The sequence below is a fragment of the Phasianus colchicus genome, chromosome Z (genome assembly GCF_987193195.1).
Source record: "Phasianus colchicus chromosome Z, bPhaCol1.hap1.1, whole genome shotgun sequence".
Classification (NCBI taxonomy): Eukaryota; Metazoa; Chordata; class Aves; order Galliformes; family Phasianidae; genus Phasianus; species Phasianus colchicus.
Window position 1 is genome coordinate 76,056,737 of NC_143476.1, and position 144,179 is coordinate 76,200,915.

The window sequence follows — 144,179 nt, forward strand, 5'->3', positions numbered from 1 at the left end:
TGGTATATGAGACCTATTGAATACTGGATGATATTCTATTTTGCAGCAATGATTTTGGTGAACATATTGGACCTTCCTGGCATGAACATAATGGAGTGAAAAGGGCAGTTTGTCTGGAAACTTGAAATAGAAATGCTTCCTTCCTCCCCCTGCTCATCATCTGTGTCATGTCCTTGTGGTTTGTCACAGACCTCAGTTTTTATTTCATGAGCACTGTAAGAATACATGTGTTCTCTCACTATCATATTCCTTTCAAACACTCTGAATGTGAATTTTAAGTTAAAGCAGAGGCTGTTTACAAGTGGGACTGTCTAGCTGGTATTGATGGGTTCTAACCAATGAATTAAAAAAAAGTGGGTCTTTGGAAACTGTCAGGACATTCAGATCCTCGACGGAAGTACAGCAGAGACCCAGCACCAAACACTTCACACTGATCCCTTCCACATATTTACTCTTTCATGAAGTCATGCTGCTGAGCCTAGCCTGTGAGGTTGCACAGAGACAGACTTCACAGGACATCCTTACTTCTGACCATTCCCTCTGAATCAATCATTTACTAAGAATGACTCATGTGCAGTCCCTTCTTGGTGTCTTAACAGCCCTGCAGAATGTGCTTCAAGGGGCAGCTACCTACAGCAGGAACATTTGCTCCAGCAGCAGGTGTTGGAGCAGTTCTGAGCTTTCTCTCTCTCTGCTGTGCATGTAAGAATGCTTGCAGCTCCGGGGCAGGGAGGGAAATCTATACTTCCATGAAGCAGAAAAAAGAACCACCAATTAACAGATGCTGTTGGAAGGACAATAATAAATGAAATATACAGCACAGGGAAAAAGAAATATTTCTTAGTTAATATATACACCTGGAACTGCCCTCTATCCCACCTAAAAATAACCTTTGAAGACCAACATGTCGGTTTCCTAAGAAACAGTGTCTTTGATTCAGTTACATCATCCTTATTATGAACACACCCTCAGGATACGAAACTTTCTTCCTCATCCAGACACAATGTTGAAAAATAGTTTCACACACACAAAGGCCATTCCCAGACTGACATTTGTCTGTATCTGCAAATAATAGGTCAGAGGAGAATACGTACCGTGTGAATTATTGCATCCTTTAACCTTTAGTTGAATACTTATGTTTCAAATAGCTTACAAAGCATTTGTACCCTGCTATATAATCCTGAACTACCCATTGTGTGTTACAGAAAGCCAGGCTTTCTGCATTGAGTGGTACTTCATCTTTCTGACTTTTTTCCCATCTATTTTATATGTATTATACATGTACCTTATGAAATTAGGGAAAGAATAAAGGAAAAAGTAAGGGAATAATTCCTTAATTTATTTTGTCTAGAATAACAAAAAATGAATCCACCGAACAGCTTGTTTTTTTTTTTGTTTTTTTTTTTTGTTTTTTGTTTTTTTTTGTTATTGTATGTAAAGGAGGGTTGATAAGCAGTCTGTGCTCTCCATGACTTGGCTGTTTACTGGTGTGCTTTGTAGCACCCTGTTTTGTCTGCTTGTCACAGGGACACTTGCCAAAAATGCTTTATCTGCCTGAGCGTGTTTGTGGAGCTTCAGGCTTGGTTGTGCATAAGTATGGATTTGTTGCACATGGGAAGAATCTATTTCATTTGGAAATGCCAAGTAAGCCTTAGCCCTTCTTTTTTTTTCTTTTTTTTTTTCTTTTTTTCCCCTGTGGTAAGGGGAGCAAGTAGCTTGTAAGTTCCACTACAAAAAAAAAAAAAAAAAAAAAAAAAAAAAAAAAAGTATAATTTTTGTATTTTCAAGAGGAATGAAGAATTAAAGAGGAAAGAAACTGTGCAAATATTTAATTTTAAAAGATATCTGTTGACTGCATAATAGTAAGTTTCATTGTAGGATATTACAACAAATATGTAGTAATTTTAATGTGATGACATAAAAGAAACTTAATGCCAACTTTCTCAGACAAACATTTGGGTATTTCCATTCTTTGTCATCTGTGAGGGGTGCCCACAGACTCAGAGTTTCAGTGCAGTGAACAACGTTGGACTTTTTTGATAATGTAATTCTGGGAGGGGCTCTCACCAAGGTGTTGCAATTTGCACCAGTGAGTCCAAGGTGTATGGCTCCAGGTCACTCCTTTGATGTTTCTGAACATCAGAGAAAATGGCCACCAAGCAGTTATTATTTTTGGCAGACACATGCTTGTAGCAAAAGCTTAAAAAATAAAATCAAAACAAAAAAGGAAATATTAAAAATAGCTGTCAGGATATAGTTTAGACCTTAGTAATAATTCAGTTTTTGTGATAAGTTGGAAAAGGTCAATTACTGCTCTTCCAGCTGAAATGTTAGGAATTGCTAAGCAATTAGTAGAGTGTAACTTTACCATAACCCAGTTTTAATGCTGTGAAATTTTGCTTCATTGATCTCAAAGTGCCACAGTAGAGATAAAAGACAAAGGCTAATTAAGTAAGTTAGGTGTCCTAGTTTCAGTAGGGACAGAGTTGTTTTTCCCTCTTAGTGTCGAGTATGATGCTATATTTTGGCTTTAGGAGAAAATGTAGATACCACACTGATGTTTTAGTTGTTTCTGAGTAGTGCTGCACAGAACCAAGGACATTTCAAGTTCTTTCACTGTCCTAGCAAGAGGCTAGGGGGCACAAAAAGCTTGGAAGGGGACAGAACCAGGACAGATGATCTAGACTGGCCAAAGGGATATTCCAAACCAGAAGACATCTCATGAAATAAGTTGAAAACAGTAAGGAGTTGGGCAAGGAGGCATTCGTTGCATGGGCCTGGCTGGGCATCAGTTGGTGAGCGGTGAGCCATTGCTTGTGCATCACTTGTTTCATAAATATATATTATACTATTATCATTACTACTATTATTTTTCTTTTCTCTTCCTCTTCTGTCTTAGTAATAGATTTTATCTCAACTCACAAGTTCTGCTTTGTTGCCTGTTTTTTTTTTTTTGTTTGTTTGTTTTGTTTCTTTGTTTGTTTTGTTTTGTTTTCCAGATTCTCTCTCCTATCCCACTGGGGGGAGTGAGTAAATGAATGTGTGGTACTGTTGAATCACAACAAAGACGTTTACCTCCAAAAAAGGGATGTTTTAAAAGGAAATAGTATATGTATAGTATTGGAAAGGGCAAGAATGAGAGTGATGGGGTCAGCTGAATGCTGTCTTCTACAACTGGTAAATTAGGGCAGTCTGGTGTAGCTACTGCATATCAAAATGAGCACAGGCAAAAGAGGATGGATTTTCCATCTGTGTGCACTCAGGCACAGACCTCAGTGCCACAGATTACTAGAAGTACTTAAAGCTAACCTGAGTTTCCAGTTATGACTGGGAAAGAAAAATATGCCAGGGATTACTAAACATATTGAAATCTTCCTGGCCTGTGAAGATCTTGCACCACAAAAAGCATGGAGTCAAGAGTTTTTGTGGAAAGATAATTTTGCCTTGGTCTTAGTTTTTTTTATAGGTATCTACTTTTAATATCAAAGGACATGACTTGACACTACATAGATGTTTATTATGAGTTGATATTAGTCCTTTCATGTGCTTTTGCTTTTGGACTAACCTATAGCTTTCTGTTAAATTGATTTACCAAACAGAATTGATTATTTTGTGTGTTTAGCTCATTTTATGATTTCATTTTATGCCATTGTTGAGACTATCATTGCTGTTTTGAATTTAATATTTCTGAATTTAATATTTTCATGCTCTTAATATTTCTTAATTAATGATGTGAGCATTTTCAGGAGGGTATATTGTCTACCCCTTCTGGAAATCTGTACAGAAGGGATAAGATTAGTCACAGATGAAACTAGCCTATTACCTTTGAAAGTGTCATCATGTAAAGATAGCTGATCTCAGTGATGCCTGCACTGTTGAGTTAAATTCAGTAGGACAGGTGTGTCAGACACCTAAAGCAGTGAAGTAGTGTGTATAGAGTATGTAAAGTAGAATCTCAGAATTATAGAATCATAGAATCACTGAGGTTGGTGCAGATCTCTAAGATAATCCAGTCCAATGGTCCATATACCACCAACATTACTCACTAAACCATGTCTTTCAGTACAACAGCTAAACATTTATTGAATACCTCCAGGGTCAGTGATTCCACCACCTCCCTGGACAGCCTCTTCCAGGTCCTGACCTCTCTTTCAGAGAGCAAGTATTCCTAATGTCCAACCTGAATCCATTCACTCCAGTCCTATTGCTAGTTACATGGGAGAACCACAGCCACCCTTCAGGTGGTTGTAGAGAGCAGTAAGGTCTCCCCTGAACCTCCTCCAGACTTAACAATCCCAGCTGCCTCAGCCATTCCTCATAAGACTTGTGCTCCAGACCCCTCACCAGCTTCCTTACCCTTCTCTGAACACGCTCCAGGGCCTCAATGTCTTTCTTCTAGGGAGGGGCCCAAAACTGAACACAGCACACCAGCTGCAGCCTCACCAGTGCAGAGTACAGAGGGATGACTCCTGGCTCCTGCTGGCAACACTGTTTCTGATCCAAGGCACCACACCATTGGCCTTCTTGGCCACCTGGGCACGCTGCTGGCTCCTATCTAGCCAAGCATTGACCCATACCTCCCAGTCAGTTTCCCATCCTCAGTCTTCCAGCCACTCTGCCCCCAGCCTGTAGGGTTGCCTGGAGTTGTTGGGGCAAAGTACAGGACACAGGTCTTGTTAAACTTCATCCAGTTGACCTCAGCCCAGCTATCCAGCCTGTCCAGATCTCTCTGTAGGGCCTTTCTACCCCCAGACAGATCAACAATTCCTCCCAACTTGATGTCATCTGCCAATTTACTGAGGATGCATTCAGTGCCCTCATCCAGGTCATTAGTAAAGATATTGAACTGGACAGCCCCCCGTGTCACCCCTTGCCATGATTAATCCTGACAGATGAGTTAATCCTGACAAATTGCACATCAGTTTAAAGCATGTGGAGTTGCCTCCTTCATCTCCCCATCCAACTCAGGTCCTCTGAGAATCATCCAAATCCACTTTGGAAAGGAGATTTTCTTACATGGTGATTTAAGAGCAACGGATCTTGTTATACAATTTAACAAAGGGTAAGCATTTTAAACCCAATAATCTGTTTTCCATTAAACCTGTTAGTGACAAACAGAAAAGGACTAATAGGGATAACAAAGTTTCACAATAGATGTTGGCAAGATGTTTGAAAGTCCAACTGGGTCAGTATACACTTGCTTTCTTAGACGTGTAATATGAACCTCAGAGGAAGTAAAAGAGATTGAAAAGTGAAGTAAGGATTTCAAAGGAAAAGTACAGGAGCTGGCAGAGAGAAGTAAAGATTTTTGATGTGAAGAGCAGACCTGCAGGAACAGTATTCACATCCTTTAAAGCCAGAATGTCTTCTGAAAAAAAAATATGAAATTGATATTCAAGTCAGTGTTCAAAAGAGAACTCTCAAAAGCCAGAGAGTGTGTGCATTGTGTCCTCAGCAAAAGCTTTAGCACTCTCCAGTCCTGCTTCTGTCTATATATCTTAGCATACATTTACTGATTCCATATTGTTTAGACTGAGCTATATCCTAGTTAACATAGAGTACATACGTACTTTAAGTGATTCTCTGTCCAGATGAGCAAAATTTGTGCCTGATATCTGGAAATTATCACAGATACTCATGGGATATCAAGTAGATGGGGAAGACATATTCCCACTCATTTGTGATCCCCTAAATTTAGGTCCAATATGAAAACCTGTTAATTTATGTAGTTTTATGCCTTCTAAAACAACCAGTGAGCCCATCTCTCAGAGCATTAACATTGATACAGCTCCAATAACTGCTTCTAACAGCAGTAGGTACCTTCTCCCAGATATTTATCAGACAGGAGTTATAGGTATGCAACAAAAAGATGAGAAACTCTGTCTGTTAAAAAATATGCCTTTAACTCAAATTCTTGACAATTTTGCCTTACAGGTGTAGTGACTGTTTGGTTTGTGGAATTAAAATTCATTGCTTCTTCCTTTTTATTTGTCGGTCACAAAGAATTACTCAATCATTCGCTGGACATTTCTTTTCAAACCTGGCACCCTTAAGAAACCCTGCTTAACCACATATGAATTGTAAATGGATGAGGTGAGGTGGATTTCAGTCTTAATACATAGTTTTGGTTTGCTATTTTTCTTAAAATGTTTGCACATTGTAATAAAAAAAAAAAAAAAAAAAAAAAAAAAAAAAAAAAAAGCTTAGTCTCCAAAAGAATACTTTTCATTACATTCATAACTGCTAACTTGGAGCTACTTTTGTTCAATTATTTTTCATTTGCTGCTGAACCTTGAGTTAAAGATGAAATATCAGACTAGGCTGTAGGGGATAAACTTGGTAACAGGATTAAATGCCATCTAGTTGACCAGACGCACAAAGCATTCCTGATCAGATTGCAAAAATCTTACCATCAAGAAAAAATTTTAGATGACAACCTGGCAAACCAGTGATGATTGAAAACTGAAGGTACTGTGTACGAAGAGACAAACTGTGTTGCAACAGTGTCTCAGAATAATTGCTTTGCTTTCTAATTACATTTGTTGGTGCTTGTGTGTTATATCTATTGGCATGTTTCCAAATACTGAAAAACTATGTTGCAAAGAAGGTCAGAGACTTTGAATGAATTTTCTAAGATCCTCAAAAGACAGATCACTCAGATAAACTGCAAAAACCCAACTAACAGGTTTCTGAAGTTCCCGAGAGTCCCCAGAACCATATCACTAGTGTCATCGGAGGTTCTTCTTCTTTTTTTTTTTTTTTCTGACTGTGGGAAATTTTAAGCTGAAACCAAGAAGTTTGATGTGTTATGGCATAGTGTAAAATGACTAAAACAAGAGTCATAATCTCTTGACACCAGTGTTTTGTGAGCAGGGAAACAACAGACTGCACATCAGTGGCCATTAATATGGGCACAGAGATGAGAACACTCAACAAGCAATGTTCATGTATATAATTCCCCCATATGAATTGTATGTCATGGACAATGTTGACTCTCACAATTGCAAAATTTTACATGTGTTTTTAGGGCAAATTGAGATCCTTCAACAAGATGCAAAGGCTGTATGATGGAAGATTACATGAAGACGATGTTTATTATGGAGAATATCTCATTACTGCAGGAGGAATAACATTTAATGTGAAGCAACCTTAAGAATCTTAGAATCATTGAATGACTTGGTTTGGAAGGGGCCTCAAAGATCATCTAGTTCAACCCCTCGTGATGGGCAGGGCTGCTAACTCTAGATCAAGCAACAGATCAGGATTCCCAAAGCTCCATCCAGCCTGGCCTTGAACACCTCCAGGGACAGGTCATCCACAGCTCTCTGGGAAACCTGTTCCAGAACCTCACCTCTCTCTGTGAAAAATTTCCCCCTGACGTGTAATCTAAATCTACCCTTCTTTAGTTTGAAAGGTTGATTTCCTTCCTGTTTATAATCTCCCTTAATCTCCCAATCTCCGTATAATAATGAGGTCTCCCCTGAGACTGCTCTTCTCCAGGCTAAACAAGAACAGCTCCACAGCCTGTCTTCACAGGAAAGGTGCTCCAGTCCTCTGATCACCTTTGTGATCCTCCCCTGACCCTGCTCCAACAGTTCCACACCATTTCTGAGTTGGGAGGCCCAGTCTTGGATACAGTACTCCAGATGAGGTCTCAGCAGAGCAGAGCAGAAGAGAACAATCCCCTCTCTCTCCCTATTGGCCAACTCTCTGCTGATGCAACCAGGCCTTCCAGGCCGCAAGCACTGTGAGCTGGCTTACATCCAGCTTTTCATCCACCACAACCTCCAAGTCCTTTTCTGCAGGAACGTTCTATGGTTCTATGATTCTATGGTTCTCAGTGAGTTATTCTCCCAGTCTGTATTCATACCTGTGATCGCCTTGACTCAAGAGTAACAACACCTTGTACCTGACCTTGTTGAACCTCATTCTGTTCATGTAGACCCACTTTTCAAGCCCATCCACATCCCCTTGCATGGCAATCCCTTCTTTCTATTATGTCAAATGCACCACTCAGCTTGATGTCATCTGCAAATTTGCAGAAGGTACAATCCTCAATCCCATGATCTATGTCATTAATAAAGATGTTGAAGAGCATATGTTCCAAAATGGACCCTGGGGGACATTGCTTATCACCAGCCTCCACCTGGATATAGAGCCATTTATGACAACACTTTAGCTATGATTTTCCAACCATTTCTGGACCCCTCAGTTAAAAAAAAAGGCAGGGATCTCTTAGAAGGAGTCCAGTGAAGGGCCACAAAGATGATTAAAGGCCTGAAACATCTCCCATGTGAGGAAAGGCTGAGTAACCTGGGTCTGTTCAGTCTGGGGAAAAGAAGATTTGTCTCTAAATATCTAAAGGGATTTGAGAGGCAAATGCATGAGGCCAGGCTCTTCTTGTTAGTGTGTAGCAGCAGGACAAGGGGTAATGTCCTAAAACTTGAGCATAGAAAGTTCTGTACTAACATGTGGAAGAACTTCGTGCTAAGAATCATGGAGCACTGGAACATGTTGCACAGAGAAATGGTGGAATGTCCTTCTATGGAAACATTCAAAACCCATCTAGGCGCCTACCTGTGTTACCTATTGTAGGATACCTGCTTTAGCAGGGGGATTGGACTCAGTGATCTCTTGAGGTCTATTCCAACCCACATGATTCCGTGATTCCTTATCCACTAAACAGTTCACCCTTCAAATCTACATCTTTTCTATTTAGAGACAAGAATGTGATGTGAGACCATGTCTTTTGTATTCTTATGTTAGCAGACACTAAAAAAATGAACAGTTGAGAAGTTACTGTCTTTTAATCTTACTGTGTTGCTGGAGGAATTTTCTTCAGGGCAGACAGAATCATAGAATCATAGAATCACCAGTGTTTGAAAGGACCACAAAGATCATCTAGACTAACTGTACCACTATTTCCCCAATAAACCATGTTCCTTAGTACAACATCTAGACGGTTATTGAATACCTCCAGGGATGATAAGCCAATCATAACCCTGTGCAGCCCATTCTGGGCTCTCCCATTCAGAGAATAAATTTTTCCTAATACCCAACTTGAGCCTCCTTATTGGAACTTAAAGCCACTATCTCTAGTCCTATCACTAGTTATGTGGGAGAAGAGGCTGAGATCCACCTTGCCACAACCTCCTTTCAGTAGTCACAGAGAGCTATAAGGTCTCTCCTCTGTGTCCTCTCCATTCTAAATAATCCCAGTTCCCTCAGCCGCTCCTCTTAAGACTTGTGTTTTGGTCCTCTCACCAGCTTTGTTGTCCTTCTCTGGACATGCTCCAGGACCTTGATGTCTTCCTTGTAGTGAGGGGCCCAAAACTGAACAGAGTGCACAAGGTGCACAGCCTTACCAGGGCTGAGCACAGGAGGTGATCTTTGAATCACAGAATCATAGAATCCTTAGAGTTTGAAATTTGAACCCTTTAAAGGTTATCTAGTCCAACTCCCCTGCAATGAAGTGCAACATCCACAGCTAGAACAGATCACTCAGAGCCTGGTTCAGCCTGGCCTTGAAAGTCTTGAGGAACAGGGCACCCACCAAATCTCCGGGCAACCTGTTCCAGTGCCTCACCATCCTCAATGTAAAGACTTTTTCCTTACATTCAGTGTAAATCTACCCTCTAAGTTTGAAAAGATTACCGCTTGTCCTATTACCACAGACCCTGCTAAAAAGTCTGGCCCTTTCTTTCCTGTAGCTCTCCTTTAGATACTGAGAGGCACCTCGGAACATTCTCTTCTCCAACCTGAACAGATCCAGCTTTTTCTGCCTGGCCTTGTAGGGAGGTATTCCATCTATTCCATCCCCTGGAACCTTTTTTTGGCCCTCCTCTGGACAGACTCCAATAGGTCCATGTCTCTCCTTTACTGAGGACTCCACATCTAGACACAGTACTCCAAGTGAGGCTTCAACAGTGCAGCGTAGTGGGGCAGGATCACATCCCCTGCTGTGCTGGCCCTGCTTCTTTTGATGTAGCCCGATATATGGCTGGTTTTCTCAACTGTGAGGGCGTATTACTGGTTCATCATCCACCAGAACTGCAAAGTCTTTTTTGGCAGGGCTGCTCTCAATCCTTTAATCCCCCAGCTTGTATAGGTACTGGGGGCTTTTGCCTTGTCCATTCATGCAGTTACACCATCATAGAAAGGCCACTAGGTTGCTCAAGCAGGATTTTCCCTTGATGAAGCTATGCTGGTTCTCTTGTGCCATTTCCTTGCTTTCTGTGTGCCTTAGCACAGTTTCCAGGAGGATCTGCTCCACAATCTTTCCCAGCACAGAACTGATACTGTCAGGCTGGTAGTACCCAGAGTCATCCATTTTACCCTTCATAAAAATGGGGAAGATGTTACCTTTTTTCCAGTCACCTTTTTTCCAGTTCACTTGACTGCCATGACTTTTCAAATATCACGGAGAGTGTCTTGGTGATTGTATTGGCCACTTCTCTCAGGACTCTGGGATGCATCTCATCAAGACCAATAGACTTGTGGATATTCAAGTTCCTCAGGGGGGCCACACACCTGATCTATGCTCACAGTGGAAGAGACATTGCCCCAGTCCTCTCCTTCTGAACCAATCATATGAGGGCTGTGTGACAAGCAGTTATCAGAAAAGATGGAGGCAAAAAATTGCTGATTACCTCAGTTTTCTCCTTGTCTATTGTTACCATCTTGTCTGTGTCACTCATTTGTCGGGGTGCACCCTCTAGGAGTTTCCTTTTCTGGTTGAGGAACTTTTAGAAGTCTTTCTTATTCATCTTGGCACCCCTTGACAAGTTTAGTTCAATATTGGCCTTGGCTTTCCTGACCCCATCCCTATACAGCCTAGCAGCATCCTCATACTCTTCCCATGTTACCTGCCCCTGTTTCTGCTGTCTGTGTACTTTCTTCTTGTTCTTCAGTTTTACTAGCAGATCACAGCTCAACCATGCCAGTCTCTTGACTTCATTTCTTGACTTCTTTCACCTGAGGATCATCTCCCCACTCCTGCTGGCAGCACTATTTCTGATACAAGCCAGGGTGTCACTGGCCCTCTTTGACCTGGGCACACTCCTGGCTCATATTTAGCTGAGCCCTGACTAACACCCCCAGGTCCATTTCTTCCACACAGTCTTCCATATACTCTTCCTCAAGTCTGTAGCATTGCTTTAAGTTGTTTTGGCCAAAGTGTAGGAGCTGTCATTCAGGATTCAGTATCTTTATCGAAATCTTGGCAGTGTGTTCAATGACTGTCTGCCTGAAGCCCTGTTTCTTGTGTCCATCACACAGTGTTCACCCATTCAAAACAGTGTCAAGTTGTGTCACAAGCACAACTCATACATCAGAGTAAAATTCATAAACCAGTACATAGCACTTGTGCTGCAAAAATGAAGTTGCTGTTACTGACAAGCATGATGTTTAAGTGCTCAACACACAGCAGAAAAAAGGTTATTTTGCCACCACCTTTTCATCAAAAGACTGCTACTGTGCTCTACCAAAAACCTAGAACTTTACATGGTGAAACTGCTGGGTCAGTATTGTTAATTAAATAGACACATTCCCATATGTAGTCTCATACACAAATACACTGAAGGACACTCTATCTTTTAAAGTAAATCAGTTAGTTACCTAATTTATTCATATACAGCAAATTCTTCCAGAAATTTACCTAAAAAACAATTTAACATGGAGCACTGCATGAAGTATTTTGGGATGGCAAAAAAATCTTATAATAATACTAAATTAGATATGTGAAATAGGACTGAGTACACACTTTATTAATTTGCAAATGCTACCAAGCTGGGAGGTGTCAATCAGCCTGAGGACAGGAAGGCCCTACAGATAAGCCTCAGTGGGCTGGTTTGAAGGGCTGATGCCAGTTGTATGAGGTCCAACAAGACCAAGTGCTGGTTCTTGTACTTTGGCCACCGCAATCCTGGATAATCTTACAGTCTTAGAACAGAGTAGCTATAAGACTGTATAAAGGAAAAAAGATCCTGGGGAGTGGGTTGGCAGTTGGCTGAACTTGAGTTTTATGTTCCAATAGGGGAGATCATGTTGAATACTAGGAAAAATTTATTCTCAGAACATGGTGAGGTATTGGAACAGACTGCACAAGGAGATGGTGGAGTCACTGTCCTTAAAGATGTTCAAGAAAAGGGTACATATGGTACTAAATGACATAGTATGGTGGGTATAGTGGGGATGGGTTGATGGTTGGACCATATCAGGCAAATCCAACCCATGGCGTGGCACAGTCTGTCCTGCAGCTGCCCTCCTGTCCCTTCTCCATCATGGCAGTAGGCCTTCCCTGCCAAGTGGCCCAATCTGGCTTCAGGTGCACACCTTTTGCAACAGCAAACAGCAACAACCAAAAATTGGTGTGCGATTGACACTGTCTGGACTGAAACAAGGGCATGGGCAGGGCACAGTGCAGTGCTAATGCATGTTATGACAAATAGTGTTATGCAATTTTATACATTGGCTAAACACAGTCCAGTGAACAGTCAAAGACATGCAGACTTGCTTTCTGTTTTGATAAAGAAATTTGAGAATAGGTTTCAAGATTCCTGAAAAAAACCATCAATTTTGTATATGTTTGTGACTTAATTTTTGGTTGATATAAACACATGGCCTGCAAATTTCAAATGGAATGTATAGAGTTGCAATCATATTTCAACTCAAAAATCTGATCATGTCTCTTATCACACTTTTATAAGCCCTGACTTACCAGAGAAAAAATATCCTTTTCTTCACAATCACACCTTATTTACATCATCATTTTTTGGCAGTACATACATTTTTGAACTTTGTCAAGGACAAAGGAAAGGAAGAGTAAAATTTAATGAAAAATCTCTGACGAACACCTTGAGAACTCACCAAGAATCACAGCCACTTCTGGCAAACAAACCTGATGTATTAGTTTCACAAGAACAGGGTTGAATATCCTTCCGGTTTTACTTCATTTTTTTTTTTAAATGGTTTAATAATAATAATAAAAAAAAAAGAAAAAAGTTTTATCACTTGTATACTTCAACTATATCATGTTTCATATGTGGCCCAATACAATTCTCTTCACTCAGTGTAGCATAGGTAAGCCAAAAAGTTGGACACTTGTGGACTAGATGATCTTAACGGTCTTTTCTAAACTTAATGATTCTTTGTTTCAACAGACTTAATTATTCTTTGTTTCAACAAACTTGATGACTTTCAGTACCAAATCAAGCCGATCTGTAACTGAGAAGCCAGATTTTGCTGTGATCACCTCTGAAAGTGTACCTATCTAGTGCAGAAACTTGTGAGACAAATTATGCCAAGGTAACCAACATGCTAGATGTAAATATGCAGTATGCTTCAAATAATTCTGCTCCTTCTGTCATTTCCTGAAATACCTAGGAGGTGCAACATTCAGTAAGCTCTTCAGTAATGTCTGTCATTAATGAGAAGATATGAGAAGGGGGAAAAGAGTGCAGAGTGGCTAGTGAAAGAGAGGATTAGAAGTCAAGGAGTACCATGTCCTATCTCTGATAGAAGAAAAACCATGAAAAATGGATTTTAGCCTTTTTTTTTTTTTTTTTAAATTGCATTGAAAATTAATCTTAAAAAAAAAAAGTGGCTGATTTTCATAAAAATACTTCCATTTCCAGCAAACTCTAGATCAGACATAGATCATACATAGTAGGACATTTGGTAAGCACTCCTCTGTGACTAGACAGGACATTGGTATTACAGGATTGTGACTCACCATGAAAGTAGTCTCTGATAACAGTTAAGTCATTACAAGTTTTGTAATGCACCTTATATCACTGAAAAGCAAACAAACTACAAAAGACGTATATTAGATTTAAAAAATTTTAATCAATAAAACATATGGAATAATTTTACAGGAAAAACAGAATGCTGTGCAGAACGCTGTGATTTCTTTCTTAAAAAAAATTCCATCTTATTCATGCTTAGTGGTATAATTAATGAGTGTACATTCTGAATCTCTTACTTTGCTTTTTTTTTCTTTCTGGAATTGTATTGTTATCTATACAATAGTTAATCCAACGTATTAAAACAAAGAAACAATGTGAAAGACATTAGATGAGCGTGACCCTAACTCCAGCTTCTCTTTACTATGAGAAAAATGCAAACCCTATTGGCTGCTATTGAAGGTGTGCTCCCCTGACTCAAGCTCTCAGAATGAGGATATGCTCAAAACAGCTCAGCTGCACAGGAGCTATACTGAAGGGCTCAGGTAAGGGCTCAGGATAGGTGGGTTGTGCCTGAGAGTGACAGGAAAATAAGCAGAAGCCAAGGGGACTGCTCTAATATAGATGCTGTTTGACATGTCTTCATATAATAGACTGACAACCTATGCAACAGCCTCAGTTTGAAGCAGGTGCAATTGCTTAAAGCTCTGTCTCCTTTTTCCAGCAAAGTGCAATGCTATAGAAACATAGCTTGTCCATCCTTTCTAACATTAGCTAGTTCAGTGCTGACATTAGGAGTGGACATGAGCCAGATTTTTTTGATAGTTTAAACTCTGGTTATACACCTAATTTATTATATTTTTTCATAGGCTGCTATTTGAATTAAAAAATGTTGCTAGTAGTTGGAATCATAATACAAGCCTAATGTGCCTTTTTAAAGAAATAGAACAGATTACATGTTTTACTGATCTTTCTTGACCTGACAAATCTCAGTGAAATGCTTTTGATATTTGCAATATTGATTTCAGTAGGCTTTTTTGCTGCATAATGTGAAAAGCAGTAAAAATACTGCTTTTGCAGTGCTGCATGGAAAGATTCTGTGAATTAAAATAGTGATTTAACTATAATGTAGCCCATGCAAGGGAAATGTGACACAGTGCTATTCTCTTTACATACTTAAATTTTAAATAGATACTATAATTGAACATTTGATAGTAGGACAAAGGTGAAAACAGAGAAAGCATCAGAATAAACGGAATAGCAATGTGGTTACATGAAGCTTCCTACTGCTCTAACAGAGCAAAGTGAGGCTAAAAAAAATGGAACACATCTCAAACACACTTTGCATTGATAAAATATATATTTTTGTGCACGTTTCAGGGAAACAGACTGTCCTATTGGCTATTTTAAATCAGGCTGATGCTTTAAAATATGACATGAAAAGTCGTCAGAAATAGATAAAAGTATTTGTTAACTGATTACCGTAACTAAAGAGTGAAACAAAAAGTGTGTGCATAAAAATGACGTGTGAATTGCATAACTTGGAGTGATTAATTTTATGAAGCTAGGAAAAATGAGCTAATGTTTAACAAACTGGGTGAATAACAATAAACACAAGTATTTCCTTTATTACCATAGACTTTATATCTGTGCACAGATGAATCACAGCTTCTTCTTAATTTTTCCTTCACAAGACCATACTGGGATAGAGCACTGTTATGCCTTTACAGGGATATTACAAGGAATAAACAGTGGTGATTCTGAGGCATTCAGATGCTGTGATGACAAGTGCCATATAATTCTTTCAAACAAATTGGAAAAATCTTAATTCGTTAAAAACCAAACTTTCAACTCAGACTGTACTGAAAACATTTTTGCAAATGTTAGTTTGGATTTTTGCCTTCCTTTGAGGACTGTTTAGCTTGCGTGATGAATGAAGTAGGGATCCTACCCACAACTCTTTCACCTTGCTTACAGCTTCCACTCGGCACTCAGGACCAGGGAGGGCAGCACATCTTGTACCCAGCCCCTGGGGTCAGGCACACTATCAGGCATGCAGATGAGCCTGGTGAGCAAGCCCACCGAGGCTGTGGACCTCCCACACTGTGCACTGCAGCCCACGATGCTCCTGCAGAGGGCTTTGCTCTCTGCTCTGAGTCATGCTACCATCAGCAGAACGTTGTTATGAAATCATCAACTTTCCCACAGGCAAACACAAACTCTTTCAAACTTAATCCTACTTGCTGAATTCACACAAATCTCAGCCTTTCCCAATAACTACTCTCCAAGGAACTAAATAGAAGACACTGAGGAGAGACAGCATCTTTTAAAGCACCCTTCAGTGCATTGCTGGAGTTGTACTTGCCAGAATGTTCAACTCAATCTGTGGTCTTTTCTTAAAGAAAAAAGATGTGTTTATAAAATATATTATTGCTTTTTAAAGCTATTACTATAAAGTCAGTGGAACCTATCTCATAAGATAAGCCTTTTGAAAGCTGTGATGATTTTTTTTTTTTTTTTGTTTTTGTTCCAGTGAAATTTGTACCAAGCAGATGAATTTGCCTGGTTGCCTTGACAAGGCAAAGATATTTCTACAAATGAGTACATCTTACAGAAGCACTCCTCAACATTTTCTTATCTACTGGGAATCAATGCTAAATATTAGCATGCTGAGGAAAAATTGCAGTTAGCCTACACGCCTCCATTTCCTTCTTAGCTTTTATGTGACTGCAAATAATGTAGGAAGCTTTGAAGGACAATGTATAGATAGCCAAGAGCTGCAGGCAGGGATCATTGTGGAAGGAAAGCAAGTGTGTGAAAGAAAAAGGGAGAAATGTCCTGCTAAGCTGAAAACTCTAAATAGCTTGGGAGAAATACTTTGCTATCTACATTTCAGTGTATACTTATATAAACTTAAAAACTTTTAATCTTTGACACAAAATAATTTGTTAAGTGCTTATTTAGTATGCAAATTCATCACTTTAAACTCCTAAGTAACAAAGGTGAGGTGAGACTTACACTACTAGAAAAAGCTTACCAGTGCTAAGTTCCTTATCTGTGCTCTTTTGTTAATAATCAATTTGTACACTTTAAACTCATTCGATTAAATAGCTACACAACAAATTTACAGTGAAAGTTTACGAAGCACCCTCTTGGCTACTCCAAGATATACAGCAAGTCAAACTTTCAGGGTACCTCTAAACATTTTCTGCATAAATATGAATATATCAATCTGCAGACACAACTGCTCCTTTGCTTATTTGAGTAAAGCGTGCAATTACTTGGGCTTGAATATTTTGTGCATACATTTCCAGGTCTGCCAAAAATCCCCTTCAAGTTCAAACAGTTACATGAATTAATGGATATATCCCCAGTGATCCACTTGACAATAAAAATTTCTAGGAGTATCAGCTGGACCCAGTAAAACAAGTTGAAAGAGAAGTTCTATGAATTTCAGTAATTATCATTCAAAGTTCTGCAGGTGCTTCTGTCTTTTGAATTGTCATTACCTCAGTTGCCATGCAGTATTTGGTTCATTTTCAAAGTCTGAATGTTCTGTAGCTGACAGTCCATTAAAAGGAGACAGTTTTGAATATGATATTTTCTCTTTGAAAATCAGAGTGATAAAAGACTGAGATTGCTACATACAGATGTCTTGCTGCATAATTTGGGATGAAAAGGGATTCCTCATATATACGTAGGCATACAAAAATATGATTAGGCATTTCCCATATTAAAAAATGTTAGAATCTTTGAACTCAGTTACTCTCCAAAAATGAGTAACAGTTGAAAGCAAATCCTTGAGTATCACAAAGTGACATAAGGCTGTTTGTTCTTCCTCTGATTCATTCAGATGTGTGTTTAATTTGATTGTTCGGTGTTCTGATCTCTTTTTTTTAATGCACTGGAGTTTAGAAAATATTGTGAACACTGCATGTTTATCTTACTTTTTAATTGTACAGTCACATTTTTGAGGCAGACCTGAGGAAAAAATGCTTTTTTTGGTTTTGTGTTATTTTTTTTCTTCATTTCTCCATTTTCTTCTTTAGTGGCCTCTTGAAAAATCCAGCCTGCAGAAGAAAAATGAAGTGGATAAAGAACTACTTAAAGCTAACAACCCATATTGGTAGCATTTATATGCTAAGCTCTTACCACTATTTCATACTTGCAGAACAGTAAATAGTCATTTAATTTTTTATAAGTGAAATATAACATTGCTTTTCCTGGAACGGAAAAACTAAAGAAATGTGTCACAAAAGCAGACAAAAAGTGATTGCTGAATCATTGTTACGTGCACATGGTGTCAATGATTAAAATGCTAAGCAATAGCTAGAAGTCAAATAAACAAATCATTCTTAATGCTTTTCAAGATTTCTTCAAGAGATTATGCATGCTATAATTAAAAACTTCAGCCTTTAAACTTTAATATAAACAGAATATTTAGCTTGGAGAAGAGTGCCCACTTGTGGCAATAATTACACCACAGGCTTATCTTTTCTTGCACAAAGAAAACCTCACCACACATAGGCAGCACAAAAGCAAAATAACCTTACAGTACTAAATTCTCTTTTTATTTTTTTTTCATACTATACAGTTATGTATATATCAGTATGAGCTTCAATCATCAAGCATTGCATGTTACACCTCAGAAAAATGTAATGTTACTAGTTATTCTGTCATTTCTCCAAGATCCATCCCAATTTACCTATTGGATAATTTTAGTGTTCAGGTTCTAATTATAAGGAGGATAGGAAACATAAGTTAAGCATATATATATTTTTTATTTTCATGAAGATGTGCAGCTTACCTTCCACAAAGCAAATATGAGCAGTGCAAGAATCAAGAGTCCAGCGAAGATACTCAGAAGGATAACCCATAAGGGGACTGAACCTGGAGGGAGTTCTTTGGAAATCTTAATCATGGTCTGCAAAGTGTTCAGAATGTAAACAATAAATAAATTGTCCATTTAAAATATCACCAGAGAGCATGACTGTTATCATATGTGCTGAGTTTCTAAGGTACTACTTCGTTCTAAGTACAAGAATTTGCAGGAAGGAATGGAGCAAAAAGCATTAATAATAGGAATATTAAAGAAAATACAATATATAAAGTAATATCACTTATAAGTAACCCAGGAGGGCTTTGAAAATACTACCAATTCATTAAAAAGATCATTTTAATTATGCTTTTATCCACAGATACAGGAAGCATTTACACTGCAACAGGCAGAAGTACTTCAGACACGTCCCAGGCACGTGGGCTGGCTAATTCTGACATTTGGCTGACATGTGAATTCACTTACTTGTATTTTGATTAGGATAGTACATTACAACAGATGGCAATCAATTTGCTAGTAATGAATGACAACAAATGATCCAGTATAAGATATTCTATGAAGAGTTAATCCATGAATTATCATGTTGTTACCTCTAGTTTTTGATGGTCATTTCTCAAAATCAGTGATGAGTTTTCACTCCGAAGTAATGCTTTCACAACAAGGGTTAAGCTGTGAATATTTGCCTGGAAGAAAGAAATGCCAATGGTTTATAGTAGGTATTTTGAAGTAGAAATCTTTGCAGAAATGAGAAGTTTGGAAGCAAAACTTAATGCTCAAGTTCTGGGAGAGATAATGAAAACTCAGTATCAAAAATTGATCAAAAATCCCTTATAGAATAAAAAAATCTTTCCAGCTTAAAATTTACTTAAAAGTAATATGCTTCAATATGTCCCTCCATACATCTGTTGAATTAGAATTTGTGGACGGGGGAACAAACTAATTAAAAAAAAAAAATACAGAAAAAGTAAGAGTTGTCTTTCTAGTGTGTTTTGAATTTCCTTTTCAGTTCTAAATACTCTAAGGTAAATAAAACATGGAAATTAATTTGTAGAAATCTAAAAACAGGAAGAGAAACATTTTTTAATACTTGATGAATATGCAGACAAGAAAATTAAAGATATAATTTCAATAAACATTACAAACACTGGCTTATTTTTTCCAAACTTAAGGATGGGATTTACTTACTTTTATGATGGTAGGTTTCCATACTCTTAAAGAAACATTCACTTGAGATATGTCAGATGGGGCCAGGGCACAATTAATAGATGCACAGCTGAATGTATCACACTCCTGTTTAAAAGTCAGAAACATGAACTAATAATAGCAGATTTTTTACATTATTAAAATAAAAACGTGTAAACATACTATACCTATAGATCATTGTCTCGTTGTGATATTAATCCTCAAAGGACTTTTTTTTTTTTTTTTTTTTTTTTTTAATGTAGAAACTACAGTACGTAGAATAAGTTGAGATTCTCATGGTATGGTAGAACAGCCTCCTATGCAATCTCTTAGCCTGTAGAAACCTCAGTTACTGTAGCTGCGCAGCAGACAGAGGCATAGCCTGTAACTGCAAGATGTACTTCTCTGTCAGCACAGCTATGGCTTAAACATTAAAAATTGTGGGATATCTAAATTGAGGTAGAGAATTCAGGTGTCTTTACTTACCAGGGAGTACAGCAGACATGTTTGATAATTTGGAAACATGCTAGCCTGGATTATTACCACCCAGATGAAGAATATATGATAAACATGGCAGAACACTCATCTCTTGGCATGGTATTATTCGTAGCAGAAACTGAGCTTGTGCCACTTGCATCTCTCTGCTGAGTATACAGTATGATGTCTTTCCGCTCAATATGACAACATACCTATGTTAGCAAAGCTATACCCAACAGATCTGTCTAAATGTGAGAGGCTAAACTTTTTCAAATTGCTCCAGCAACTACGTTTCTACCAGCTGTATCTGAAAATATTTTTAACTGATCATCTGAAAAGTTGCAAAGGAAATAAGAATTATCAACATTATTTCACAACTACAGAGGGAAAGTGAATGTGAAGTTTACTTGTCTGTCCAAAGTGCTGCCATTATTTTTACACATTTGTTGAATTAGAAACCCAAAACCAAAACAAACAAAAAACATCAACAAAAAAACAAGTCTCAAATTCAGTTCTACATACAGTTTTGTAGTCAGAAATAATAAAAATATACAGCTAGTCCTACATAAAGATACCTCTTAAGGCTATTAAACACAGTGATTTTTCAGACGGTGTAGTTTGACATAAGTTTTTATTTATTAACTTCAGAAATGCTCAGCTCAATGTCAATAAATATAAATCTAGGTTGAAAGTATACACATAGGGTGGCTTACCATAATTGTATCCTTTGTAGGTTCTTTTATTTTTGGCAGCACAAATGATTTCCCAGAACCAATCTTTAGGTGATCTACAGGGTAACTAGATTTGCAGATTGCATTCTGTTAGAAGAAATAAAAAAAATATACTTATTGCTGGAATATTCAACCTGTTACCATTAGAAGGTCTTGGAAACAAGACAACATTAATAATATTTTATATTTAATAACATCAATATTTGCTAATTGTAATAGTGGTAAGCAACTAAATGCAATAATAAAACCAGACATTGCAAGAGGGCAGAAAAGCAAATTCAGATAGCATGGATATTTAAATATCATCACATAAACAAATGAGCTTTTTATGAGATAATAAATTTTATCCAGTTGCTTAGACATCTGTAGAAGCAAACAAGATCTTTCTGGAAGATGACTGTCACATGATCTAGCAAGAGAGCTGGCTACTAAGAGAGCTAAATAGTTTTTGAATGGGAATCCACAGCTTTCTGCCTTAGCAAAAGAATAGCAGGTGAAGTGCAGGATTCAGGAGCCAGGGAGGATGAAAGGGTTTTCCGGATCACTGCTGACCCTTCATGACTCCTGCAAAGGCACCTGACAAACTGTTTGATATCTTCAGTGCAGAGGAAGAGTGGAGAGTTTTTTCCTTTTGCTTCTTTTTTTAAATTATTATTTAAATTTTATTTTACTTTTTCTTTAGATCAAGGGTATTCACTTTCAAATTACCACAGTGAAGAGATACTGCAAATTTCCTGTGGTGCGTTTTGATTTGTGAATACATATGTAAGCTTAGGTGGGTCAAACATAGTCATTGGTTAAAAATGACAACAATGGGGGAAGGAATTAAAGAAAAGTTGTAATTTCTTTGTACACTAAACATAAAATATTCTGATTTTTTTTGTTAGTTTTAAAATGAACCTCAAAATTTTATTTCAACCATTTTTTTTCTTTTCCAGTGGTGCAGCACATTACAACTAATTAAACTATGTGGGAAGAGGTGTGTTTCTGTGGAAGAGATGAATGACAGAAAAGGTTCATGTCACCACTTGGTGATATTTGTTGAGCTATTCAATTGTAAAATAGATCTTAGTTTAACATCTACAAATCTAGAGTCATGGGACTTGCTGGAATTGTGATCCCATCCAGCAGCTCTGGAAGAGTGAAATGGAAAAACTGATTATCCTCAAATGAGGACTGAACACATGGCTTATTACTCCTTCAGTATGTCACAGTGCCCCAGACAAGGAAGAAGCCAGAGGATTGCCAGTGCCAGAGAACAGACATACAGAAATGCTAATTTCAGAATGAAGAGTATTGAAAATGTCATGGACATTGAGCTCTAGATTTAAATGCAGGGCTAGAGTATTCACAAGAAGCACTGCTAATAATGGAGATAATCAGAGGCTCAGTAGCCAGAACTAAGAAAGAAAGTTCTGCCCCCAGTATTCCAATCTGAACTTCTCAGCATTTGGCAATACACCAAATCAACATTTTTATATTCCAATTATTGTTCAAAGCTGTTTTAAACTTGTTCATTTCCTTCTAATAATTCTTTTCTGTCTTCCTATGAAATATTCACATATTATTAAAACAAAAGCATCTAATCTTTTAGACTAAAGAAATGTAGCCTATGAAGCAATACATAGCCCCCAATGTTTGCACTTCTTAACGTGAAAAAAAAAGTTTTAAACTTAATAGTAAAAATAATAGTAAAAATACAAACTGCATTCTTACTTGGGAATGTGACAATGCTGTAATGTAGAGAAGAGTGTTTTTGGCTGTTGTTACATCAGGATACAAGATTTGCAGTGTGAGGTTTGGCATTGGAAAATGTTCACCTTTTTCAATCTGTAAAAATGAAAAAGTATTTTGATTAGTACCTTCTTATTTTATTGGTATTTGTATTTTTTTACTTTTTCCCCCTTTACTAGTAAGCTGCTTGATGAGTTATGTTTATGAGACCACAAATGGTATGCTCTGCAGTCCACCAGCTCTTTTACATTTCAAAATCCTTAGTTTTGAAATGAGATGAATGATATCTAAAAAATCATCCACAAAAACACAGGGTTACTAGATTTAAACTTGAAGAATAAGAGAAATGTGCAAAACACCATAGGTGGCCTAAAAAACATAAAACATTTGCAACTGCTGCTTAGTGAAAGCAAGACCTTTTCCTTGGCTTGTGTTTTATAGACAAAGTTGATTCAGAGACTTTTGTTCTGACTTTGTGCAGAATCCTAGTTCAGCTTTGAATTTTACACTGGGAAACAAGGATGCTCTCATGATAGCGCTAAATTCAGCACTACTGCAACTTGAGGCTGGGCTTCTACTCCTGTATGTGTATTTTCCAAGAGATTTTGATTTGCAGTATATATTCCATTAAGAAGACAATGTTCTTAGATCACAGCATTCACCTTTTTCCAAAGCTGGCTGGATTCTAAACTGTAATGGCCAAAGACCAAGTTCTCATTTACTCACATATGCAGAAGCTCTAAAATACACCTGAATTACACACAGCAAAAGAACCATTCTGAAAACTTCTGACTCACTTTATTCCAAAGCAAGCAAGAAAACAAGTGTTAAATATTGTCAAAAGTTTCACGTACTCCATAACTTGAAGCCATCACTTTAAATGACCCAAATTCAATGGAAAAAAAAAAAAGTTTTATTTTTTCTTACCCTATAATGCAAAGTAACTTCATCCCCTATCTGCTCTGTTGTGTTAATAGCAGTAGGAATGGTTTCATTTGCAGCAATTATAACATGGTGCTCTTTGAAAACACTGCAGGTTAAAAAACAAATACACACAAACAGTAAGAACAAAAACTTCATAAAATGTGCTTCTAAGTGAGATAATCATATAGGCATTTTCATTGTTTTGTTAATCCTCCAGGTCTAGTCTTGCAAATAAGAGTGTAATGCTGCTTCCACTTAAAAAGAATTCTTCCTTTTCTGAGTAGTGCTCTGCTGTTGTCAAGTACATTTCAAATGCTGTGCTCAGTAAAATCAATGAAGTGAACAAATATTGCCTGTGCAATCCCTTATTGTGAGAGCGTATGGCCATGTGAAATAGGCAGTGTTCACATAAAAGGGAGAACAAAGCATTCTTTTAAATTTGTCTAGAGAAGGATGGATTTGAACATTTGAAACACACTCCAAATGAATAATTTAATTATTTTCACATGTACACCATGCCTTGTATTCTACTGATAATATTGATGATGGATGGAATTTAAATGAATTCCAGCTGTTTCTGAAAAAATAGTATAAGATCTGCATTAAAGTTTATCTTAGAAGTGATAAAAACAAAACAAACCCCTGTAAATATAAAATTAAAGCTAATTTCTGAAGCCAGAAATCAAACATAGTACCTCACAATATTACAGTAATATAAACTTGTGTCTGCCCTTGGTTCCTTTCTTTAGTATCTGAAATGCCTTTGAATGAATATGGTAAGAACAAGAATCATCAAAAGCTGCAAACTGCAAATCAAATTTAAATTGATATAGAGGAGCTACAGCAAAATGCAGTAGTCACTGTCACTTATCACTTCACATGACTGCTCTTTTCAGTGAAGCTGGTGCTTCGTTTTCATGAGACTGGAAGTTGTCATTTGTAGATACTCAGCACAGCTCAAAAACAAAACAACATTATATTCTATTTGAACACCTGTCATTTACTATGCTAATAAACAGAACACAGTGAAGCATGAATACCTTACAAATATTAATCCTACTTCGTATTTTACAGGAATTGTAACTTGTCCTCTGTTGTCTTTCAAGGTCTCAGGCGGTTCTTCACTGTCACTAAAATAAAACATATGTCACTCATGTCAGACTGTGACACTCATCTGCACATGTAAGAGGGCTACTGGCAGCAAGAGGTACAAAGAAACTGAAATATACACAGTTCTTGTTATGAAAACCTACCAACCATTTCCAGTCAATTGCTACCTTCTAAATAAAGTTCAGAAGAATATTCCAGTAAAAAAAGTAAGTCCTGAACCAGACCCAGCTCAGAGATGCATCTTTGTTGAAATTACAGATTACTGACTGGATGGAAATTGAACAAATAAGGACCATTATTTTCACACCATCTATGTATTTTGCAGGGAGAGCAAACACTGAGGGCATGTTCATCTCTTTGATTCATTCAGTTCTATCACAGAAAACATCCTCAATTTCCTTGCTCCTTGAGGGCAAGACATTTTTTATAAACTGCAATTTATGATAACACGTATGGTAAGTTTGTAAGAGAATAAACCTTTTCTGAAGGTAAAACCACTATGGGTTCTGACTTACTTGTGGCTCACAGGATCAACAACTTTTTATTTAGACTACTCAGTCTACTGCAGGACCAAGTACATCTGTAAAGCTGCCTGCTCTATAGGTTTTTCTTTTCAAAAGTACATACTTGTTTTCCCATGAGAAGAGTTAGTTGTAGAGCATTCTAAAAAAATCACAGTGTAAACAAGCAAAGATTGCAACTAACCTTGTCGCATATACATCAACAGTGGCATTTTCCAGGAGATATGATGCATTGAATTGGAATGATATTTTGAAGGAAATCTGTTTGGAGAAATATATTGCACGTATTTAAAGAAAAAAAAAAAAACAAAAAAAAAAAACAGGAAAGAATAGCACATTAATGAAGTTTGGGCTAAAGAAAAATGAGTAAAATTATTCTAATTTTACCTATGAGATCCTTATTCATACCTTAACCTTTTCTATGAAGGAATTTATTTTTTTGAATTTTCCTCCAACACAGAAAGAAATCTAGAAGTTATCACTTATTAAACAGTAGCCTCAAAATTTTCAGAGCCAAGAAGCCTCAGCCAGTCTTATCCCATAGTGTATTAGAAAGACATAGCTATATAAACTTCAGAAGAGCAAACTTCTGTCTTCTTAAGGAATTAGTGTATTATATCCACTGGGAAACTGTCCTTAGGGACACAGGAAAAGAACAGAGCTGGTAGTTTTTAAAGGAAACCTTTGTAAGAGTAAAAGAGTAAAAGTATACTTTTCTTATACTTTCACAGTATAAGAAAACAAGCAGAGGAAGAGGGAAACCAGCAGGGTTGAACAAGGACCTGCTGGTCAGGATAAGAAAGGAAACATAAGAAGGAAAATTTACAGGTAGTGAAAACAGGGACAAATGGCCTGGGAGGAATACAAAGATGTCATTGGACATGCAGAGATGGGATTAGGAATGCCCAAAAGAGTGCAGTTCCTCTGATAGATGAGGAGGGAGAACTGGCAACAACAGACTTGGCAATAACAGGTAGAGGTGCTCAGTAAGTTCTGGCAGTCAGCATTATTGCACTACTCCTGTCCATGAACTCCTAGGTGGCAGTCAGGGGAGCACTGCAAGTCTAAGATAGCTTCATGAGGCTGAATGTGTACAACTGCAAAAACTGGGGGCTGGAGGCAGAGCAGCTGGAAGACTGTGGATGGGAAAGAGACCTGGAGGTATGGGTCAATGCTTGGCTAGATAGGAGCCAGCAGCGTGCCCAGGTGGCCAAGAAGGCCAATGGTGTGGTGCCTTGGATCAGAAACAGTGTTGCCAGCAGGAGCCAGGAGTCATCCTTCTGTACTCTGCACTGGTGAGGCTGCAACTGGTGTGCTGTGTTCAGTTTTGGGCCCCTCCCTAGAAGAAAGACATTGAGGCCCTGGAGCGTGTTCAGAGAAGGGTAAGGAAGCTGGTGAGGGGTCTGGAGCACAAGTCTTATGAGGAATGGCTGAGGCAACTGGGATTGTTAAGTCTGGAGGAGGTTCAGGGGTGAACTTGTCATTCTCTACAGCCACCTGAAGGGAGGTTGTGGAGAGGTGGGGACTGGCCTCTTCTCCCATGTGACTATGACTAGAGGGAATGGCCTCAAGCTGCACTAGGGGAGATTCTGCTTGGATGTTAAGAAATACTTCTCTGAGAGAGTGGTTGTTTGCTGGACTGGGCTGCCCAGGGAGGTGGTGGAGTCCCTGATCCTGGAGCTGTTCAAGGAATGTTTAGATGTACTGAGGGATGTTGTTCAGTGGGAAATATTGGTGATAGGTGGACAGTTGAACTGGATGATCTTAGGTGTCTTTTGCAACCTTGGTGATTCTATGATTCTGAGTATATGCAGCTGGTAATGTGAATCCTGGGGTCATGAAAGAAATAGCTGATGAGACTACAAAGCCATTCTCTATCATATCAGAAAGATCATAGCTGTAAGGCAAAGTCCTCCCTGGTGAGTGGAAAATGGAAAATATTACTCTCATTTTTAAGACAGGAAGAAAGGAAGACCCAAGAAACTACAGTCTGGTGATCCCCCTCTCTGTACCTGGGAAGATCATGGAGCAGATTCTCTTGGAAGACATGTTAAGGCACATGTGAGATAAGGAGGTATATTTGAGACAGCCAGCATGGCTTCAGCGAGGACAGATTATGCCTGACCAATGTGGTGACCTTCTGTGATGGAGAGATGACATGAGAGGAAAAAGAAATAGCAACTGCTGTTGTCTACTTGGACTTGTGGACATGGTCTCACACCACATCTTCAAATTGGAGAAATATGGATGTGAGGAGTGGACTGTCTGGTGGATAAAGAGTTGACTGGATGGCTGTAGCCAGAGGGCTATGGTCAACAGCTCTGTATCTAGGTGGAGGCTGGTAATGAGCAGTGTCTCCCAAGTGTACATCTTAGGATCAGTGCTCTTCAATACTGTTATCATAGATCCCACATAGGCAGTGGAATTGAATGTAACTTCAGCAGGTTTCCAGACAACACCAAGATAAGTGATGAAGCTGACACAATAGAAGGAAGGGAGTGCAATCCAAAGGGACCTGGACAGGCTTGAAGAGTGGGTCCATGTGAACAGAATAAGATCCAACAAGGCCAAGTGTAAGGTGTTGTACTTCAGTAAAGGGGTAGTCCCAGATATGAGTCCAGACTATGAGAATAACTCATTGAGAGCACCCCTGCAGAAAAGGACTTGGGGGACATGGTGGACGAAAAGTTGGATGTAAGCCAGCTTACAGTGCTTGCAGCCTGGAAGGCCAACAGTATACTGGCCTGCATCAGAAGAGAGGTGGCCAGTAGGGAGAGGGAGGGGATTGTTCCCCCTTGTTCTGCCTTTATAGGACTCATCTGGAGTATGGTGCCTAGGCTGGCACCACCAGCACAAGAAGGATGTAGAGCTGTTGAAGCAAGTCCAGCGAAGGGCCGTGAAGATGATCAGAGGGCTGGAGCACCTCAACAATGAAGAAAGGTTGAGGGAGCTGGGGTTGTTTAGTAGTTTAGTTTGGAAAAGAGAAAGCTCTGGGGAGACCTCATTGTAGCCTTCCAGTACTTGAAAACAGCTTATATGCAGGAGGGGGGCCTACTTTTCACATGATCTAATAGTGATAGGACCAGGGAAAATGGCTTTAAACTAAGAGGTAAAACTAGGTTATATATGGAAGAAATTCTTCACGAGTGTGGTGAGGCAATGGAACAGGTTGCCAAGAGAAGCTGTGGCTGCCCCATCCCTGGAGGTGCTCAGGGCCAGGTTGGATGGGGCCGTGGGCAGTCTTAGCTGGTGTGGGGCAGCTCTGCTTAGAGCAGGGGGATTGGAACTAGATCATCTTAAAGATCCCTTCCAACCCAAACAACTCTATGATTCTATGATGATTCTATAACATCTCATCAGTGTATTTTCTATAGCATACCCAAAGCAATACTCTATGTGTTTAGAAAAAGATCTTTCTAGTCAGGTGTGCCACTTGCCTACTGCTAGTATGACTGATGGAAGTGTATATACACACTTTTTACATCATCACATACCACAGGTGACTCTGCAGGTTCCAAAAATCTGATGTTTTCCTGTTTGCCTCAGTGCACTGATTTACCCACAACGGTGGGTGATGAGAAATTCACATTGGGGATAGCTTGGGATAGACAATTTTTGGGTGTACTCCAGACTCCAAAAAAAAAAAAATTCAAAACAAATGCCTGGGCCTTAGGACAACATGAAATAATTAAGTCTTTAAGGTAGGAAAACTATTTACCTCTTCTTCAGGTTTTAGAAATGGATATCCCACTTTACAGGTGATGTTGTGATTAGACTCACAACTATCTTTCTGTATATCCTAAATAGAGAAGAAAGTGAAATCATTATTATGCATAAACTCTTTAAATTCTAAGCATATATATTCAAGGGCTACTACAAAAGTAAAGGCTCCTATTTTATTATGTTGGCCATGGTTTGTGGGTGGAATGGAAGTAGAGGTTGAACCTTCTGGCTAATATTCCATTGCATTCTGTTGCTGTGTGACAGATGGCAGCAGAGGGGCACGCAGAAACACAGCTGCTTTGGAGATGCTATCTGAGGCTGGATTAAGAAAGGCACTAATCTGCTAAGCTACAAGGAGAGTGCTTCTATGTCAGAGGAGTATATTGGAGTGACAGGAGACATTCTGATAAATAATGAGGCATCTCTGCATAGATAAATATATATTCCACATATATTATATATATATTGAGATAGATCTGAAGTGGTGATTGATGGTTCTGACATTTATCTGGGATTCAGCTATTTATTGTCAAAGTGGCATTGTGAAATGCATCAGCCATTTACAGATGGAACAGCAAAGTTGGCTTAAGACAAAACAAATACATCACTACAGAAGTATAAGCAAAGACAGTACTTCCAGTGAGTATTTTTTAATCAATCAAGATGATATTAGACCAGTGAAATTAAGTCTTAATACAAAGGCTTCCTTAAATCTCCATAGCAATATAAATTATGATAAATGTGATGAATGTGAAAAATTCCTACCTCAATGCCAGCAAAAATAATATTTGGAGAATACTGAACCAAAGCTCTGGTATTATAGGCACTGTCTTTTTTGTTCTTAATAGAGAGCTGGATGGTGAACCTATCATTGCGTGACTTGACAATGAATGGAGAAGAGCTGTAAAATAAAGTACGATTGTTGGACGTCTTAACTTTTGAATATATTCTTAAGAATAAAAAGAAATATCTTTTAGTGTCCAGACTCTATTGTTTCTGTTTTGGAAATCATGGCATAGTATTAACTTATCATACTAAAGATTTTATATTATACATTCAAATTTTTACAGTTATCAAGCAATACAATAAACCCAGTGTAATTACCTGTCTCCAGCTATGCTTGCTTTTACATTCAGAACAAGATCTGAAATGCATTTATTTTTGGCTCCACAATCTTTTGTGAAAGGAATCTGCAACAATAGTATTTTTATTCTCAATTTTATTATATTGATCATTAAAATCAAATACTTGCATTTTATATCTTCATCTAACCTTATATAAGCTCTCTTGTCAGACATTCAAAAAAGTATTCCCTAATATTAAACAGTTTAACATGTCAATATTAGCTTGGAAAGGAGAAGACTCTGGGGAAACTTCATTGCAGCATTCCAGTACTTGAAGGGAGCTAATAAACAGGAAGGGAATCAATTTTTACATGATCTGAAGGTGATAGGAGCAGGGGAAATAGCTTTAAACTGAAAAAGGTGAAACTAGTTATATATTAGGAAGAAATTCTTCACTGTGAGCAGGTGAAGCACTGGCACAGGCCACCCAGGGAAGCTGTGGGTGCCCCATCCCTGAAAGTGCTCAAGGCCAGGCTGGATGGGACCCTCGGCAGCCTGAGCTGGTATGGGGCAGCTCTGCTTAGAGCAGGGGGATTGGATCTAGATGATCTTTAAGTTTTTCTCCAATCCAAGCCATTCTATGAATCTGTAATGATTCTTCAAAGTGTCAGGTGAAACATAAGCGAATTATGAGGAAATTTAAGTGATTCATCTAAGTTAGAAAAATAAGCAAAAGGAAAAGCATGAATGATGCCAAGAACCACTAAGATATACAACTAATATTTCCCTGCCAAAGAAAAAAAAAAAGACTGTACAATTACTGTCTATCTTCATTTAATTCCAAACAGCTTTAAAGCTAGGGATTCCTAAACTGGTTCCCAAGAACTCACTGAATTGAGTTCTTCGCACCTAAGCAGATATTTAAAGGACACATCTATTGGATGGGCTTAAAAACACTCTCTCTTTGAACAATACTTTCAGGTCTTCTGTGGGATGTGTGTTTTACCTTAAATATTTTGTTTATTAATATGGAATCTTGCTAACTTACATATTCAGATATTGAATTTGGTAGGTTGCTGTCAAGAACAGGTCCACTCTCTGGATCAGAGAAATTGAACTCCAGCAAAACTTTTACAGAGTCCTGAAAGTCAGGCTTGTCCTACAAGATGAAGAAAACAGTATTTCTGTTATGGACATTCAGTTTAATACCTAAGCTAGTTAAGGAGGATAGAAAAAAAAAAAACAACAACCAAACAAGAAGAAAGCTGAGATAAAATATTTTTCAGTCACACTGTCACCATCCTTGCTAGATAAATATTTGAATGTTTACAATTGATGATAATGCATTTAATGTGCAAGCCATAAATAACGACTAATGCTTCTGTGTATGTCATTATCATAAAAATGTCACACAGCAAGAGAGTTTCCACCACAGTTTCGTTTAAGAATATCTCAGAAATGTCAGTTGGTAGACTTTCCTTTTCAGCTGTGCTTAAAGGATCAGTAAGACAAACAACACTGGTATCATCTTCGCTGAAGTCAAATTGAAGTTGCTGCTAAGAACTATACTGCGTACTTAAACAAATGTTAGCTGTCATTTATCATTAGTTTTGAATTACGCTACAGCTGTGAAGTTGCTAAACATTTAAAATGTGGGGAGCTTGTAATAAACTCTCAATTCACTCTGCACATTAGTTATAATCTGGGCAATTTTATTCCTGTAGTCGCTAATTACATTTCTTCTTTTACAGTCAATTAGTATTCTCTATTCCCAAACCTAATTTGGGAGTTTTTATTACAGTTTTATTAGAAGAAACTGCACCACTAATCAAATTAAACTTACAGCCCATGTGCTACAGCAGTTCTGAATGTGCCAAAACTATTAGCTATGATAGTTGCTTAATTCAACTTAAATGTGTTGTGCTCATTTCTAAGACAGAGCCATACCAAAGAGACAAATGTAAACAGAACATTTAAAAAGTAAATAATTTGCATCTAGGTACATATATAAATATCTAAACAGTAAATGCATTTCATGCACAGTTTTACGATTAATTCTGGTCCAGTTTACAATTAAAGGAATAATTTGGATTATTACAGTGTCAACTAGAGAAAAACATAGCCACTTTAAATGATTTACTTGCCAACATGTAGAAGTTATGTTTAATACATTCTGACCCTTTGATAGTTATATTTTTTTGCATTTTCCTCTCATGAGTTTCTGTGAACAAGCTTCGAGATATCTGTCTTTGTGCATCAAGAGTAACCCAGTACTGTAGACCTGCAAAGGAAGTTGAGATTAATATTCTCCATGATTTTACCTTCAGACATTCTTTTTTATACTCTTTTAAAAAAGAGTATTTAATTTTTGGAGAAACAAACTAATGTGTGCATAACATTTTTGTAACATATCTCAGAGCTTTCCTACTTACTGGATTCAAATATATCTTCCTTTGACTTTAGTCTGGTCTTAAAACAAATTGTGGCATTTATGCATATTGTTTTTCTTTTGTTTATCTGACAGTTTTGCTGTTGGATATTGATACTTTTGGGCATAAACTGCATAGAAACATTTACTTCAGCCACATCACGAGACCTTAACAAAAATAAAACAAGCAAACAAAAATGTTAGAGGAAGCATCTTGAAGACGATATCAGCAACTTATTTTTTTTAATTGTGAAGAATGAACATATAAAATTTGCATCACTGAACACTGAAATACACACATATTATAGTCTAAATAATTAACTATATGCTTAATACCTATTATCAGTAAGCAACATATTAAAGAGAAAATGGTCACAGGGTCTCTCTATAGTCTGTATTTGTTTCAAACTGATGAAAGGAAGTATCTCAAAAAAGCATTTAAGCAACTCTAAAGAGCTGATTCCACTTCAAAAGAGACGGAAGACCCAGACTGACTCTTAAGGACAACCTTAGGCAAACAAATTATCATACAAGGGCTAGAGGCTAGTGTGTAATTTTTCAGTTTGTGGGTAGATAAACAGGCTGGGGTTTACTACCATTTTTTTCCCCCCTTTCCTTTTAACACCGCCCTGCCCCACTCCCATGCAAACCTTTGCTTTGGATCTGTTCATACTTGGCCTCAAGATGGAATATGCCAGTGTAGTAAATCAGGAGAAAATGGCAGAATAGCTTTTTTCCCCCCAGATTTATGATTTGACATGACAGTGAAGAAGCAGGTAAATCCCATACTCAGAAAATGTAAGGGTGGCAAGAGTTGTATAAAAGGGCTAGGTGGCAGGAAGGAAAAGGGCAGGAGGTATGGTCAGCAGGTCCCAGCCCTGGGAAGAGCAGCGTGGGCTGCAAGTTCTTGTTCTTACTTCCTCCTCATAGTCATCTCTTGCTAGACAAACTCTGCCTTTCCTCTTCCCCATCCTGCATGCGTCCTGGGTCACGTAAAACAACAAAAGCTTTGATGCAGCTGCATGGTGACCAGACTGAGGAGCAGGTCAAAGTTAAAAGATGAACAAGGAAAATAAAGGGTGAGAGGGGTCTGGGTTACTTTTGTTCCAGCTGGATGAGATTCTCGGCTAATTCACTGCACGGCTGCACAAACATTTGGGAGGAGAGCAGTGAGCAATGGGATTGTTCAGCCAGTGCTACTCTTGCCTAAAGAGAAAGCCAAACTTCCATATGAAGAAGTATGCTAGTCACTCATACATACTCTCCTATGTAGCAACACTATTAAGTGAAATCTACATGAAAGAATTTTAAGAAAAATTTTGCTTTACCTCACACTTAACGATAGTTATCAGAACTAGATAAGCACTGCTGACCTGTCTATGGAGCATTTATCACCCTGGGCTATACAACTCACTGAGAGTAAGTGGAATTTATGTGGCATCCCAATGTTCATCAAAAACATTTCAAGGAATCTCTGGAAAAGAGTTTTTTGATGTTCCCACACATAAACTTGTGAATTCAATCCAGTGCTGACAGAACAATAAATTATAGTAATATAAATAAACAAAAGCTGCTGTAAGCACTGAAGGCCAAATTGGAAGAGTGAAAGATTCTTTTAATACTGTCAAGACTTATATTAGATATCCATTGCAACAAAATGATGACAGACTTACAGAATGTAGCAGTTCTCCCTGGGACAAATCTTTACTGTCTTAATGTGAATATTGGGTATTCTGTGTACTACTGTAGAAAAGACTGGTTATGGAAGATTCCAGCTTTTGTAAGAACAAAGATCTTAACAAACATTATCCTAGATAAAAGTTGGAAAATGCCACCAAAATTGAAGACAAAATATTAATCATAAAATGTTATGATATCAAATATAACTTCTGATTTTGTTTTTCTTGCGGTAATGTAATATAATGTAATAACTTTTAAAGTCTGAAGTTATACTATTATTGTAATTAATACTAATCATTGTATCCTGAGACTACAAAGATTTTGATGCATTCTTTTCTGTATTGAAAGTTGTCATATTAACTTTGCAGAACATTGGGGGAAGATAATACAACAGGGAAAAAGGCAGAGGAGGAATGGAGTGTAGAACAGTATAATTGAATGTGCTTAAAGAAGATTAAAAGTTTCTGTGATATTCTTCTATGTTAGGCTGCAAAAGTTAGAAGTCAGGAAAACAGAACCAGAAAAATGTCTTTGCTAAGGAGTCTTCTATAAGCTGAGAAATGAAATAAATTCTCAGAAAATCTGTAGCTTTTAGGCGATTTGTGTTACATTCCAGTGTTGTACATTTTTGCTAAAAGGTGAAATAACAGAGAAAGCCAGCAAAGATGCAGTCTGGTGACAGGGAGTTTTTATAAAGACAAGTCAGGAGATGAATGCTAGGAAATTTGGCAGTTTGAGGATGGTAAGCAAGACCTGACAGATGGTTAGAGGGGCAACAGGATGGAGCTGGCCTACAAATTGCCTTACCAGAGAAAGAATTATGAAATAGCTTTAGCTGTGCTTTAGAAATGAGAGATTTGATGTTATCTCATTTATTTATATTACTCTTATTTTCTCTTCTTCCTTCAGTGTACATTGCTCGTTATTCCATTATAATTGTGATCTTTTGTCAAACAATTTCACTATTCACCAGGTAGGTTTTTTTTTTTTTTTTAAAGTTTCTTTTGTAGGGAGACAAACTAGAATTTTATTAGTAGGAGGTCAAATGAGTTGCATTGTCTTAGTGATTCTCTTACATTTGAACCTATCTTTCAAATTGCTAATAAAACAATATATGGTATAAAAGAAAATGCTTTCTCCCAACTCCCTTATTTTACTTTGTTCCACAGGTGGAATCAGTTTCTATTCTGAATATGACCTATGAGGATAGCAATCACCAGATGTGAAGACCCTAAAACATTCCTATATCCATTAGTATTATCTAGAATATTTTATACTGCTTCCAGAGACACATGAAAATATGAAGAGTCACATCCAGTGTCAGAGTATGAGATGAAACCAGTACAAAAATCAGTATTCTCAAAACAGTCCAAACTGTAGTACAACCAAGTTATGTAGGTATCACACGATAAATAAATGTTTATTTTCTAGCCTGACAACTGCTGTGAATATCCGTACCAGAAGAGGGCAGCCCCACCAAGGCCTCCAATAGTGACATCAATCAGACCATCATCATTTAAATCCATTTCTCCATGCACAGATTGGCCAAAAAATTTCACTTTCTCCCCATCTCCACCAGATGCAATACGCTGTGAAAAGCATTAAGACATTTATAAAGTGCAGGCTGATGGATTTCTTAGGAACATGCAACACGCATTTGTTGGCAGTTAGATGGCTTTTAAACTCTTTAAATCTATTAAATTTTCTTTACAATACTCCTAAAAAGGTTACCATAGTGAGAAATATGCTATAAATATTCAGAATTATAAAATATCTACTTTTCTAGCTGCACAGAATATACCAGGAGGTTTCTAATAAAAACATGCAAATATATCTTCTAACAATATAGAGTCAAATTTGGTTAAATCAGACTGAGTTTAAAAGTACTGAACATTTTAAAAAAGAAATTATCATGACAAGTGAAGTCACAATTTGATTCTATGTTGGAAAGACATGCGGAAATGAAAATTGTCCTACACAGACTTACAGAAGCTGCCAACTTGTAAAATTTTACTTCATACCTGTGTATATTTTTTACTGATTGTGTTGCCACGGCCATGATAAATATAAACAGCTCCCCGATGATCATCCTCTAAGGGAGATCCTATTACAATGTCATTATACCCATCAAGGTTGAGGTCCTTCACTGCAGCAATTGCAGTCCCAAAGCGTGCTCCACAGGGTTCATTCTTAAGAACTTTGCAGGTGTCATGTTTTAATGGTGAGCAGCATGTTTGTTTTATAGGTTCAAGACTCATCTGATACTCAAACTTTGTCTGTGAAAGGACAGATTTAGTGTTAGTGGATTTCCACAAACATGTTAGCGATGCGAGTTTTAGAGAGCTCCTGTACATAAGACAAACTGGTTAAATGAAACAGTTATATACTATTCATAATGACTGAGTGCACTGTAGAAACTGATTTGGTAACTACAACATTTTTAAGCAGGGGGTGTGAAAGACAATCTCGCTCCCTCATTTCTGCATCTGCTTATGCTATACATATGCTTATGCTTTAATTACAGTTTTACAAGAAAGCAGAGTTTCATAGAAGTATTTTGATGTTATTATATGTGATCCACTTCATTCTCAACATGAAAATATTTCTTTCAAAGGCAGTCTTTTAATTTGAGAAGTAAGTCAAGCTTCATAGGAATCACAGATGGCAATACTGTTATCTTTTACATAGATTGAATTCTATCCTCAGCACACACAAACTCCATGCCCTCACACATATACTCTTCTGGTCAACAGTGTCCAGTGTGCATGAATCCTAGACCAAAACCATAGATACAGCATGATATGTAGCCAATCTTTCCAAGAGATTAGCCCTAGGAACTTAATGATTAATTAAAAAAAAAAAGCCATTGTTACACCTCCTTTGTTTGAAGATGAATAAAAGTGGAAAAACAAATTTCAAACACTTCCAGTTGACAACAGTTCCTCTTGTTTTCTAGGCAATGTTATTCACCATTAATCTGTTGCAGCACATATATAGAAACTGGAAGAGCTATTTGTCAAATAGATCCAGTCTCTTCAGGCCCTTTTCCTGTCACTGCAGGAAAATTTTAGGAGACAATTATTTCTAGGACCTATTGTGATAACTGTTATAACAATATGCAGTAATGTTGGACTAAAAGAAGGGGAAAAAAGAAAAAAGATATATATAGAAACTGGGAAGGAGGGACTTATCAAATGACTAAAATCATCTGAGATACTCCTTAATCTAGCTGCGACATGCTAAAAAGTTATTGAACGTATGGGACTTAGATCTAAGTTGGGGAGTCACAAAAACATTGAAACAGACACTTTTAGGATGGATGAGCCCTACTTCTCCCTAATGCATAACAACAGAAAGAAAATATGATAGAAAAATTAACCTCATACATTTCCATCTATGTCACGTTGCCGTTTAGAGAGTAGTGTTTATCTGCAAAATACTCTACTAGAGTAAAAATGAAAAACAAAAGTTTGAGAAGCATTCAAAAATAATCAGTAGCACACTCTCTGTTCTTAACAACATGTTTATCTGCTTTCCAACACATCATTCTTCCCAGCTCAACTTATCATATTTCATTAAAATAAGGATATGAAAACAGAAAGGAACACAGTCTGTTGGTCAACAAATACAATCCTTACCTTGTTCAGAGCATACACATACACTTTCCCTTGTTCCTCTTTTTCAGTTCCCATATATGTAGGAGCTCCAACAAGGAGAAGGTCTGTAAATGAGTCTCTGTTAATGTCAATTGTGGTAATAACACCCCCAAAGTATGAGCCAATCTGCAGGAACATAAAGGTATCAGAGGTAGAGTCAGCAGCATCATGCAACAATTCTGATTCCGAGATCTATTTTACAGCTGCTTACAACAATACCATATGTCACCATTATGAAGACATTTTCTTTGCTATCTAGAAGACCCTTTTGGTCAGTTTGCCTTAGAAGCTTGTTTTCTGTCCAAATTTATACTTGCTAAGGGGACTGACACCTCTCAATAGAGAGAATTTGAACAAATTGTCCTAGGGAAGCTAGTCACATCAGTAATAAATAGAAAGAGGACAACCAATGTTCTTAGGCTTGCCAAGGGAAAAAAGTGGGATCATAGAATGATTTGGACTGGAAGGGACCGTAAAGATCACACAGTTCCAACCTCTTGCTGTGGGCAGGAGCACCACCCACCAGATCAGATTGTCCAGGACCCCATCCAACCTAGCTTTGAATGTCTCCTGAATGCAGCTTATTTCAGTGCCTCAGCACCTTCTGAGTGAAAAAGCTCCTCCCAATATCTAACTTAAATCTCCTCTCTTTTAGTTTAAAACCATTCTCCTTTGTTCCACCTGTTTCCGAAGTGATATGTTCATAGTCTAGGCACAAGGTGTGGGCTGAATCTAACATAACTTTACAGCTAAGCTAGACACCCTTTGTTTCCTTTACACTCAACATGGAAAGTAGTCCTTTCTACTCTGGATATTGGCCTCAGATGGGCCATATCACTCAAATCTTAAAAACACCTGCTTTTCTTCATTGACTCTAAAAGTCTCCAAGACTGATTAGCTGAGATGCAGATGTCAGCTACAGAAGATGAAAATCACATAACCTGATTTGTCCTGATCAAAGATTGTACTGCAGCCTAGAGAGACTAGAGTCGGCAGGTCTTTCAACTTGTTTAAGCATGACATTATACTACCTTCTCTAATTAAGTAATTACATGTTATTTTTTTTCCTGAAGGAACAGCTGCTATTCTATATAATGATAAACTATTCAATATTTCATGCTATACCAACAGATTCTCCCCCACAGAATGTTGCTTATCACATCTGTTTCTTGCCACATCTGTTCCTTTTCCAGGCAGTGGATAAAAAATTGCCAGTTCAGAAATGGCTATAACTACTTTCACATCAAAGGTTTACCCCACATACAGTAGATTTCCAAGAGTCTCTGACTGCTTTACTTCCTGCTACATAATAGACCAGAGCATTTACCTAACTTTTGTTTCTGATCTTGTAATCTTTCTGATTATAACTTACAGTTCTATTTGGTCCTTCTGCAATAGTTTTCTCATTTGAAATCATTATTTCTATTTGTTGTTCTATATTCATCTCATATGTTAATCAATCATGAATGCATACTTACTTGTTCTCCTTTTAACCTCTGAAGTACTTGCACCTCTCTTCCTTCCATTTTATAAATGATGACTTGACCAGTATGATTATATCGTGGCTGCCCTGCTATGTACAGCACACCTCCAGGTGTCGAGGCTGAATTTACAGTATAGCCTACGAAGCAGAAAAGAATTCATGATGCAGTACACACAGAATGCACCAGAAATACTTGCTGTGATTCAAATGCTTTCTAAGGCATGGCTCTACAAACAGATGCTTACTCTTAATTATACTAAAGAACAATACCAGAGTCAAATGAGAGGGCTAAAGGTATATTTGCCCACAGTGTGTCATCAAACTTGTTGACAGGCTGGTAAGTTTACTTCAGCAGAATTTTATGTTTTTTATAATTTACAGTTTGCTATCCTTAGGGAGAGTAAGAGGATGATGGTAAAAATGAAATAGAATCATCATCATAGAGTCATAGAATGGCTAGGGTTGAAAAGGTCCTCAAAGATCATCTAGTTTCAACCCCTTCTGTGTGCAGGGTCACCAGCCACCAGACCAGGCTGCCCAGAGCCACATCCAGCCTGGCCTTGAATGCATCCAGGGATGGGGCATCCAAAACCTCCTTGGGCAACCTGTTTCAGTGCATCACCACCCTCTGAGTGAAAAACTTCCTCCTAATATCTAACCTAAATCTCCTGTGTATTAGTTTAAAACCATTCCCCCTTGTCCTATTGCTATCTACCCATGTGAACAGTTGTTCCCCCTCCTTTTCATATGCTCCCTTCAAATACTGGTAGACCACAATGAGGTCTCCCCAAAGCCTTCTCTTCTCCAAGCTAAACAAGCCCAGTTCCCTCAGCCTTTCTTCACAGGAGAGATTCTCCAGCCCTTTGATCATCCCAGTGGCCCTCCTCTGGACCCATTCCACAAGCTCTGTATCTTTCCTGTGCTGGGGACCCCAGGCCTGGATGGGGATCTAGTCCATTTCTCTAGCAAAGAAAGATGGGGCCTCACAAGAGCTGAGCAGAAGGTGACAAACACCTCCCTCTCCCTGCTGGCCACCCCTTTTAAAAAGCAGCCTAGGATATAATTGGCTTTCTGGGCTGCAAGCGCACACTGTTGGCTCATGTCCGGCTTCTTGTCCACCGGCACCCCCACGTCCTTCTCTGCAGGGATGCTCTCAAGGGGTTCTTCCCTCAGTCTGTATTAATACCTGTGACTGCCCCAGCCCAAGTGTAGCACTCTGCACTTGGCCTTGTTGAACCTCATTAGGTTCACAGGCCCACTTCTCCAGCCAGTCCAGGTCCTTCTGGATGGCTTCTCTTCCCTCCAGTGTATCAACCACATCACTCAGCTTGGTATCGTCTGCAAACTTGCTGAGGGTGCATTTGATGCCATCGTTTGTGTCATTGATAAAGATGTTGAAGACTGACCACTGACAGACACAGCTTGCGACAGGCCTCTATCCAGACATAGAACCACTGATCACAATAGCTGGTTGAAAAGAACAGTTGTCACTGTCAAAATGATAGTGTCCTGGTCTAACACTGGTCAAAATGTTCTGGGAGAATTTTGAACCCATCTCTCTTTAGTATTCGTGACAGTTTAACAACTCGAGTGAAGACTAATAAAATTTGTAGATAATAAAAATTGTAGTAAAATTGCAAGTATTCTGGTGAATAGGTCTGAATTAGAGATATTAAAAAAAATTTAATGGAAGTCTGTAAATAAGAAAAAAAATGTGTTTAGGGGAAAAGATTAAATGATTCTTTTGGTGACTTTTCATTAGTGAAGATGTGGATGAAATGAGAGAAGATATGAGAGAACCAGGAGGTATAGAAAGAAGAACCCAGTGGAGTGCACAAGGGAACAGAAATGCCTTTTTGTAGAAATGCCTAAAAGAAAAACAATAGCTTGTCAATATATAATACATTATTATAAGGAAGATGGTGTTAAGCTCTTGATATTGTCCACCAAGTAATAGAAAACAGCTTAATTTTAAGCAAAGATGATTTAGATGGAAATTATATAAAGCTTTTTATGAATGCAGAGAAAAGCTTGAGAAGAGTGCAAGAGGAATCTTTGAGATCTCTGAACACATTAGAGATATTTATTGGAGAAAAGTCCAGATATAATTAGGGTTACAAGTGTTCAGATTAACTTTTTGATTGATTGCTTCTTAAAGAATAAAAAAAATCATACAATAAACATGTCTATACATTATAAAACTTCCCAGACTCTTAGAATGTAAGATATAGAGAATATTTGTAAGTGAGACTTGCGATAGCATTTACTAAAAATGTTACAACATGGGCTAATTTTCTTACCTAGATAGGCTGCAAGGGGTTCAATTTTTTCTGAATGTCTGTCACGAAAAGTGTCATTACTTGGTATTGAAATATCACTGTCCTTCACCATGACCACCGTGCCATTCCAGTCATATGCACCAACTGCTCCAAGCATAACCCAGTCCTTGTGTAGAGAAAAATAGAAAGCCTATTCTCTATGTGAACCTTTTTTCATCGCAGTGCTTAGCTGGGCAATGCTTTCTGTATGCACATCAGATTTAGTCCTGCTTTTCTTAAAATACTATAGCATCCAAATTAGAGGATATCTAACACTCTTTGATAAAAACAAAAACAATTTAAAAAAAAAAAAACATTAACCATTCAGGAAAAGTAACAGATTGAAATATATCTCCTGCAAGTTTAGCCCATCATGACACACAAGATAGAAAGATGAAAGAGATTTAGCAAAGCTAGTCAGAAAGTACATCTAACTGCAGTCGAAAGATGAACTTTTAGAAAGATGAAATTTTCTCTGCTCTGCTGAACTTGTATTTAAAAAGCACCTTTTGTCAAGGATAAATACTATGCCGAAAGGCAGGAATGCTGTCTTCTTGATAAAAGAGACATCAGATACGCTAAGTCTGTCAATACAAAAGAACTGAGGACCCACTAGTGAAGTCAAGCTCTGATGACAGCAGTTCAGTTTTATTGTAACTTCAAACATGCACTCTACCTTAGAAATCTTCTCAAGGTTCTCTATAAGGATAATACCTGTATGTAAGGTGAAGTACAGCATTTGAAGGATAATGTACAATCTCATAGCACACAGTGAAAATGGATGCAGAGTATTTCTGCAATGAAGTATTTATGTTAAATCCTGATGAAGGTCTGTTATTCTTTGTTTTATCAGGGATACACTGAGTTGTAAACAAAGCTGTATAGAAGGTTTTCCTATGGATGTCAGTTTGTCTGACTCAAGGTCTGCTCAGATAAATTATTTTCCTTTTGTGCTCTTTTCAACTGTCACTACTTCATCACATCTTTAAAGTGTAACTCTTTCCAGTTTCTTTGATCTCATGCTAAATTTCCATTTAATTTGTGTACATCAAGCATAGGAATTTTCTGAATTTCAAAAATAAATAACATGTGCAGGAAGTGATTTCTTCTACTAACAAATATTCCCAGGGATTTTGACATCCTGTTTCATAAATATTTACCCCCTGAGAATTGAGGTATTCAGTATATTAATGGAGCTAACAATGTGTTATTACTAATAATTCAGACCACATCTATTACAGAAATAGTCATTACTTATGTATCTTCTGTTTAAATTTCATCAATACAATAAAACAACAATTTGTATATTAATATTTATAGAGAACAGTTTTACAGTTAACATATTATAGAATATTTCCCTGGTAGAAAAATACTATGGGAGCACCACATTTAGAATTAGTGTGAATAAGACACTTATTTTCTCCTATTGTTTAAAATCCTTCTTCATGTACATTTTACAGAATACTGGATTAAAGGAAATCTGTAAATATCCAACAGCAAATAAGTAGCAGGGCTGCAGAAAGAATTCTGAATGCTCATTCAAAATTTGTGACATTACCAACAAAAATCTACTTTGTAAACTAACTTCTTTTTTTCAGACAGCTTGTTTACCTGGGAGTAATGAGCACTGAAACCAGCCTGTGACATTTCCATTTCAAATGACGCTGCTTGCTGATCTGTTGTTGCTATTAAACACAAAAAGATGTGTAATGAAAATGCTTGCATGATAGTAAAGGATAACATAATTAACAAGAGTATTCCGTGAATGTAACTTGCAACAGATTTTCACAATAAATACAGAAATTAAGATTTGTGTTAAATGCTACCATTAAGTGAAAGAAACTATTTCCATTTTAAGATCATGTCTCAGAACTTGTCCAAGTAATACTTCTGGGCTAAAACTGAGATTTGACCTCAGGCTAATGTTAAATATGTTTGGAATGTTTGATTAATATGGTTAAGCCATTTTCCACTTGAGCTAAGCGAACAATAAAACACATCCATGTAACCCCAGCCTTGTATTCAAGCAACTAAAAATTTGTAGGCAGCTGATAGAACTTTAAATGAAAAACATTTGATGTTTGTATGAACCTTTGTTAAAAACAAATTAGGAAAATCTCAACCATCCAAGATTCATAAGCGTTAGGGAAGGGCTTGGTAACAATAATTCTTCCCAGAAATTCAAATGAAAATATTTCTGTTTCTCTTATGTGACTGACTAAAAATGGTATCGTGATTTAGTAGTACTGTCAATATCTTTTCAGGTATTCACATGCCACATACTAAACTGGCAGGCCTTCAGCAGGGTGCTTTGCTCTAAGGTACATAAGCATCACAAATAACGTAACTATATTCTGCATATTGATTCCTGCTTGAGAGCATGACATGGCAACAGGCATCAGAAAGGAACTATGATCTGTGTTCTGAGGCTTGTTCAAGAAGAACTGATAATTTGCTACCAGTTGAGCACTGAGGCAAACCTCAAATAGAGTGAATGAGACTGAGGCATAGCAGGATATGGCTGCACAAATTTCAGGCATCAGGACTACTAAATAATACTGAACTTCTGCTACTCAGCAACTAAACCACAAAAACTGCTCCCTCATGTATGTCTTTGCTAATTGCTGGGATTTATGACTAGCTATAGTAAGCAGACATGATCTCAAATACATAATGTTCAACATACAAACACGGGCCAGTGTGTTTCACAAGATGTAGCTGCTTTGCTAAGTCTGAGAAAAATTTCATTCTTTTTTAGTATGAAGATTTTAAGTTGCCCATTTGCTGATAAACAATATTTTTCAGTGACAGCATTAATCATGCAACAAAGGATGCTTGTTAATGAGCTGAGAAAGACAGGACTCTCATAGCTTCAAGCAAAAGACAATGCTAGTACTGTCAGTATGTGCACTGCTGAATTCTGCTTAGATAATGGCTCCCACTCTAACTTTCCATTGAGTTTCAAACTGCCAAGCATCTAATAAAGGATGTTTTGTGAAAAAACATTTGTGCCTGCCTACAGATTGGATAAAACATAAAAATGCTGTTAAAATGAGAAGTACATGCCATGAGACACAGAGGCATATGAAAAAGATTATGTGTAAAAATCCACTGGCTGTCAAGTGTGAGTTTTTGTTGGATTTCATTACTCATATCTCTGCGAATTTTCCTTTGCAGACAAAGAAAACAAAACAAAAACAAGAAATCTACAAGAGGAAAAATATCAAGTGTACTCCTACACTAGCAGAAGGCTGTTTAGATTAAGACTTGAAGCACATTCAGATACAGAATTTCATGAATCAAGTTTCCTCTGACCTTCAATTACATACAGAAATTAACTCAGCTACATTGTACAAGGTTAACACAATGCACACATCCAATGAACTACACTGTCCCAAGAAAGCTATGAGGGACAGAATTTATCTGCTTTTCTTTGTGTTCACTGCAATGTGTCCATGGACAGAGTTGCAAATCTAGAATAGTTCCTGCAATGCTTTGGGTGGAGCATGAAACCATGCCTAAATGATCACAAAAATGGGCTTATAGCATCTCCTAGCTCCAGTCTTACAAACTCATTGAAACTCTTGATGACTGAGTCTCATCACATTTTGGTATAAAGCTAAGATCTCATCTTAGTTTTCACTCTAGTTTGCCTTGCAGACAGAGGAAGCAATTTCTGAGACTTCTACAGGTGGGGGAGGGGGTATAAATTGTTTCATTTCACGGGGGCCTCATATAGAAATCTTGGAACAGACTGAAGTCCTAGTGAAGATTTGGAAATCAAAGAGGTTTTTGGGTGTGAAGTTATCTAGAACTTGTACAGGCTGAAAGAAATCAATTTTTAACCTTTTGTCCTGATCAGTATTTTTTTGTAATACAGCCAAGTCTATCTGAAACAAAATTTGAAAATATGGCAAAATATATCAAAACACAAGAATACTAATAGTTTATAAATTTATTCTGAATACAAAGTTGTAATATTCAAGAAGCAGATATTTGCCTCTGCATATTTTGCAGAAAATTAAAATTGAATTCAAGGAGTACTGCAGAACTTGCTGATACTTAGAAGAGTTATGCTGAAATATGCCGAAAATAACACATTGCTAAAGGAGACCTATTTACTATACAAACAGATAACATTTCTATTATTCAATCACACTGTTAGATTCCTCTTCATCTACATAACTGCAATTGTACCATTAGAGCACAAAACTTGTTTAAATGTTTTGTCTTTTCTTTACCGATTTACTAATTTAATTTACTAATAACTAATGCCAGTGGAAGGGCTAGAGCCTGCTAAAGAAAGTATTCTCTCATCAACAGAAAGTTGAGTCCAGCAGTTTACTCTGCTGTTTGCACAGGCTGGGGTTCCATGTGGTAGCTAGGCACTACCCGATAACTACAGACTGCTGGAAGGAACAAGGTGGAGCATAACAAAATTACACTGTCTCTTCTGGTTACATCTGGTTGTTCAGTGGGTTGTACTATACTGTGAATCCTTGAATCTGAGTACTCAAAGTGTACTGATGTCCAGAAACTCAGTGTTCTTGTGTCTTATATCCTTTGTCCTGCCATGGACCAATAAAGTAGTTTATTACATTTTCATTAAAATCACATTATATATAATGGGGGTGATTAACAGATTTCATTCTAATAATAAAAGACAATGATTTTTTCCATGTCTCAAAAACTGATAGCTAAGTTTTCAACTTCTCTTTGAATAACTGTTTTGTAACTGAAAGTGTATTCATCCTATAAACTTAACAAAAGAGCTTCTATTCCCTGAACTTTAAAGTACTGAGTAAGCTTCAGTAAGCTAAACTTAGGTCTTCAGAGAGTTAAATTAGTCTCAAGTAAATTTGTTTTATAAGTGAGGAAAAAAAATCCCTCATCAGAAAGGGAAAAAATAAGAATATACAAAATGGAAAAAAATAAATATTTAGTAGGAATGAACTGAGGATAGAAACACTTAACTCACACTAAATGATACACTACAAACATACCTAAATGTCTAAGAAACATTAACTCAAATTTAAAGACCTTAAAAATAATCTCTCATATTTGTATTTTATTTTATTTTTTTACATTCAACTCAACATTATCTTTTGTTCCAGCTATAAACTACACAATTCTAGCTACTTGGAAAGCTGGAATGTTGAAAAAAATAAGCCCAAACAGATGGATGTTTTCTTTGTATGACACTAAGCCCTTCAGAGTTGGTCACTGTAATTTATAACTAATAAACTTGTCTTCCATTACCAGCACTGTACTTGAAACAGGGTTGTATCGTGTTGCCTAATTTGGATGGAGAATGTGAGGAGACATTAAGAGATAACTTTTCTCTGCTAAAATCTGACAATCACAAACATTTCCAAAGGAAAAAATATATCTTGCCAACTCTATATACAAAATTCACATTAACTTGTACAGCAAACTAATATATTGTAGTTAATAACTAACCATAAAGAGAATTTAAAGGCAAAGGCAGACAAACACATGATCATGGGGCAGTCTAGGACACACTCTTGCAACACTCTTTTACATAAGAGAAGGAGAGTTCAAGTTCACTCAGGGGTAAAATGGTTATGGTTACTATAGTGACCCTTCTTACCCTTCCAGGCTACTGTCTCCATCTGCTCTAATCCATCTGAACATAATTCAAATTATTATCTATGTTTTTGATGTGTACTGTAAAATATCTTTATGATCAGCTGAAAAAATACTTGCATAACACATTTTATGCAGCATAATACACTGAAAAGGAAGATAAAAGCAAGAGGTCTTGCTTGCAGGCATAATGTAAAATTTTAAATAATGTCCTACCTTCAAGGGCAAATATTCTCTCTCCAAGTGCTTCAACAATAGTTACAAGAGCTAATTCATCTGAGACATTGAAGAAATGCTTTTCAGTAGGCTTACTGGCAATTGATTTTATTTCCTCTACAAATTTCTCAGTACTTAAATTTCCTCTGCTGTAGCTGCCAAGAATCTAAAGGGAATTAAAAATAGAGAATCAAGGTTATGTTTTAAATCCTATTTTTAAAAGATACCTTTGAGGAAGGTTGTCAGAAAATACTGGAAAATCATATCTAACCTTCATTGTTCTATTAAAACCTCCCTCAGATTTATAGCCTTCATTGAATAAAAGCCACTGTTTTGTAACTAGAACAGAACTGTATGATAGCTCACTTTTTTTCTTTTTTTCTGCAAGCACCAATAACAGCAAGCAAAGCAACCATATGGTGTAATACATATTATCCTTAATTACTGCTTTCATCCTTTCTTCGCAAAATTCTTATGATTTGTTGACGTAGACCTTAATTTAGAAAACAAACAAACAAAAAGAAACCTGTCCCAGACAGAATATATAATTGTACTGACTTCTAAATATGCACCACCAGTTCTTCTCACAACACAATATACGAACAATTAAGGACATACTTATTTAGGAACAGAATAGTTAGTTTTTGTAACATGTAACTTTGTCCTGTAAATACATCATGACATTGCATTCAGTATGATGGTACAAGACTTCAGATTCGGCTAATAGTTTCAAAATGCTGCTGTAAAAATTCAGGATGCCTCATAATGAAAAGGCTAATTTTTCCAATTCCCTGAACAATTCTTATTTTTCCCAGGGGGAAGAAAAAAAAATCTGTGTACTTTCTTGCTTTGAGAGGGAAACCTGAAACACATTTCAATGTTCTGGACACTGAAGCAATTCAAAATTGGTTTTAGACAGAGATTTTAGCTAAAAGTATATAAAACTGTATAATTAGCAAGGACATTTTTCTTCAGTGCTCTCTAGCTTTATAAATGCAACTATTGAAAATGCCACCTGTATGTAACTAATCTTCAGTTCTATGATTTTATTTAATTTAAAGAAAATTACTTTCTTGAAAATGTTTGATTCTTTATTTTGTCATTTTATGGATACTCATGCAAGTAAAGAAAGCTTTTCGTCATCTGGTAACAATGCATTCAGGGGTCATTCTTTAAGGTATGAAGGAGAAATAAAAAATCTATACTTCATCAGTTTTTGGTGCTTGAGATTACTTAGTCTGTACTCAGAACTAGAGAGTTTTAATAAGACAGGTTGTTCCTACTAGGGAAAAAAAAAAGAGAGAGAGAGACAGGAACAGAGACAACTCAATGTATCTTAAAAGTTAATGAGAAAAAAAACCAGATGATTCCAGCATAGAATATACAAATATAGCAGAGGTTACACCAAATCTATCACTAATTTTTCGATAACACTCTATATGAGTTAGCTTCCATCATATTCAACTTCTCATTCAGCTACTGAGATTGCTCAACATGAAAATGACAAATTCAGTATCCCAGCACACAGTGCATCCATAACACACCTTTGCTCTTATTGTTTGTTTGTAAGTGGATAACATTTCTATACAAACTGTTCAAAAGATTTGAACCAATCTGCTCTGTTCACTATTCCCCCTAAGAAAAAAGATTATATTTTATACTGCCCCTCAAACTCTCTCCTTTATCTTCACAGAAAAACCAAGACAAAACAATTGAAGAACAACAACAACAACAAAAGCCCTCCCCCCCCCCGAAAAAACAACCAAAACCAAACCCTGTCAGATAATTTTTTCTTACATGCTTTAAGGTAAAATGTTATTATTATTATTATATATATATTTTTTTTTGGTAAACCTCTGAAGTGATTATTTTTCCATCAAGATTCTGTGACATAAACATTTTAGACAGACATTTGAAAGGTGAAACACTTTTCAGACTCCTACTTTTATTCCCATTACTTTTCACTTACAGCAATTGCAAATCTCTGGATGTTTTCATCCTCACACTTATCAATCACTTCTTGTAATCTGTAGTTGTCATGTGATTCCCCATCAGTCACAATAACCATTACTTTTTGTACTCCTCTTCGTGCACCATGAGCCTCAGTAAATGCTTCTTCCCTAAAGGAAGTGTAAAGGGTTTGAAAAAGGCAAAGTTGACATTTAGCACACGCATCATTTTTGCTTAGTCAACCCTGATAAAATACTTTACATTAACTAGAACTAAAAAGAAATAAAAATTAACCAGGAACAAACACAAACAAGACCAATTGGAATTTAGATGATAGTTTACAGTCAGAGTTTCACAAGGATTCTTTCAACTGTGACAGAAGAAAAGCACAATGTTGGATAGTGAATAATTATTTTCCTAACCAAATAAACTGTCATCTTAAAAAAGTTTTGGCAGCTTAAAAAATAAAATACAAACTCAATTCAAAACCCCTCCCCCAAAATCCACATCAGAAAAAGATCTATTTCCATACTAAAGCAGCACTTCCAGAGGCCAGAAGTATTTCTTTAGTTACCAGCACGCATCTACAGCAAAACAGGATGTAGTAGATGTGGCAGAAGTAGGCTCCCAGCGAGTGATGGCAGGCGTGGGTGACTCAATGAATACCGCAAATGGGGAAAGGAATACTGAGGGGGTGTTCATGCAGGCTGGGCATGACATGGTTCCACATGGAACCATAAAAGTAAACGGTGGATTAGGGTTCTAAAGAAAATGGAAGCAAGGCTTCCTCTTTTTAGAAGAGTATCACCGAACTTAAAGACGCCCACACGAATGAAAGCTAAGATTCATCTCGGATGACAACCAAAAATGGAAGTTAGGAGGAACTGCAAGAGCTGAGGAAACTCTGTTGATACTTCCTGTACATACAAGCCTGTGACAGTTTGTGGTGCACAGGGACTTTCTGAACCACATACAGTTTCACATACAGCATTTTCTAATGGATTCTGCATGAACTTGCTTGGGCTCCATTGAATCCCTACTTGTAACTAAGTATTCCTCTAATATTACTTGGGAAAAAGTAACAATGTTGTTGGGTTTAAGACATAGCATCAACAAATCAGATACTTAAACAGTTAATCAGTTAAATGAAAAGGAAAAAATATGAAAGCCTTAGCAATGCAGATCGTTGTTTTTTGTGTACGAATACAGTTCATTCTTGGGTAATCTTTTGTGCTAAAGCCATCTCAGAGTCTAATCACACAGCACATACAGGACAATCAGGGCATCAGGCCCAGCCTGCATGGAATCATATAAAGCAGGTTCTGCTTGACCAGCCCGATCTCTTTCTATGACCAGGTGAGCCACATAGGGGGTTAAAGAAGATCCAGAGGAGGATTACAAAGATGATCAGAGGGTGGGAGCACCTCTTCTGTGAAGACAGGCTGAGGCAGCTGGAATTCTTCAGTCTTGAGAATAGGCTCCAGGAGACCTCATCTGTCTTTCATTGCTTAAAGGGAGTTTACAGAGTAGACTGGGAGGGACTTTCTTTTTTTTTTTAATCAGGGTGTATAGTAGTAGAACAAGGTAGAATGGTTTTAAACCAAAACAGGACAAATTTTGATTAAATCTAAGGAGGTAATTCTTCACTGTGAGAATGGTGAAGTGCTGGATGGAAAAGGCTGCCCAGGGAAGCTTGGATGCCTCAACACTCGAAGTGTTCAAGGCCAGGCTGAATGGAGCTTTGGGCAACCTGCTCTAGAAAAAGGCACTCCTGAGCAAGGCAGGGAATTAGATGGTCTTTAAAGAACTCTCTAACCCAAACCATTCTAAGATTCTATGGGTTCTTACTTTCCCAATGCTCTAGAAGATTTAAAGACTTCTGACATAAAATTTCTAGACTTGCTGACAAATGTGGTTTTAAATCCCACAATAATCTTAGCCTCAGAAGAAAGAAATTAATACTAAAATTTCTATTTTTTCCCATTTCCTCTGAAAAACTTAATTTCATTTACCCCTCTGCATACACAGTTCCTACCTAACCTATATGTATACCCAAGTCCTTCAATTGCTTTTGCTAAGGACTACAAACTTATTTCATGTGTTTTCGCTTTCCCATTTCCTTCATTCAAGAAACAGCTGCCTTTTCATTATGCCACATGTAACCGTCATGGAGGTTGGACAGCTTTTTTATCCAGCCTCACCTTAAATCTCATTTATCTAGCTAAATGAAGTCAGCCACATCCTATTTTTGATATCTGTTAAGCTTGTTCCTGTCATATTTAGGAAAATATTTAGTGAACTTACCTTGCTGTATCTATTCCAAGGGCTGTCATAGTTTGTGTGCCACCCCTCTGACGTATTCTCAGGGCTGCAGCCATCACTTCTTCTGTTGTTGAGTAGGTATTCAGGTAAAATTCATGAACTACAGTCTGCCCATACTGGACAATTCCAACCTGAAACACACCATTCATACTAAAAATAAACCACCATTAGAGAAAGTAGCTACATCTCTTGCAGTGAGGTAAATGCTCATGTGTACCTAGAGCCAGGAAAAAAAATATATACTCCATATATTTTCTCCAAATATGAAGCACCTACAAGCATTTGAGAAATAGAAACTGGAAAACAGTTAATGTAAATGAAATCTTTTCAAGTTTCTAAGTTGCTTCTTTATTACAAATAGCAACAAAGTAAAATGCAACCTCAACTCCTTGTTCTTCCTGACACAGGGTCATCTGAAATGCAGATCTGCTCACTTCTAGGACAAGGCACTCAACACCCTAACAAGCATTCACAAGTTTTCAAAGGGATTTCCTCACAGAATATGAGGCTGTACTTCACATACAACTCCTAATTCTGTCCAAACATAAAGCTCTATAAATCAACAGACTATTTACTCTACACACAGCATAGAAGCAATGTTTTGTTGATAAATTTAGGTCAACCGTATCTTTATGAAGACAAAAGAGCATAACCATTATCACAAGAGGAGGTAAGCCAAAGTAATCCCCTGACAAGTGCCAGAGGAGAGAATACAAAATGGCAACTCCTGGAAAAAGGGAGTGATGAAAAGACTCAAAAAAAAATGCAACCACCTTGGACTGAAAACAAACACAAATGCTTGAGGGAACCTGCTGCAAAAACAAAATGTAAAATGAAAAGAACATAAGCAATATCCTTAAATACTAATTAATTTCCCTCATTCATTTCTGTCACTGTTAATGTTTTGGTAGGTACTTGACAGCTTTTACTGGGAAGAATCCACACAATGTTCCATTAGCATATTTCAATTTTATGTTACAAATGACAATTTATAGGTATTATTTAGGATAATGCAGTATTACATGGCACATTTATGTCTCACTCATCTATTTTTAAAAGCACTCTAGCATGTAGATACTAAGCATCACATTATTTTAGAGGTGGCTTAGTACGTCCTTTGCAATTGCTTTGTAAGTGTTTTCTGAGGGACTTTCATAGCCTCTCAGACCATGCACAATGTTTGATTGCTGGCATTCATTGCTTACATTTAAACAAAAAGAGAGACTTGTAGTGGAATAGATTTTGTCAAATATTTGGTACTAGACATTGATATCACGAACATTATGAAATGCTATCTACATAAAATTACAGAAATGTAACGCAAAATCTATCCCATCTGAGTCATTTTAACCTTTTCTCTCTAAGGCAGCTGTTTTGTGGCATCTATCTGTGAAAGCGACACTGGGACAACATGCTGTAATTGTTTCTGTTCTGTAATAATACTACATTCATGACTGAATTTTCTTTCTTCTCTTCTCTTCTCTTCTCTTTTTTTTTTTTTTTTTTTTTTTTTTTTGCTTTTGTTTTTGTGGTAGCAGCCAAGAAACTAATAATTATTTTACTTTGCTAATGATTATTAGCCTCCTTCATATAACCTAATCTGAAAAGGATGCTGCTGATCATTTAAAAAGATTACTTTTGACTGATGAAAAACAACAGGTTTTCATTGTGTTTGGCCTTTTGGATTAGGAGGAATGCCTCAACTATTTCAGGTCCATGCACAAGAAATGCAGCAAGAGACTTCTGTTTGTCAGAGAGACTGCTTCTGTGGATTCAGACTCCTTCACCAAGGATTTTATTGACATCAAGGGTTAAACTGACCACTGACTTCTGCCAAGATCAGGATAATAAGTATCTGCCCATCTTTCACTGTTCTAGAGACTCATGCTGATGTTGTCTTTTTCCTAAAAAAGACACTGACTTGTCTCATTTCCTACTTGAGAGGAAGCACTGTACATGATCACAGCAAGAAAACATTTTGAGCATTTCCTTCTCAGGAAGTGAATAGGAAGAACATCTGAGTCTGGAGAACTGCACTGTGTTGCATAGCTTGTAAATCAGGAAGGAAAAGGGGCATGTGGTTATCTTGTGGGATATAATTGTTCTGTGAGACCCTTCCTTAGCAGTATTGTTGAAAACACTAGTCATCACATTCTACGTCTTTCAAGGCACCAGTGATGAGCCACACCTTACAAAAGGTAACATGACTTCTCAGAATCAAGAAAACAGTTCTAGGCTGCATGTCCTGGTCTCCTGCAGGATCATAAATTAAAGTTCAAGTTTGAAAGTTAGAATTTTATCATATGAGATGGTGATGAAGCTTTGAATCTAATAGAAAACCATTGATGAAATACCAATGCAGTGCAAACATACATTATGTGACAATAAACATCTTCAAACTGCATAGCTTCAGCAATCTAATTTAAATGAACTAATTAATTTAAATCTGGAAAGCAGTAGTGTTATGCTGATGAACATGAATTCTGCTCCACTTCAGAAAAAACTACATTTTTCCCAACATTATTGACCATAATCTACTAAACATCTTTTTAATTCCTAAGTTCTGTACCCTAGCATACCATAGATCTTATATTATACAAGGGAATAATTCTTTAATTGTCTCCAGTTCCTATAAAAAAGGTGTTGCAAGAGAGAACAGGCAAGTGAAAAGACTGTTTTCCTTTGGGACAAAACATTCTAAATGACAATAATTTCCTGTTGTTCCTTCTGTTTGTGAATACAGCCTCCTTTTTGGAGAGCATAGTCTGGCTTTCCTAATCAATTATTAAACCATGTTGCATGTGGAAATTACGTGATGGGATTCACATCAGAGGGATGTGGGAAGTACAGCCAAACCCAGCTACAATTTGTTTGGTCTACCATGCTCAAAAGGAGTCAGACACAAATTACCTTTAAGCCACTGAAGGTGTCTTTCTCTATTCTATTTTTATTTTTATTTCTTGATGCTTCTTTAAAATGCTTCTGTTCTTCTGGATATAAGATATGACACGACATGATTTATTAGTCCACTGATACAATCCTTACAGACATAATAAGGATCAGGCCAAATATTTATGGCTGGCTATCTCATGTGTTAATGGAGAAAAAAAAAACGTTTTAAAATTTCTGAGTGCCATTACAGTGCAGCTATGAAGTTAGAATTGAGCATACCAAAGTATGTTTTAAATCTCCTTCTATGAGAAGGCTATTCATATACAAAGGATTGAAAAAGTGCGTTCTCATACTAAAAAGTTGTTTTTATTGAATTTAAAAGAGAAAAATAAAAAAGTTATTTCTTTGCAGTTATTAGTATTAAAATGTGGAATAAGGCAGAGAGAAATATTTTTGTCCTCATGTTATTTTTCTCATTTAATCCATATTCCATTTCCTCTTCTCTGTTGTCATGTTTTCTTTACAACTTCTATCCCTAAGTTTGGGATATGTAGCTTAACTATCACTAAGGCATTATTTTTCAGAGAAGGGAAAACAGGAAAGGAAGGAAGCATTTCTGAAAAATATTATACTAAATTTGTCTTTTCATATCTGAATCTTCTAGCTTTCATTTTCAAATATGCCAAATGGAATACTGAGGAATTTCTGTTCTGACTTACCACAAACCCTAATGGCTATTGTTCATGCATGGAGTAAATGAGAGTGGAAAATAATTCTTCTAAGTCGGTAATCAAAACATAGTTTTGAACAAGTCACACCCAAGCTAAGAAGCCATTCTGTAATCACTTCATTCCTTTCCTGAATGAGAAGAAAACAATTTGAAGTCAGTGAAAGTACACTGGATTTCAATGAGCTCAAAAATCCTCAGAAAATGAACACGGGAAAAAATGGTTAAAACAGAGAAAGTAAACAACTGCTCATTTATTTCTATTTTGTGTTTCTAGATGAAGGAGAAGAAACCAGCCTGCTCTGCTGTTTCTCCTCTTTCCTATTCAGCAGTAGTTTAAACACAGCCTCTGAGAAAGGTGACAGCATGGGTGAAAGAAGCAGAATAAACTTCCTACTGCTGTGGCTATGAGTGCATTCTTAGATAGGGAGCGGGGAGGAAAGGAGAGAGCTAGCTAGGATAAAATTCTTAGGAGGAAGGGAGGGGAAAGGTAAAAAGTTCTCCCAAAATTCCATAAATGTTTGCCTTCCATTTCCATTTATTTCAATCTTTCTCTCCCTTTTCCCATTCTTATCTGCCTCTCAAATGTTTCAGCTCTTTAGTAACCAAATGCCAAAGCTGACGCTCTTGAGTGAGTAAGCATACGTGTGAAAAGAAAGGGTAGCTATGCCAAAACTTGGAAAGAATGGATTTTGCAGGTGGAGATAACTGACTGCTGGAACATGAGCAGGAGATCAGCAAGAGGAACTTATGTGCAGGACAAAGCAGGAATCCAAAATCAAGTAGAAGAGGTGTGGCAAGGCAAAAAAATTTAGAATCTCAGGGTGAGGAACAGGGTGAGGGTGCAGTATCATTGATTGCCCAACATACTCTTCCCATGAAGCCCTTTGGGCACAAGGTAGTAATGACTTTCATGCAGCCATTCATCAGCAATGGGAAGTCTATCTTTAAGTATTTTCCCAAGACACTGTGTACTTGAGTAAACACCACTTTAAGGACCAAGAGCATTTTTTTTCCCTTCTGTTACATCTGACAGTGTTTTTCTCTCTTCCTCGCATTATCTGGGAAAGTGGCATATATAAAATAACAGGGCACAGTTGTAAAGGTGACAGTTTATACACAACAATTTACTAGCTTGTATTCAGCACAGCCAATAGGGGACTTGGATGTTAATCCTATTAACTTGGAAAATGATAGAGACATTATCTGTGGACAGTTGTATCCTTTACATATGCAGGAGCCAATGAGAAGTAGTAAAACGATTTTTGGCCTATAGTATGTCAAATACCATAAAGAATCATAAAAAATCCTTTACTTTGGGAGGAGAGAGAGGGTCAAGTGACAGGAGGTTCTTGTCAATCAAACCTTCTGTGTTAAAATATGTTTGCCCCTTCCTCATTTTGTGGTCAAATTGCTGTTTGCATACTCTGTTGAAAACACCATGAAACACATCACATCCTCTACTGCGATAATTGGTTGTAGCTTCATGAATTCTGATGAAACTGCTCTGATTTACTGCAGCAGGGAATTTGGGCCTGTCTAGGAAGAAGTGAAGCTTCTGCCATTAGTGACATGCAGCTTTAAAGCCATTTGCTACTGTCATTTCAAATGTATATGCTTGGTGCTCCACAGCACAAAATTTTGTACACCGCTCTAGAAATCTTACAATCAAGGGTCTGAACTATGAATGTCTGTCTTAGAGGAGCAGAAATGTCCTTTGTGCTACAAAGACAAGAAGCAACTGTGAAAAGGAAGGAAGCAGGAAAGGACAAAGCTCAAACTGCCTTACTTAAGACGCTTAACTTCTGTCACTCAGTTGACAGAAAATTGGTCTCTTCAAGCAGCCTGAATAGCGAGGGAAGAGAGAGCCTCCCTGACATCACTACTCAGCAGCATAGACAGACTCAGTTGTAGTTTTCAGCTGCTTTGTTCTTGCACTCTATTACAGTATGGTGCTATAATTACCGAGGGTCTTATCTCATTTCCTGTGATTTTTTCCTTTGTCCTGAAAGTTAAACAACAATAAAATGTCTATTATTTTACCTGTGTTTGCTGAGGACCTATATCCATGTTTCTCAGAAGACTGTTAAGGAAGGCTGTGACACTCTCCCATGGATAAATGCTATTGGACCCATCAAGGACTATGACGATATCCAACTGGGTTTTACACTCTGCAACACAGAATGGCCATGTAATAATTGATTTAAATAAGGTTCAAATATATAATTGCAGCTAATTATTAAAATTATAATAATTACTTTTATGATGTACTAATAATCATATATCCCTCTATAGCAGGTCTGAGCGGGTCTGCTGTCATTCAACAACTTTTCTATGGTAGTTTATGTGGTTTGGTATTCCTTTGAACAGCAAAGCACTTTCTTGCAAACTGATGTTTAAGAATGGGATTAGAAGATCACATAACTGGAATATTTACTCATGAGCCTGCCTTATTAAATACCAATTCCCCTCTAATATTCTAAGGGACCAGGACTTTAAGATTTTTATATTACTAAATTGGGTTTGAATTAAGTCTTAACAACATGTTGTCATTGTTTAACAAGAGTCTTTTGGCCTTAAGTAAAAAACATAAGCAACTATTTTTAGCAATTGTGTTTGGATGTTACATAGCCCTCTAATAATTGTTTATATGAAGATAAACTCCAAAATTAGAAAGAATTTAGGTTATATACTGACAATGAAAACATTTACTTAACTTGGTAATGCTACTAGCTAAGGAAAGGAGTTCGTACTTTTTGGTATGCCTCTGTGTATACATTCATCTTGTTTGGCACTTTGTATTTTCAGACACACAAGAGAATTCCTGTGGCATGCATACCTTGTACAGATGGAGCAATCGCTTTCACAGTTTCAAAAGTGGAGCTGACATTGGAGCAGACTCCAGTTGTGTAATGCAAACGCCCACATTTATAAGCATAGAGCGGTCCACATGCCTTTAAAAGATGAAAAAGAGTGAAATATTTGGTATGGTACCTAAGGGAAACACAGAATTCTTTTGAAATTGGCAAAAAGTTCTTTCTTACCAGAAAGCCTCCTTTCGGGTTAGTGACTAAGGTTGTTCCAAGAGTCATGTTTTCTTTTACTTCCATGACGTTAGGCACTGAAGTAGCGTCTATAAATAGATTAAAATGTTAAGTATTTGAGAATGTGAAAACAAAATGTTAAAGTATATATCTGCTACCATAGGGCTTCCAGCTTCTAAAATAAAACACAGACTGATACTGATTCCATCAAATATTTTAGCACCCCTTCATCCTCCTCTTTCAGTTGCAATGATCAAGAAAAAATTTTGAGACTGGCTTTTATCCCAGAAAATTTGTCTGCGTTGCTGTCTCAAATACTTTTCTTTAACTACAAAAATAATAAAGTAAAAATAACAGCACTATAAAAGCAAAACATTATTGTTCACACAGTTCTGTCAAATAGAACACATTCTTTTTTTTCCCTTGTCTTGCTATAAATGAATTATAGCTTCTATGTTTGCAACTTTTAAATTTTTTTTTAACATTACTGATATTAAGAATTACAAGGGAAAAGAATGAAAAAAATAGGGTGACAGACATATTTAGGAGAATTCATAACAAGGGGAAATCTCTTTCTGTCTTTGTGTCTTTGACACAAGACAAAGAAACAGATGAATATTTACCTGCACCTTATTTAGGTACTTCAGTTTGGCTCTTGGTAGTTAGGTGATTATTAAAATCTTACTGAATAGTAAATAGGAAGGCTCTCATTGGCTCCAGGGAGCTTTGGAAAGGGTGGCCTATGAATTTATGCTCCTTGGTCTTTCAGCCAGAATTTCCAAACCACAGTCAATCAGTGCCAGTCATAACAATATTTGGATAACACAGCCAATGCCCATTCTACAAGTATAACCATGTTTTCCAAAGGGCAATGAGAAGCTTTAAAATAAAAATGTTTTTGATATTACAGAACTTCCTTCACATTTACTTCTGGAGTCAAAAGTAAATTTTCTCCATAAAAATAACTTTAACACTTATTTCTTAAATAAAAATCTCTTAAGATTCAAACCTCCACATACCAGCTTCATTTGCTTTCATACCTGGTAAATTCAGCTTTATGCAGGGTGATTGGTTGTCCCTTCCTACAGGGCATTTGTACACATCTCCTGTTCTTTTCTCAGGTTGGCCAACTAATGGAGAACCAATAAGTACCCTGCAAATTAAATATGTTATCTGAAATTTCATCTTCTACTAAATGCATGAAAATTGGTGAATAAAATTTACATACAGAACACACCTGCAGCAAGCTCTTCATAAAGAATACAGGATGGAAAATAAGAGAAGTATCTAATATTACTCATTCAGACATGTTAAAAAGAAGCTCTTCTGTTTCCTCTTAAAAAAGGGGCATGGAAAGGAAATATTCCTATATACCAAATATATATTTAAATAGTATCAGTGGGTGGATGAAACACATTGTGAGCAGTATGGAAGGAAAAATATGTTTAATTGCATCATTCCTGATTGCTAATATATTTTAGGAGAAAAATTTCAGTGCTGATCAAACTCAAAAGGGGACGCTCTCAAGCACCAAGCAGAATGTGAGTCAGCAGTTCAAAATACATTACAGATGGCTTTTATTCTGTGCGATTAAAAAAAAAAAAAGAAGATTATATGATCAAAAATCTATATTCTTGCATAATATTTTGTAAGCACTAAAAATTAACATTCACTCCTAGATGGATGCTGTTTTTGTTCTCACACCTCTGTCAGCCACGCTACCCAGTGAATGGCTGACTCCATTAAGTGAAAGGAAGAATTCAAATTAAAATGGAATCACAGCACATGATGAAAACAGAAACCCCAACATTGAGAGTAATAGTTATGTAAGATTTGTCCTGGACACTTAGGTGATTATGAATAGTTACTGTGAGAACTAATTTTGCCTTTAATCATAGATTAATGATTCCAGGCAGAAGATATTTGAACCAACTACAAAATACAGGTAAGATGTTGACTAAGGATTTTAAAAAGAAGGTAAAAGGAGAATTTAAACCCTGTACACCATCCAGCTTCCAAATGAATATACTGAAAGAGCTCATTGTGATCTAGTAAGATTTTTTAATATTTAAAAGCAAATTAAATGGTCTGAGCACATACTAGACCTGGCTGATCTTTCAAGCTGAAAAAAGTACATTACAGTATAAACCAAAACTTAGAAGCATGCACAACAACCTCTAGTGCATCTCTGACTTCTATTTAACTGCAGAAAAGCTGAGTATGCTTGACAAGAGGTGATCAACCTCAGTAGGACTCCCTCGGAAAAAAAAATAAAAGAGCAGCCCTGTGAATTAAGTTAAGTGGTTTGAAAAGCCACTTTATCTCTTGGCCCAGTAGACTCTACTTTTTCTTCGAGAAACAAGTGCAATCAGGTTTTAAGAACATCTGTTTCTGTTGAAAAACTCTACCTGGCTTATCTAGGTAGAGTTATAGCACTTGACAAAGCACCACCAAAGCTTTTTATATTTAAACTACCAGCCTGCAGCGTTCTGGTTCAGTATGTTGTTTACACTGCAGGAAGCTGAAAGCTTGAAAACTTAACAACTTGGGAGTTCAATATTCAGAGACGTTGACACTCATGGCTTAGACTGTGGTCTTCCTTCCGCCAATGCGAGAGTAGTAACTTCTGGCTCATATAGCTTTTGCATGTACAAGGTTTCAGGACAGTCTGCAGCAATATTACTTACTGTACAAAATACCTGCTCCTAGAATGGATCCATTTCCTAGAAGTCTAAATTAGCTCAAAAAAGGTCGTTACTTGTCTTTCATTATCTGAATGCAGACTGGTATTTAAACATCCTGCTACAAAGACGGGCAAGAACTAGCACTTTCAAAAGCAGGCTTTGCGATTTCATTTCAGTGAGCACTTCCCATGCTGGGCAAACTCTCAGAACCAAGCAGGCCTGGTGCCCGAAGAAAGGATCCACTGAGGCACTGAGGAGCAGCGTGGCTGTCAAGCAGCCACATGTCCTTCGTCTCAGGCTGCCAGCAGGAGTCCCTGGGGTTTATCAAGAATGTCAGATTGCTGGCAAAGCTTGTGGAAAAACAGAGAAATCAGCTAACAACAATGCAGACCTCAGGGTTCCCAAACCTTTCGCCATTCAATTGCTATTTCAGTCCTCCAACCCCATGATTTGCTTGTGATGTTAGTTCTTATGAGGCGAGAGCATAAACTGCTTATCAAAAGACTGACAAGTAATGATAATGGTAAGCACACCAAAATCAAATTTATAATTCAGGAGAATTATAACAAGGAAACGGCAGGTGAAGAAGGCAGCGCCAAGTCCCAAATGACAATATATTGCCAACTGAGAGATACAATTAGGCCTCCAAAAGAGAAGCTATGAATTGAATTACTAAACGTTTTGACAGAGAAACCTTCTCACCACTGACACCAGAAACTCAGCTCAGATAACCACTGACAGAACACTTTAGGAAAAGATATGTAAAACAGGTTAGGTACAGCAGGAGCAATTTCACTCGTGATACATTAATATTAGAAAAAATTAACAGTTATTTCACTTGGTAAGTGGAAAAAAGAGGGCTCAGACAGAACATAAAGCTCAGCTCTAGCAAGGAGAGAATTAACCAATTTATGAACTCATTTCTGCCTTTGAGGAAATCATGAAAGATACAAATTTTGACTTGGATCTTTTTCACCCAAACTCTGCATGCTTCTCTATGGCAGTTCATCAGTTTAAGAAATCTGATGTAAACTGACAGAAAGAGATCCTGCTTAAATACTGGGTGTATTTAGAAACACAGTATAGAACTTGAGTCATGGAATATCTGATAGTTTGGAGTTTAAACTTAAGAAAAGCAGCTTACCATTTTCCTTCCTCATTTTCATACTGTTGAACAGTGTACCCAAACATGTCTTCAAGAGGCCCACTGAACGTCATTGCATTTTTCACATCAACATTGGATGCGCCGACGAGGTGAATGAGAGCTAAAAAAAAAAAAAAAAAAAAAGCAGCAATATGCATGAAAACCAAGACTTTTAGATAACAAGGTTCAGTTACTGAAGGTTAATGACCAGGGTTGAAAATGGCATTTTAAGCATGTTTACCACAGCTAGTAAGGGAATTAAAATGTACTTTCTCACACATACATACAGAGATATGTTCAGAAATGGACTTCTGCAGCCAAAACCTATATGTTATTTTGAAAAGTCAAAATTACTGAATTACTAGTCAACATTCCCACATGTACATGAAAATAAGGCTGTTTCACCTTTCTATGTTCTTAAATTCTAGCAGTGATTTCTTCCACCCTTGTTATGCTAAAGTCAATTTTAAATCATTGATTAATCTGCAGAGTGGTGCCTTTAATACAGAAGAACCAAAACTTAGTCAAATTTATAGAGCATTAAGATTAGTTGAACAATACAGTTATATAGAGCTTTCACCTGAAATAAGCATTTCATGATCGTTTGCTGAAATTTAACAGTTAATTAAAAATATCAAAATTCATAATGCTTGCTGCATGTCCAACCATTTAAATAATGACCAGTTACTAAAATACTTCTGTTACTCATTACTGAGTTGATGATGTTCTCATAGAAAGTTTGTTACTATAATTAAGTTCCCAAATGGTCAATGCTAATCTGTCTCTCTCAGCATTTTATTTCCTGCTTAATGCAGTAAAACATCATGAAAAGACTATTTATCACTTAGTAGGTATTTCCGGTTTCACTGGACAGCAGAAAAAGGAAAAGTTTATTTTGTGTTATTTCAGCTTTATTTCCTCCACTCAGAGTCAGGAAATACGAAAGAGGGAACATACTAAAACAAATCTTAGTTTCATTCTTCTAAAAAGATTAATTGTAAGCAATGAGAAAAAAAAAAAAATGGCTGACAGTATGGTGGGAAAAAATTTGCAAGAAAAGTAATTCATGCATCTTCTGCCTTTATTAATCATTTAAGTATTGTTTTAAAAAATGTTCCTATTTCTCTTTATGTGCAGGGATATTTTCCTCTCTCTCACTTGGTATTCAAAACGTAACTAAATCAATAAAATATCCCTTTAAAAAAGTAGTGAATTATCATTGTCTTAAATGTTTTTAATAGCATTTTGAGAATAAATATAATTGCTATTATTTTTTGACATAATGAGTAGGATGAGGACATCATAACATAGACTCTCAATTTACCTCCTATGCAATTAAGTAGTTCCAATGAGATTGCCTACTGCAATGTCTATCACATAACCTTCACTTCGTTCTGCTAACAGAGGAGTTTCTTCACAACAATACAGCTCAGAAAACTATCGTGATTTTTACAACGTATTCATTATACACTTGGTCCCTGAAGTTTTCTGAATCTGAGATGTGATCCACTCAACATTTTTAATTTAAAAAAATATATATTCTTTTCTATATTCCAATATAAGAAAATCTGAAAATGTGAAATGCTAAACAAAAGAAGTTGACATTTTCTTTTTGTCTTCTAGTATTTGCTACTAACTCCCCAAAGCCTCCTAATTCTGAGAGAGGTCAATTCAGAACCAGAAATAATAATAGTTTTTAAGAAGTAGAGTTAGAAAAATTAAAAGTAGCTAGGAGGGGTCAGACTGATTAGAAGTAAAAAGGAAAGACTCCACAGAGCAGGGAACGGGCCTGTAGATCTTGTTGACAAAGTATGTTTTGTATGCTAAATGGCATACATTCAATGGATAACTAGGTTAATAGAAGATAAAACCATAATTTACAAACCATACAGGAAGTGCATCTGGTTCAGAAAATGTAGATTAAAAGACTGGAAGAACACACGGGAGGAGCAGATATCTTTTCTCTCTGTATCAACTTGCATTTACTCTTGAAGATAAAACGCTATACTAAGACTTGATTTGATCCAGTAAGACTTACATTTTCTTCAACTTCCAACTTCAGTTTAGCTAGAAATCTAGATGTTCAGAAGTTTGATTTTATGTATACATTATCTGGACTATTTTCCTATGCAAACACACAACACAACCTCCTGTGGCTTCTACGTTCATCACAATATATCATGAGTGTACTGAATAAAAGTGTGCAGATTGCAAACCGAAAAGCAGAGTTAGCAGTGATCAGTGTTACACTGCCAACTAAGAAACCTAAGAACAAATTCACTTTAATGGCTTTCAAGTTTTGTTTCATTTTTTTCAGTATAATGTTGTAAAAAGTTGGCAAATTACAGTTCAGTAAAAAACTGAAATTGAGACTGTGAAAATGATGCTTTATAAGCACTACATAAGCAAATATACATATAACAGTATTTAGCTTGTATTATTCCAGATTCGCAATTTCTCTCTAAGTTGTATGCATTCTCACCTGGTTCAAGAAAACTGATGCTGGAAAAGTAAAAAGAGTACTGGCAGAAGCAGTGGAAAAACAAAAACTACAGTGATGTTGGAGAGAGAATCTTGAAAGCTACATGGAACGAGAAAAAAAAAAAAACAAAACACAAAAACCTGCACTTTTTTGAGCCATATGGTGCTTGGCTACATACATAGTCACAATCACTGAAGGTAAATTAAGATTTTGAATGATTCTATGATGTGTTAACAGAATGACTAAGAAGGCAAGTCAAAGTACAGATCAGAGACGCACAATATAAATGTTTATCAAAGGATAAAACTGAAGTTTAAGCTTCTATGTTCTCATTTTATAACAAATGAGGCACTGCTGAAGAACTGGGACAAGGACCGTCTCACTGCTGATTTGAACAGAGTATGAAAACTTGCTAGTGCACATGGTATTCATAGTTGAGTACAGTCTGTACCTATGCATGAAAGGTTAACACTCAGTCACCAAGACAACAAGCCAAATATTATTGTAATAGAGTACTGCAAACCTAGAGTAGTAGCTCATACTTGTCCAGTAGCCACTAATAAGTTTTTTCCTTCCTTCTGTTATACTTAACAGAAGTTTTAACCAGACTTTCAAGCTGTCTGCCTGGTTGTTGTGTTAAACTAGACAAAAATGCTTAAAATAGATTTTCCCGGTACTCGTCTGTGTCTATTGCCTGGACCTCAAGCCTCTGCAGACAAAGAACTGCAGAAGAAGAGACACCCACATTTTCTCAGAATAGTTGAAAGTAAACATAACCAGAATGGCAGCACAAACCTTAACACCTGGCTCTTGACTGCTGAAAAAAAACATCACCACAAATGACACCATGGAAACCGACCGAACCGAGAGAAGAGAGCATCTTCAGTTTAGATATTTTGTCTCTGTATGCTCTATAGCTAATAACAATCGCACCCTCTATAATCAGAGGTTATTCTTGGAAAGGACAAGTTTGTACATTACATTCAGCAGAGCTTACCAGGTTGGCTACACACACCACTTCTTACATCAGAATTTGGTCAGAATCACCCAGGAAGTCAAACACTTTGTGCTATGGCATTTTAAATGCCTTTATTAATTCCTCTGTAATTTGCTAGGAGAGATTTAAATAAAGCAAGTCTGAATGCAGCCATGGAAGAAAAAGCAGAAATGTCTTACAAAAGTATGCACAACTAGAAAATAGTGGGAAAGTCCAAAAAAGGAAAGCCTGTAAGAGAAGAACAGTCTGCATCCACCCTTGGCAGTAAAAGAGAAGTTTAAGATGAAAATTAAAATAACACTAAAATACTTTATGGACTTCTCTTGCGGGGAGGAGAAGAAAGAAAAAAGGAAAGAAAGAAAGAAAACAGAGAAAAAAAAGAAAATACTGCATGGTGTCTTGCAGTGATATTAGAATGGTATTTTAAATGATCTGTAGGCAATATAAGAGTGCAATGTGGAACAATGTGTTTGATAAAATTGTAATGAAGCCTAAGTGACATTAGGAAGGACGACCAAGCTTATAAAGCTAGGATGCATGACAATTAGCCAGGGGAGCAGGACTGGGAATATTGCCATGGCCTCCCACAAAAGCATAATATGAAAACTACAGAAAATAATATCATCCTTCACAATTAGACTGCCTCTGACTGGTAGAAAGGGAAGATTAGACATGTATTTGTTTGCAAAGATAAAAAAAAAAAGAAGTAGTAGTTGTAACATGAGGACTCTAGCATACAAAAGTAGATTATTTACAGGTGCACTGAAGGGCAGAATCTTCATTTGGCCCTTTACTTTATGTGTAATAATGTCACTGCAGCACTATACACAGCTTATGAAACAGAGATTCAGTCACTGACATCCCAAATGGAAGAAACTATGCCTGTGTGGTACAATCACCATCTGCGAGCTGGAAGGCCAATGTGCTTTGGCCTTAGTGTGAAGGCCAAAGAGGTTGTGGTAGAAGCCGGCACTGCATTCAGTTCTGGCTGACTAACTATCGTTGTATTTCAAATAAAGCTGTAGATTAGGAAAAAAAAGAATGGAGAAAAAGTTTAACTTCTGGAGATTTTTCAGTGGAGCTTAAATTGAGCTATTTATTTTTCAGGGCTACAAAGGAACCTTTGTTTAATTTTGCCTCCAGCTTTTTTCTTTAATCTTTAACCTTTGAAAAGCAAAAGACTTACTTTCTGGAGTAAGCCCATATTATTAAAAAAGACTTATCATTAAATGCAGATAAATATCCAAAAAGGACACAGAAATGCATGTTTGGAAATGGTTCCAGGTTCAGTAGCCACTTGCTTTTCAAAGCCAAATTTCAAACTCATTAAATAAAGCTTCCTCTGCCAGCTTTTGTACTGAATAACTTGTACTGGAAAATAGCTTTATAATGTGGTGTCAAGCCTGAAAATATAATGAATCAAAGCTTTGTAATGTGACTCCGAATGAGTAACTCAATGCAGTTAAAATTTCTGTACATACAATAGCAGAGACCAAGAATATCTGCTCCACTCAGCAGCCATCAGAATAAAACCATTTTGTCCAAAGCTTGGAACATTTAAAATCATGCCTCTCACTGGAACATTTCTTAGCATTTTGCAGTTTCTCACAGAAGGGAGAAAAAGTCTTAAAAATATGCAGATGCTTACAAAAAATGTGAGGTCAACTACTAGACATATACAGGCTTAGAAAATTCAGCAGCTTGCTGAAAGGCAAATAATTCCCAGAAAATGTTTGAGCTCATCTTCAGCAATGTTCAGGCCATCTTTTGGATATACTTAATGAATACTTATCAATGATCAAGAACCTAAAGTTCTAGCCATATTCCTCTTTGTTGTCAAAGACCATTTCTTCCCACCACATCTGCTTCTTAACATCTAACTACCTATCTACTGATTTTTTTTTTTAGATTGAATATAGTCATTTGCAATTAATTCAAGTTTCAGACAAAAGCATGGTTAAAAGGTTATTTTTTGGAATGAAAATCAGAAGTTTAAAAAAGAACAAAACGTTAATTTTGTGCAAAAAAGTTTACTGAATAAACAAGGATTTATTTCCTAAAATAAAAATCACTAAAACATGTTCCTCACAACACTCTCTGAAACTACTAACAATCTGTACGTTTTCTCCAATGCAAGATTTTTCTAGATTGATAGAAAGGATCAAATATGATGTTTCAATTAATTTTCTATGAGTTTCCTATGTGCCTATCGCTATCCTTACGCTGGATCTCAATTTTGCCAGCTGATGTCCTGCTGCCCGTAAATAAGCGTCTATGTAACCTTATTGAGACCAGCACAAGAAGTCAGGTACAGCTGTTGCTTCAGGAAACACATGCTAAAATCCTTAGCAAGCATTAAATCCTGAGTAATTTTTCACCTGACTTCATATTGTTAACTGGACTGCTAATAGGTTTATTTCCAGTACACTTTGTTTCTGTTATGCTAAATGAAAAACCCAAGTAGATTAAATAAGACTCTTACACTTTCTTCTATACAAGTATACAGCTTTTGAGTATGCAGAGCCTTATTATTATTATCATGCTAAATAATTTCTAAATATTCTTTCCAGATATCTAATGACATTAACTTCTGTAACATGTTTGGCAGGAGGAAGCAAACTCAATTTTTTTCAACTCAAACAAGGAGCTCCAATACCTCTTCTATCTTATGTAATAAAAAAAAATCACTTCAAGTAACAGATTCCCCGACATTATGCATATGACTCAGTCTGAAAACGTAGCAACTGGGACTGTGCAACAACTACTTCAAGACATGGTATGACCAACTTGACACAGGAGTACTCCCTTACCACTAATTATCAGCTAGTTTACATACATTTTTGAATCAGAGAAGTACTTTACAACACATCAGAATTGAAGCTCATATGAAAGACCCTAGATACGTTATCAGAAATTCTGAGGCAGAGGTGTTAATGTGTGTTCAATATGCTTATTCTCCACCCAAAAACGGTTTATTTTGATAGAGTGATGTCTTAGCTGCAACATGCTCAATATCTTTCATAATCCAGTGTACTAGTATACAGTTTACTGTATGATCAAGGAAGACAAAGCATTGAGTACGACTTACTGGTCAACAACAGAAAGTTGGAGTAAATTACTACCTGTTAATGTTCAAATGTCAAATGTCATTGTCCATATATCTAAACTTATGAATCCACCATCCAGGTGGGGACGTACACACTTCAGAGTTAATCTCAGATGTGTATAATAAAAGAAAAAAAAAAAACAACTTGCAAACTACAGTTAAGTGATAGAGAATACCTTTCCTTCTATTTCTGATAATAAGCCACCCATGATAATTTTCATTGGTATACCTAGAACATTCATTTTCTTCATTTGTATCATTTTCTAGCAGAGGGAACCACTATGCTGCTCCATTTTCCTATGTTATGACTGCTTAAAAATAATAATTCCATATTTCCCTGTTCAAAATATTTACTTTAGTGGAGACCTGAAAACTCTTAAGAGTCTTAGCAAAAGGACTTTCACATCATTTTTTTCAGACAAAGTTGCTGTATCAAGGGCAGCTAACTATAAGTTGCAGTAGCAAAATGAAAAACAAGTCGATTTTTAAAACCCTAAACTCCATTTAACACATGCACATGCTGATGCTATAGCAGCCTAATAGAGGAAACACTTTTACAAAGGTAAATATCCTAGTCATGTTCTTTTGTTCAAAACTTACTACTGCTCATTGGTGAAAGGGAAGAATTTTAAGAAATTATCCAAAAGCCATGGATTAATAATATTGAGTAGCAACATTGTGAAAACTTGATAATAAGTGTCTCATAAATCATTTCTGCTATTTTTAAAAATAAGACAGTCTAGTAGCATAAAATACATCACCACCTCTTTTGCTGTGCTGTTGGTGTAGGGATTTTATTAGCAAGCCAGCTGAAAGTGTCACAGAATTAATACTAGTTCCTTTTGCTGCAAATGTTCTTTTTTACTGATCAAGAAACGAATCAGGGAAATTTAGAGTTAGCCATTCAGAGATTTTAAGAGGAAGGTTTGTGTCCCTTCCAAAAGAATTAAAGCTGGACCCTAGAGGGAGGAAAACAAACTGCATCTAAAAGTCACGGTAAGAGAGAGCTTTCTACATGGCTTACTGGAGCTCATAACTTATGTTCCCTACCCACAACAAATGAAATAAATCTCATTTTAAGATATTTGCCCAGCTCTGTCCTGTTCAGAAGAAGGTATTCAGGCTCCACAGGAGCTCCATAGAGTACCTTTTATTCTTACTTTGAAACATCACCATCAACTTCATCCAAATACCATCAGAGCTTAACAGTGAGGAAATTTTATTTTCTTGTGTAAATGCCACTTATCCAGGGTAAATAGAAGTTTGCAAAGATAAAGTCAGATGCTATGGCTCTGGTGATATTTAAGAATGAATCTGTTTCTGAAGCCAACAAGAACTGTAAGGGTTGAAAAAAGACCCCCTACAAGGAAAAAGAACCTAGTGCCACCAACTTTGGTACCACAGTTTTCCTAGCACTTGTTCAAGTACTTGCTACCCCACCACAGATATATCATCTGCTGTTTTTTTTATTAAATTAGAATCATAAAATACCCCAAGCTGGATGGGACCCACAAGGCTCATCAAGTCCAACTCCTGGCTCCACATGGTATGACCCAAAATTCAAACCATATGTCTGAAAGTGTTGTACAAGTGCTCCTTGAACTCTGGCAGCTTGGGGCTGTGACCACTGGCCTGGTCATGAGTCTTTGGTCTACTGCTCTTTGGATACTACTGTTGCCTTCATCTACCACAGGCATTCCTAAACTGTCCCGAGATAAAGAGGATCAACTGTTAATGTCTCAGCTCAGAGTCTTGAGGGAGATCATTGTTTCTGAAGAAAAAACATTTAAAGATCAATAAGCCTCACATCTATTTGCAAACAAAATACTCAAACATTATTTTAAAGAAATCATTAGAGTTACTGGAAGGCAGTGAACTGACAGATAGACAGGCAAGTGTGCATTAAACCCCTATCAGGTACCTAATACAAGCATCTTCAAAGCATCAGCTTAGCCATGGTTTGAGAAACAATTCCTCCTACTATTGTAAAAAGTCACAGATGTGGCACAAATATACATTCTAAGTATTGTAGTCTTATAAACATGGCAACTCAAAATGCCACTAAAACAACAGCAGCAAGCACTCTGCTTCTATACAGAGCATAGGATACTGGACTGTTGCATCCAATATATTGCAGGCAGCTACATCATATCCCTCATATAACAATCTCTTTTAACAAGGTCCACATTAAAGAGACCTTTTGCTCTGATTATTCTGTCTGGAAGGTTATTCCATCTTCTTATGTTCCAGTAGTAGAAATTTTCTGCTCTCTGACATATATTTACTTCTTGCTTGTTCTTTTGTCAAAATAAGAGTGCTTAAGCTAGAGAACTAGGCAGTTTTAAAAGCGTTCTAGAAATAAAACTGAAAACATTTGATTTCAAAATATGTTTGTCTAAAGCTCTAAACATTTTTTCAGTAACAATTTCAATTGTGACTTTAAAAACTTTACAACCTATTTGGTCTAAATTACGTCTTCAAAGTTCAGAAAGGTTGGACTTATTGTTGTCGGTATATATTGTCAACATTTATTTTGTCATTTCTGAAATCTTAACAGGATTTTTGTGTCAAAATAAAAATACTACAGGATCATGCAAGAAGATCTGCATGAAACGTGGACAGCTTGCAATCGCTTAAGCAATCATAAATCTCTTTATCAAGAGGTTTGTACACTTGACTGGGCAACTAAATGACTGCCTATTATTATATTTGTAATAAATGATGTCTGAGATTTAAGTGAAAAAGCATAAAGTCTTGCAATTTGGACAACTTGACGTAACGGTCTGGTTAATAAAAAACAATGCTTCCATTGAAACATAAGTAGAAAAATTTAATAAAAACACCTGTCAATATAGTAACTTTTCTGACTTTTTCTAGCTGCTTCTTGTCAATACATTCATCCTCAGAAGCTCTGGAACGTTTATTTCAATCACATTTTTTTTTTTTTCATTAAAAATTGACTAACGACCATGCTGAATGCCTTTGTCTTTCACAAAACAAGAAATACTGCTTTTGTATTTGTCACACCACATGTGACATTTCTCTAGCCATCCTATCAGAAATTGTACTGACTACATAATGAAAGGATTAGCAAGTTCTCTTGAGCTCCCAGTACTACAGTTTCTAGTCCCAGGCTTAAGGCTCCTCTTCTTTGGATACAAGATTAACCATATTAGCTGGTGTCTTAGAATAGAAAAATTCAGTTGGAAGAAACTACAGATATTTCTAACATCCACTGCTGCTGTTTCAAGGATGAAGAATCATACTCAACACAGCATCTCATACTTTCTGTTATACTGTAACTTTTCATTCTTCCTCACTGCTCTGGAATTTGGGAACATTCCCTCAAGATGCAGCTGCCTTTTACCACCACTGCTTGCAGTACCAGCTGAGAGCGAAGACAGCTGCTGCTGCCCCAGGTTTGTCAGTTCTGTCTGACAGCTGATGCTCCCCCTGTAACAGGTATGGAAAAAAAAATAATCTGTTTAAGCTCCTCCCCTCTGCTACCCTATAGCAGTACAGCAATTTTGATTCAGGAGAGGAATAAATTATACAGGGATAAAATACTCATCTTTACAGAAGGGATGGAAGTGGTTTCATAGCAACTATCTGAGTTAGATAAATGACAAACAATGTAATCAATACATTTCTCATATGCACAAATCTGAACACTTATACCAGTATTAAATATTTGAAGTCACCAGGCTGAACACTCAATGAAAAAGATAATTATCTTCAGCAGAACCTGTTGCAGATTTCAAAACTTCAGAAGCCTTTGAAGGAAATGTTAGTGAGCAGTTGATAACCAACCATCAGACATCCTAAACGCAGCATTTGTTACCTAGCAACTCTAACTGAAATTTTGAGATCTGAAGATAAGGATCAAGCCTTTGTGGTAAAGTCACTGTTTCAGCTACAAAACACAACTATGAGCTAAGAGTCATTAGCTTTGTCTTGAAGACAGATTCATGGTTTGGGTTTGAAGGGATCTCAAGAATCATCAAGATAGTACATTCTTTGAGGATGCCACATTTTTACACATACAGCTACCTGCTGTAACACATTTCCAGTGTTTCGTTTCATTTCATTTTCAAGTTTTATCAGTAAAAAAACAGCTACAATCACTTGTGCTTAGAAAAGTAAGGATTTGTTATAAAGTTTTATGAGGAATTAACTGTCTTCAAAAGCAAGGTTTGTTTGACTGCCATGAGATATCTAAAATCTTTTTTTTTTTGAACACCAAACTCTATTCAGGACTATTTTCTGAATTGCGGAGACTCTGATTGCAATATGTTAAGCAGGTACAGTACCAGCTTAAATCAGTTTTCTTTCCTATTAAGATCAAAAACCTAAAGATCCTCCCCTACATGCCAAGAGATTCAGCACCTGAGTCAGTGTGGACCGTTTCTGCAGTATATGGAACAGTGCTTCCCAGAGATGTTTACAAAGGAGGGAGCACTTTTAGCCTATTCCAACAACTTATCAGAAAAGGATCTTAAGCTTCATACCTTCAGTTCTGTATTACTCCTTAACCCCTAGACTCTTTCCTCGCATTCTAGGCTTGTCTTTGAGTAGGAATTGCATTTTGGACCAGAGAAAAAAACTTCCATAAAGTCCGGTATGTACATTCCTGAAAAGGACTGGTTTCAAGCAATTAACATTCTCTAATGGAAAAACTACTTTGCCAGAGAATTCTTGATCATTTCTAATTTGACTTTGAGTAATTAATAAGGCAAATATGAAAGTAATTACATTAGCTATGAATATAGCATTTCACAAACAGAAGGCAATAAATTAGAGACTGCTGCAGGGAAGTCTGACAAAAGCTGGCAGTGTTTGAAAGTCCTGCTTCATGCTGCATTTCCCAGGAGACACTGATTATTTTCAAAAAACAACAATCAAGTATCGTTTCAGAGAACTTTTCATCACACTCCATTTTAGGTTAAAATATGACAATTTTTGACGAAAACTATACTACATTTCTAATAAAGACAAGTTCATAAGCTTACAGGGAATATGCACTAAACTTGGTGTTTTGGATCATGAAAGCATTTATTCACAAATCAAAATCAATGCTCTACATGAGTCAAGTATAAAAAATGTGGTAAGACTAAGTATGGTGCTTATTAAGCAGTTCTTAGGGCAACTGTCACAAGAAGCTACACAGCCAGTGTTTACTCTTTCCTCTACTGAAATAGCCCAGGCTTGACCCATGTCAGAGCCTGAATTAAGAACCGTAACAAAAACCACAAGATCCAAAAGGGTAGGCTTTTTCTTACTCTACGCTAGCAGTACAGTACATTTGCAAAATATTCTCCTACAATAAACTTGAACACAGTAGTCTCTACATCCAGGCTGCGGCCATTAAAGAGTACCAAAGACACAGCAAAATCAACTACTGCAACAACTTAATTTTTACTTTATTCCTTTTCATTTTTACTTCGTTCCTATTCATCTTTACTTTATCTTAAAGCAAACAGAAAAATCCTAAATCCCAACTGCACTGAAGCACTTATCCTAACATTTAACTTTTTAATAACTTGCAGGCATTTAACAGGAACTGAGATGGAACAGAACACCCACAGCTCTGTCATTCTCCACATTAGCACAATTTATGGCAGAAGAAATGTTAATAGTCATCAATCTGAGCCACCTCAACATAGCTCAGCATTTTAATACCTTCATTTCAAAGTAAAAATTTTAACTGTATCTTGAAAAAAGGAAACATAAAGGCGTCAGAAAGTGAGAAAAAAACAAAGTCTGAAGCTTTGCTGTATTTAAGAAGGAAGAAAGTAGATTTCTGAAGAAATTCCTTAATTTCTTTTTATTACAATTTGAAGGAATTCAAATTCTGAATTGTAACCAGGATCCCTATTTGCTGACCCTCTATAATTGCAGTTTCATGTCATTAAAACTACTTTCTTTGATGATCTGTAGAAGAAATAGACCACACACTGGACAAATACAGCTTCAAACAATAGAGTAAACATCTTTGGAAAATTTTTCTCCTGTAAAATAAGAAATGTGATCTGCCATAACAGAATAAAAGAACCCTAAAAAAAAACCAAATCAAACACATACACACAATTCCACTTATATTCCCACCTCATCTTTGTAAAACTTAGCATGTTTTCTGGATGAGTGATGCAGCATCCGGACAGCAATTAAAGAAGCTCAACTGATACGTAAGTCAGAGAAAGCAGCTATAATACACTTTCATAGACAAATGCAAACAAGTGTCAGCAGCTGAGAATATGAATTAAGAAATGTTTAAAGGGAAAGTTATTATGATCAGGGCTACTTAACATTTGCAAAAATGACATAAAATGATGAAAATTACCTCAGATTATTACATGTCCTTAAAAGCATCAATGAAGTTATATCACAAATTCAGCTGAAGAGCTACTTGGCTGTTGTTATGATGAGAGCAATGAGAGAATGGTCATAAGCTCACTTATAATCAGTTCTTAGCTTAAAGAGTGTGCAGTAGTGAACGCATAAGAAAGAAGACTTCCCTGGGCCAAATACTATAAAATGGGGTGTAATTTCAATAAATATTTGTATTTTATTTAACTTAATAACTAGCAGGATTATTTTGGTCTTTCTGTGGTGGCAACCTCATATTTTGCAACAGACTTTATACTGTAAGCAACGCCCTAAATTGATATTATAATAACTGGATGAAAATGCCAAAGATGACAGAATTAATAAACTGGAGTCTGATTTCAGTTAGTTTGCAAGAGATACTCAATGAAATAAATAAACAGATTTATTATCAAGACAATTTCATGATGTACTTTACAGCTTTCTTCCCAACAAATACAGTAAGTATTAAAAGATCTGCAATGTGTAATCATTTATTTTGAAAATCAAAAAACTGGAAGATAAAACAAGCTACTTGCTCAAAGACTTATCTCACAACACAATACAAAACCCAACCTTACAAACGACTGAAGTTAATAAATTATGGTATAAAAAAACTTACACATCGTGGGTTTTATTTCATTCACATCTAGTTCAAAAGAAAAGAGTTGAGTAAGTGCTAACAGGACGGGAAAATATATTTCCTCTGATTTGCAGATAACATGCATCTTCTGCATGTTATCTAGACACAGACCTTCAAGTGTTTGCCGAACAAAAATTTTTGTCAATATAGACTTTCCAGCTATTTAAAATACTTTTAATTTTAGAAGATACTAACATTCCTGGAATTGTGCCAGGTTAAGCATCTGCACGACTGAATATAGCCTACTTTCAAAACTAAACCATTAAGCTGTTTCCTGAAACAGGATGCAGTTGTCTACAGAGTGGATGCATATTTATTTTACTATAAAAATGCTTATAAAACAAGAAATCCCACCCTTCCATACTTTGGACAACTAGATTTGTACTTCTTTTAGAGAGCTAATGACATGATAGCAGTAGCTAGAAAAATAAAAAATATTTATAACTTCCAAATTCTGTGTAGAATTGTTATCTTAATTACAAAAAAACAAAAAAAACAAAAAAACCCAACAAAACACTAACACTATGGTGTTTTTTTTTTTTTTTTAACCAGATGCTTGCCTTTCCTCTTTTATGCATTTGTGTACACTACCATAACATAGAAGGTAAACACAGACTTAAAAAAAACTGCCATTGTAATTTTCTTACAAAAGTATACACTAAAAATTTTCCACAATTTTCTTTTTAAGAATGGAATAACAGTCTTAAATTTGGTCTGAAAAAATACCAAACTACTCCATAGCTTGTCTTTTCCCGTTTGACGGCTTTCAACTCAGTACAACTTCCTATCAACAAGTGAAGGCTGGTGTTTCAGTTTATGTGACTTAGCAATACTTAATATAAAATTCACAGAGCTGGCACAGGTCAGCACTGAGAGCACTGTTACTTTCTTTTCCTATTTATTCCAGCAGAAAACTTTCAGGTTTTTGTTATTTGTTCTGCGGTTTTTCCAAATGAAATTTATTTTTAGGCAGTCTCCAGTTCCCTCCTCCACTGCCACATTTAAACAAGGAATGTTATTTACACCCACCACCTTCATCACCACACACTGCTTTAAACTAAACAAACAATATTCTAGGGTCAATTTCACATGCCTATGCACATCAGCATCTGAAAGCAGCTTGTGCTTCTTCACCCTAAGATCTCATTGTTCAAGTGAAGAAATAAAACTTATTGTGGCTTTCACTAAACAAATAAAATAATTTTATGTCATTGTCTTAAGCTAAAATTCTATTTATAAGTCTCTGATTTTTATCTTCACATTGTAATGCATGCGTTTTTAAACAGGTAACAGATTATGAAATTATTTCTATTGTTTGTTGTAAAAAAATTCCTAATAAAAACTAGGGACCTGGCTTTATAAACCTTACTCATATATTCACATGGCTGCTTAGAACTGGGTACTAGTTTCAGTGCCAATTCATCAGAACACAGTCAGTGACAACTATCCCGTCTACCTCCTCCCGCATCCCCTCAAACAATTTCCCAAAGAGTGCTTGGAAAGACAACTGAAACAGATACACTGAGCTTTACAATCTGTCAGGCATCTACTGTCACATTAAAGAGAAAACTGTTACTCGAATGAGTCAAGTTTCTGAAAGATTGCTTCAAACATTTCACAGAAAGCCTCAAATAGATGATCCCATTTCTCAACCTTTCTTTTTAAGATATGGTAAACGAGTTCCTAAGAAGACCACGTATAGTTTGGCTGTCTTACATGATAGATTTTCTATTGGTAATACTGTTTTCAAACATTTGAGTTAAAATAAAGAGTCTGACACAGTTTTCTGCTTCATGGTTTATTATCTTTTCATACACATTCCAAAAAGAATAAGCTGACAGTTTGCCTTAACATGAAGAACAAGCATCTTTGGGGTCTGATATCTGTTTCTGGTACTGCTGGAGATCCAGGGTGTAACTTGCAAAACCAGTCAGCCCTAGATCTCAGCATTCCAATCATCTTCACCATGGAATAGACATGTGATGAGAAGAAACACATAGTATAAGAAATACTATGAAAAACTTAAGTTACATATCATGGTACATCTGCACATCGTATTTAGGGATGACTTTTAGTGTCATTTTGATGTCAGTTGGAAGGGATACTGTGAAATGAAGGCGCTGTTGTCAATCCTCTTCAGAGCTAGACTCATCCTCCTGGTCAGAGAGCTCAGCAACAGGGAAGCGCAGAATAGCTGCTACCCCTGTCAGCTGGCCAAGCTGCTCCCCAGACACATGAAGGCTGGAGAAAATTCGCACTGTGCCCATGTTCTCCCGTACACTATCTACCAATTTAACATACCGGGCACGTGTAGCCACATCCTGGTGCCGGAAGAGCTCATCACTGATCAACAAAGTATCAATGGCCATGGCTTCATTGGCCTTTTCCACATGTTTTAGGCCATAAAAAGCCCGGTCAGGCTCATGCTGCAACATTTTATAGAAGTCATCTAAAGCTTTGACCTCACCAGCAGCCTTAGTGTCAGAGAGACGGCTAGTTACAGCTGGGTCACAAAGTGCCTCCTTCAGTGCATACTTATGTCCTGATGATGAATGCACCTGGAGTAAACAAAATCAGAGATTCTTTCTTTAATACAACATACAATTCTCTTGATCAGCCAATCACAAATAGCTTCCACAATACATACTGATCTTGATAATAATCAACTTGCCTCTTCCTTGAAATCTACAACTCTTTTCTTAACTCTTTTCTTCTCCTACAATGCAAAGCTTAACCTAAATCCACAAACTGTATTTTAAGCATATATAAAAAATGATTCTCTTCTTCAGAAACTTCCCTGAATAAGCAAGCTGTTATTAACGGCACCTAAAGCAGGACATCTCAAAATACTGAGAAAACTTAACCCTCTTTATTTTAAAACATATAAGAAGAAGATGACCTCTTAAGATTGAAGACATCCAGCACAAAAGCATTAAGTCCAGCGTAACTGCATATTTCTATGCTTGCTTTCACACATTATCATCATCTTCCTGTATGTGCAAGAGCAGATTTCTTAATGTAATTTAAGACTACCAAACTTTATGACCATTAAGAATAGGACCCTTCCCATTCTGAAAGTACAGATTAGGCCTGAAACAATTCTAAAGTGATAAAAGAATTTTATCAATTATATATATATTATTGATATATTTATATATATATACATTATATATATAATTATATTTTTTCAATCTGACTTTGCCTATTTCAGTGAAAGGCAAAAACGAACAAGCAAAGAAAAAAAAAACCAACAAAAAACCCCAACCAACTACTAAAATCAAAAATAGGAAGTAATGTTATGGTCCATACAATCTATACTTAACAGCAACATTAACGAACCCATACCACTTCCCTTCCTCTTTTAAAACCTTAAGAAAAATGCAACTACATTTACATGTTATACAGCATGGCTGATTAATACTACAGTTAAACTGATTTCAATTTGTATTTCACTTTTAATTGTGCATTAGGTATTATTTAATATATAGATAAATATTAAGTATTTAAAGCCAATATTTCTTCTACTTCATGCTAAGTTACCCTAGGAAAAAAACACTGATTACAGAATCACGGAATCACCAAGGTTGGAAATGACCTACAAGATCATCCAGTCCAACCATCCAACAACCACCATTAGTTCTCACTAAACCATGTTCCTCAACCCAGTGCCTAAATGTTCGTTGAACATCTCCAGGGTCAGTGACTCCAACACCTCCCTGGGCAGCCCATTCCACTGCCTGATCACTCTTTCAGAGAACTGGTATTTCCTAACGTCCAGCCTGAATTTCCCCTGGTGCAGCTTGAAGCCATTCCTTCTAGTCCTATCACCAGTTACACAAGAGGAAAGGCAAACCCCCAGCTCACTACAACCCCCCTTCAGGTAGTTACAGAGGGCAATAAGGTCTCCCCTGAGCCTCCTCTTCTCCAGACTGAACAATCCCAGCTCCTTCAGCCGCTCCTCATAAGGCCTGTGCTCCAGACCCCTCACCAGCTTTGTTGCCCTTCTTTGAACCCACTCCAAGGCCTCAATGTCTTTCTTGCAGGGAGGGGCCCAAAACTGGACACTACTGTTTCTGGGTTTCTGTGTGTGATTCTGTGTGAAGTTACCCAAGGAAAGAAAAATCCCTGAATGTTGCCTAACTACTTTGTAAATTGAGAGGCATGAGAATATGCTTTTGTATACAGCATCCCTTATGATGCTGTGGGAGTCATTTTCTCCAATAAGGGTATTATTTCCCCATCCTCCCTGCATTTCTTTTCTGTTAACACAGATGACAGCTCTTAATCCACTTCTTAAACTTTTTAAAGACAACGTATCTACTTACCTGTAAAAATTTGGATCTGTTCTCCAGTAAAAGTTTGTTGTCAGTCTTGACTGCCTGCTGGAACATGTAATCACAGAACTGCTCTCGAACGAAGCCTGGGCTGGCCACCAGGACACACTTCACCACTTCAAAGTTGATGTGCCGCTGTATGGCCTGCACCACCTGTTCGTAAAACCTCTCTAGGGCCCGGTCGTGTTGGCTGCAGTTTCCTTTCCGTTTGCGGGGGATGTTCACTTCCACCTTGGCACGAGTGAGGGTCATGCTGGGGGTAACCAGGCAGACGTGAGCCAAGCCTTCCTGCATGACCACGGCTGCCACATCCGCGCTCCACGCCGGATCGCAGGCTTGCTCGATGCGCTCCAACACCACGCTGTCCCACTGCTTCTTTGCCAGCGTGAACTGCCGGTTAGGCTCCAGCTCGATGGTGTGGTAGGCCCCCATCTTGACATACTCATTCTCCTGGATGTTGGTGCCTTTGACCCGCAGCTGACAGGCCTGCGAGTCGAAGTCGATGGTCTCCACGCAGAGGGTGAGGGTGGTGCGGATGCGGTTGCTGCCCACGCTGCCCGTGGACGACTCGGTCTGCACTTTGCGGATGGTGGAGGCCCGCAGGCTGTCACCCACCTGCAGCAGATTGTAGGTGTGCCACATGTCCTCGGGCTCCTCGGGGATCAGCGTCACCTGCCCCGCATTATCCTTCTCCAGGTCCTTCCTCACCAGCTTCATCCTGCCGGCGCCGTCCCCGCCTTCTCTTCAGCCGCGGCGGCAGGCCTAGCGGCGGGGGCCGAGCGGGACGTACTCGCTACTGACCGGTCAGCCAGGGGCCTATCCCCGACCGCCGACGGAACGCGGCCCCGCGGCGAAACCCGGACTCCACGCAGCAGCGGCGACCGGCTCCTCCAGGCCGCCCAGCCACCACCTCGCCTCACACCGTGCGCATGCGTGGCGTCTGCCACCACCCTCCCCAAGCGCATGCGCCCAAGCCGTCCTAGAGGGAGCCTGCAGAACGCGCGCGGCCGGCGGCTCTTTTGCGTGGCACGCACGCGCAACTCTTCCACACGCCGCCAACTCAACCATTCGGAGCTGGCGCATGCGCAACGCCGCCCGCGCTCACCCGCTCCCGTCAGGAGAGGTGGGGGCGGCTCCCGCCCAGACCGCAAGCGCTCCGGTTTCTGTCAGGAAGTCTGAGGCGGGAATAGGGCAGTGCTGCGCTGCTCCGTGCTGTGAGGCGGAGGGGAACGACAACTAAGTAGTTCTGCAGGCATGTACGTGTGGAAAGTCATGGGTACAGATAAAGGAGGTGAGAAAAGTACAGCTAAATAGCTGATTTCCTTGCTGTGATAAGAGGACGCTTCTGATACTTCAGAATCACATCGAACGGGCAATGGTATCTAACGTCTGCTGAGGCACAAAAGAGCTAGAGAGATCACATTTACAGACCGCAATGAAGACCAGTTCGAAGTAACACTAAAACCTGAACTGCTAGTTTGACTTTACTCTTAGAAAGAGCTTAAGGGTTTTGGTTGAACTGACACTATCTTTCTTTGTCCGTCCTACCTTCAGTTATGCTCAAACATGTTCAAAAACTTGAGCTCCTTGCTGAGTCTTCTGGTGGCTGCAGTAAGAATGAGACAGCTCTGAGAACCATAGTTTATAAAAAGCTTGATGTTTTGATGTTGACAACTCAATCTGCAGCCTAGACAAGTTTAACAAAGCAGAAATGATATAAAAAAATGTTGATACTGTTGTGCAAATTCTGCTAATTTCAAAATAGTGCTGAACGCTGTTTTCAGAAGGAGTGTTGCAAATTTATTAAGAATGAGGGAAAACTGAGAAGAATGGAGACTAAAAGGATGTTTTTGTATGGAAAAAAAAAAAGATTGGAAAGTGAAAATATTTGATAAGAGAGAATTTATGTTTCTTTCTAAGTGTATCAGGGCAACTGCAGCAGATAAAGTAAGTTCTGAATGTCTATACCTTAGCCGTATCTGAAAAGCAAGAGATATCCTCTTAACAGTTCTAAATTTGCTGCCTCCCTCCTGGTTAAGAGGAACTTTCTGGTTTCCTTTAGTTTCTTAAGAAAATGTTCCTAACAAGGAAAATAATTGGACTGCAGGATTTAATGAGATACAAGATTAGAGTTAGCAAAAATCATATCTCCCATTATGTTGTTACTCCTGTAAATCGTAGGAATTTCTCTAAAGTATCTGGCACTGGCCACTGATTAGAACAGGACACTGAACTCATATCTGGCCCAGGGACATGCATTCAGTGTTCCTAATCTTGATACTGATGTAAAAACAACTTTATCAGATATTACATAACAGGATTTATTTATGAGACTTCAGACTCTCTTCCTATGAGTACACATTCTAACTGTTAGCATGAGTACTTTCACAGAAGGAAACTGGACCACCCAAGGGAATAAAACATAAGCATACACATAACTATTTATTTAATTTGGGCTTGTACATACTCATAATTTGTATTAACATTTTGTGGTTTAGGTGGAGACTGCATTTAGCTTCTCAGGAATTCCTTTCATTTGTCTATGCAAATGCTATACTTATGGTGAGTTTTCTTTACATTCTTTGCAGTTAGGAAATTGCAAGGGTAGACCTCACACTATTTTGTCAATAAAAATATATATAGCGTATATTCGCATTCCACATTGGTATTTATTTTTCTTCCTTTACTGCCTTGCTTTTACAAAATTTTTTCCACTTGTTGGTTCTAGTTTAATTTTAATGAGCAGCCTTACATCCTTAGAGATGCTACACATTTCAGAGAGTTTGCAAGTTGGAACTTAGTACCTGAAAAAATAAGTGTTCAGCTCATGGAAGCAGGTGACTTATTTTATGCAGCACAAATGCTGTATAAAAGTAACAACCATACCAACAAACACTCAATAAAGTTACCTCTCAACATATTAATTTGTTGCTGTAGAGGCATTTTGAGATGTGCTTAAATACTTTCTCAAATAAATAATGAGATTTTATACAGTTGGGAACAATGTTCCACAAGTATTTAGTAGCAACTGTAAACTTAAATGGCGTTATCTAAAATTAGCAAGCCCATTGTCACTTATAAAGGAAAACATTTATTAGATGAATATGCTCTGCCTACTCTGGTGAAAAGTAATTACTGAATATTCTTATTTGTTTGAATATTAGAGAAAAAGCAGCAGAAGAAAGACATCGACTCCAAAAGTTTAAGCACATACAACTAAGTCCATAAGTGCATACTAATTTTGTTCATGTTACAGAGAGCTATGAAGTTAACCTCCGCAGAGTCAAGTTTTAAATTTTATGGTGTGTTCCAGTCTTGTTGAAAAACTAAGCTAAGATGTCGTATCTGAGTTCTTTCTGTTTATCACTTAAAAAAGTACTAACATATAGTAATTGCAGCAATTTATCATCCATTTTAACTGCCTTTCTGAGTGCAATGCAAAACAAGAATGGTGGCAAGCAAATACTTATAGGAGTATTATAAGGCACTGAACACATTTAAGACACACAATCCTTTATCTTCAAGTTTTGATCATCTACCTTATGAAGACGTGATGTATTAGTCAGACAGGTGTTGTTCCTATGACACCTAACCTGATCCACCACCTGCCACCACCACTTCTGTTATAGGTAGAATCATGCAAAAAACATTAAAGTTCTGGACAAAAAGAACTAGTGAGAAAGATTATCAAATACAGGGAGAACTCTGCTGAGAGATTTAAGGATGTTGTAAGAGCAAATGAAGATGAAAGTAGAGAGTAAAATTGGTAAAAAATCAGTTTTCATTCTTTTTCCCCATCCCAAGTCCTGCTTGTGCAGTTTCAGGACTCCTTCCTTTTCTGTGGAAATGTAGTTCTACAGCTATTTCTTTTTGATTACTGGTCTTTTGTATTATAAAGACAAGTATAGTACTCTTATTTAATACCAACAACATGATTATCACCAGTGAGGAGAGAAAAAATTCCAGAAAGTAGCAGGATAAGGATAAGAATATAACTGAAGAATTATCAAAAATAATGGAACTCCTTTGGCTAGGTTTCTTCCTTCATCATATTTTAATGAGAGCCTGTGGAAATTGCAGCAGATCCCTACTGAAACCACATACACTGAAGCCAGGTGAAAAAAACCTTAACCAACCCTGGCAAGTGTTAATCCAACATTATAAAAACTTGAAGGAGATAATGGAGGTCTTTTTTAAGTAATCTACTCCAGGAATTCTATCAATACCCGATGAGTACTAAAATTCTTCTGAATATTCCTTTTTTTTTTTTTTTTACCCAGTAAGTTATCTTGTTCTCTGTTGGACATAGAAAACCAAGTGCATAAACACTTTATATTAGACTTTATATATTGAATATGTTGGTTTATAGAGCTACTGCTCTCATGAAAGAAAAGGAACACTGACATTTGGAAAAATATTCTTATATAATAGTACTGTGTAAAAACATAGATTTGAAACACTCAACAGCTTGCCATTTTCTCTCTCTTACATAAACAAGCCTAATTTATTCAGTCTTTTTTCATTGATTGCATTTCCTCAATTCTTATCACAGAACTGTAGGGATTGGAAGGGACCTCTGGTGATCAGCCAGTCCAGTCTAAAGCAGATTCCGCACATAGGAAAGAGCCCAGGTGGGTTTTGATTATCTCTAGAGAAGGAGACACCAGTCTCTCTGGGCAGCTGGTTCCAGTGTTCCATCACTCTCAAAATAAACAAGCTTTTCCTCATCTTTGCATGGAACTTCCTGTGTTGCAGTTTGTGCCTGCTGCCCCTGGACCTGTCACTGGGTACCACTGGAAAGAGCCTGGCTCTACCTGCTTGACACTCACTCTGTAGATATCTATAAGATTAATAATATCTCCCATCAGTCTTCTCTTTTCCAGTCTGAACAGTCCCAGGTTTCACATCCTATCCATGTAAGGGTGGAGTTATTCCAGGCCCCTAATCATCTTTGTGGCCCTTCACTAGACTCTTTCTGTAAGCTTCTTGTCTATTCTGAAGCTCAGACCTGGACACAGTATTCCACATGTGACCTCATAGTGGCAAAATAGAGGGGGAGAAAACCCCATCTCAACTTGGTCGCGCTCTTTTAAATTCACCCTAAGGATACCATTGGCCTTCTTGGCCACAAGGACACACTGGCTCATGGTCAACCTGTTGTCTGCTGGGATTCCCGCGTCCTTCTCTACAGAGTTCCTTTCCAGCAGGTTGTCCTTAGTTGTCCTGAAACTTGTACAGATACACGCTGTTATTCCTCCCCAGGTAAAGGACTCTACACATCTCCTTGCTGAACCTCATAAAGTTTGTCTCCACCCAACTTTCAGCCTGGCCAGATCATGCTGAATGGCAATATAGCCTTCCAGTGTGTAAGCCACTCCTCCTACCTTCATATCATCAGCACACTTGCTGAGGATTCTCTTTCCTTTCATCCAGGTCAGGCTTGTGACTTCTCTGTGCATTCTTGTCTGTTTATTTGCATTTCTCTGGCTTCCTTTACCTCTGGGTTTTTAGAGTCCTGGCAAATACTGAGTTAACTAAAAACAAAGTCAGTATGAATACACAAACATACACTCCCATACTTTTCCTTTACTCTAGCATGGTTTTGACTTCTAGTGCATGCTAGAAAAATAAGGAAAATGAGGACCGCACTCAGAGAGTTGTTGTCAACGGCTACATGTCCAAGTGGAGACCGGTGACGAGTGGGGTACCTCAAGGATCGGAGTTCACAGCAGTGTTATTTGTCATCTTTGTAGGTGACATGGACAGTGGAATCAATTGCACCCTCAGCAAGTGTGCAGACGACACCAAGCTAAGCGTTGCAGTTCACACGCTAGAAGCAAGGGATGCCATCCAGAGGGACCTGGACAGGCTTGAGATATGGGCCCATACCAACCTCATGAAACTGAACAAGGCCAAGTGCAAGGTTCTGCACCTGAGCAAGGGCAATCCCAAGCATGATACAGGCTGGACAGAGAATGGCTTGAAAGCAGCCCTGAGGAGAAGGATTTGGGAATATTGGTTGACGAAAGACTCAGCGTGAGCCAGCAATGTGTGCTTGCAGCCCATAAGGCCAACCGTATCCTGGATTGCATCAGGAGAAACACGAGCAGATTGCTGGTCGAGGGAGGTTATTCTGCCCTTCTATTTACTCTGTTTTCGTGGGACCCCTCTTAGAGTGGGGTCAGTGTCCAGTTCTGGAGCCCCCAGCACAAGGAGGACATGGAGCTGTTGGAACAGGTCTAGAGGAGGGCCACTAAGATGATTAGTGGGCTGGAGCACCTCTCTATTAGGACAGGCTGAGAGAGCTGGGCTCTTCTGCCTAGAGAAGAGAGGGCTCCAAGGAGACCTAATAGCAACCTTCCAGTACCCAGGAAGGGGCCTACAGGAAGGCTGGGGAGGGACTTTTATAAGGGTAAGTAGCGACAGGATGGAAAAATGGCTTTAAACTGGAACAGGGTAGATTTAGACTGGATAGAGATTATATAAATAAATAATCTGGTAGAGATTATTTATTGTGAGGGTGGTGACACATTAGAACAGGCAAGGCTGTGGATGCCCCCTCCCTGAAGGCATTCAAGGCCAGACTGGACAGGGCTTTGAGCAACCTGGTCTAGTGGGAGGTGTTCCTGCCAATAGCAGGTGGTTGGAACTAGATGATCTTAAAGGTCTCTTCCAACTCAAATCATTCAATGATTCTATGATAGTATTTGCTTTATTTTTCCCCTTCTAAAAAAGAGCATGTAATTAATTTGTATTATTATTCTGCTGTAATTTTAAATCCCCTTGTCTGCATTTTTCTGACATTGTTCCATTTATATATGACATTCTCTCTTATTTACCTGAGATGCTTTGAATCCTGTTCCTCTTATCTGTAATGCCTTAGCTTTTTTATAAGCGTATTCTCTTTCACACCAACTACTAATGGAGTTGGTCAGGGCCATCCTTGAGATGCACTCCTATTTGACAATACACCTCTTTTTTTTTTTTTTTTTCCTTTACTTAATTAAAGTACTTTACTACTTTACTAAATTATTCAATGGTATTACCAGTGGCAGCTTTGAAAATCTGAAAAAGAAGTGGCACACTAAATGTGGCACTACTCAGTTGCCACTGAGTAAAGCAGACCTCTTTAAAGAATGACAAACACATTTTGGTGAATATTGTTGTGTAGTACAAATAATAATGACATCTATGAACAAGAGCTAAATATTGCACAGTGCAGAATTCCCACATGTTCACATACCAGTTATTTCTTGCACAATAAGCACAGTGAAGAGGAAAAAAACCTTGTCTTGCCTTTTCCCCACTTACTGCTGCCTGCATTTTGATTATTCTTATGAAATGGATTTCTTCCTCTGTACTGATTCAGGTTCACTGTGTTCTAGTTGCTAGCTGAAGAGCTGCTAGGGAGTTCTGTGTCAAAGTTTCTAAGCACATGAATCCCGTATTGCCTTACACTCTTTCCCATTCCTTGGATTTCCCTGATTCTAGTTCCAAAGCATTACTACAGACATAATTACTGGGGGAGGGGGAAGAAATGTTTCTTGTCATACTTGTTTTACTGAAAAAGAAAGTAAATCCCTAACAATAAATGAAACCCTAAAAGGCAATATTACATATTTCAGTTCCGGATGAACTCATTTTTTCTCAAGTTAACCGGGTAGTTAACTGTTTCCTTACATTCCCCTTTACCATACATGATATCTTTGTATCTAATAGGAGGAAAATAGAAAAGCTACTCTAAAAAAAAAAAATAAATAAAATGTTGCAGGGTGCATTTATTTTCCCAAGTCAGTGCCAATTACAGTATTTCTTCTCACCCATTCATCTTCATCTAGCAGCACTTTTCTTTCCCCCACACGACTGAATGATTGTTGTCGGAATCAAAGTTCCCAGACAAAAAACCCGAAGTAGTACCTCATGAACTCCTGCAGGAGGGCTAGATGGAGCAAAGCATTCCCGGGGCAGGCAGGCAGGAAAAGAGCGAAGGACCAGAGGCAAGGGGAACTCGATCCTGGAGTGCCAGAACCCCACATTTTTTTCCCCCTCCCGAAGAAAGGAGGACTGCTGCCCGGACCAGGGTTTTCAAAGTAAGAGAGGGGCTTTCCTCACCTGTCAGCATCCAGTAGGAGGCAGCCATGCCTGGGCTCCTGCGAGCCACGGGCCGGGAGCCCGGGGCCGAGATAGGAGCGATCGACGGGAGCGATCCTGCCGCCGGCACGCCCGGCAGTGGCTGTGCTGCGAGTGGAGTTCAGCGCTCTGCGCCTCCCGTCCGCCTCGCAGCCGAGTTAGGCATTTCCTGTTTGTTATTCAGTCTTTACGGCTTTTTTTTTTTTTTTTTTTTTTTTTTTCCTTCACATCTAAAGGAATTTTGCTTCTCCCCCCACTAACGCCGCGCAAAACTTTCCTCCCACCTAAGCCACCAAAGACCTCTGAGCGTTGGAAACCACCCCCCTTCTCTTAACCCAGCGCTAAGATGTACAAATAAAGCCAACCCTATCCCCTTCTAAGTCTCCAGCTACAGCCGCTGGAGAGCAGAGCAGACCTTAAAGGGGCATCTGCCGGCTTGTAATTAATTAATAATGCCTCCCAATGGCCAACCCCCTCTCAGTAGGACAGGAGAGACCTGGGCATGCTTCATTGTCACCTCTCCCCCCCTTCTCAGCAGAAGAAAAGCATTTCTGCGTACAGGTCAAATTTAATTTTTCTTTTCTGCAGCTCTGGAGATGCATTAACTTCCCAGAGGGCAATTTTCCCAAATCTTTGTGCCCCTCTATACTGTGTACTAGGGAAATACCATGCAACTGCCTTTGTCCTTGTCTGGTGGACATTTGTATGGCATTGCATTACTGCAGTCTTCATTGGGAAGGGCTCTAGCCACACCACCCAAGTTGCAGAAAGCAGTGGTAAGAATGTGGAGGAAGAAGATCTGCCCACTGTAAGTGAAGATCCGGTTTGAGACCATCTAAATAAAGAATCTGAAGGTGCACAAGTCCATGGGACCCAAAGAGATCCATCCACAGGTTCTGAGGAAACTGGCAGACAAAGTTGCCAAGCCACTATCCACATTTGAATGGTTGTGACAGTCTGGTGAAGTTCCAACTGATTGAAGGGAGGAAACATAACCTCCATTTTCAAGAAGGGAAAAAAGGAAATCCAGGGAACTACAGGCCAGTCAATCTCATCTCTATGCCTGACAAGATCATGGAGCGGATCCTCCTGAAGACCCTGCTAAGGCACATGGAAAATAAAGATGAGGTGATTGGTGGAAACCAACATGACTTCACCAAGGACTAGTCATGCCTGACAAACTTAGTGGCCTTTTTTAATGGAGTTACAGAATCAGTGGGTAAAGGAGGAGCAACTGATATTGTCCATGTGGACTTGTGCAAAGCATTTGATACTGCCCCACATGACATCCTTGTCTCAAAACAGGAGAAAAATGGATTTGATGGATGGACCACTCAGTGGATAAGGAATTGGCTGGATGATCGCACTCAGAGAGTTGTTGTCAATGGCTACATGTCCAAGTGGAGACCGGTGACGAGTGGGGTACCTCAAGGATCGGAGTTCACAGCGGTGTTATTTGTCATCTTTGTAGGTGACATGGACAGTGGAATCAAGTGCACCCTCAGCAAGTGTGCAGACGACACCAAGCTAAGCGTTGCAGTTCACACGCTAGAAGCAAGGGATGCCATCCAGAGGGACCTGGACAGGCTTGAGATATGGGCCCATACCAACCTCATGAAACTGAACAAGGCCAAGTGCAAGGTTCTGCACCTGAGCAAGGGCAATCCCAAGCATGATACAGGCTGGACAGAGAATGGCTTGAAAGCAGCCCTGAGGAGAAGGATTTGGGAATATTGGTTGACGAAAGACTCAGCGTGAGCCAGCAATGTGTGCTTGCAGCCCATAAGGCCAACCGTATCCTGGATTGCATCAGGAGAAACATGAGCAGATTGCTGGTCGAGGGAGGTGATTCTGCCCTTCTATTTACTCTGTTTTCGTGGGGCCCCTCTTAGAGTGGGATCTGTGTCCAGTTCTGGAGCCCCCAGCACAAGGAGGACATGGAGCTGTTGGAACAGGTCTAGAGGAGGGCCACTAAGATGATTAGTGGGCTGGAGCATCCCTCTATTAGGACAGCCTGAGACAGCCAAGATAACTTTTTATAAGGCCAGGTAGCAGCAGGATGAGGGGAGATGGCTTAAAAATGGAAGAGAGTAGATTTAGACTAGATATTAGGAAGAAATTCTTTATTGTGGGTATGGTGACACAATGGAACACGTTGCTCAGTGAAGCTGTCAGTGCTCCCTCCCTGGAAGCATTCAAGGCCAGGCTAGGTTGCTAGAGCAACCTGGTCTAGAGGGAGGTGTCCCTGCCTATAGCAGGGGGGGCAGTAGTTCTTAAAGGTCCCATCCAACCCAAACCATTCTATGATTCTATGATTCTTTGATTCTATGTTCTCCTCCCTTCTCTGCTACTTGAATGATGTCACTAATAAATTATAAAGATAATAATCAGTCAGGTTCCAGGGTTCAATAAACACTCAGTAAAATAACACCTTGCAGGACTTTATTTTCATATTTACCAAATAATGCTCAGGTTACCTGACATCTCGTTATCAGTGTGTGAGTTCTTATGTTGGAGCTACTGAAAAATTACTTAATTGCTCATAGAACAAAAGGAGCAACGGTTCCTCAATCAAGTGAAAGAGAAGTCAAAATACTCTGAGGATTTGGGGATCTTGTTGCTACTAGAAATAACAGAGAACAGAGAGTTTGGTGAATAAATGGAAGGTAGTGGAATTTTTCTAAGTTCCTTGGAGACTCATAAACTACAGCTGTTCATAATCATTACAATAGCTAAAGATGCCTTCCAACTTCTGTCTGACATTTTATGAGAACACATTGAGTGCACTTTTATTTGTAGTCTGTGGAAATGCACATTTTAGAAAATAGTGCACAGTTTCAAAGCTGGATTTAAGAGCTAAGGTCCCAATTCAGGAATAATTTATGCATATGCTTGCCTTTACAAATTATGTAATATCTAATCTAATTACCACAGTGGGACTACTCAAAGGTAATGAAATTAGGCACATGTGTAATTTTGCTGAATGAAGATGTTAGGTATGTTAGCCCCAATTTAAGGAAGTAAACGTGCTTTTTTTAGTTGAAGAAAGGCATAAAACAGAAGGAAACCAAAGTGGAATTCAAACAAAAATGAGATTTTGGAAAAATCTTTTTTTTTTTTTTTTTTTTTTAATCAAGTTATATTGTTACTTACAGTTTTAGACTTGTTTCAAAGAACAACATCTTGTACTGTTATTTTAAAAACAAATATTTGTATGCCTTCTGTATCATTATACCTCAACTAAATGCATGTGGAGATGTTGAGTTTGCTTCAAATCACTGGGAAAAATTTCTGTCTGCAGTGCTGGTCAGCTATTCCATTGGACAAAAAGGAAGACTAAGTACTTGCACATGGATTAAATTATTCAGTTCAAACCTATTTGAGCTAACTGTAAATGATAGTTGGCACTTATGTAGGGAATGTACACCATGGTGGAGGGTAAGGCTTCTTGAGATTAAAATCAAACATTCCTGATGTAAAATTGCATCTGATTTCTTCTAAGTTCTTCTTATTTTTTATATTTCATTTTCTCATGAATGTCTTGCATTAGGCAATGTCAAAAAGGAAGACAGTAGAAGAGATGAACTGTTGGACTGAGCTAGAATTTCTTACTAACTGGAATGTATTCAAAAAAGTAAATTACATTATAGACCATTGTTTATTTTTGAATACCAACTAATTCAGAATAAAACAAACTCCTATTGCTTGTAGAATAGCTACTGTCTCTGTTTGGAATTTATATTTTTTTGCTTGAGTGCATTCGTTCAGACAGCTGTTCAGAATATATATGTAGATACTGAGTTCTAAGTTTTATAAAGGGCTGCTTCTCTAACAGCTTCTAGGCAGTCTGTTCCAATGCCTCACCACACTTTGAATGAAAATTTTCTGCATAACATCCATTCTGAATTTCCCCTCTTTTAGTTTAAAACCATTCCCCCTTGTCATATCACTTTCATATCTTGCACAATGTTGGTCTCCCTCCTGATTATAAGCTTCCTTTAAATAATGGAGACTGCAATGATTTCTACCCTGAACTCTTCTCCAGATTGAACAAGCCCAGCTTTCACAGCCTGTCTTCACAGGGGAGGTGCTGTAGCCCTTTGATCATCTTTGTGGTTTTTCTTTGGATCCAATTCAACAGCTCCACTTCCTTGTGCTGGGCGCCTCAGGCCTGGTTGCCATACTCCAGATATGGCCTCAATGGGACAGAGTAGAGGGGTCAGTTACTTCCCTTGCCCTGCTGGCCATCCCTTTTGTTGCAGCTCAGGATACTGTTGGCCTTCCAGGCTGTTGCAAATGCATGCTGCTGGCTCATATCCAACTTTTCATTCACCAGGACCACCAAGTCCTTTTCCTGCAGGGCTGTTCCCAACGAGTTCTTCTCTCAGTCTGTACACTTGTCTGGGATAGATGTAACACCTTGCACTTGGCCTTGCTGAACCTCATTGTGTTCATGTGGACTCACTTTGTGAGCCTGTACGAGTCCCTCTGGATGTCATCCCTTCCTTCTGTTATATCAACTGCACCGCTCAGGTTGGTGTTGTCTGCAAAGTTGCTGAAGGTGAGCTCGATTGCACTGCCTACGTCACTGATAAATATGTTAAAGTATAATTGAGTGCAGTAGCAGTTCCATGGAATCTGATAGAAATATTTGTAATGTGAGTTTAATTTAAAGGCTTTGAAGAATTGGACTGTGAAAAAACAGGGGAAAAAAAAAGTCAGAAAGACATCTTTAAAGGGGTGTCATTTTTATGAAAAAAAGTAAAAATGCTCCCTGTCCTGAAGGTGAGAGATGAAGGAAATGGAACCAAAGCTTTAAAAACAGTTTCAGTGGTAGGCTCTCTTCTAAGCAATGTGACTGTAATGTACAGAGGACTAATTTTCTGTTGAAATTGTTCTACCATTTTCCTTTATTTTGATTGTTAGGTAAAAGACATTTGTAATCTGTAGCACAAGAGAGCAATGACTTTTGACTTCGTATAGCCAAAAGTATGCTTAACTTACTTCCATTAAAGGAATAGTATGACAGAATCAGTGAATGTAAGAGAGATGTGACATGTTTCTGCAGTGTTCACTGTTATTTTTACAGGATATTATACACTGCTTAAGAAATGGTGCAGAGTTTGTTCGTGTAACTTCTAAGTGAAGATTTATCATTGAAAGCTCTTATTATCATCTTTGATAGTATACATTGTACTGTGGATTAGTGATATTTACATTTAAATTTTTTCTTACACTTGCTTATTCACAGTTTCCAAGATGTCTTTCACCTTGATTGCTCTGATGTTCATTTTCATAGTCTCCATTTTTTCCAATCTGATTCTACCATGTTAGAATTCACTTGGCAAAACTTGTGGAACTATAGTCTTGTTTTTATTATGTCTGATATATTCAAGGGCTCCTTTTTAAAGTACCAGAACTAAGATGTTGTAGGATTTGGTATGGTTCCAGCAATACTCTATGCATAAATCTTTTCATGTTTTACAGCTCAGCTTTTAGCAGATACTTGATATTCTTGGAGTATGCCCATGTTTCTGCTCCATCTGTATTAAGTAAAGGTAACAAATGTGCCAGGAATCCTTTTCTACTGTACAAAGGGATCTTCATAAAATTTTTGTTTTGCAGGCTTGTGCTAGTTTAATTAATGTTGGTAGGAAACATGGAAGAAGCCTTTTGTGTTCTGTGTTAAATTTCTTCTCTACAGAACATTTAATGTCTTCTTAGTTTATCTTGTAGTATCATAAAATATTCTTGAACAAAATTAGTATGCAATCTGTATTCTTACCAAAATAATCCTGCTTTTTTTCCTTAGCAGATTTAAAGTATCTCACATCCTCAGTCACACTTCTTTACTTTTCTACATTTTCTCAGGTCACTTTTTAAATTCAATATTGATCCTAAGTTTGTAGAGCTTGTCTTGATCAAAACTGCTGTATCTTAATAATACATTTCAAAATGTGAATTGTATGCACATGTGATGATTTTGGAACAAGAAAGGGTAAATTTATCTGGCATGTTTCACTTTATTCATTTATTTACCGTTAACCTCTCCTCTTTCCATCACTTCCTGTGCTACTTCAACTTCCTTTGATTCATCTTCCCACAAAGAAAATATATTTAAATCCTGGTTCAGAGTTTTCTCTTGCAATGTGATTTTAATTTTCTGCTTTCTTATTTACTTATTATGCCAACAATGTATCTTTGAGCTCTGTAACTAATTACATACTTTACCATAAATTTTTTTTCTCCCCCCTTTTCACAGATGCATACACACACTCCTCTTCCATTTCTGTTATTTTGCTCAGTTATTTCAAAAACAGCATTTAAATATAGAACACTGTCCAGGTTTTCATTTAATCTTCATGATCTGGAAAAGAAATTTGCTTTATGGGAATGCGAGCCTGGCTATGATGCCATTGAATGCTTTATTGCATAGAGTTAAAAAAACAAACGGCCAATAAGAAAAATATATCAGTAGTGCAGAAACTTCTACTCTTGTAATAATTGCCTTTTTATTTTTTAACAGTGTGATTTTAAGACAAATTATGAGTTTTCAGCAATCCTCTCTAACGAGCAACACATTGCTCATTTTTTAATGGATGTTGCAAACCTGTAGGGATTCCACTTTGTGTAGATAACTGTAACTCTTTGTTTCAGAAGTACTATTGAGACTCATAATCTAAATCGCAGTACTCCACTTGCACTTTCATGTGAATAATTTGTTTTTGTGGTCTGAAAGCCTATGATAGTTTTATCTTCATGGTTGGGTCACTCTGGTAAGGCATAGTCCTGGCATTCATACAGAGGCCTGTACTGGGTTTTATTATCCATTGTTGGGTTTTACAGAAGTAAGGTAATATCAAACACATGGGTAAGTCTGAAACCTACGTATTTTAGTTTGTGACATAGACAGATAGGCATCTCTAGGTACCTTCAGGCCAGAGTCTGAAACCGTATGAATATGAATTATGTAGAAACAGTGGACTGCTGACAGAGAAGGTAATACACATTATTTTGTTAGAAATTAATGAGACTCTTTCAAATTCAGAGTTATAACTTGGTGTTCTTTTTTAGGTAGAAAGTCTCTTTAAACCACATCTGCAATCTCCAGAGTTACCTCAAAACTGGGAGACTTCTGCCAGGATTCCTGCCCGTTTCTGTTGAAATTAATGCTTGTACTTAAGGCTTCTTCAGGCAGGAAAGGGTTAGAATGAAAGTATAATACAGCTGTTCAACTGGAAGCAATCTTTTGAGATCATCTAGTCTTAACTACAAACTCTGTAAGGAAGTAATGCTTCCTATCTTATTAGAGAAGGAGAGAAACCTGGATGTTCAATTAGGCAAAAGGTTGGCCATGAGCTGGCATTGTGCCCTTGTGGCCAAGAAGACTATCCTAGAATACATTAAAAAGAGCATGGCCAGCTAGCTAGAGGCGATCCTCCCCCTCTACTCTGCTCTGGTGAGGCCACATTTAGGACACCATATCCAGTTCTGTCCTCCCCAGTTTTGAAAAGACAGGGATCTCCCAGAAAGAGTCCAGTAGAGGGCCACAAAGATGGAGCATCTCCCTCATGAGGGAAGGCTGAGTAACCTGGGTCTGTTCAGCCTGAGGTAAAGAAGATTGAGAGGGAATTTGATTAATGTTTATAAATATCTAAAGGAAGGTGGGAGGCAAATTGATAAGGCCAGACTCTTCTTGGTGATGTGTAACAATAGGACAAAGACTAGTGGCTTAAAACTGGAACATTGGAAGTTCCATGCAGACATGCAGGAGAAATTTTTACTGTAAGAGTGATGGAGCACTGGAATATGCTGCCCAGAGAGGTTGTAGAGTCTCCTTCCATGGAGATATTCAAGACCTGTTTGGATGTATGCCTGTGCAACTTACTGTATGTTATCTGCTTTAGCGAGGGGGTTGGGCTCTTTGATCTCTTGAGGTTCCTTCTAACTTCTGTGATTCTGTGATTGTCTACAATGCCAGAAGTGGATGTTGGTATGGCAGTAGAGGCTGACACTTCCCAACAGTACTGCAGTACAAGTTGTTGCTGTGTGACAGCAGAGGAGCAGAGGAGCAGTATGACAAACTGGCATCTGTCATGGAAGTGCATATGAAGTAAAGATGTGTCATTGAATTCCTCCATGCAGAAAAAAGTAGTACTTATTGACATTCATTGTTGTTTGCTAAATGTTTATGGAGACCAAACAGTGGATGTGAGCACAGTGAGGCTGCGGGTGGTGCTTTTTAGCTGTAGCAAGAGTGACAGTGGTGATGGACACCTTTGCTGGTGCAGATTTACTAAGGTGCTGCATGCAGGCTCTTGTTCGTGGCTAGTGAAAATGCATCGTGGTGGCGACTGTTGAAAAACCATGTTTCGTAGCTAAGACTTTGCTCTATTAAATAGTGCTATTGTGCTCTTTGTATCTGTTGCAGTTTCCATTGTAATAGATTGGAGACATTTCTTTTGGGGTAACCTAAGTACACAGCACATAATGAATCATAGAATCATTGAAGTTGAAAAGGACCAAGAAGGTAATCTAGTCCAACCATCAACTTGTCACCACCGTGCCCAGTAAACCACATCCCTCAGAGCCAAATATACCCTTTTATTGAAAACCTCCAGGGATGGTGACTCCACCACTTTCCTGGACAACCTGTTCCAATGCATTACCACTCTTTCTGAGAAGAAAGGAAGAGTAAAATTAGATAAGAAGCACTTTGACAAATCACTAGGAATTGTCACTACTTCCATCAAACCAGACTGAAGCATTAGTTTCACAAAAACAAGGTCAAATATTCTGCTAGTTTTACATCCTTTTTATGTTTTAATAAAAGATTTTTTTTATTACAGAACTTTTGTTGCTTCTATATATTAACTTTATTGTGTATTTTATATGTGCCCCAAGGCAATTTCTCTTCAGTCAGTGCAGCCCATGTATGCTGAAAGTTTGAACATCCATGGTCTAGACTACAAGGCAAACACAGCTTCTGTCTTAACTTAAAAAGAGAAAATCCTCACAGTATTTTAATTTTATAGCAACAATCTTTCCTGATGCAAAAAGTAAGCAGCTGTGTTTTATTTCTGTAAAATAAGCCTTGGGTGTAGCAAATGTAACTTCAGCATTTCCTAGAAATTGTTTAAAGTATATAGTCACAATGAAAGAGGAAGTTCTGCTCTGACAATGGGAGTTTGCGATCAGTAGCTGTTTGTTAGTCTCAAAACTCATCCCTTGTGAAACAAAATAAAGTTGCAGCTATTGCATTATTCTCCTTTCCAGTTTACCAGGCACAGAGCTAGAAATTAATAAAAGTTATGATACATGTGATTTCTTTAAGTATTTTTTGTTGTAAAAGTACAGTCTTAAAAAAAGTGAACAGTGCAAAAACTTCTGTCAGCTGGCAGGAAATTGTAACAGGTTTTAGTGACCAGAACTTACTTGAAACTTAAGAAGCAAGGAGAAGGAAATACTCCAAATTGATGGTTACCACTGTCCAGAAGCATTAACTTTATGCTTGTTCTGCTGCAGGGTAATACTGACTTAGGTGATACAGCATTAATAGGAGAAAAACCAAAGTTGCCTCTTTTATAGCTAGGTGAAAAATGAAAGATGTTTTTTTACACGTATGTCAGTCTGAAGTCAGTTTCCTTCATTCTCAAGATATTCCAGACAATATCAAATTCTTCCTAAAGATGGTTTATTAGAATAAAGATGAGTCAAAGAGCTGAGAGACCACACCAGGGCTGTTAAAATAACTAATATATCTTCTAGAAGCAGAATTAATTTCATTAATAATGTGTTCATTGGTAAGTCAGTGGATATGAGAGTTATGCCTGGATTAATTTGTGCTTACTATCTTTGACACTCTTGCTTCTCGAATGGGGACAGGCTCAAAGGCAGTACTCTGGTTCAGGTCAGCACCCTTTGCGGAACCTTTAACGCTGGCTCAGCAATTCAAGTAAATTCTCATGGAGCAATTCAGGAGGACATTGCCCCTTGCACTCTGCAGCCTTTTTGACCTTGGCCAGAACAGGCTGCAGCTTCTTCATTAACTCAGTCTGGCACCATTATCAAATACCTATGCACCTAACAGACAATTCTCTGCCTGAGATCTTCAACTTTTTTAAGAAACCTTTCAGACTCTAACATAAGTTCTTCTGTCTCCAGGACATAGTTCAGTTGGGTCTGCTAGAAGAAAAGCATGTTTATTTTCATAAGTGCCTGTGTTAAGATAAAGTGAGTGATTATACCTGTTACCACATTTGTTCACATTCCCATTTCCTCTCCTATTTAGAGGCTTGTGACCTTTTCTGAAAATATTTTACCTAGCCAGTGAGGAATACATATCAGAAAGATGTGGTAACTTTATTTCTTCTAGGAAGCTATTGCCTCAGTTCTCAGCTAAATGATTCTGATTGCAATGAAGCTGATTGAAAAATAGCTCATAACCAGAAGAAAAATGTCTTTGGTAGATCTTTGCTGAGATTTTGAAATGATATTGAAGTGATATTTTTTCCAGAGATGATCCAAAGCTAAAATTGCACCAGCTTGTCTACCTGAAATTTGCATTACAAAGCTCCAGGAAATGCTATTTATAGATTCAGGCATAGTTCCTGGGTTCCTGGATTATTAATCTGATAGGGAGATAAAAATCCCAGCTTCCAAGGTTTACCATTTTTTTGTGACATGGATACTGATGTGTACAGATTCGTAGTAACCTGTAATCTGTGATTCTATGATTCTGAAGTCAAGTCAGTCAGAGTACTGTCAGATGAGTTCATTTGTGTAAATACTTTGTCTTGTTTTGTGGAGGAAGATAAAAACTGAGCAGTGAATCTGAGCAAACACTGCTGTAACCATTCCCATAGATCATGTTTGGTATTATTTTGTTAATTGTATGTAGCCACACTGTTTTTTTTCATGCCATACAGCCAGCTAGTACTTAGAGCAGCACGTAGATTCTGCTAAAGTAGCACAGTGAAGAAAGAGCTGCAGAAAGAGGAGTTTAGACTACAGCAATCACCAGAATGTTGTGCCTTGTAAACATAATACTTAGTTTAAGATAAGACAGCCATCTTAGCTGTAGGTATGGCAACAAGATTCATAGTGGTGATTATGATGCTGAATCAGCATTGTGTGCTTTGTATAGGAAAGAACAAAGCTGTAGAGAAAAGAGCCTTGAAAATTCACAGACTTGGTAATCATAAAAATCAAGTAATCCAAACTGAAAGATAAGCAGTAATTAGAGACCAATTTTTTATACAGTTCTTAGCCATATAGCCACATGGACAACATCAAGAAAGTTGTACAGTTAGGTACATAGTAGCAGCATAGATACAACGTAAGATCTTCTAAATAGACTAAGCAAATGAAGATCTTTCTAAATAAACATAATTTACTCATTGCACATGGTCAGTGAACCGATAAAACAATGAGAATGAACATCAAGAACATTCTGTACTTGTTTATGTTAATTTTTTTACTGTTACCATCTTTTCCAGAATTTTTCTGTGATTGTTGGGCAAATTGGTAGGGGATTGTTTCATGAATCAGCCTGATGATAAATTCATTCATTTAAGGCATTTAAAATGAGAATAAGTACTGAAATGGTATGTTATTTAGTGCTACAAATACTATATATGATAACATTATATTATAAAAATGATTTATTATAATCTGATTTAACCCTTCATACTTCATTATTTTTGTTACTCTCTCACATTTTTCTTCTGTTCTACTTGGTCCTCAGAGACTATTTTTGGTGGGGAAAAAGAAGCTTATAATTCAGAGAAGTGATCAATTTTATGCATTTTTTAAGGTATCAAAATCCAATAAAACTTATAATTTTCAGTCAGTTTGAATTAATATTTCACTTGCCACTTGTCTTTGTGGTCCTGAGCTGTTATTCTGTGTTACATAAGTAATTTTTTGCATGTGTTTCAAGACATTATATTGACTTCAAAATGTTAGGCCTGCAAAATGCTTAAGAAAACCTGTCACAGTGGAGGAATAGTATTTCCAGTGAGCTGGCCAAAATTTTTTTTTCAGACTAAACAGATCTGAAGGCCAAGGGAATTGTTATGTTTGTTTAGTCTGACCTACTGAAGTGGACAGTTTTGTTTTAATATACTGTTTTGGTAAATAAAAATACATTTCTGTAATACTAGAGAAAATAAAACAGCGCCTGTTTAATAGACAAATTTTTACAGATTTATTCAACCCACTGCCTATTGTATTCTCCAGCATAGCTGAGAATTTTCAAATAGGGCTTCAAATTCTTTGAGCCAATAGGGTTGAGCAAGAAGTTAGAGAACCTGCCCCCCCCCCTCCCCTCCCCCCCCCAAAAAAAGAACAAAATTAGAACTAGAAAGATATTATGTTATGGAGCATTTACACCCATTTGTCAAAATCCGTGTTCTGAACATTATCTAAGATTTTTTTTTTTTTTTTTTTTTTAAATCGTTCATGGACTTCAGAAGAAAAGCATTAGAGTTTACGAGAGGAAATATATGCTCAAAAGTACAACTGGGCATGATGCATTCTTCTTAAAATGCAGCTTCTTTTCACATAAAATCACTGCAAGCAGTCCACAGATAAGATCACCAAATTTCATGCTATTAACAACCTCATTCATCCATGAATATATATTGGAAACATGGAACCATAGAATCGTTAAAGTTGGAAAAGACCACTAAGAGTGTTTAGTTCAACTCATCACCACTGTGCCTGTTTAGCCATGTCTCTCAGTGCTGAAGTCATGGCTTTGTTGCCCTTCTTCAGACATGCTTTAGGGCTTCAAAGTGTTTTCTGTAATGAGGGAACCAGAGCTTTAATCCGTTAATTTTTTTTTTTTTCCACTATAAAATAGAAATAGTACACTGCAAGAGAAAATGTGGAAATAAAGAATAAGTTTTAAACAGCATGATTTTTATTTTGAAATAGTTGAGGAAGGTTCATCAATAAAACACAAGATATCTCCCTAGAGGTATAATATGTATTTGCAGTTACTGAATCATAGCCATAGTTATGTAGTGTGGAGTATTATATTTCTAAACTATACCTGCCCATCAAAAACAGATGATAAGGTAGCTCTGTAGAGTTAATTTCCAGCCCAACAGCTACTCTCTCTCATATACTGACCAGGACTGAAGAAAAGCCAACACAATAGCAAGAAAGCAAAGATGTTATTTATATTTTTTATCACCAGCTTTATTGGTTCATTTGTGGCCTATTTCCTGCAGAAATTAGTATGAAAACAGATGCTATAATAATTAATGGATGATATTCTATGAAAGGCAATGTAGATTTTTATACCACAGTAAGTTGTATCTAGAACAGAAACATTTGTGGGAAAACTGTATACGATAGTTTGTAGTAAGCAAAAACACTGGTCAATGAATATTCCCAAAAGAATGGTGTTTAATAACAAGCAGAATGGATTTAAGAACTATAACAAAGCAAATTCCCTGTAAACATAGCTCTCAGGAAATGTCGTATGCAAACTATCCACGCCTTTTCCTGACAATGCATTGTATGATATCTGAACTTCTTTATCACAGGTCTAACACTTAGAAGTCGTTATCTTGAACAAATGGAGGGTCAAGGTTTAGTCTTTTTTAAATATATAAAAATTGCTGAGGAGGTTTACGTGAAAGATAGGTTGATTTAAAAAAAACATGTTTAGACAAGGACAGAGAATGTATTGAAGTTTGGCATTTGTTTTCTTAAACAAATCATTGAGCAATCATTTAAACATTGCATGCTCCTCATGTAGTTCAAGTTTACATCCTAACTAAAATATAAAAAACAGTTTCTTAAGTTCATACAGTATCTCTCATGAGAGGTAGAATCAATGCAATGAAATTTCTTTGGCTTTGTTTTCTATTTTTTTACTGAGTCAGATAACATTTTAAAAATCATACTTCCCCAAAATGATATTTTAACATTCTTTTAAAAGGTTAAACAATTTTTTACCTTTTAGGACTCTATTATCTATAAACTGTGCACAGTTTGGTTGTTATCAAGACTAGTCTAGGTTATTTTTTATCTGACAAGGTGAAACTTTTTAACAAAAAATAGAATTGGCATGCATAACAAGATGAAATAAAAAATGATCCTTTGAAGGCTGGAAAAGGGGCATAAAATCTGAAATGCAGGTGTAAGACTCAGGCTTAGAAAAAAACTGATGTATCGATTAATACTAAATAGGAGGTTTTTGATCATAATGTCTGTAACTTTTCTATATTTCTGACTCTGAAATTCAATATTGAAGAGAATTCCTTAGTAAGTTACCTGAATACAAATAGTTTTGTGGTAAGATACATCTTAAGCAATTAAACTGTGCTCTGTCTAACCAAAGCCATATGTCAAGGCTTGTTTAACTGTCAATTAAATGAAGAAAGTTTCCCTGTAGCCAGAATAATTCTATCTTCTCAGAACAACGATAGAGTTCTCTTTTACTTTCTTTTCTGCATCAGTTCTAGAAGGAGCTTACTTGCCACCTTAGATTGAGTGTAACATTCACTTATTAAAGTTAGGGAAGTGAAGTGCAACTTTTATTTGTCCATATATAATACAGAAATATTGTCTTTGTTATTATTAGGAAAATATCTGCTACAATCAACTAGAACATAATTTGATATATATAGGCATTATTTTTTATTTCCTGTTTTCTCTTCTTCTAAATCTGTAGCTCTGGAATAACTTTCTTCTGCTATTCAAATCCTTTGTTCATTTTCAGAACATTGATTAATGTTTTCTCAGAAATTGTTCATAATTTTGGGCGTGTTTCGTTTTCAAAGATAATTAAATTGGAAGTGAAAATAAGAAAACAATACGTGACCTTGAATAAACTAACATAATTTTAACATAATGTGAGTGAACATCGCATCCAAAATAAACAATATAACAAGTTCTTGAAATGATACAACATATTCCATTAACCTTTGAAAAAGCACTGTGTGAATAACTGCACGTCCGTTCATTCAGCATGAAAATGTTTCACACCTTTTCCTAGGTGCTTCAACTCTGTGATGCAAAAATACATTAAATTTCTTGTCTTCCAGCAGGAGAGCAGCAGTAATTTACAAAATGAAAGCAGAGCTTATATGTACTGTCAAATTTCTTTCACCCAGGCAAATAGAGTGGAGATAAAATGAAATATGAAGTATGTGTATTGAAGTTGTGACTGCAACTATAATTTAATCCATGATTGTTTAGAAGTTGGAATGCTCTCAAATATTGTACTGTAGAACAGACAAAGAGATTTTCAAGCAGCTGCACTGGAGACCCTGACTGGAACTAGAAGAATCTCCTCATGTAAAATAATAATTTTTAAAAAAATTAAAGTATTGTAAAATATTGCAAAAACAGCATCTGTTTCTGAACAGCCCCAAACACCTGATATTGATATGGCAAAATACTACATTCTTTAAACTAAGTTCATTCAGCCTCAAATTGACTTGAGGATTTCATCTATATTTTGCTATAAAATTGGATTAATTAAATCCAATTTTTGACATCTGAGAATGAAGTGAAAGCTGGTTGTTTATGCTCTCTATAGCTGAAGATGGAAGAGAGTTTGTTCAGGAGCTGATTCCTCCCATCTTAAAATGCATGTTATGAGTGATCCTGTAGAAGCTCTATCTCTGAAGTGTATGTAGAATGCATTTATCACATCACTCTGGAGTTAGAAGAGTCAAGGCTACAAGGCATGTCATACTAGTCTGTGAAATATGTTCTGAAATCAGTGTGCATGACTATACAAAAGGCATGTTCAAGGACGTAATACCTATCTGTGAAAGTTCTCATGCAATAGAGGAGAAAACTGTGGTTCCTGAATACTTCTTCTTCACTCTTCATCTTCCATCTTCAAAGAAACATCTCCTTCAACTTCTAAATGTAATTTTCCATCTTCTGGGACAGAGCAATGCTGGAGGCCAAGGGACTGGGAGCAGCACAGACAAACAGCAGGTCCAGCATGACTCGTGCCTCGGCAGCCAAGGGGCAAACTGCATTTTGAGGTGTGTTAAAATAGCATCAGCCAGTAAAAATGTAACGTTGGTATGGTATTACCTGAATATTGTATGCAGTTCTAGGCTCCACAACATAAGAAGGATGTCAAAGTGTTTGAAAGCATCCGGAAGAAGGCAACAAAGATGATGACAGGGCTGGAAGGCATGTCCTTTGAAGAGAGGATGAGGAGACCTGGATTGTTCAGTCTGGAGGAGTCAAGAGGCAACCTCATTGCTCTATTCAACTCTCTAAGGAGGGGAAACTGACAGGCTTTACACTTAAAATGGCAGGATAGGAATGGCACAGAGCTGTGATAGAGGAGGTTCAGTCTGGGCATTTGGAAAAATTTCTTTATCATGAGGATGTTCAAACACTGGAACAGACTTCCTGGGGAGGTGGTTGATGCTCCATGCCTGTAAGTTTTCTAGAGGCGTTTGGATAATGCCTTCATTAATAGGCTTTAACTTCTGTTTAGCCCTAAAGTGATCAGGCAGTTGGACTAGATGATCTTTGAATGTCCCTTGCAATTGAACCATTCTATTCTGCTCTGTTCCGTTCCATTCCGTTCTGTAGTAAGGATTTAAAACTGGAATAACAGGTAATTTTTTTCAGGAACTTTGCTTCCACTCTAACAACCAAGTTTGATCTGTGCCTGATATTTGGAAACAATGTCAGTGTCTGTAGTGATACTACTTCAAATAAGATCATCCTTTATGCTTTACTTCAGTAGCCAATATTGGCTGTCACAGTTTCGGGTGGAATACCTTATAAAAGTGGGGTGAAAAGCATAAGGATCTGCTTACATTTTGGATGATGGTTACCTGGTTATTTGTTCTGGGTCTTGATAGGAAATTCCAATGATTGTAAAGACCAGTGCCATACTAAATATTGGGAATATTTACTTTTTAACTGTTTATGGTGGAATAGAAGTTTCTCAAGGACAAATATATTCAGTTTGACTGGAAAGCAAACAAACAAACAACAACAACCAATCAAACAAAACAAAAAGATAGAAACTGCTAATGCACTTCAAGAAATCATTTTACTATACCTACCAGTATCACTACTGATCTGAACATTAACTAATTGGACCACCAGCCGTCAGTCCTCCTGTTTAGTCACATCTTCAGCAGTATAGATCACAGAATCACACAATCACAGAATTGTAGGGGTTGGAAGGGACCTCCAGACATCATTGAGTCCAACTCCCCTGCCAAAGCAGGATCCCTACACCAGTTTGCACAAATAGGTGTCCAGGCGGGTCTTGAATATCTCCAGAGAAGGAGACTCCACAACCTCCCTGGCAGCCTGTTCCAGTGCTCCGTCACCCTCACCGTAAAGAAGTTCTTGCACACATTGGTGCAGAACTTCCTATGCTGCAGTTTCTGGCTGTTTCCCCTTGTTCTGTCTCCACACATTGCTGAAAACAGTCTGGGCTCGTCACTCTGCCCCCCTATCAACAGTTTACGGGCTGGTTCGGCTCGGTTCCATGACTAGCGGGGCGGAGGGAGATCCGCGCCTCTGGAAAAGGGAAACAGGAGACCCAAAATAATTGAAACAGCTGCAACGATCTGAGGTGAAACAAACTAATTTACTAAATACAGTGTCAGCAAAATATAATGAGAGAAGAGAGTGTGTGCAAAAGGTGGATAGGTCTCACCACAACGCTGAGGTGAGAAGTGCAGTCCAGTTGAGCTGATGAAGAAAAGCAGACGGAGAAGAGCAGATGGAGAAGCGCAGGCAAAGAAGAGCCGGTGAAGAAGAGAACATCAAGTGACCTTGCCAGGAGTTACATCTCCTTGCTGACTGCAAAGCCCCCTGGGGATTGTAGTTGTTCTCCTCCAGACAGGCACCTGGAACTTGAGCATCCACAGGCAAACCCCCAGTGCATTACGTGATGTTATGATGTGGAATACTGATAACCAAAAATCATAAAACCATGGCACCTCCACACCTTAGATATTTATAGACCTGGATCAGGTCCCCTCTCAGTCTTCTTTTCTCAAGGCTAAACAGCCCCGTTCACTTAGCCTTTCTTCATAGGGGAAAATATGATAGATATGCTAATAAAGATAGATTCTGTGTCAGCCTTGCTTTTCAGCACTAAATGAAGAAGTAGTGCTCAAAGAATTTTACGCTAGAGAATTTCTGCAGCATTGAAAATAATGAGATTCTGCAAGAATAATAATGTGAAATTCTGTATGGACTTTAAATGAAACAATTGTGCTGACTCCAGTGTGATAATCCTTTCTGCTGATTCAAGCAATGATCTCTAGTTTCCTTTTAAAGGGAAAGTTCATAATAAACCAAGGTAATTTTTGTAACGCTAGTGTGAAAAAGACCATTTGGATTTCAAGCCTGCTTATTGCATAATTAACTATTTTATTTATTTATGTTCAGAGCATATTTACTTGGAATAATTACTTCTTACCTATACAGGCAGTTCTTTCAGACTAACTGGATTTAATTACATGAATACAATTTGTTTCAGTAATCAAAGAATACAAACCTGTTCTTAAAATTTATAATATTTTATTTCTTATTTTGGATCTATATTAGATATAAAACAAGCATTAGCTTATGATTATTGAAGCAACACAACATTTTAAATTTCTGAAATTTAAAACAGATGTTTTCGCTTTTCATTTTGATATTTTGTATGCTTACGATGAAGGCTTTCCTGTACTATTACTTTCATCCAAAAGAAATGAAACAATTTACAATTTAACTTGATTCCTATTAACTTAATGAGATTATGTCCATATTTAAGGCAGAGGGCAATATTAATGCAGTGTGATAAATCTTAACTCTTTTATTCAGGTGGCTATATAGGCTACAGTGAAATTCTCCTGCACCGGATGAAGTTTAGATTTGTATGGTGCTTAGTTATTATCACAAAGATTAATTTAATTGACTGTAATTTCAACAGAGAAGCTTATGGAGGAAGAAGTAGCAAAGTTTTAACCAAATACTGTAATGAATCTCTTTTCAGAGTGTCTAGTTTTTTCTAGACTCATGTCATATTTTCATGACCTGAATATATATGAAAACTGGACTTATCCTCACCTTGTGACAGTTTATTTAATATTGTACTTCTTTGCCAGGACATGCATATGGATGGACTTTTTATCTTTGATTCTTGCAGTTCTCCACCATGATCCCATTAAAACTTCAACAGTGGTGATAGAAGTAATTTGTTGGTTGTTTGAAGTCTGAGTTCTGCAGCAGTGTGCAGTAGGAAATTGTATTCCCCAAATGCCTGTAATGATCTCAGCTGGATTCAGGGGGAATATAATTCAGTATGGACAGAAGTATCTGGATGGAAAAGCAACTTGAGAAGTTATTTTTTGTTCTAACTGGAATTGTGTAGTTAGAGATCTGAATCAATACAGACTCTGCACTAGGAAGAAAACTAAAGGCAATAACAAATATCCTGGAATCAAAAGTGAGCCCTTCTCTTTAAGGATCATATACACTTGGGAGACAACACAACAGAATACAGCTTCTGTGCAGAAGAATGTAGAATAATCTTGGGCTGAGACTAGTTTCCTTTTGCTGAGAATAGTGATGAAAACTAGGATAAAAAGTCTGTAGTAGAAGTGTCAGAATGTATGAGATCTAGGGAAGAGAAAAGAACTTTCTTTAAAAAAAAAAATTGTCTAAAATCCATTCAGTAATCAGAATTTCACAAAAGATAAAAGCACGTCTATGGACATGTTATTCCCTTTCCCCTTTTCTTCTTATTTTTTTTCTTTTGTTGTTGTTTTTGTTGGGTTTTTTGGCTGCTTTGTGGTAGATTTTTGTAGAAGGTTTTTTTTTGGGGGGTGGAGGGGGGAGGTGTTGGAGGCATGTGTTGAATGTGCTTGTAATATTCATTGACATGGAGGGAGTCTAGGGTCTTCTTCTCTCCCCCAGTTTTTCCTTCACTTGTGCTCTTTCCTTTTGTAGCCTGTGCTCTCTGTTTAGCTTTGCTTTTAGGTTTAGAGATTACTGCAGTGGGAAACAATAAGCATATGAAGGGTAGACAGGACCTTGAGGATGGTCAGACTTGTCATCCCCTTTCCAGACTTCTTGCGTACATATACTTCCAGAATGTTACATCTGATCCCACCAACCTAGAACCTGAAGAAGTCAGGACAGAGCAGAGAAGACCTTATAGATAAAACCTGTGTTAGACACAGGTGGGGCAGGAACAGTGTATGAGCAGGGAATAAGAGTAGGCTCCAGTTCCACAAGACCATGCCATTGATGTGCTTGCAAGAACTAAGCAAAGATGTACTCCTGATGCAGACACACAGCAAAGTTAGACAGTCAGGGCTGAAATAATGTAAATGAATATTTTCTTTGGGATGTGTTCAGTGCTGGACTTCCAGCTCTGCTGCTTGCTGCAGGCACTGTCAACAAGAAGGAATCAGCAGGACAGCAGCAGGGATGGCAACTCCTCTAAGCAATCCAACTGATTGCTTTTGCTAGCTGTGCAGTCCTCTTTATTCTGAGAGTTTGTGTGTGTGTGTGTATGTGTGTGTGTGTATGTGTGTGTGTGTGTGAGAGAGAGAATAGTTTGATAGTAATTATATTTGTTACTTTTACATGCTTTTTTTTTCTAGGCAGATGCAGAAATAACAGCATCAGCTGGAATGGTGGAATATTTAATTAAAAAGATTCTGAAATGAACTGCAAGAACAGACAGCATCACATTATTGAAAAATATATATATTATATAAAAAAATGTGTAATGTGCATTTATACTTACTTCTCAATGCTGTGCATGAGTTTGAAACAAAATGGTATTTTCTGTTTTCCCTAGACCATTTCTCATAGCACTGTAAATCTTTTCAGATCTGAAAACACAGCTCTAGATATTGCTATTGAAAAATCGAGCTCTGTTTTAATCAGATGTCATAAATCTAGGATTTAGTTTCCAAGGAAGCACATTGATAAGTAAAGAACAAATAGACTGATTCTAATTTAACTAATTTAAAAGAAAATAATAATGTAAAGCCATTCTTCTCTGTCCGTTGGCAGATGTGACTGAGAATATGTCAAGAAAATGCCACTCGAAATGGAGTAGAGAGTATTTTCTCTCCCATAAGAAACAATACAGGTACCAATCTGAGAAGTTGCATTGTGCCAGCAGGCCATTTTCCTGCCTTTGGTTTCCTTAGGAGAGCTATGGCTGTACTTCCAAGTAGGTGTCAGGAAGGCTTTTTGTGCCCTCCCTCTGACTTTTCTACAGCTCAGAGATGAAGTGTGATTTTTTCCTTTGCCCTTTAGCCTAAAGTAATGTCACAGCTTAAAAAGTAACATGACTTTCTATGTGACACTGTGAAGCAGAGATATGAAGAAGGACCTCACTGTGTATGTTTACTGTGAGCTGACAAGACAGTTATATATAATGCCACAGTGAGGTCTCCCCAGGGTGTTCTCTTCTCCAAGCTAAACATTCCCATCTCCCATAACCTGTCTACAAAAAGGAGATGTTCAAGCCTTTTGATCATCTTTGTGGCCACCTTCTGAACCACTCCAGCTGTTCCATGTCTTTCTTATGTTTAGGGCCCCAGTCCTGGATGCAGTGCTTTAATGTTAAGGTCCTTCAAGCTTCCAGAAGAGGACAGATGGGGCCTTACAAGGGCAGAGTAGAAAAGGACATCAGGTGTTCTCAGACTTACTTTTCTCTTACAGTAGGAGAAATTTTGTTCCCTCAACTCTTTCCTAGAGCTTCGGGAACATGAGAAACTCAGGAAGCCTGACTCCTAATAAAGACTGAAGAACTTGTTAAGTACCTCTTTCTTCTCCATGTCTGTTGTTGCCAGTTCTCTCATTTAGGAGTAACACTCTCCTTTGCCTTTCTCTTCCGACCAATGTAGCTGTAGAATTCCTTCTTGTTATTTTTCACATCTCTTGCCAAATTTAGTTCCTTCTGTGCCTTTACTTTCTCAATTCCATCTCTGTATCACTTCAGGGATAACTAGAAGTTAAAGTACATTACTGAGAACATTATCCAAAAGCCTCTTGAACACTGATAGGCATGGGGGATCAACCACCTCTCCAGAAAGGCTGTTCCAGTGTTAGACCATCCTCACTGTAAAGTAATATTTCCCAGTGCCCAGTATGAACCTTCCCTGGAAGCATTATCCTGTTCTTATCCTGCCATAATTTCACAGAAGTAGAAGCTGGCAGCTTCCCCTTCTCATGGAACTGCAGAGAGTAGTGAGATCACCTCTCAGCCTCTTCTCTGTACTGGGACACTCTCCTCACAGGACATGCTTTTCAGCCCTGTCGTCATCTTTGTTGTCCTTTTCTGGAAGCTTGAAGGACCTTAACATTAGAGTAATGTTTATTGTTACTTTTAGGAAGATCTCCCAAGCTGTTTAAAACTGACCCTTACTGCTGTCAGCTAAGCCCTTCCCCTTTTAACCTTCACTTGCCAACAGCATACCATCTTCCTTCTTTAAAAAATAGCCAGTAGCTATCTTAGAGTTGCTGACCTTGTATTTTGAGTTTATTTGTACAAAAAACAACATGTAGCTTTCAGTGCTTTTATGTAAGTTAGAAAGAATGTTGTCTTCAAGAAAGAGAAAATATTCTCCACAGGTTCTTCCAGAAAAAAAATGAGATCATTTTAAAATGGATTCTGTAGGGCAACCCTTCCTGCAACCAACAAGCTATCTCATTGTGAGAGGATTCAGCAAGAGCGCATTGTTCAGAAAGAGGAAACTGTGTTTGATTCTTCTTATGCAGCAGAAACAGCTCAAATTTGGTCTCATATGCCTTGATTGAATGTCTTAAAAACATAATGCAGGGATGGGACACAACCCTACTTGGACCAGGAATGCACAAATGCCATTTGAATTAGGTGTGTTTGAACAAAACAGTGGGGGAAAGAAAGCATGAATGACAAATGAAGAGAGTGCCCTTCAGTATGTTTCTTCTTTACTCTCTTACTCCCCATGGTCAAATCTCACCCTGCCATATCTGGCTGTATCATAATCTTGGAGAGTATTATGTCAGTGATTGCAGAAGATCCAAAGGTAGTTGACAAGAGCTGACAACGAATCTTACTACCACTACCTTTTTTGAAATCTCCTTTTTAAAGTTGATAGTGAGGCTATAATTGTTCTTATTCAACAAAAAAATAAATTAATGGCCTCTTTCAATTGTTATTGAATTTGGCAAGCAATATCGTATGTATCGTTATGACTTTTCTTGACTTTTTTTTTTAATGCTACAAATTATATTGCAAGTAATTCTCTGACAGTTCTTTAAAGTAAAACAAATGGGAAAATAACAAACCCCACACTTCAGATCACCACCACCACTACAAAAAAATAATATAAAAAAAAATCTCTAGCCCCTAAAACAATATAAATTTATTATAGGAAGACATATAACATAACATAACATAACACAATATAATACAATATAATACAATATAATAAAATATAACATAATATATAGACCTTGCCTCACGAATCATTAGTATAGAAAAAACAGACACCTAGTTCAAATTGCCATTGCTCCTTTCTGTGAATATTAAAGAATTATGACATAAAGATAGAAAAGTTAGCAACAGACAGTAACTCAGTGTTTCTTGCTCACGAATTAGAAACAGTAGCCAAGTAAGGAAAGGAAAGGTGAATCTAACCATCACCAAGGAAGTCTGTTAATGGTAACAATGAGCTATGTTGTGCACTGTTTCCATGGGAAATCAGATTACTTCCTAGCACATAAAACTGTTCTTGAAATGTTCATTTTTTCTCAGATTGAATGCAGTAGGAATGCCAGAGTTACCAAAATTAAGGATTCTGTGATGTTTTTTCATTTAGTATTTAGCAAAAGTCTGTAGAACAAAAAAAGTTTGGGGAAGGATTACCATGTAACAAATAAACATTTTTTTTCAGATATGATTCATTTTCTAGAGCATCTGAATCATTTTGTCTGTCTTTAATATTATTAAATAACATTATTTCTTAGAAGTGTGTTTGGCAGTACTGTAACAATGTGATTCTCAAAAGTTTGTGTTGGCAGCAGATAATATGCATTCTAAATCACAAATATTTCTTCTCGTGAAAAGGATAGTCAATGGCACTGTGCTAACAGGCATCACAATGTTAAGTCAAATGTGTCAAATTTTTATCCAGAATGATGTGCATTTCTTTTAGGTTTTGACTTGTCCTTAGTACACACTCTGAATTGTTAAAATAATTATTTTAAATTAGATGCACTGCATAATAAAATACACCTGTGTGAGAAATGAGTTCCAATGTAATTAAGGCTTAATAGCTGTACTGTAAATGTGAGGGGACACCCTCTATAAGTTTGCAGATGACATGAAACTGGGAGGCAGATGAAGCCTGAAGGAACAAAGGCACTACAGAGGGATTGGGATCAATGGGCTGAGGCCAATTCAACTGGTTGTGAGGTTCAACTAGACCAAGTGCTGAGTCATTTGCTTTGGTCACAACAATCCCATGCAATGCTACAGGCTTGGGGCAGAGTAGCTGGATAGCTGCATGGTGGAAAAGGAATTGGTGGTGCTAGTCAACAGCCAACTGAACATAAGCCAGTAGTGTGCCCAGGTAGCCAATGGCATCCCAGCTTGTATCAGAAATAGTGCAGCCTGCAGCACTAGGGATGCCATCATCACTCTGTACTTGGCGCTGATGGGGCTGGACCTTGAGCAGGGTGCTCAGCTTTGGGTCCTTGACTAGGAGAAACACACTGAGATATTGAAGTATGTGCAAAGAAAGGCAGCAAAGCTGGAGCACAAATCTTACAAGGAGCAGCTAAAGGAACTGGGATTATTTAGTCTGGAAAAGAGGAGACTCTTGGGAGACTTTATTGCTCTCTACAACTAGCTGAAAGGAGGTTGTGGCAAGATGGGAGTCAACATCTTTTCCTACATAACTTGTGACAGGATGAGAGATAATGGCCTCAAGTTGCATTAGAGGAGGTTCAGGTTGCATACTAGGAAAAAGTTCTCAGAAGTAATGGTGAAATATTGGAACAGGCTGCCCAGGGAGGTGATGGAGTCACCATCCCTGGAGGTGCTCATGAAATGTGTAGATTTGGTGGTAAGTGGGCATAGTGGAGATGGGTTGAAATTGATGATCTTAGTGATCTTTTCCAATCTTAGTGATTTCTATAAATAGTCAGGCCCAGTTAGTACTTTTCATGCCAGTTCCCCTACAGTCAATAGCAGAAAAGAACATTCAGGATACACTAATTTTTATCTGTTTTTTTTTTTTTTTTTCTTTTTCCCCGTGCTTTATACCACAGAAACTGGTTGCAGCTAGAATAGTTTGTGCTTTCTCTTCTCTACCTGTTGCAGGAGATTTTCTGGATTGTAGATTTAAAAACAAAGTCAAACAAAATCACAAACAAAATGCCACTTCAGTGGTGTTGCATTACCCTGGAATGGCACTGAGGAAACTGGGGTCTCTCCTAAAACTTAAGCTGTGTGTATATTTAAATCTGTATATATCAGACCTGCTATCTCAGTATTCTGCCCTTGTTTTCAAATAACTTCTGTGCTCCATTTGCAAGTAAAGTACTTAGAAATGAATTCATTTCCTGAGACTGAAAATAGAGATACACACTACCTAGAAAACAGAAAGATTTTCCTTTCATATTTAAATGCCTTTATATTGATATATCTTCGATAGTATAAGGAGACCGTCACTGGCTGTGAATATCTGTTCTTTGTTTCCCTACAAAATGTGGAACAGATAATTACTTAATATTACTTATATTTATTGATTACTAGACAACCTTTGCATGGTTGTCTAACTGCTGATAACTTTAAATACGGAGCAGACTAAAAAATATCCTGACTATAATACTTAGGACAACTACTGAATATGTCTAGGTTTTATACTGAAGTGCAGTGTATAATCTAAAAGGCTTAACATAGCCTTTTAGAACTAAGGGCCCCTCAGCAGTCCTTTTTCATACTGGCATGAGTTTAAACATGAATTTGTTAGGATGAAGATTTTAGAATCTAACCAGAAACATCTCATGCTGATCCAATGCCAACGTTAGATCATTGTTGTTACTCTTTTTTATTATTATTTTTTTTCATTTCTCAAAAAGCATTCCAGTATTTCATAGATTCCATTTGATTCCTGTATTCTATACGTGAATCCTACTGTGCAGGAAAAATGACACTAATGAAATTATTTTTGAAATATTAGAAGCATTCCTGATTTGTCTTGTTATAATGTCATTTTGTCTGTTCTTACACTGATTCCTTGGAAACTTCTACACGTTTTTACTCCTGACCTTCCTGTAAGAAAAAAAAAAAAAAAAAAAAAAAAAAAAGGATGTGGGAGCCATCACACTCCATCAGAACACCGCTCCATTTAAAACATAATACTAAAATCTGTAACCACCTTGTTCAGAGTTCCATCCATGAAAACTCCAGAAGATTACTGATGAAGACTGTACACATCTTCTTGAATATTAGAGTATGTCTGGTTCTTAAAACTCACTGTTAGCTTTACTAGCCTTTGCTTCATGTCCAAAACTATACTACCCAGAGAGTGGTGGTCAGTGACTCAGTGTTCAGATGTAGATCAGTAACAATGGTGTTCTGCAGGGGTCACTGCAGGGATCTATACAAATGGCATCTGTTTGAACAGCCCTAGAGTTCAAACACAAGTACTTGGTATGTATATCACTACAATGTTGCACTGAAGTTTGATATTTCTGGTCACTGTAAACTTGCACGTCAGTTCTTGCTTGGCCAAAAGGTAATATATATACCTTCAAGGAATAAAGCTGAAAATCAAATGAAGATAGTTTATTCAGATACAAGGATCCATGTAATATTTCAAAAAACAAATATATAGACAATATAGATCATTTTGTTACTTACTGGTTCTCTTTTTACTTATGAACAAAAAACATTAATTATTATTCTATGCTTTTTCTATGTAATAATTGTCAAAAGTTGTCACTTTTACTTGGTCTATAACATATATTCAGTCTGGTCTATACAGCTCTGAAGTATTTTATTTTATACCATTATTGGTATAAATATAACATGCCCTGCTAGCGAATTGAATATTAATTTCACTATTTTGTGTACTCACAGTATTTCCTAGTTATCTTTAGAAGATTATTACTTCAGAAACTTTGTCATGCACTTTTCTAACAGAAAATGGATCAGCAATTATGTAGCATCAAATAATAGAGTAGTAAACCTACTTTCCATCCTGTCTGAAATGATAATTTATGCAGTGTTCTGGCTATATGAATCGGCCTTAGAAGAGAGAGAAAGAAGGAGAGAGGAGGGAGAGGGAGCAGCCAAAGCCTATTCCAAACATCAGACAATAATTGCAGCTGCAGACAAGCACCTGAATTTTTTCCACAAAGGGAGAACAGTTTTGCCAGGAGCACTGCAATGGCCATTTGGCATTTCAGTTGTTGGTCCTGCAGCATATAATCACAGGGTGTATTTAAATTCTTGAGCAATTGCATGTCTACTAAAAACGTCATGTTCTGACACCTATCAAGCTGAAGGAATGACAAGTAAAAAATACATACGAATATAAATCCTGTTCTTCCTGAGGGTGCTTTTTGTAATAAAAAAATGATTGAGCTTGCATCTGAGTGAGGTTTTTCATTCTTCTTTGTTGGATTCCTGGAACTCACTTGGTAGCAATAACATGGTGTAATTATTTTATGAAGCTACTTTGAGTATTTAGCTTAATAATGACCACTTATGTACTCTACACAGAGAGAGAAATTTTCTGCTGCTCCAGTACAAGAGTAACTGTTCTTTTGAGAAGTGCATGCCATTTCTCTCAACATGTCAAACAGTTTCAGGGACAGATGTGATCGATTTAGAAATCACAGCTGTCTTTTTCCTGTTCCTTTGAAAGATATCACTACTGAGAGCAATAACCTCTTCTTCCTTCATGGGGTGACATTCCCAGAACAAATATATTTTATGCAACAGCTTTATAGTAAAGAGTCACTGAGTGGCCAAGACATGGAATGAAATACCAGTGTGGTGTTGACATAGCAGCAATTAAACTCCAGCTTACCTCTATCATTTTGTTCTGGTTGAAAGGTCATCTTCAGGAGCTAAGAGATTATGGTCACCATCCAACACAGCACTGACTCATAGGATTAATGTTAATTCTCCTTTGTCAACAATACTCTTCCTACATATACATACAAAAGTTTTCTCTCTGGGAGTCTCAAGTAGGTGGCACAGTACAGGCAGAATGCTGAGGGACGGAATAAAAAACATATTTTGAAGCTACTGAATCAGTAACATCCATTCCTCTGTAATCTGAAAAATGAGTATTCTCTTTCTTGTGGAAATACCTTCCCTGAAACATATTTTTCTTGGATCCATCTCAGTTGTGGGACAGAGAAAATTTGAAATTCCTTCCTTAAGAATATCCTTTATTTCGATACTATAAAAAGTACCGAATAAAGCAAAGCCATGTTGCATGTCAGTCTCCAATTTGTGATCATGTGGAAGCAGCTGAATAACAATGCTGGGAGCAGCCTAAACTCTGTAATGTATTAATTCTCAGAATGAGAATTCTGTCACATGTACATAGATGTAATAATATGAATATATCTACCCAGTATTTTATTGGGCTTAGGAGCTATAGTTCACAATGTTATATTTTAATTCCTTACTCAGATTGTTGAAAGGTGTGTCTAAATAAAATAATGACTTAAAAATAAATGCTCTGTATTTGGATTGCACACTCAGTTCAACAACACACAAACTCTCCATCCCGCCTGCAAATTGGATTTGGCATTCCAGTCATTTAACTGAATTTGCAAGCAAATATACAGCTAAAATAATGCCTCCATATTAAAGTAAAGCTGTAAGCATTATGAGAGTACCGGCATCAAAGCATGCCATAATAATGACTCAAGACCATTCACTGTAATATTCTACTTAAAAGGCAAGCAGATAGAAGTGCCCAGCCTCAACTACACGCTTTCAGATTTGTGTAATGAGAGGAGTTTTTGAAGGCTCAGAGGATTTGGAGATTAATTAAAGTGTGAATAAAAGAAGACACATCTTATGTCCTAAAGTGCATACAAGGTAAAGTTTGAGAGCAGTCACAACTATCACAGATTAAGATTGAGTCAAAATTTTGAGCTTGACTAGGGTAAGAAAAGTTATTTCAGTGTATCAGCTAGAAAATCTATACAAACAGGGCTTCAGTTGAGGCAGAAAAAGAATTTAAATCTACTTCCTGATATATATACATATGTATAAAAGAATACTGAAAAGAAGAGGACATTAAATGCAAGAAGACACATACATTCATGCAATTATTCCTGAGGAGGAAGTGGGAAATAAAAGCCCACATGAAGATATGCCCTGAAATTAATCTTCAAGCAAAAATCTGTGGTGACTGCTGATCTGACATAGTTTATTCCCCATCTCTAGCTGTTAAGTTTACAAATCTCAGCTGGGCCCATTTGGTATTTATCCTTTCTCTAGGGAGAGAAGGGAAAAAACAGTGTACAGGCTTCCCAGTCTTTGAAAGCCCAAAATAATAGCTGTTACTCTTCACATTGGCTGACCTTTGCAAGTCAGGACATGCCTCCAACTGGCTCAACTATTTTCTCAGTAGAGATGTCACTGTGCAGCATATACTTCATGTTACTGGAGGAAACTTCAGGCATGTCTTAATAATCAGGACTCCAGTGAAAGCAGCTTTCATTTTCATGAGAAGATTCCTTTCAAACTGCACCTGGCAAATTAAGATAATAAGTGGGGTTAGATTGTATGACACTGCTAAACTTAAAAGATAGTATTACTGCATCGAGTAAACATATGTTTTATTGCAGTAATGTTTCAAATATGATGCTCTAATGTGCCCTACAAGTATTCAAAAATAATTACTTCAAGAATGAAAACACAAGAAAAACTGTTCTTTATAGTAAGTGTTGTAGAATTTATGACCAAGATTTTCACTGCATGTGGTGTAGCCATTTTCTGTGAGCTTCATAACTGTGACAACAAATGTGGCTTAAAAACTATGATGGATTTCTGTCATGACAACATGGAACCTCTGGCTGCTTAAGACCTCATCTCTCCTTGATAGTGTCAGACAATACAGTAAAGCTGGGATCAAGTTCAGTAAGGCTAATGGAGGAAAAAAATCTTTGTAAAAATGAAATAAGAATCAAAAGAGAAGTTTTACTCCAAAATCATCCTCTGCCTCAGTTATTTCAAAGAAAAAGGAAGGCAAATGAAAAGAGAATTGTGCTTCTGTGAAAAAAGAGAATTGTGCTTCTGTGCAAGCTTTAATTTTCCAAGAAAACAAAACTCTGAGACTTTTTGGAGCCCATTAGCTTGTAGATGGATTTCAAAGGGTGCTTTAGTGGTAAGTTATATTTGAGGTCCCAGTCTATAGCAATTTAGAAGAGGCCTGGGAGGTTTTATGTGTGGTATACCTGAATTCTAAATGGGAGGAGAATGAATTGAAGCCTCATGAAATTGGGAGATTGTGTTGTCAATCTTATGCAGTTACTAATCAGAAGAATAAGTCTAGTTTGCAGCTGCCATATGGTTGCCACATACATTTTCAAGTCCTGACAGCTGTTGGTGTAATATTCAAATTTATTTTTGTCCAAGACCCTGTTCTACAATTGAGATTTTAGAGGCCAGAACTACGGATCAGTCAATTCCTTCTGTTCCAACAAAGCATGGTGGAAGTTGAGAACATGCAGTTTTGTTATTTTGGAGGTACCAGCTGAAAGTTTTGTGGGAAATCTGTGCTTACACTATGACATGCCAATATTATGCATATTGGAAATACAACTTTAGTATTGTTCAGGAAATACTGTAAGAGGTCAGAAAACAAACAGATGTCATTCCCCACAGTCAGCCATTTCATTAACTTTCTGATAGATGTTTTGCCTTAAGTCAAAGAGAAGGGAATCTGAGCACCCCCCCCCACAGGAAAACCTGCAGTGCAACGTAATGGGAAAGGAAATCTCTGCAAATTCTGTTAGAGGGTTCTTAACAGTCGCTCCAAATGGGAAGGGAAGAAGGCAAGGTTTGCCTTTTTGTGAAGGGAACAACAAATTCCAATGGATATCACTGCAGACTGCAGTCAGAGTGATTCCAGGCAATCAATTGCAGAACTGAGTCATGGAGATATCTAACAGACTTTTGCACAAACTTCAGGGGAGAAGCCCCAGAAGTAAAACATGTTATACTATTAGAGTCTGTTCTAATACTTAAAGGTTAAATGACATTAAGAATACTACCCCACAAAACAAAACAAAACAAATCAAATCATGAGAGAGATTCCTTCTGATTGTTAGGAAATCAGAATAGTATTGCCAGTTCAAACACTCTAAAGGACATTTTTTTGAAAAAATTCATATGATACAACTCATTGGACAATGTTCTGCGCAGAGTAAGCTGCTATTTAGCTGCTAATATTGGAGAAGGGAAAACACTGTAATAAGAGCAGCTATAGCATTGCAGGTATAAATTTTAGCAAAAAACTAAACCCTTGTGGATTTGTTATGCACAAAACCAAAATTTAGTTTCTGGATTAAAGACTTGGAGAGGTGTGTGGGTTCTGAAGACCTGTTGCAGCTTCAGGTTCACATGATTCCTGTGAACTGAAGATATTTCACTGCTTACTTACTGTTAAGAAGCGGTACACATAATATCCATAACCAATCACAATTTGGTGTGTATCAAGCAGGATGAAATTGAATGTCTTTGAGTGAAATAATGAAATAAAAATGAAACAAAATGAAGCGAGTGAATACTTCCGGAAATGAAAGATACTACACTGTGACAGGCAGCTTGAAAACAAAAAGAAAACTTAAAAAGGCATATTAGAAAGGGTGTACATAAGAAACATGCAAAAACTGCATGAAATAAGTTAAATGGAATATATTCTTCAGAAAGAAAAGGCTATTTGTTGATTCTTGTAGACTTTAAGGCTTTTTCAGCTAGGGTCATAATTTTCTTCTTTGTGTCTGTATTGTAGAGCTGAGGGATTTTGGCAGTAATCAGGGCTCTTTGGAGCTCTAGCAAACAGCAACAGCTCCAAATAATAACAAAATACTGCATGTGGCAGAACTACTGTTGTTGGATGAATAGACTTTAATTGAGAAGACAGTAAATATTTTTCTTAACCTTTTCTTTATTCATTCTTTCTTAAATAAAATGAATGGTATTACTGATGTGAGTATATTAAAATAGCTGTGCTGAAAGCTTTTATAGCCAAATTCACATCATAGACATGAAGTTTAGGAGTTGCTTGAATCACTGTGAGAGAAAAAGCTAAAAGGAAACTGTGTCTATTGTAATTAATGAAATAGCTGGAATTGATGCAGGTACTCTTTAATGAGTGAGAAAGGAGATGAAGACAAAAAGGTGTAACATAAAAAAAGTATGTACAGAGGAAGGGAAAATTGTCTAAAGTATGCAAATGTTTGACAGAAAGGAAATTGCATTAAGTAATGAAAAAGGCAACTTTCTGAAAACAAAAAAGGAAAGAGAGGAGCTCTGTAGGAAACAAAATCAGAAAGTAGAATCTGTTAGGCAGCAAATAAAATCTATCTTTAAAAATGATTAAGAAGTTTATCTTTCGAAAGTGGGCACTAAAATTCAATGAATTGGACATGGAATACACTGCTAATCAATTGAAGAAAAAAATGAGGATAACTAAATTAATTATTTTAAAAAAATGCAATCAAATGGTTTTGCAAATAAAGAAAATTATAAAAACTTAAAAAAAGGTTCAATTCTTTATTGCTTAAGCTTATTATTAAAAGTAAAAAAGCAAAGAAAGCATGTTTTACAGAACTGTTATCCAAAAAAAATCATTTTCAGAAGGTAAATGTAAAACTTGTACAAGCCAAAACCTATTGATGGAATCTGAAGCACACTGAACAAGTATGAAATGTGTTACTCAGAGAACTGTTTTTCAGTACGATATTTGATTTCATGGAACATATACATTAAAATGCAATATTCAAGCACCCTCCTTTGAAAGAATGTAATTGAGATTTGGTTGTAGATTTTATTTATTAATTTATAATTTTATGTTGTGCCACAACCAATGAATGAGTAGACAGTTTTCAGAGAATTTAACTTGGTATTGTCCCCCTCTACTCAGCTCTTGCGAGGCCCCATCTGCAGTACTGCTGTTGGAACAGGTCCACAGGAGGGCCACTAAGATGATCAAAAGGCTGGAGCACCTCTTCTTGGAGGGAACTGGGATTGTGTAGCTTGAAGAGAAGGCTGCAGGGAGACTCATTGCAGCCTTCCAGTACTTGAAGAGAGCATATAAACAAGAGGGGGAACAGCTGTTTACAGGGGTGGATAGTGATAGGAGAAGGGGGAATGGTTTTAACTGAGACAGGTGAGGTTTAGGTTAGATATTAGAAGGAAGTTTTTCACACAGAGGGTGGTGACACACTGGAACAGGTTGCCCGAGGAGGTTGTGGATGCCCCATCCCTGGGGGCATTCAAGGCCAGGCTGGATGTGGCTCTGGGCAGCCTGGGCTGGTGGCTGGCGACCTGCACATAACAGGGGGGTTGAAACTAGATGATCACTGTGGTCCTTTTCAACACAGGTCATTCTATGATTCTATGATATGATTATATTTCTCTTTAATGAATATCCCGAGAAAGAACTGGATAATGCCTATTATTATTAATCCCTTTGTATCTCTGTGAAGTTTCTCAGAAAATACTCCCAACTCTTTTCCTTTGAGTGGGAAACCTTGTTAAAAGCGAGTTTGTGACACAGGCTGACAAAAAGTAGGAAGGAATGAATCCTGGCTTTGTTGCATAGAAGTTGTACTGTGTGTAGCTTAATGCTGACAGTATGGTGAAGTACTTAAGAATTTCATTTCATTTGGCCCTGCCTGTGGCAGTGGGGTTGGAGATTCATGATCCTTGAGGTCCCTTCCCCCAGGCCATTCTATGCTTCTGTAATTCTGTGATTCTGAGTAATTCTAGTCCCTTGTTGATTTGCTCTATGAGGCATCAGAGGAGAAGTATGCAGAGTTTGTGAAGTGCTTCTGTGATGTGCTATGTAGTAACTATTCTCACTTGCTTGATGAAACAGCTAGGGAGTACATACTTCAAAGAGTTTTGCTCCTTTGCTCCCCAAGCATAATTTTTCCAAGTGGAAATGTCAACTGAACCTTGCAAATGGGCTATCATAGTCACAGAAATGTATTTACTAGTACAAAGAAAAGTGGATATTTTAAATCAAAGTAATTTTTACATTTGTACAGAGACAAATTGCTCTCAGTTATTTCTAAGGCTGAACCTTGTTGACCAGTTTAACATTGTATAAGGCCAAATTGGTTTTAGGCTGAGGTGGTCCCTTTTTTCTTAAAAGCACTATTATTTAGAGGCAATTTTATAGCAGTCTTAAAGCAGAGGTTATAAATCTAGTTTTGTAATATTTAGGGCTAATAAAGCTGTAGTATTTCAATGTGATGAGTTATGAAAGAGGACATAAGACCCTGAGTGAAGGAATAAATAGTAGATTATAAAGGCAAACGTACTGCATTTAGTAGGTACCAGTGAGGTGACGCACTGTAGCCAATGATTAACATAGTAGAAGAGAGACTGGAACCACTTCAGTCACTTAAAAGAAAAAGTAATGAAGTGAAAAAGAAATATGTAGGATATAAATGTGATGGAACAAATACTAAAGATGTTAAAGACCAAGCATAAGCAATTGTAGGACAACCAGAAATGAAAGATTTTTGAGAAATAAGTGCCCAACTAAATAAAACTCATAATGGCACTAGGAATAAAGATTAGTTAAAAGAGATAACAGAACCTAGGATGCTATTTACTGATATAAAGAGCTTTATATAACTAGACTTATCAAATGACTTAACTTTGGACTTCCAAAAGAATATAGGGACAGACAGTCATTTCCCAAGGGAAGAACATGAGATACTGAAGAATAATAAGAACTTGCCAGCAGAGATGATAAAAAAATTAGAATGTCTGAAGCCTGTGTGAATCAGACAGGTCCATTCCAGAACTCCCAAGAAAGCGGCAAGAGAGATAAAAAATGTTTTAGCAGATACATAACAGGAAAAGCCATTCTGAAAGAGACAGGGAATGAACCACTGGATTTACTTAATATTTTAGAAGAATACAGTGAAGATTAAGATGACAACCAACCTCTGAAATTAAGTCAGCAGATTGTACAGCTGGAAGGCAGCAGTGACCAAGATAAATAGCACACTGGGCATTCAGTTATCTCAGGGTTGTAACAGCAAGTTTTTGTTAGGTACTGGAAAATCCTTCATTTATGCACCAGTTTATCCATTTAGAAGTTGAGATATTGACATTTATTGCAGTGAATTCTAATAAATTATTTACAACTTTATGTTATTTCTTAGGAAGAATGGAAATCTCCCATTAATGAGGAGTGATCTATCATAATTTCTTACACTTTGGAGAATCCCAGCCTTTGCTCTTAACAGAAGTTCAGTAGTTGCAATCAACATGAAATTAGTAAGGTTCAAGTACCCTGGAACTCAGCTCTGTTTAGTGTTATTGTCTTATGCAGTCCTGTTGTTTTCTGATGATTTAATACACAGGGGAAAGACTCCTCATTTTTTAATGAAGTACAAGATGGCTATTGGTTATTCTATAACATTCAGCCAAACAGAACATACAAGACACTGACATCTCTTTCTAAAATTTAGTGTAGTCTATTTTTGGAGTCAAAAAGTGAAGTTTGAATGGGACCCTGAGCAGCATGGTCTAGTACTTAACCTAGTGGTTGGCAGAGGTGTTAGAACATGATGATCTCTGAGGTCCCTTCCAATAGATGTAGGCCTTCTTGTCTTGTTTTCTATAATTAGGATCACAGACTGTTATAATAAGATAAATTATTGATTTTTTTTTTAAATTCTGGTTCACTTAGAATTCATATTGGACTTGATGGTTTCTAGAGAAACATAATTTCCGCTAATGAGTTGTGAGCTTACTTCAATGTATAAAGGCAATGGGTGTATTGTGAAATCAACATGCATATCACTATTGCAATGGATCAGCATTAAATATTTGCACAGCTTTCAAAATATCATAAAAATAAAGGAATGTAGTAGCCAACTGATGCCATCTACCTGGACTTCTGTCAGTCCTTTCATATGGTCCCATACCACATCCTTAATTTGGAGAGATATGAATTTGAAGATAGGTCTACTCTGTAGAGAAGGAATTAACTGGAAGGTCAGAGGTTTATGGTAAATGGCTCTGTATCTAGGGAGAGACTGATGATGAACTGTGCGCTGGGACTGGTACTCTTTAAAATCTTTATTAACTATATAGAGGATGGGATCAAGTGCACCCTCAGCAAGTTTGCTGATGACACCATTCTGAGCAATATGGTTGATACAGCTGAAGGAAGGGATGCCATCCAGTGGCACCTTGATAAACTCAAACGGTGAGCCCATGTAAACCTAATGAGATTCAATAAAGCAAAGTGGACAGTTCTGCACTTGTGTCAGTGTAATCCCAGGTATGAATATAGACTGGGAGAGGAACTCCTAGTGATGATTTTCTTGCTGAGACTTGAGGGTCCTTGAAGATGAAAAATTGAACATGAGCAAGCAGTGTGCCTTTGCAGCCTGGAAGGTCAATGGTATTCCAGGTTGCATCAGAAGAGGGGTGACTAGCAGGGAAAAAAATGTGACTGTCCCCCTCTACTCTGCCTTCATGAGGCCTTATCTGGAGCATTGTGTACTGATCTGGACCTTCAAGGCAGGAAAGATGTTTGTCAATTGACAACATCGTTGACAGTGTTGAGCTTTTGGAGAGGGTCCAAAAGAGAGCCACAAAGATGATCATAGGGCTGGAGCACCTCTCTTATGAAGACAGGCTGAAGGAGCTGTGCTTGTTCAGTCTAGAGAAGAGAAGACTGCGAGGAGGCCTCACCATGGCTTTCAAGTGTTTAAAGGGAGATTACAAACAGGAGAGAAATCAACATTTTACTCAGGTAGATAGTGACAGGAAAGGAAGAAATGGCTTCAAATTAAAGGAGGGAAGATTTTGATTGGATGACATGAGGAAGTTTTTCACTGAGGGGGTGATGAGGTGCTGGACAAGGCTGCCCAGAGAGGTTGTGGATGCCCCATTCCTGAAGGTGTTCAAGGCCAGTTTGAATGGGACCCTGAGCAGCATGGTCTAGTACTTAACCTAGTGGTTGGCAGAGGTGTTAGAACATGATGATCTCTGAGGTCCCTTCCAACCCATATCATTCTTTGATTCTATGATTCTATAAATAATATGAAATATGTACTTATCCAAACAACATGTGGTACATTATATGAGAGTGGCTTGTTCAGAATGCAGTAATAACTTATAATTTGAAATATCAAAAAATGGGAAATGGAGTTCTGAGAAGAAATCTGTTCTTTGTGTCCTTAGCTTTAAAAGGTTTGGGAGAGGATAAAAGAAATCTCATAGTGAGAGTAACTATGTACTCATTAAAAAATAGAAGTGAATAATAAAGACACAAAAAATTCTGAGTAACATTAATCCTTGTTTCAAAAATGAAGTCCTTTACAAACTGTTGAGAATTGTTTGCTTCTATCTCTGCAAAGAACTTCATTAGATTTCATTTTTAGAGACATTCTTCACATAATGAAATCTGTGTTTGAGAACAGATTCCCAAGCTGATGATTTGCCTAACAGAAAAATGTAACTCCAACTTAATTTATTTGTAAGATTCCCATTGGCTTCAGATGGGAATTAGAGCAGGCTGAGTATAAGAAAGAAGCCTGTAATCTCTCTAGCAGACTAACTCATCTTTGCTGCTTTTTAAATTATGTTTCCTAACTCTGTCAGAAGAAACACAATTGCTACAATATGGTAATGAAGTAAGAGATGTCTAAGCTGGATGTTATAGAGCAACACAACCTGTTTTATTAATTAGGTAATGCAGAGCAAGGCATAGTAAAACAAAGGAAGAAGTGTATGAAAAAATTGATTAGTATCTATACTAAAGGAAAGTCTCCTCAGTGCATGTCTTGCTCTATTGCAAATCACTTCCACAAAGTTAAATATTGTTTTATATTATTCTGGGTGGATACTTTAGTTATGATCAAACAATGAAGATGGTTTCACAGATGAGGTGTGAAAAACTATTTCCTTTCTGTGCCTTCCCCCTTGATTCTGGTGTATAATTCTGTTCTTTTTCCACATGTACTGTTATGCTGTTTTCTGGAATAAAAAATGCCTGGATTTGCTGGCCTTCAGAACAGTGGAGCATATATCTGAACATAAGGAAAATTATATAGCCAACACATTATGTAGTTGAAATTGCCCTGATACAATTATTTGTTGTGCAATAATACTGTAAGAATCTTGCAAATAGCAACATAAATTTATGGGGAAACAAATAAAATGGTCATAGATCTCTGGCTGGTACACTTTGACTCAGTATGGTACTGTTTGAAGCATCCAGCCTCTGCAGTAGGCAGTGTATCAAACTCATGTTTTTGGTTTGGAGATTTTCCCACTTGACCACAGGAGGCAACACTAACATTAATTAATGTCTTTCCAGCTTCTGTTTTGTACAGTGCTGTTCCTGTGAATGACTGAGATGGAGTAAGATAATCCACAAAATTGTTGTACTTTTGTATAAGGTATTATGTTCACACATAGCATTTTTTTTTTTTTTTTTTTTTTTTTAATATGTATATATATGTGGAGAGGGATCAGGAGGCTTCCTGACAAAAGGGATGTGTAATTTCTTCACTGATTATTATGTACAGATTATTATGTACAGATTATTATGTACTCATAGATTAAGAAACTGCCAGTTTTAGGGACAATTGCAATGTTCATATATTTACATTGGGATAAAGTTTATCTATTTTGATTTCTACCTCTTAAAAAAGAGGACATTTAAACCTTAATAGCTGATATGTATAGTAAGATCCTGTGCTGCAGTTATGCTATTATCAATTCAGTTTTGATAATTCTGTGAACTAAGGATGTAGAAGGAACAATGGAAGGAAGAAGATAAAGTGATAACTAGATGGAACGAGTTTTCAAAACAAGATGGCAGTTCTTCACACAAGAGGTTGCTGACCCCTGCAACTCCCTGCCAAAGATTTTCTGAACTGTAAAAGTCTGTAGAGGTCCCAGAGGAAGTGGGAAAATTTAATGGAAGAGAAATTCTCTAAACATTACTAAATATATAGAATCCATTTGTAGGCTATGAAGAACAATACTTGAAATACTTGAAATTTGGCAGATTGTAGGGCAAGACATTGTATATACTTGCCCTGTTCTTACTTATATTAATGCATGTGATTGTGACTCTTTCTGAGTACACAGCACTGGTCTTCACAGTCATTGCTATCATCCAGAATGGCCTTCTAATGTTCTTGTTTTTAGGAATCAAAGTTAAATGTCAAATAAATACTGTAAATAATGTTCATTTACCAGAGCTTACATCAATAATATAAATATATACAATGTTATTTACTTTAAGAATAAGTACATACCACAAAAACACAATCTGCTCATTTCCTTCTCATTAAGTACTCCATGAAAGAATAGCAACATAATTGTACTCTGCTAGTCTTCCTATCAACCATAGTTTAATTAACAGGAAAATTTAGACTGAAGGTGTTTAGAAACAGCACTGGATTCTAAATATGGACAAATGAAACCCCTCCACCTCCATCTAAATATTTTTCAAACACAAAACATGTGGTCAGCAATACATCATTTTGGATGCCTTTCTGATAGCATCCCATAACCCTGTTAGCAGTTTGCCTTGATATGTTAAACAGTGCCATGCATTATGGGGTGAGAACTCCTTGATTTATAAGATTTCAGAGCAGCAGTGTATACATATTCATTTGGCATATGCAAGAAGAAATTCTAGGAAAGCTCAATTGTTTTTTGATTTTTTTTTTTTTTTAATTATTTTATTCTGGCACATTACAAAATGTAATTTTATTATTTAAAAGATCAGGAAAATAAACAGAATGTGGTTCTTAGTACTGAATTCTGGCCCAAACTCCTTTAAATCAATAGAAAGCTTAGTTTTGATTTATACTGGTCTTGGATCAGCCTTTTCTTTCACCATAAAATAAAGAGGTCATATTGTCGCAAAACTTCATATTCAACTCCGTACATTAAAATTATGTTGATCTCTTTAAAATTGTATTTTATCTTACTGTTTATTTTGCATGTTAAAATGGATTCCCTTTATTCTTCTTTCAGATGTTCATTTCTAATATTTATTAGGGCTCTGCTGCTTCATGACCCTAATTCCTCTATTTATGATTTATTCTCTTCTTACAAATAGTTATTCTTTTTTTGTCCTTGTAATACCCTGCTCAAGTGTAGAGACATTTGTAGAAGACCGAAGTTATTTCACTGCAGTATTTTTGCATGAAGAATTATGTGGCAATAAAGTAAATGATGAGTGGAAGGAGGTCATATCTTTACTCTTTTCCTCTTTAAAGCAGGATCCAGCGGGTGTGATTAGCAGCCACTTTTAGTTCAGCATCTGCATTTAATCAGAAGTTATTTCCCCATTTCCTAGACTGCTTATTGTAACACTTCACCACTTCATCTCTCTTCTCTGCCAAGTAGGCAATAAAAGAAAGGTTTCTAACTTTCTCCTCTTTTTTTTTTTTTTTTTTTTTTTTTTTGTCTAGCCTTGCTAAAACTTAAATATGTGATTTTTGTAAATAAATAACTGTTAACAAAAAGTATGACTAGATAAATGTTTTCAAGGCTCTTCTGAAGGTTTTGCACTTAACGTCTACATTAGCAGGAGTCCCTCAGAAACAGAATGGGGTTAAAATTTCTACATAGTTACATATAATTTCAGCTTACTATAGCTAAAGGTGTAAAGAAGCAGTTTGATTTCCTTTTCTTTCTTTTTTTTTTCTTTCTTTACACAGAATAGCACATTAGAGATATTGTTCCCTATACCTGGGCTGAAAAGTTTGCATTAAAGAATTTCCCCCTCCCACCACTACACCATCTTCCCTCAAAAAGGAACTTAATTAATTATTTCATGTAAACTGTAAATCAAAAGTAATTTATATAACCAAGGTAAAGCACATTCAGAAACAATGATTTAATTGTATAAAGTTGAAATAAATTTTTTTCTTCTTTTTTCGAGAGAAGAATCCTCTTTTCCTATGTGAGGCTTGAGCTGCAATACCACTGGCATTCATTGTAGATAATTACAATGTGAAAATGACATTTTGTTGATATATACATATTTTTTAATCAGACATCAGACATGAAATAAGTGGTATTGAAATCAAAGATATTTTAAAATGATCTCTTTCATGAAAGTCTGCCACCAAGTTTCTTTAGTACTAGATAAAGAATTCTTCTACTTTTCTTTCAGCTATTCTCCATGTAAGATTCATTAAAAAATTCATACCATACTGCAGATTCATACTGAAGCTAATTGCTTATTCATTTCCAGATCATGGGAACGGGGGAAGATTCCAAGAAATTATTGAAGTACGGGAAGTAGATGAACAAATTTACAAGTTAAAAGCTCACAATCAGCTGTTACAATTTTAATTGATTGTTTCTGAACTGTACTCGGTCCATGAAAATGAAGAATTTTAAAATGTTCTTTGTGGGGTTTAAAATCCATCTCAATACTTACAAAAGATAATTCCTCTCATCTTAGAACCTAATTACATCAAAACTTAATTTGTTAAGTTCAGTGATGTGAAGTAAAATATAAACTAAAAAGGAAGAACATCTTTTTGACTGTGCAGTATATATAGCAAGGCAGTTAATATACTTTAGAATGTGATTATATTGACAATGATAATGTTACTCAGTTCCTTTCTTTTTTTTTTTTTTTTTTTCCCTCTTAGGTGTCTGAGGAAAGAAAAGGAAATGTAGTTCACAGGCTGTGAAATATAAATTGTCTTTTTCTTTAATGGTATTGTTACACATTATTCAGATTTTCCCATCACTGAACTTCCAGGCATAATTCAGTGTTACCATTTATGTCATTAAAGAATGAAGGAATGTCTGGGGGCAGTTCATTAAGACTGAGAGGAGGCAACTATCTTTATATACATGTATGCATGCTTTTCTTGTCTGTTTGCACATCTGTTCATGCAAGTAGTTCAAATTAAAGTTACTCTGCTACCTTGTGGCTGTAGCTTGAAATACCATCTCCTTACTGGCTTAATTTTTAAAATTGTCTATTATTTATTATGTTATTTATTCTACTTAGCACACATGAAGTGGCATCTGGGAGACTGTGTTTAGTTTTAGACCTCTTCCCAGTGGAAGAGAGATCTCTGTTTCACCAGAGATGGTGTTCCAGAGATGATGAATTCCTCCTTTGCCCTCATCCTGCTTCTGTCTCGCTTTTAAAGCATAGAAGCAGAGCACGGAAAAGAAATCTGCCCTGCTGCTGTTCATGTGCCTGTCCAAATAGCATACATTAGTGATAACGGTCCATGAATAATGGAGGATGTTGCATAGAATCCAGGAGAACTGAGAAAAATGACATTGTTAATGTTCAGAACACTCAGAAGCTGCATGTCTTCAGGAAAAAAATTTTAGGTACATCAGTATTATCTAACATTAGCTTTATTGCATTGGATACCCGTTTTTTTTAATCTCTTCCTATTTTTCTTGAATGGCTCAAAATGTTATATATAGTGACACAATGTCTTCTTAATAACATTAACTTTCTGGTCATATTCTAGAGCAATAATTAATTTGTGTTAATATTGATAACAGCTATAATTAATTAGAATGAATTTTTATGTCGACTACACAGAGAGGTTATTTCTTCACAGCCTTCAGCTGTGTTAAACAAAATCAGATTTCCTGAGTAAACTGGCTTCATCCATTATTTTTTATAAAAGCACATTAACTAGCTTCTTAAGTTTTTGTTTGTTTGTTTGTTTGTTTTTAAGTTTTTCTGACATTAACAGATAACAAGCGTTATGCTAGATAAAAAGAGAGGTTTAGAAGTTCTTGGTTTCACATCAGAGAAATAATAACACCTTTATTCATGAGTTATCAATTCAAAATACCATTGGAGCCCAAGATACTTATATCATTATTTCCCTGTTTTGAACTTTAAACCTTGAATAACTTTTTGCTTTTAAAACAGATAGAAAAAGTACCACTCTCTGTAGACGGAAGCACATTTAGCACAGAAGCAAGTACATATCGACCTCATCCACTAAGAAACTGGGGAAACACTACACAGCCAAATTTGTTTTTTCAAGTGTCTGAAGAAGCTGCCAATGGAGATAGTGGTGGAGATATTGCGTGTCATTGTCAGCTTATGTTTCAGGAGGAGCAGTCTTATCATGTACACTATACAAAGTTTTCTCTCCTTCATGGTACTTGCCTTGTTATGTGCTGGGCTCTGCGTTCTTCACATTCCACTGCTTTGCTCCTCCTATGCTCACCTGGGTTGAGAGCTGTTGTGTAGTGTTCCAGGGTGCTACCTGGTCCTTATACTTCAGCCATCACCACACTGCTCCAGCTTGTCCAGATTGTCCAGGTAGGGCCGTATAGCCTCTTACATTCTTACAAACCTTTGTGGACACCTGCATGAGAGTATGCAGACTATTTTGGCCTTTCAAACCTGCCAGGATTGTGGCAAAGTTGTGTCATAGATTATGAACAACATTCTTGACAGGAGCTAGAAAAGGATCGCTAACTTGCTCTGTATAATTTTTTCCCACTGAATGAAATTTCACAGTATCAAAAATCATTTCCTATGTGGGAAATTCTATGCTTGGCCTTGAGCAAAGTACTGGATTGCAGGATTTGCAGCAGTCAAAGTGCAAGTTATTTTATTGAATTCCTGTCTGGGGAGACCTGAAATACAGTCAATTTTTACAAGCATTTTTAGAATTTAATGGATTTGTGACTTCAAGAATGTTTAACGTTTGTAAAGTTCCCAATAACAGTTGTATATGCATATATATATATACATATATATATGTATATGTATATATATTCTATATTACTTCAGCAAATCAGTATGCAGCTGTTTCACAATAATTTCACAAGACTGACTGTGACACTTTAGTCTCATGTGTCTAACTTTGTTATGGCAATTTTAGTGACAAGAAGAGAATTTTCAGTATTGTGGAATAAGCTCCTTAATGACAATTAATGAAAAAAAAAAGTCAAAGATCATATACTAATGAGAAACAAAATCATATAATTTTAGGGGTTGGGAGAGACCTCTGGAAATCATGTAGTTCAACCTTTCTGCTGAAGCAGGTTCACAGAATCACAGAATGATTTGGATTTGAAGGAACATTTAAGATCACCTAGTTCCAACCCCTGCTGTAAGCAGAAACACCTCTAACTAGACCAGGTTGCTCACAGCCCCGTCCAGTCTGTCCTTGAATGCCTCCAGGGAGGAGGCATCCACAGCCTTTCTGGGCGATCTATTCCTGTGTCTCAAGACCCTCACAATTAAGAATTTCTTCCTGATCATCTAGTCTAAATCTAACCTCTACAAGTTTAAAGCCATTTCCTCTCATCCTGTTGCAATCTGCTCTTATAAAAAGTCCCTCCCCAGTTTTTCTGTAGGTCTCCTTCAGGTACTGGAAGGCTACTATAAGGTGTCTTTGGAGCTTTTTCTTCTCCCAGCTGAAAAGCCCCAGCTCACTCAGCCTGTCCTCATAAGGGAGGTGCTCAGCCCTCTGATCATCTTCATGGCCCTTTTCTGGACCTGCTCCAACAGATGAATGTTCTTCTTGTATTGAAGGCTTCAGAACAGGATCCAGTACTGCAGGTGGGGTCTCACAAGAGCAGAGCAGAGGGGCAGAGTCACCTCCCTTGACCTGACGGTCATGCTTCTCTTGATGCAGCCCAGGTATACTGGTCGCCTTCTGGGACACGAGTGCCTATTGCTGGATCATGTTGAATCTTTCATCAGTCAGCACTCCCAAATCCTTCTCCTCAGGGCTGCCCTCAAGCCATTCTCTGCCCAACCTCTATCTGTGCTTGAGATTGCCCTGACCCAGGTACAGTAATTCATACTTGTCCTTGGTCACCTTCATGAGGTTTGCATGGGCCCACCTCTCAAGTAACAGGTATCTCAGCCTTTCCACACAATGGAGATGCTCCAGACTTGCATGCATGCAGTTGTTCCTCTCCAGGTGTGGGACTTGTCATAGTGATAGTCATCTATGAGAAGGGTTTGAAAGAGAATTCAGAGAGCTAGAGGCCTATCAGCCTGATCTTGGTATTTAGGAAGATTATGGAACAGATAGATCCTGCTTGACTGACTCAATCCGCACCTATGTCCATGTAGTGGATAAAAGAAAGGCTGTGGATGTAGTCTACTTGGACTTCAGTATAAAGCCTTGGACTATGTCTGTGACCGTATTCTCCTGGATAAGCTAGCAGTCCATGGCTTTGACCAGTAAATTTCTGGCTGGGTAAAAGATTGACTGGATGTTTGGACCCAGAGATTGGTGGTGAGTAGAGTTAAATCCAGCTGGTTACCAGTCATGAGTGGTGTTCCTCAGAGGTAAGAACTGGAGCATGGCCCATTCAATATGTTTACTGATGATCTGGATGAGGACATTCAGTGTACCCTCAGTAAGTCCGCAGATGATACCAAGTTGAAGGGAAGTATTGATCTGTATGAGCATGGGAAGGCCCTACAGAGGGATTTGGACACGCTGGATTTTTTGGGCAGAGGCCAGTTGTGAACTCTGGCAAGATCAAGTAATGGATCCTACACTTTCATCACAACATTCCCATGCTACAGGCATTGGGTAGAATGGCTGGAAAGAGGAACAGTGAAAAAGAGTCTGGGGATGCTAAACAATAAGTGGCTGAACATGAGCCACCAGTATACCCAGGTGGCCATGAAGACCACTGGCATCTCAGCTTGTATCAGAAGTAGCATAGTCTGCAAAACTAGGGAGATGATTGTTGCTCTGTACTCAGCACTGATAAGACTGCACCTCTAGTGCTGTGTTCAGTTTTGGGCTGCTAAGTAGCAGAAAGACATGAAGGTACTGGAGTGTGTCCAGAAAAAGGCAACAAAGCTGGTAAAGGTTGTGGAGCACAAGTCTTACGAGGAGCAGCTGAGGAAATGGGGTTTGTTTAGTCTGGAGATTTTCAAGAAAAAAGTGAAAATAGTGCTTGGAGACATGGCTTAGGAGGCATAGTGGTGATGTGTTGATGGTTGGGGTTGATGATGCTAGAGGTCTTTTCCAAACTATTCTATGATTCTGTGATTCTATCACTCTACACTTGTTCTTGTTGAAGCTCATAGGGTTCTCTCTGCCCAGCACTCTAGCCTGTTCAGATCTCACTGAATGGCAGCACAGCCTTCTGTGTTATGACATGTAAGCCATTAAAATGGGAGACAAAGAAAATCTCATTCAGATTTTCACATGCATCCTGTTTTAAGTTACTGAGCAACAAGTGTTGCTCTCTTTTATATAGATCATGATCATCTTATCGAGTTAATTCCCATTCCTCAGCAGGGGAAAAAACACAACTTGCCACTGAAAATTCCCATGTTTTTCAGAAGGGCTCACTTTCATGAAAAATGAAGGAAACTGCTACTGAGTTCAGTTTCTTTGCCTGTAGAGGATAGACAACAGAAAAAAATCATAACTGGAGAGATTTCTTAGAAGTCTGTGGTAGAACAGAATTCTGTGACTACTGTAGATGCAAACTCCTATTTTTATATAGTTGTTATAGATAGAAACATTTACTTTCTGGGAGAAGGATGTATACTATATACTAGAATTAGTATATAGTATCAGTATATCCAGTTGGATTATTATTTTGCTTATTAAAAAGTCAGTATTTTTGGCTCTTGTTAAGCAGGATGGGGATATCTTCCTTTGCCCTGATACTATCAGTAGTCAAAAACAGGCCAATTTATTCTCTGCTAAAGAACATTTTTTTTTGTGTTGGATGTAGAACTGCCACAAATATTTGAGTTTTGGTCATTATGTAATGCACTCTGAAAGTAATATGTCTGACTGTTGGAGGAAGTGAAGCTGTACTGATGAGCCTGGGACAAAGAAGATGAAATGAAGACTACCAGTCTGGAATATCCCACACTCAAGAGATAGGCTTTTCTAGATAATACTGGAAATCTCTGGGAAACCCAGAACCCAGACAATGCTCTCAGATAAGAGGTGGGAAAGAAGCAGGAATCAGGAGCCAGCTAGAGACTGAAGCTGCCAAAGCAGTTGCTATCATCTGTTAAACAGACCTGAACAGATCTTAACAATGTTTTATAGAGTTCTAACTAGTTCTGACTTTTTGCACTGAGATCAGCAACACAATCCAGTCCCTTCATACCTTTCCCTCTTCTGAATTGTTTAGTCAGTTTCATCTTTGTTTATGTTATGCTTTCTGTACCTAACCACCAAATTGAGAAGTGCATATGGAATGTGCAGTGTTACAGCTTTTATTTATTGATTGATTTGTTACCAGGTTTTCACTTGTAATGTTTGTGTGGAGGTGATGTTGTCATGATTAATATGGATTGTCCTGTTCTTGTTCCTACTGCTGTAAATAGAACTAATAATGATGCAGAAATTAATGCGATTGTTCACACGTGGCATAAGATTAGGACAGTGCATACTGTAATTTTTCAGTTGAAAGGCTCAGTTAGGCAGGAAGAGAAACAAACTTTTAGTATATAATAATAGCACTATTGCCATACTGAATAATGCAGAATTACTTAGTACGAGGTTAATATGATGTTCACTTGGATAATGGAAATTATTAACTAAAGTTTCCTTAATGTGAAGAGTTCATCTGGGAACAGGAGGATATTTGCACCTAAGCTACTCCACGCTCAGAGAAATGACCACAGAGGTATGTGGTGGTTAATATCATCCTAAAATAGATGTCTACAATTGGTCAGATGAATAATTTCTTGTAAGTTGCTCTCCACTGACTATACTCTTAGCTTAGAAGGACAGGCTCAGATGTAAAATCCATATGATAGAAATCTGAAGTTAGATGACAGTAGTCACACTTGAAGGGTCTTCTATCCAATTTCACTCCTGTTAGCAAGTATAATGCTATGAAGATGAAAAGCTACATTTATATGTCTGCCAAAAAAAAAAAAAAAAAGAAGGTGAAAGCATAACTCAGCAAACTGAAGGTCGTTTGGTATTCTGCTATTCTGTACTTGTAGGATGGTATTGTGTCTTAATTTGCTGTTTATATGCATTCCCGCTTGGTATCTATATTTTAACAAGAGATAGAATAGAAAGACATGCAGTAGATTTTGAAGATAAGACCTCAGGAGTTGCTTGTTGAAGACCACTGTATTGTTACAGATAACAGAAAACTTACTAACCTATAAATAACACTTATGTCCTAAAAGATCTATTAATTAATTGCCACATATGACAGTTGGACAATATTTTTCTGACGGAAAGTCTTTCTATTGAAATTTTCATGAAAACCCATGTTTTTTACATAAATACACTTATCTGAAAGAAACTTAAAAAATGCTAGGAGATAGTTACAGCATTCTGGCTTTTTCTGGTGTTTCAATATTTCTTAAATATATGAAAGGAAAATGTTCATTTTTTTTTCAACTAATTTCAACTAATTACTTGTTAGTTGATACATACAGCTTGACTGATCCAAAAACTTTGAAAATTTCTGTTCCATAGCAGAATTGTTTAGTGCTCTGATTTCTAATGATAAAAAGTTAATGGTCAGCATTTCTTTCAAGCTGTCTTTTACCCATTTTTGTTGTACAAATGCTAGAATTAAAATGAATATAATATTTGTTTTGAGCCTATAAAAAAAATATTGAGGCCTTGGAGACTGTTTAGAGAAGAATAATAGAGCTGGTGAGGGGTTTGGAACACAAGTCTTAAGAGAAACAGCTGAAGGAACTGGGATTGCTTAGTCTGGAGAAGAGGAAACTCAGGGAAGACCTTATTGCTCTCCACAGCTACCCAAAAGGAGGCTGTGGCAAGTTGAGAGTCGACCTCTTCTCCGCATAACTAATAATAGGAGTAGAGGGAATGGCCTCAAATTGCACCAGGTTCAGGTTGGACATTAGGAAAATTTCTTCTCCAAAAGAACATTCAGGTGCTGGAATGGAGTGCCCAGGGAGATGGTTGAGTCACCATCCCTGGAGATGTTCAAGAAATGCTTAGATGCGATATTAAGACACATGCTTTAGTGGGAAAATACTGATGGTAGGTGGACAGTTTGGACTGGATGATCTTGGAGCTCTTTTCCACGCATGGTGATTCTGTGATTCCATAAAAAACAAAGCTTATGCTGTCAACAGTTCTATACTCAGGATTTGAAATTGCTAGCAAGTTTCAAACACTTTTAAAGGAGGCAAGAAGTCTCAGCAATAACTCTGTTTCAGTAAGTTTTACAACAGCTGGATCCCAGATGCTGAATAGAACTTAGATCACTGTGTCCCCAGAAAAGAGGAGACAGAATTCAGCTGCTACAAATTTAGTTTGGCAGTGGATGGCTGCCAACTAGGTCCTTCAGACCAACCACATATCCCCTTTATCGAGGATATGAAGGATATTTATTGAATGATATGAGAGAGCAAAGAACACATATTCTTTTGAAATGATACTTCCCAAGTTCCACTGACCACAAAAACAGCTTTTGAATTGTTAAGTTACTATTCTCAGTGTTGTATAGAATCACAAGGTTGGAAAGGACCTACAAGATCATCTAGTCCAACCATCCTCCCATTACCACTGCTACCACAAGCTACTAAACCATATCTCGTTGCTCCTCATCCAGATGCCTCATGAACACTGCCAGGGACAGTGATTTCACCACCTCCCTGGGCAGGCCATTCCAATGTCTGACCACTCTCTGAGAGAAAAAGTTTTTTCCTTATGTCTAACCTAAACCTCCTCTGGTACAACTTGTGGCCATTTCCTCGGGTCCTGTTTGTTGCCTGGGAGAAGAGGCCAAACCCCTCCTCATCACAACCTCCCTTCAGGAAGTTGTAGATGAGGTCTCCTCTGAGCCTCTTCTTCTCCAGACTGAACAATCCCAGCTCTCTCAGCCACTCCTCATAAGACTTGTGCTCCAGACCCCTCACCAGTTTTGTTGCCCTTCTCTGGACACGTTCCAGGGCCTCAATGTCTTGTAGTTAGGATTCGAAAACTAAACACAGTACTCAAGGTGTGGCCTCACCAGAGCTGAGTACAGGTGGATGATCACCTCCCTGTTCCTGCTGGCCACACTATTTCTAATGCAGGCCAGGATGGCATTGGCCCTCTTGGCCACCTGGGCACATTGTTGGCTCACATTCAACCAAGCATCAACCAACACCTCCAGGCCTGTTTCCTCTTCACAGTCATCCAGCCACTCAGCCCCAAGCCTTTAATGCTGCACGGGGTTGTTGTGGCCAAAATGCAGGACCTGGCACTTGGCCTTGTTGAACCTGTTCCCATTCACCTCAGCCCAGCGATTCAGCTTATCTAGATCCCTCTGAAGGTCCTCCCTACTGTTGGGAAGATCGACACTACCTCCCTATTTGTAGTCAGCTAATAAATGACTAACCTCAGTCATCTATCATACTTATCATACCTAAGCTTAATATGATAGATGGCAGAGACTGAGACACAGCCTCTTGACCCACTCAGTATGTTTTGAGGGAGGTTGTCACAGTTTTATGATTTTTGGTTATTGGTATTCCACATCATAACATCATGTAGTGCACTGGGAGTTAAAGAATTAATGCTCCAGTTCCGGGTACCTGTCCCAGAAGAGAAGCACTACATGCCCCAGAGGACTTTCTGTAATTTCTGCTTCCATTTTCCACTCAGAGGGAAAGATAAATTCCATCCACAGATCCTTCTCACCTCTTTTTTGATCATGACAGAGTGTGAGCTCCCCAGATTGTTTTGCCTCAGCATGGGAGTAAGGCGTTCGGCTTTCAGACACTCTCTCATTTTATTTATTAGCTTCAATTCTAATTGTATTATAGTGTGTTATTTTGCGTTCTGACATCTTGTTTAGTAAATTAGCTTATTTCTCCACAGATCATTTCTGCTGTTTTGTTTTTAGGCCCACCTATCTATCCTGCTTCCCTTTCTTCCCTTTTCCCTTTCCCAGGCCAAGGGTCCATAGGTTCCCCCACCCCACTCGTCATGGAACTGGGACGAACACGCCCATAAACCATTGACAGAAGTGAATTTTTTTCTATGTCCTGAATCATGTCTCCTCCAGTTATCAAGAAGGTCCCTGCCATGATGGAGTCATCGAAGACTCAGAGGAATAATACACATCAATTTATTGAGCGCTTTCTTAGCAGTAACTAATACTGGAGGTAAAATTGGCTAATTTGCTAAGTAATAAGCATTACAGGTAAGACAGTATTAGTCATTGGTTACTACACAGAGTAAAATGATAGAAGAAGTTAAAGAGAAAAGATAGAAAATGAGGAAAGAGAGACAGACAGATGTACAAACAAAGCAAACAAAATGTTTCACCATTCCTCCATCCAGTGGTATCTTGCTGATCTCCAGAAGTTGTGGGTCATCCAAAGTTCATTGGTCAGTTGACAACTAATGACAACAGTACAAACTCCTACTTATAGTCCAAAGTGGTCAAGCCTGCTCTTTTGGAATGACAGCTTCTGGCTTTGGGAATCTCAACTGGAACTCCTTTTTTTCTGTCTTTCAGGCCTTGCAAATTTAAGTCAGCAGATAAAAGGAAGGAGGGAGATGCCAGCTTGTATCCTTCCCGGTAACATCTCTCAGTCACCTCTATCAACTTGGTTTCATTTCCTCCCAGGCTAAGTTTTCAGCCAATAAATACTCCTGGGCCCTCTCATTCAAATGCAAACAACTCCTAAGAAATGCTTTCAAATGTAAAACTGCTCACAGAGTGATATTGGTTGCCTTATGTTGATTTGAGATATTCCTTACCAATCTCAGACACAGAGTTGACATTAAATATCTTACACGAGTCTTTGTAGTTCTACTGCCACAGAAGCCATCCAAATTTACTCTGTTGGTGCTGTATCTGTATTCGAGAAAAATCAATGACTTCTGTAAAGAATGCTCCTGGATAAGACTTAATTCCTTCTGGTTTTACAATATTTTTTAAAGCACTGTATCTAAGCTCCTAAAATATTCAATTATAGAAAAGCTGAAGTGAAATAAAGCTCTTTTAATTCATGTCTTCTAATTCATCCTCTCGCTCAATACAAGACTCCTGTCACTTCATGCTGTTCCTCAGCATAATGTTAGATGAGACTTCTTGGGAACTTGTCCAGAATGGCCATTCTACATAATTTTTGGACAGTCTGTTCCACTGCGTTAGTCCTGTCCTGAAGAAGATTTTTTTTTTTTTAATGTCACATTCTAACCATTACCCCTTCTTCTTACACATCTCCCAGAAGAGAAAGCTAGAATGCACCATTCAGTAGTAGAATCAGTAGTTTAGGTCCCTTCTTCTTTAGATAAAAAGAACCAAACAGTTCCCTTAGATTCCCTCAGAACAACATAAATTTAGTTTTTAAAAAGACTTTCTTTTAGATTCTCTCAAGCCTTCCAGCATCTTGTACAGGGGATGTGTCCAAAAGTGACAAGTTTTCTAGATGCACCCTCAAAAGTGCTTAGTGCAGCAGCATAATCACTTCCATCAGTTTATAGGTCTCATTGTTAATGTCGGCCAGCAAATGTCCTGTCTTCATACTGCAAGGGTGCACTCCTTATTTCTTTAAAAATGGTGAACATTCCTCACGCTCAGCTTGTTATTGAAACCAGTTTTCAGAAAGCACAGAATTTATAACTCAAAGTTAAACTCCCATTTGTCTACTCAAACTAAAACACACCCACCAACTGAAAAACAGAAGTTACTAATCCCTTCAGGATATTTTGGCCTGTGTGCTTGCAAACTAGTGTACAGGGGTTTAAGACACTGTTATTATTGCTGATGTTCTTGTATCTACCTCCCCTTTTACCGTCTATGAATACTACTTTTCATTCATCAGATACTGATATGCCCTGACCTTAGTCTTCAGTTACCTCATAACTGGACTCTGCTTTGGGGGTCTGGTTTATGAGAAAATTTGCTGACAGAAAGCTCCATTCTCATGACTAATTATAATTCTTTGGTTAGGAATTTTAGATGAACATTTCTGTAGAAACGTTTTTCCAGCAGACTTGTTAGGGAGCTGTTAAATCCCTTCTAAATGACAGTGGCTGTCTTTGAAAACACAATTAACGAATCTTCCGCTTTGAAGCTCTGAGCTCTGGCAGAACTCAGGTAGTTGTGATCAGAAGCAAAGAGCCCAGCTGGAGGCCTGTTGCTAGCGGTGCTCCCCAGAAGTTTCTGGTACTGGGTCTAATCTTGTTTTATTCACCAGTGATCTGAATGAAGGAATAGAGTGCAACCTCAGCAAATGTGCTGAGGACACAAAGCTGGGAGGAGTAGATAAAACACCAGAAGTCTTTCCTGCCATATGGCAAAACCTGAACAGACTGGAGACTTTGGTGGAGAGAAACCTGGTGGGGTTCAACAAGGGCAAATGTTGAGTCCTGCACCTGAGGAGGAATAACCTTATACATCACAACAGGCTAGGGGCTCACTCACCGGAAAGAAGCTCTGTGGAGAAGGAAATAGGAGTCCTGATGGACAACAGGTTGACCACGAGTGTGCCCTGGTGTCCAAAAAGGCCAATGGTATCCTGGAATGTTAAAAGGAGTGTGGCTAGCAGGTTGAGAGAGGTTGTACTTCCCCCCTGCTCTGTCTTGGTGAGGCCACATCTGGAGTACTGTGTCCAGATCTGGGCTTCTCTGTTCAAGGACTGGGAAGTACTGGGCATAGGACTGCAAAGATGATCAGGGGCCTGGAGTGTCTCTCTCTCTTCTGAGAAAAGGCTGAGAGTTTTGGGACAGTTCAGCCTGGAGAAGAAAACACTGAAGGGAGTTCTTATCAGTGCTTATGAATATCTAAAGGAAAAGTGTCCAGTGAATGGGGCCAGGGTCTTTTGAGAGGTGCCCAGTGACAGAACAGGGAGCAATGGACACAAGCTAGAACATAGGAAATTCCATCTGAACAAAAGAACCTGCTATAGTGGACAAGATGATTTTCAGATGTCCCTTATAATCCCAATGATTTTCTAATTCTTAGGTTTTATGATTTTATGATCCACCATGTCAGTTGACCACTCAGCTTGATTAATATTATTACCCTTTTATTTTCAAGTAGTCCCAGTCTTAAGTGAGTAGATTGGGCCTTGGTTTCTTTTCAATCCCATGGGAATTTAGGTGAGAACAAAATATGGTGAATTAATCTTCCAGTTTCCATAGTGTAGTGTGGCCTAGCATATTTACATGACATTCAAGATTCCTTTAGAAGGCTTTTCCTTTCCATATTTGATTCTTCTCATTAAGATGATAGTGCCTGATTCATCATCTCCATAATCATGTTATCATCCATTCTAAGCTTATAACCATGCTTCCAGCTGTGTTTCCACTTCTGAAATTATATGTTTGGCTCTTCCTGTGAATTGACTACATCCAAAAATTAAAGCAAATAGCTTTGTAACTGAAACCATTACAAATGACATTGCCATTGTATTCCAAGCAACTTTCAGACCTGAGGGACAGGAACACTCATGCATTGGTAGAGGCTTCATTATTATCACTGTTTTTATTTGGTGATGATAATCTAGAATTCAAGATACATTCTGTATTAGGATCAGCCCCTGAAATGGTGGAGGAAATAAGTTTATTCAGCAATGATTTGTTTAAGTGACTAGGATTCTTGGTACCTTACTCTTTGGATCTTTTAATAAGGAACATAAACCATATTATTTTCATTTCAGCCTTATGAAGATATCTAAAAACATTTATACTAAAATCCATTTGGAAGACTTAGAAAAATAGATCTTTTATCCCTGCTTCTGAGGTTTGTAGAATAGTAGAAATCAGAGTTACAGCAGTTACACCCAGATGCAGTGTATGACCTTCTACTTTCTTCTCCACCATCAATTGCCAGTATTAGCTACTGCTCTCTGGTTTTTGGACTTCTAGCATATTCCTTCCTTAATTCAGTAGTCATTGAATTCAATTTTGATACCTACATTTCTGCCAATTAGGATTTTGCTGAAGAAACTCTGTATGGTGTGGCATGAAAAACATCTGTTTCCTTCTCTAAAACCTCGGGAGCTCTAAGATCCAAATTTAGTTATGATATAGAAGAAAAATTATATCCGTGTCAATTTTCATTTAGAATCTGTCTACATAAGCCTTATTTACCTATGTGCATTTTCTATATCAGCCGCAAGATGGGAGTATTGATCTTTAGACCTCTTTCTTGTGTCGCTTGTTTCTTTTTTTTTCTTTTCCTTTTTTTCCCTTGTGCTGTGCCACACAAGGACTTGAAGAAAATGTTTTGTTCCCTTCTGAACAAGTTCTGTGCAGGGAATTAAATCAGTTTCTAAAATGTTAGTCAGCCTCTATCAGAATAGGAATCCAAAGGGCAAATGTCATGCTCACATTAAAAGACTTTCTTGTGACTAAGCATCACATTTCTCTGATACTAGCTCTGGAGCAGTTCTTTTTCAGTTTCTTCACTGACCTTTATATTTTCAGATAATGGTTTGCCCTTAACACCCTCACTGGGCTGTAAGGATAAGTGGAATAACAGATCAAAACACTTTCTGCTGTATTTACAGGTCACCATTTGCAAGATTGGTAAAGCACAGCTTTCTTGCTAAAAATGACCAACTCTGAGTAATTTTTGAAATGAGGACTCATGTTTAGGAGGTATTAATAAACTGTTTGCTCTATAGTTAAATTTTACTGGGAACTGGAAGGCAACTCTTTCCACTTTTGAGTTATTTCTGAAAGGTATGATCTTGTCCTATTTGTTATGTGATGAATAGTGAAATGGTTCCTGTGAAGGCATGAGAAGAAAATGGAACAGTCCCAAACTAGTGATCCCCAAATGTCTCAACATTGATGAAGTTTGT

The 144,179-nt window shown here is 37.5% G+C and overlaps 2 protein-coding genes across 2 annotated transcripts; both read right to left on the minus strand.

The window, feature by feature from the left end:
- Positions 1–13,905: 13,905 nt before the first annotated feature.
- On the minus strand, positions 13,906–88,375 carry ITGA1 (integrin subunit alpha 1). The gene is made up of 30 exons (XM_090132673.1): positions 88,174–88,375; positions 62,137–62,257; positions 59,349–59,461; positions 58,309–58,397; positions 58,104–58,218; positions 57,308–57,435; positions 51,628–51,776; positions 49,343–49,493; positions 47,374–47,539; positions 43,162–43,235; positions 41,533–41,677; positions 39,228–39,370; positions 37,732–37,875; positions 36,115–36,369; positions 35,552–35,682; positions 32,418–32,581; positions 32,130–32,266; positions 31,034–31,144; positions 30,026–30,111; positions 29,687–29,822; positions 28,917–28,997; positions 25,383–25,459; positions 24,608–24,697; positions 23,571–23,673; positions 22,626–22,739; positions 20,892–20,996; positions 19,705–19,809; positions 19,110–19,202; positions 18,490–18,606; positions 13,906–17,752 (listed from the first exon to the last, which is right to left on the minus strand). The coding sequence occupies exons 1-30, from the start codon at positions 88,199–88,201 to the stop codon at positions 17,708–17,710; spliced, it is 3,516 nt and encodes a 1,171-aa protein (XP_089988799.1). The 5' UTR covers positions 88,202–88,375; the 3' UTR covers positions 13,906–17,707.
- PELO (pelota mRNA surveillance and ribosome rescue factor) lies at positions 77,510–82,494 on the minus strand. Its single transcript, XM_031609449.2, has 2 exons — positions 80,053–82,494; positions 77,510–78,285 (listed from the first exon to the last, which is right to left on the minus strand). Exons 1-2 carry the CDS (start codon positions 80,776–80,778, stop codon positions 77,854–77,856), a joined length of 1,158 nt encoding a protein of 385 aa, XP_031465309.1. The 5' UTR covers positions 80,779–82,494; the 3' UTR covers positions 77,510–77,853.
- Positions 88,376–144,179: the final 55,804 nt, after the last annotated feature.

Bases quoted from the DNA above. Each gene is read 5' to 3' on its own strand.
- PELO (XM_031609449.2), bottom strand. From the start codon at position 80,778: ATGAAGCTGGTGAGGAAGGACCTGGAGAAGGATAATGCGGGGCAGGTG. The intron at 78,286-80,052 runs GTAAGTAGATAC...TGTTTACTCCAG, and splicing joins ACAGATCCAAATTTTTACAG to GTGCATTCATCATCAGGACA.
- ITGA1 (XM_090132673.1), bottom strand. From the start codon at position 88,201: ATGGCTGCCTCCTACTGGATGCTGACAG. The intron at 30,112-31,033 runs GTAAGTTAGCAA...CTATTGTTGCAG, and splicing joins CAAATTCAATATCTGAATAT to ATTCCTTTCACAAAAGATTG. The intron at 17,753-18,489 runs GTAAGCTGCACA...TTTCTTCTGCAG, and splicing joins TCATATTTGCTTTGTGGAAG to GCTGGATTTTTCAAGAGGCC.